General features: G+C 45.9%; 1 protein-coding gene across 1 annotated transcript; it reads left to right on the top strand.

Moving 5' to 3' along the window:
• Nucleotides 1-61156: 61156 nt before the first annotated feature.
• Nucleotides 61157-126872, top strand: LOC126210345 (uncharacterized). Its single transcript, XM_049939560.1, has 3 exons — nucleotides 61157-62050; nucleotides 105533-105598; nucleotides 126600-126872. The coding sequence occupies exons 1-3, from the start codon at nucleotides 61711-61713 to the stop codon at nucleotides 126680-126682; spliced, it is 489 nt and encodes a 162-aa protein (XP_049795517.1). The 5' UTR covers nucleotides 61157-61710; the 3' UTR covers nucleotides 126683-126872.
• Nucleotides 126873-144179: the final 17307 nt, after the last annotated feature.

Raw genomic sequence — 144179 nt, 5'->3', positions numbered from 1 at the left:
TGTCTGCTACTGATGTGCGGATTAGCCGCGACAGCAGCTAAAACACCTACTTGGGCATCATCATTTGTTGCAGATCGTGGCAGACGTTTCACATGTGGCTGAACACTTCCTGTTTCCTTAAATAACGTAACTATCCGGCGAACGGTCCAGACACTTGGATGATGTCGTCCAGGATACCGAGCAGCATACATAGCACACGCCCGTTTGGCATTTTGATCACAATAGCCATACATCAACACGATATCGACCTTTTCCGTAATTTTTTTTTCCTTTATTGATTTTCAATTCCCCCTGAAGGGAGCGGGCTGGCAGCAGTTTAGTACGCTGCTCTACAGCCTACAGACTTTTATTTTAAAAACGGAAGAAGAGAAGAAACAAGAAAAACAGGCGATAAAACGGTGATGTAAAGTGTAAAATGGCGGAAAAATGCGGAAAGTTAAAACAGAAAGCAAAAGGGGTTGGCAATGGTAATAAAAGGCACAGGAATCAGACAAGTAACATGGTACACACACAATTAAAATCACGGTGACAGTCTGGTTTCTGTTCGCAAGAGATAAAAAGCACACCCAGCACAGGCGGAAGTTGCGCAATCTTGATTTTCCAGCAACACGAAGCTAGCAATATATAGCAGAGACTACTGATAAGCAATAAGCAATCTTCCGCCCATAAGAATAACACAGGCGGAAGTTGCGCAATCTTGATTTTCCAGCAACACGAAGCTAGTAATATATAGCAACGCGCTCAGCCAGCGAAATACTCTAAGTCCAAAAATATGAGAAATATGGCCATTAGCAACACTTCCCAAAAAACACAACATGGAACACTCACTGTGAAACACTCACTGTAAAACACTGCACGAAAATGGCGGCACAAAGATGACACTCCCGAGCCAAAGGCAGAGTGGGGGGGGGGGCCTGGAGGAGGCGGAAGAACAAGGAGGGAGGAAGGAAAAAAACGAAAAGGGGGAGGAACCAAGGAGGGAGAGGACCAATAAAGGGGGAGAGGGGCAGGGCAGATGCGAGAGGGAATGAGATGAGGCAGAGGAGGGAAATGCAAAAGGACTTGGGGGAGAGAGGGGAGGTGGGGAAAAAAAGAGGATGGAAGGGGGGGCAGAGGGAGCCCGGGAAAAGGACAGAGGAAAGGAGGGGGAGTGAGGATCAGAGTTGATAGGAGGGATAAATGGAGGGAGAGAGGGCATTATCCGGGAGGGTGAGTTGATGGAAGCCACCTTGGGAAAGGAGATGAAGGGTGTAGAGATGGAGGGTAGGGGGGACACAACAGTGAAGACATGGCAGGCGGTGGGGATGGGAGAGGAGAGGAGCAACCAGGGGTGATGGGGATCAAGGCGGCAGGAGGTGTAGAGGATGCGGATATGTTCGAGGAATAGGAGCAGATGGGGGAAAGGGATGAGATCATAGAGGATCCGCGTGGGGGACGGGAGGCGTATATAGAAGGTGAGGCGGAGTGCATGACGCTCAAGGATCTGGAGGGACATATAGAATTTGGGGGGGGGGGGCAGATATACAGGCAGGACAGGCATAACAGAGGATGGGACGGATTAAGGATTTGTAGGTGTGGAGGATGGTAGAGGGGTGCAACCCCCATGTCCGGCCAGAGGAGTCAGAGGCGGTTGTGGGCTTTGGATTGGATGGAGCAGCGATGAGGGATCCAGGTGAGGTGACGGTCAATGGTGAGGACAAGGTAGGTGAGGGTGGGGGTGAGGCGGACAGGACGGGCACAGACAGTAAGGGAGAAATCCAGGAGCCGGAAGGTGCGAGTGGTACGACCTACGATGATTGCCTGGGTCTTGGAAGGATTGATTATCAGGAGCCACTGGTTACACCATGCAGCAAAAAGATCAAGGTGATTCTGGAGAAGGCGTTGGGACTGCTGGAGGGTAGGAGCGAGGGCGAGGAATGCGATGTCATCAGCATATTGCAAGAGGTGTACTGGAGGGGGGGGGGGTTGGGGCATATCTGCCGTGTACAGGAGGTAGAGGAGAGGGGAGAGGACAGAGTGCTGGGGCACACCTGCAGAGGGGTAGAAGGTGTGGGAATTGGCATTATGGATGGTAACATAGGAGGGGCGGTGGGAGAGGAAGGAGGCCATCAGACGGATGTAGTTGATAGGAAGGGCATAGGTTTGGAGTTTAAACAGGAGACCGGGATGCCAGACACGGTCGTAGGCCTTCTCAAGGCCAAGGGAGACAAAAATGGCGGATTCTGCAATTGGTAAACGGTCCATTTAAACACGGGTAATGTATCACGAAGCAAATACCGTCCAGGCGGAATATTACGTGATACCACGTACTTATACGTTTGTGACTATTAGCGCGACATCTACCACAAAACGAAAAAAGTGGTCCAACTAAAACATTCATATTTCTTTACGTACTACAGGAATATGTAATAAAAAATGGGGGTTCCTATTTTAAAGAAAAAATGCATCTGATATCCGTTTGACCTATGGCAGCGCCATCTAGCAGGGCAACCATAGCGCCATCTGGTTTCCCCCTTCAAGCTAGACGAGTTTTGTTCTTTGTAGTTTTTTCGTTTGATGCTTATTTCGTGAGATATTTGGCCCGGTCACTATCAATGGACCACCCTGTACACCGATTCGTTACACGGAAGTAGACTTCTTTTTATCGTCGTCGTTGATGACACCTCTGAATAGAGAGACAGTACATTTTATCTCAATTTTGGTGGGCTGAGCTGTGGACTTGAGGACTGAAGATTATGGCCAGAACGCTCTTCATCGCTTTCTGGATATCTCCACAAATAATTTCCAGACTCTTGTAAAATACAGTGGTATTTTAAAAATGGCGTAAACTACAAATACTTCCAACAAACTTCCAATTTTAAATCAACAGAAAGTAGTTATCCTTTCATATTAAAAATCAAATATACTAAATTTTCTTATTTTTATCAAGTGACTAGACAGACAGTGAGACAAGAAAATGTGAAAAACAAGTGTTCCATGCACTAAAATGTATGGGGTGGTTTCAAATGAAGGCACTGTGTATGAAATGTCGTAACTTTTGGTGGGTAGGTAAAATGCAGTTCGTTTTTTAAGTTAGGCATAGGGCTACTTCACAGAGAGCACACTTCTTTCTTTGTGCTACACTATACACTATGCTTTGAGATGCCATGTGTAGGTAGATGCTTTGTTTCTGTTGTATGTTTTTTGACTAGAATAACAGTTGTACATTATTTGGCTAACGGTTCTTGGCTCTCATTCTCTGAAATACTGCAGGACAACACTGATTTTTTTGTTTGAAAATAGAGACCACTGTCTTGAGGTAGGACATCATGTCCACTTTAACCGCTACTGTCAGTCTGAATCGGCATCGGAAGAACTGTCTTCCAAAAGGCACGCCAGAGTTTCCTCGTCCTTTATTTTGTGAGGGTACATCGCGCGAAACTGGAAATACAACACCCTGTCACAGCTACTGATGTTGTTCTTAGAACCACAGTGCTTTCGAAGGAAACCACTACAATACGAGGGCTATCCACAAAGTACATCACGTTTTGGAATTAAAAATAAATAAAGTATTGGAAATTTTTTTTATTATTTACAGACGAAAGCCACACTTAAATACTACTTTTCCACATAGTTGCCATTTAAATTAAGGCACTTATCGTAGCGATGGACGAGCTTGGAAATTCCTTCGTCGTAAAATTCGGCCACCTGCGCCTTCAACCACGTGGTTACCTCTTCTTGAAGCTGTGCGTCGTCATAAAAACGCTGCATAGCCAACCACTTCTTCATTGCTGGGAATAAGTGGAAGTCGCTCGGTGCCAGGTCGGGACTGTACGGCGGATGAGGAAACAACTCCCACTTAAAAGATTCGAGAACTTCACGAGTGGCATTTGCCGTGTGGGCCCGGGCGTTGTCGTGAATCAGCAAGATCTTTGAGCCCAACTTTCCCCTGCGATTGTTTTTTATTGCTCTTCTGAGGTTGTGCTTAGTTTGGCAATACCTTTGAGAGTTTATTGTAGTGTAACTTTCCAGGAAATCCACAAAAATCACACCTTTTCTGTCCCAAAAGACAGTCGCCTTCACCTTCCTTGCCGACATTGTCTGCATGCATTTCTTGGGCTTTTGGGGGAATTTGTGTGCCCCCACTGCATTGACTGCAATTTTGTCTCGCAGTTCACATGCTTAACCCATGTTTCGTCACCAGTAACGATGCGATCGAGTAATGAGTCGCCATCTTTCTCGTAAGCGTCCAAAAACGTTAACGCTGCAGCCATTCGCTGGTTTTTGTGAATCTCTGTCAAGATTTTTGGTATCCATCTTGCACAAAACTTGTGGTAACCAAGCATTTCGGTAATGATTTCGTGCAACAAACTTCGTGAAATTTGTGGAAAACTCATAGAGAGTTCCGTTATTGTGAAATTACGGTTTTCACGGACCGCGGTATCGACTTTTTCGACAAGTTCGGCAGTCACTATGCTGGGTCTTCCACTTCGCTCTTCGTCGTGAACGTTAGTTCGGCTATTTTTAAATTTCATGACCCATTGACGCACTCCATCTTCAGTGATTATGTTGTCCCCATACACTTCACAAAGCTGCCGATAGATTTCTATCGGTGTACAGTTTTTTGCAGTCAGAAACCTTATTACAGCACGCACTTGACACTTCGCGGCATTTTCAATTAACGCTGACATTTCAAACTGTCACAGTAACTCAACGGAGTACAGCACGAACCTCTCACTAACACGGCAGGATGCCGACTGAGCGGCGGAATGCCATGACACCAAAATGGCCGCGCTAGCCCCGCCCCTAACGGACACAAACGAAAACGTAGTGTACTTTGTGGATAGCCCTCGTAATTAAAAAAATAAATACATAGAGTTAATTACTATCGCAATACACACAGTATGAATTTGAAGAGGACAGTTTTCTGTACGTCATCATGCGCAAAACATGCCTAATAGAGACAAATCCAATCAAAATTTGAAAACAGCAAACGTGCACCGCATACAAAAATGTCTACTGCGATTGTTAGTCTAACTGCTATACTCCGTTCATCATAAGAATAAACGTCATGAAAACACTACACTACGTATTCTTCCGCGTTTGCTGGAATTTCATTGGATTTCGTTTCACGAAAAGCAGAAGCCAAGCTGTCTCGAGTGCAGTCAAGTACGATAGTCTTGTACTGTGCGTTAGACTCAGCGATAATACGGGACAACAGCTTCACCGGCGCGGTTAACTTGCAAAGCACTGGCCACCCACATTGGCCAAGTAAACTGCCGTGGTGTGAACAGTTGCAGCAAAGACGCAAAGAGACAAACAGAGAACAATATAGCCTTGAATGTCACTCTGTTTTTGAACAGTGAGCAATAATGGTAAAACTCATGCCATATGTTTCTTGTGTGATCTCTTGGAAAACATAACATGCTCTCGATCTTACCTAACGTAGCACTGTAACTAAAAACGAGAGTGATGAAAATTCCTGACTTTAATGAGGGTAATTTTTCTGCGTGGGCTGTGTGCGGCGTAAAAGTGTACTGCTGGGATTTCAGCATGTAGTTAAATATTGAAGCCATTTACGGTATTACAGTCAGTCGCCTGGTAACCTCTCAAATTCTTCCATATCAGACTCCGAGGAATTCGTTACATTTCAGGACTGCTACGTTGGTAATGAGGCGGTCACCAGTAGAATCTCAAGCCACCAAAAAGTCCACATTTCCCTCTCCTCTTTCATGACGTGCTGCTCTGCGTTTCCCCATCGTTCGGCAGTGACGTGTCACAAAGCTTCGTGCATTAGTTGCAGTACGTTCCGCAGGGTAAATGTCTCGTTGTTCCTCGCAACATGTCCCTTAACTTGGTTCCAGATCGACTCTATTGGGTTCAGATTGCAGTGTTGACAACTGTAAAAATGCGTCATTTCTACAGTGTGCTCGACGCCATGAAGATTAAGGTTTACCGCGTTTGTACGACGGTGATCATTCTGACTCGTGTGGAATCACATAAAACAGTGGGCATACTCAGACAAAGAGTATTTGATTTTTCATTTTCCCCCAAAAAATTTAATTGTGTAATGTTTTCTTAACTTCAAAATCTTTAACGATCTTCTACAATACGAGGTGCATTCAAGTTGTAAGGCCTCCGATTTTTTTCTCCGGACTGGAAAGAGATAGAAACATGCACATTGTTTTCATATGAGGCCGCGTTCATTGTCAATACGTCCCAGAGATGGCAGCACCGTATGGCAGATGGAATTTTACCGCCAGCGGCGAGGATGAGAACTGTTTTAAATAAAAATGGCGACGTTTTCCTTACTTCAACAGCGTGCAATCATTCGTTTTCTGAATTTGCGTGGTGTGAAACCAATTGAAATTCATCGACAGTTGAAGGAGACATGTGGTGATGGAGATATGGATGTGTCGAAAGTGCGTTCATGGGTGCGACAGTTTAATAAAGGCAGAACATTGTGTGACAACAAACCAAAACAACCTCGGGCTCGCACAAGCCGGTCTGACGACATGATCGAGAAAGTGGAGAGAATTGTTTTGGGGGATCGCCGAATGACTGTTGAACAGATCGCCTCCAGAGTTGGCATTTCTGTGGGTTCTGTGCACACAATCCTGCATGACGACCTGAAAATGCGAAAAGTGTCATCCAGGTGGGTGCCACGAATGCTGACGGACGACCACATAGCTGCCCGTGTGGCATGTTGCCGAGCAATGTTGACGCGCAACGACAGCATGAATGGGACTTTCTTTTCGTCGGTTGTGACAATGGATGAGACGTGGATGCCATTTTTCAATCCAGAAACAAAGCGCCAGTCAGCTCAATGGAAGCACACAGATTCACCGCCACCAAAAAAATTTCGGGTAACCGCCAGTGCTGAAAAAATGATGGTGTCCATGTTCTGGGACAGCGAGGGCGTAATCCTTACCCATTGCGTTCCAATGGGCACTACGGTAACAGGTGCATCCTACGAAAATGTTTTGAAGAACAAATTCCTTCCTGCACTGCAACAAAAACGTCCGGGAAGGGCTGCGCATGTGCTGTTTCACCAAGAGAACGCACCCGCACATCGAGCTAACGTTACGCAACAGTTTCTTCGTGATAACAACTTTGAAGTGATTCCTCATGTTCCCTACTCACCTGACTTGGCTCCTAGTGACTTTTGGCTTTTTCCAACAATGAAAGACACTCTCCGTGGCCGCACATTCACCTGCCGTGCTGCTATTGCCTCAGCGATTTTCCAGTGGTCAAAACAGACTCCTAAAGAAGCCTTCGCCGCTGTCATGGAATCATAGCGTCAGCGTTGTGAAAAATGTGTACGTCTGCAGGGCGATTACGTTGAGAAGTAACGCCAGTTTCATCGATTTCGGGTGAGTAGTTAATTAGAAAAAAAAAACGGAGGCCTTAGAACTTGAATGCACCTCGTATATTTATAATTATGGATGCGTGTTTGCAATCGAAACCAGAATTCTGCATGTAATATGTAATTAGAAACTAGAAGACGTGCATTTTTCTTCAAAAAATTATGGTGAAGTATGAGGTAATTACCACATATTTGGTAAATTTCCTATTTAAATGCCGGCCGCGGTGGTCTAGCGGTTCTGGTGCTGCAGTCCGGAACCGCGGGACTGCTACGGTCGCAGGTTCGAATCCTGCCTCGGGCATGGGTGTGTGTGATGTCCTTAGGTTCGTTAGGTTTAAGTAGTTCTAAGTTCTAGGGGACTTATGACCTAAGATGTTGAGTCCCATAGTGCTCAGAGCCATTTGAACCAACCTATTTAAATGACATAGGTACTGAAACCGAAAAAAATGAAGATTTCATGAGGTTTCGATCCGCCGCCCATCGGCCTGTTCGAATATCAATCTAAGATGCTACCGATTACGCTGAGAACATAATTAAATCACCGTATCTTACGTTTAGTATACAGGGTGTTATAAAAAAGGTACGGCCAAACTTTCAGGAAACATTCCTCGCACACAAATAAAGAAAAGATGTTATGTGGACATGTGTCCGGAAACGCTTAATTTCCATGTTAGAGCTCATTTTAGTTCCCTCAGTATGTACTGTACTTCCTCGATTCACCGCCATGATTTCATACGGGATACTCTACCTGTGCTGCTAGAATATGTGCCTTTACAAGTACGACAAAACATGTGGTTCATGCACGATGGAGCTCCTGCACATTTCAGTCGAAGTGTTCGTACGCTTCTCAACAACAGATTCGGTCACCGATGGATTGGTAGAGGCGGACCAGTTCCGTGGCCTCCATGCTCTCCTGACCTCAACCCTCTTGACTTTCATTTATGGGGGCATTTGAAAGCTCTTGTCTACGCAACCCCGGTACCAAATGTAGAGACTCTTCGTGCTCGTATTGTGGACGGCTGTGATACAATACGCCATTCTCCAGGGCTGCGTCAGCGCATCAGGGATTCCATGCGACGGAGGGTGGATGCATGTATCCTCGCTAACGGCGGACATTTTGAACATTTCCTGTAACAAAGTGTTTGAAGTCACGCTGGTACGTTCTGTTGCTGTGTGTTTCCATTCCATCATTAATGTGATTTGAAGAGAAGTAATAAAATGAGCTCTAACATGGAAAGTAAGCGTTTCCGGACACATGTCCACATAACACATTTTCTTTCTTTGTGTGTGAGGAATGTTTCCTGAAAGTTTGGCCGTACCTTTTTGTAACACCCTGTACAGTGTATCTCGAAAAACCTCTGCTGATTTTTCTTTGCAGTGATATGAAAAAATTAAGAACGACTTGTTTCTATCCATAAACGGTGTTCCGCGCTCTTTTCTCACTACGAAGCTGCAAGCTGTGTCATCCATTTTCGCGATATGTATGAGCAGCGAGAGAAACAGAACACAAATAACGCTTACAGAGGCTGCGACTGTACACGTGGTTTTAAATAAAAATTACTTAGCTAAAGTATAACAAAGAAAAATTTTGACGACTGTTAATACATCAGAGTGCCTTAAAGCTTCATTTGCATTTACAGAGCAATAAGATATCTAATACATAACACTGGACTCGGATTCGGGAGGACGACGGTTCAATCCCGCATCCGGCCATCCTGATTTAGGTTTTCCGTGATTTCCCTAAATCTCTTCAGGCAAATGTGGGGATTGTTCCTTTGAAAGGGCAGGCCGACTTCCTTCCCCATCCTTCTCTAATTTGATGAGACCGATGACCTCACTGTTTGGTCTCTTTCCCCAAACAACCCAACCCTCTTATACGTAAGTTGGACCTACCTCCAGGAGTGAACAACATCAGTGTACGAGAGCTACGACTGCTAACCAATCATAGCGTTAATGTTTGTCTGCATCAGGTTTATTCTTATGATGAACGGAGTTTAAGATTCGAAACATATGAAGTAGTTCAAGCTGCAGCCACTAGAGGACAGCATCTACTGGAGACGTAAAGGGTGGCTACAGACATGGCTACCGCAAAATGAGAAAATCCTAGGTGCCTTCGAACGGAACCAAATCGTCTGAAACAGCTAAACAGACTTTTTAATTTTTACCACCTACCCCACACATTGATAGTCGCCTGTACCAGAATTACTGTAGAGCGAGTGCTCACGAGATGGACTCAAGACATACTGCAAGTGTGAGACGAAGGGTAGATACCAGTCCTTCCAGAAGGAGTGCACCAAGATTAATCCTTCCAAGGACGCAAGCCTATCGTTGTTGCCCCGCTGTCCACCTCCCCACTATTCCTGTCTGAGCGATCCATCTGTATCCTGCTCCCATGGTCCACATGCCAATGATTCATCCTCTGTTACATTCGGAAAGACGGCGATAACCAGCACGTGTACGACTTCTGGACATACTGTGTTGTGATCTCCATCTCAAAAGCTCTAGTAACGTTACACTCTCCCACCAAGCTACATCTGTTTATGTGGATTTCTCTTATATTGAAAATGCTGTTAGTGACCCGCGTGAGAACGATATATTTTAATCAGTATAACTCACAGACATTAAACTGCTAGGATATTACACTGGAGTGACAAAAGCCATGGAATGACGGTATGCACTTATACAGGGTGTTACAAAAAGGTACGGCCAAACTTTCAGGAAACATTCCTCACACACAAAGAAAGAAAATATGTTATGTGGATATGTGTCCAGAAACGCTTACTTTCCGTGTTAGAGCTCATTTTATTACTTCTCTTCAAATCACATTAATGATGGAATGGAAACACAGCAACAGAACGTACCAGCGTGACTTCAAACACTTTGTTACAGGAAATGTTCAAAATGTCCTCCGCTAGCGAGGATATATGCATCCACCCTCCGTCGCATGGAATCCCTGATGCAGCCCTGGAGAATGGCGTATTGTATCAGAGCCGTCCACAATACGAGCACGAAGAGTCTCTACATTTGGTACCGGGGTTGCGTAGACAAGAGCCTTCAAATGCCACCATATATGAAAGTCAAGAGGGTTGAGGTCAGGAGAGCGCGGAGACCATGGAATTGGTCCGCCTCTAACAATCCATCGGTCACCGAATCTGTTGTTGAGAAGCGTACGAACACTTCGACTGAAATGTGCAGGAGCTCCATCGTGTATGAACCACATGTTGTGTCGTACTTGTAAAGGGACATGTTCTAGCATCACAGGTAGAGTATCCCGTATGAAATCATGATAACGTGCTCCATTGAGCGTAGGTGGAAGAACATGGGGCCCAATCGAGACATCACCAACAATGCCTGCCCAAACGTTCACAGAAAATCTGTGTTGATGACGTGATTGCACAATTGCATGCGGATTCTCGTCAGCCCACACATGTTGATTGTGAAAATTTACAATTTGATCACGTTGGAATGAAGCCTCATCCGTAAAGAGAACATTTGCACTGAAATGAGGATTGACACATTGTTGGATGAACTATTCGCAGAAGTGTACCTGTGGAGGCCAATCAGCTGCTGATAGTGCCTGCACACGCTGTACATGGTACAGAAACAACTGGTTCTCCCGTAGCACTCTCCATACAGTGACGTGGTCAACGTTACCTTGTACAGCAGCAACTTCTCTGACGCTGACATTAGGGTTATCGTCAACTGCACGAAGAATTGCCTCGTCCACTGCAGGTGTCCTCGTCGTTCTAGGTCTTCCCCACTCGCGCGTCATAGGCTGGAATGTTCCGTGCTCCCTAAGACACCGATCAATTGCTTCGAACGTTTTCCTGTCGGGACACCTTCGTTCTGGAAATCTGTCTCGATACAAACGTATCGCGCCACGGCTGTTGCCCCGTGCCAATCCATACATCAAATGGGCTTCTGCCAACTCCGCATTTGTAAACATTGCACTGACTGCAAAACCACGTTCGTGATGAACACTAACCTGTTGATACCACGTACTGATGTGCTTGATGCTAGTACAGTAGAGCAATGAGTCGCGTGTCAACACAAGCACCGAAGTCACCATTACCTTCCTTCAATTGGGTCAACTGGCGGTGAATCGAGGAAGTACAGTACATACTGACGAAACTAAAATGAGCTCTAACATGGAAATTAAGCGTTTCCGCACACATGTCCACATAACACCTTTATTTGTGTGTCAGGAATTTTTCCTGAAAGTTTGGCCGTACCTTTTTGTAACACCCTGTATAGATGCGGTAGTATCGCGTACATGGTGGAATTTTCATTTGTAAACATGTGAAAAGGTTACGGAAGTGATTATAGCCGCACGACGGGAATTATCAATTTTGAACGCTGAATGGTAGGTGGAGCTAGGGGCATGGGATATTCCATTTGGGAAACCGTTAGGGAATTCAATATTCCGAGATCCACAGAGTTAAGAGTGTGCCGAGAACACCAAATCTGAGGCATTACCTCTCACCACAAACGCAGAAGCCGACGCCCTTCTCTTAACGACCGAGAGTAGAGCGTTTGTGTAAAGCTGTCAGTGCTAGCAGACATGCAACACTGCGTGAAATAACCGCATAAATCAATGCGGAACATACGACCAGTGTATACGTTAGAACAGTGCGACGAAATTTGGCGTTAATGGGCTACGGCAGCAGACGGCTGGCCCGGGTGCCTTTGCTAACAGCACCACATTGCCCATCCTGGGCTCGGGACTATATCAGTTTGAGCATAGACGACTGGAAAACAGTACCCTGGTCAGATTAGGGTGATGAACTGTACCGACGCACATTAAATGAAATAGCATGTGCTAAGCTCTCGCTTGGCATAGAAATCTATAGAGTATGATGCTTTTATAACAGTAAACACAGCTGAAGAAAAAGTTACTACTTTTTATCTGTCACGAGCAGCTGAATATTCTCAACCGCCACGGAACTCGGAAGAAGGAAGTATGGCTGGAACCGTTCGAAAAATCTGAGATACCCTGCTAAACCCGCAGGACAGGACAGGTAGTTTAAGTTGTGGAAAGGGGCCAAAATAAGCGGCTGTCAGTTACACTCGAACATACCACCTTTTATATGATTCAAGAGCCAAGAAAAATTTTAAAAAAAACACACACAGCTTTAGTTTTGGAACTTAATTAGCGGCTGAATGCGCCGTACAATCTCATGTCTTAGGGGTAAGACCACTTTAATTTAAAAACGGCTGAAAGTCAATAACTTAAAGCTCAATCAAAATCAGAAATTTAAAAGGCAAATCCTTATCTTAAAACAGATTCTTAATTAAGCTGAAGGTCGAAAGAATCTGACACTTTAAGAGCAAACAACTTAAATTCAAAACCGGCTGAAGGCCCAACACTTAAGACTCAATAACATTAATTTTAAAAATGCCAGAGGCTTTACGTAAAACAGTTCTTAATTTAGGCTGAAGGCCCAAACCATCTGGTACCTTAAGGGGATACGGAATCACCTATCCCCGCAATGTTAATATATGCCTACTATAGGGAACATTTTCTCACAAACTACTGGAGACAGAGAGGTAAAAATTTTACTGTATGTGCATTAATATGTTACAACAATACTGAAACAACAGTTTATTGTCAAAGTATTTTCTTACAGAGATATTGTACATTTATTTTTAAGTAATTTTTTCCATCGCTTTTTACTAGACTATCACCCCTAAGTCTTTTGTAAATCAAGTAATTAAAAAATCGTTGTTTCAGTATGTAATAGGGGCCTATGTCACTACGTCATAAAAATTTCAGACTTCTAGGTTGACCAGTACCTGAGATAATGTTCCTAGATGAAGTAAAAAGTAAACTTACGGGAAACGGAGAAAGAAGATTAAAACATTCCTGATCCGTAGCTAATACCCCCTTCACAGTCTTCATAATCATCTTCAAGTCTTCTTTTGGCACCCCTCTGCACCTGTCTTGCTTTTTTCACTAATGTCTTGATTATATTATCAGCATGCCTTAGTCTGTGCTGATCTAAAAAGAACATAGCACGTACCGTACGGGAACCAACACACATACCCAACTTTTGAAGGACCTGGCATTTAGTTATATTTCCAAGATTGAAGGTTGCCACAGCATCATACACACCAAAATGTAGTGTATTAATTCCGACAAACACTGTTTTTGGGAGACGATGCCATATCACACTATTCAAGCACTCGTTGGGGTTCTGCGTTTTTCCGTGAAGACATTTCATCAGAAGACTTTGTCAGCCAGATCTCTGAAAATGGGCTTTATTTTTGCCATGATGGCTGATGGTAGACTGTGGTGGTGAATGTATTTCTCTCCTGTTGTTAGTCCCCTATTGTATTTACACCAGCTGTTTTCACCTTTGGGGCACAAACCATGTTGTGGATGCTCATCCGTGGATGCGGTGTGGAAATATAAAGCCCATATAGCTCTCCTCATTTCTTCAAGATTGCCTGTATTTTGCCTGATTGCAAGGCCATAGCAGTTCTGAATGTGGTCTATTATGGAATCAGTCAATCTTCCTCTGCCATCCAAGGTTTTCCCATCATCTAGTTTTTTCCCTTTCATAACTGATTTTAACCTTCTCAGCCTGGCACCCATTCTCTTCTGCACATGTCCTATACATTCAAGTTTGCTTATATTTACACTGTTCCCATATGGTTTGCTTTCCAAAACTTCTTTGAATGCTTTAGAGTCACCATCTCCCAGATATTTGACATAGCGAACATTATACCACTGTGAAGAGCGATGAAAAATTTTCTTCACCCCAGCAACCTCCATGCCACCACTACTACCATAATAATTAGCAATACAGTCATCACTGTGTTCATTTTTCAGCCTGCCTGTGCACCTACAGTATTTAGACATTATTGCAACATCAATAACCTTGCCAGTATCAACACTAGTTGCTGTTACAACACCATTGTTGGAGGTGTGGCCCCTTTTCTGCCACGTGCCATCAAACGCCACTGTGAGGTCACGACTGCCGTCATTTTCTTCCACTGCTTCTTCCACAGCAACCTGCATTGACTTCTGTGCTACATCTTCAACTGCAGATCCTAGTACATAATTGTAAGCTTCAAACTTTGAAGGTGCACTTGGAAGATTTAGAACACCACATAGCATATCACCAGCTGCTTTGCCCTTACCAATTGCTCGCAATCCATAAACTAACCTAATATTTACACTATAAAGTTCAGTTTTCTTGTATCCATTATTTACAGTTACTGAAACCGAACTTGGAAACTTACAGCTGTATTTACAAACACTGCATATTAAATTAAACTGGGCAGCCAGGCCAACATGGGATTCTACTTTCAGAGAAACGTTTCCATGACATTTTTTGCAGCACAAACTGTTTTCAAGAGCTTCACACAATATATTCGTATCAATGAGTTCAAAAACTTCATTCCCTCTATCAAGTAAATTATATTTCTCTTCCAAATCTCTTAGTTTTTTATGAGAAGCACTGTTTTCATTTGGTGTAAGTTCGTTCGGCAAATCAGTAATAAGTGGATTCACATTTTCCAACAGTGATGATGATGAACTGCTTTGCTTTGCTAATGAATCATTATTTCTTTTCTTTTGCCAGTTCACACGCTTTTTAAATACTTTTGCTTTAGCTCTAGGCATTTTCACTGCGAAAAATGAAGCACTAAATACGAAATAACTCAACAACAACTACTTTCTTATATCACACTGTTTACAAAACAGTCCCGCCACAAAGTCAAAGAGTAACTTGAGGAAACCAGAGAGAAACATTTTCGGGCAACTAGTGTATAAATAGTCGCTGGAAACCGGGATATTTGAATTCATGTCACTTTAAAGGTACTGCCAAAAAGTTCATGGTCAGCCACGAGAGACGTGTATAACTAAAGCGCAATACCCGATCTCACAAATATATAAAAATAAAATAGTTATAATTGTAGTAGAGCTATGTATGATACGTCATTTTAAAGAGGAAACATGGCAGAATATAATACGCCAATAAAAAAAAATTCGATTTTTTAACCCAAAATCCGATTCCGTATCCCCTTAAGGCAAGACAACCTTAATCTAAAAATCGTCTAGAAGCCGTACAAGTACAAACAACAAGAACAAACAAGAAAAGGCAGTACACCCAAGGGCACCCAGAACTTCAGAGGGTCGGCCTAGAATTCAAACACTCACGCTCGCTTAGGTGAGACAGGCAGTCGGCCCAACCATTGTCGATCCGACGACAACCCAACCGACAGACAGTCAATAGACCCACTGAGAAGATAACCTCTGCTTCACCCGACCAGCACACAACAGGGAGTTCAATGGAACAACGTAGAAGGTACTGGCGCCCACAACCAATTATACATTGAGCTGTCAAACTACACACCGTGCTGAACAGCGACAACACGAGGAGGGAAATACACTGCCTGAATTTAAGTCAATGGCCAGTACAGAAGATTCCGTTGGTGCACTTCAATTCAAATAATCAAGTACAGTTAAACTCCACCGGAGGGTGACTGAAAACACACGTTGTTGCTCGTGGGAATATCCCAACAGCCCACAACGAACTCCTAACGACACAATGTGAACAGTCGTGGCTTGCTGGTAGATTAAGTCAAAACTCAACTTTCATGTCCAGGATCGGTGAGCCACGAACACACACCACGCAGAGGCCGCCAGCGGGTCCGGCCAAACTATGTACCGTGGAGATATTCTCGCTGCTACACGCCAACCGACCAACTGCCCACCCGGAAATGGTAAAAGGACCAAGTATACGTCGGCCGATGAGACGACCAAACGAACGACCAACCAACAGTCGTCCCGCTCCAATCTCCTCCATCGGAGAGTTCATGTGCGTCGCCAGCGGTCGGCGAGCACTGGCTGTCGGCGCCTAATCAGCACTCCGTCCCCCGACGGCACCTGCTGCTGCAATCCGACTGCACTGTTGGTCCGTCTGCGACTGACTGCCTGACACACGACGATCTGGAAATACTATCGGTCGCTCCAGAGGTGGTACAACAGTGCACTTATCGATACGCACTGCTGCTGCCGCCGATGGACAAGTAAGGCAGGAAATTAGTGATGCCAGTAAATGGAATAAGAAAACGAGGCGGCAGTACGGTAATAGAAGATGACAAACAATAAATGGGATAAACACGAGCCATGCACTACTCGAAAACATATCTAGGATATAAGTAAAATTACTTAAAGGTAAATGATGAGTTGCTTTCTATGGTGTGCGTACTGTAAGACCTTCGGTACACACACCATCAGATTATTTGACTTGTCGCTCTAACGAAGTAGGCGAGTGTCAGAAATATGTCTTGTGGTCTTATCGTGGCGTGTTTATCTTCTGCCGTTAGGTCAGACGATAGAAATGCCACTGGAACGCTTAGAGTAGCAGATTGACGGTGACCAACTTTAAACAGAACTTGATTAATTTTCATACACATTTATTAAAATAAAACAAGCATAAACATTACGTAACTTGATTCTGGATGCTATTTACAATTGACAATGTGAAGTTTCTTTGGTCTTGGTACGTTAATCTTATTCTCACATATCTCTGATGCTTGACAAAGTGTCTATACATTTATCTTCATGGCTATGTACAGGAATTTGATAATCTTCTTAGGTGTAGACTGAAACTTAACTATAGACTGGTACAGACTAATGCAGACTGGTACAGACTGGTGCAGACAAATGCAGACTGGTACAGACTGGTGCAGACAAATGCAGACTGACTAATCGGAGGTCTGTACACTCGTTATAATACCTCGCGCATTCAGGTATCACTGCGCGAGTGTGATCCGCGAGGAGAAAAGGTTCTACGTTAGCAGCAATCTCATTGGCTGCGTTACATATTAATATGCAGATCGCCGGAAACAGAATTTGGTCCATCTCTAAGGCAGCGCCATCTCGTAGTGTGGAGATGGACGAGCGCTGCGCCTGCGCTGTTGTGCTTAGCGGGGCGCGCTCTAGTGGGAAAGTTGTGTACACGCTGACTACGCAGAACTATGTACACAACACTTTCACTTAGCTTCCAAACTACAGATGCTTTCAATAACTGTTGTGTCAGTAGCAGACAATACTGGTGAAAAAAAAAATATTTCAGTTACAAGATCAAAATACATTGTTTCTTGGAGATAATGCGGACGTGAATCAACATCTAATTTCAGTATTTCTGTACTGATGAAGATTTTGTGTAATAATAGTTTTTCTACTCTATGAACTACACATTTCTGAAAAAAATGATACATACAGTAAGACTTTTCCAGCGCAAACAGCAAAATAGTCTTCTAATTTCACAAAGGAATCAGAGAAAAAGGTAACACAAGAGTAAAGAGAAGAACATCAAGTAAAAATATTTCCTTCCCGATTTCCTACGATTTATAGCGATTATTAGCTTTCGTTAGGACCAACAGTCGTTGGACAACATTGCGGCGCTACAATTGCATTGACAACGTTTTTCTACTTGAGGAATGCCCTCGGGCAATATTTCTTCATGTTCCTTACTAATGATGACATGGTTACCGGATAAGAAGTGCAATGACTACTCAAGAAATCATTTTAAGTGACATGTTACATCCTCTGAGGCGGTATCATCGCAGTAGCTCTTGTCCAATATTAATATTATCGTGTGCTTATAGCTGCCTAAAAATTTCTTGCAGACGTCTCTTGAAAGACAGCCACGTCATTCTTTCAACTTCTCTCAACAAATCGAAGAAACATTCATCAAATAGTAATTCTTTAATCAGAGGTCCTTCCTTTATATTTGCTTCACTGGTCCTTGGAAACTTCTCTCAGAAGCACATAATAGATGTAGACCAGCTGTATGAAATCTCCTGTGTGATCGTGGTATAGGCAAAGTACAGACATCAAAAGTTTTGCATCAGCCTGGTTCCCAAAACTCTTGAAGATAAACGTTGACTATGGATATTGTATCACAGACGCAGTTCATAGATGTCACAAAGCCCCCCCCCCCCCCCCCCAAAGATGTAAACAACCATGCATGAGCAGTGCCTATTAGACCGAGGGGGTCCGACAGCCAATCAGTTCCAGTCATTCCACCAGGAAGGAGGTATACGGCTCGTGTTGTCTGTAGTTCAACTATAACTAGACGGTCAATACCGCAGTTCGATCGCGTCCCCTGTTACTTGTAATACTGCCGCTTTCCTGCTCAATGCGTCAGCATTGGCATGTTTCACACCTGGCTTGTGTATTTCCTCATAATCGAACTCACTGAGTTTCAGCGCCCATCTCACTAGACTACTCGCTGGGTCTTTCAGACCTAATAACCATTTCAGAGCTGAATGATCCGTCACAACCTTAAACCTTCTACCGTACAGATAACATCGAAAGTACGAAATCCCGTATATTACCGCTAACAATTCCTTCTCCGTTGTGGAGTAATTTTGTTGACGAGATGCGAACGCAATCGGATGTTCTTTGCCATCAATTTCTTGACCAAGTACAACCCCAAGAGCGTGATTAGGCGCGTCATATTGTAGTATAAACTCCTTCGGAAACTCTGGAAACTTCAAAACTGGATCTGATGTCAGTATCCGTTTCAATGCTTTCTCGCACTCTGACGTCCACTGGAAGGTAAAGCCTTTTCTTAGCAACTTAGTAAGTGGCCTCGCTATTTCTACGAACATCTGTACTAATTTTCGATAATAGCTCGCAAGACCAATATACGATTGCAGTTGTTTAACGGTTTGCGGAACCGGAAAATCTCGTACTGCAGAAGTGAGAAGAGGGTTTGTCCGTACCCCGTCCTGACTGATAACATGTCCGAAATAATTTACTTGTGCTTGCGTAAAATGGCATTTGTCCAAACTTAATGTTAGCCCTGCTGCCTATAATCTTTTAAACACCTCCTCTAACCGTTCCACATGCTGCTCTATATCTCTTGAAAAAACTATAATGTCACCCAGATACACCATGCATGTTTTCGGTTTCAACCCGCGAAGGACTCCATCCAATAACCTCTGAAATGTTGCTGGAGCGTTTTTTAGTCCAAACGGCATTCTTTTATACTCGAAGTCACCACAATGCGTCGTAAATGCTGTTTTTGGCCTGTCCTCCGGACATACTTCAATCTGGTGATAACCGCTTCGCAAATCCATAGTGGAGAAAAATTTACACTGCCCTAGGTTGTCTAACCTTTCTGTGATATTCGGAATCGGATATACGTCCGCCACTGTCCGTTCATTCAAATGTCTGTAATCGCAACAAAAGCGAAATTTTTTCGACCATCCGGTGTCTTCTTCAGAACTAGGACCACGCTACTAGACCAAGGACTATTACTGTGGTGTCACTGCCAGACACCACACTTGCTAGGTGGTAGCTTAAATCGGCCGCGGTCCAGTAGTACATGTCGGACCCGCGTGTCGCCACTGTGTGATCGCAGACCGAGCGCCACCACACGGCAGGTCTCGAGAGACGTACGAGAACTCGCCCCAGTTGTACGGCGACGTTGCTAGCGACTATACGGACGAAGCCATTTCTCTCATTTGCCGAGAGACAGTTAGAATAGCCTTCAGCTAAGTTAATGGCTACGACTTAGCAAGGCGCCATTAGCCTTAAATAGCTTGTATATAAAGAGTCACTTGTATCGCCACAATCTCCAGATGTCTCATCAAGAACGATGTATACAAGGATGTATTAAAAGTTAAGTATATTCCAAGATACGTATTTTCTTTATCACATTCATTAAGTCTCCTGTTTCAGACCTCACTCCATCCTTCGTGAGTTAGCGTGCATCTTGGCCGCCTCTTTCAATTAGTGTGCGTAGTGTTGGCAAGTCTGCCGACACTACAATTACTGTGCTGGATTATGCCATCTTCCAGTTGTTGCTCTATTAATTGCTCTGCTACTGGTTGTAATTGTTTCGGTAGTCTGTATGGCTTACGATACACCGGAGCGTGATTCCCTGTCGGAATACGATGTTTTGTTATCGGTGTAGCAGGTAACGTACCCTGTGCTTCAAACAATGCTTTATACTTGAGTAATAATGCTTCCCTACCCGAACGATCATTTCCTCTCAAATGCTTTACCTTGTCACGAAGTGCAGACGTGCTGACGGTTTGCTTTACATCATAGTCTAGCCTCGAACTATCGATGTCCTCTTCATCCATTAACTCTAGTGTGGCTATTACTAATCCCTTCGGCAGATCGACATCATCCCGCCCGAAGTTATCTAAACTCACCGGAACCATAAACTGCCCGTTTATGTCCGTTACCCGTGATTCACTCCTACGAATAAAGCAATGCTTTTCGTCTAAAACCTCATTACTCGGTAGTGGCTCTACATAGTGAGTACCCCTGCAGTGGCACATCGACATCCACCGGTACCCAGATCAGCTTCCCTGTACCTGTTCGTACTTTGTCACACGAAATCACCTTTGATGCACTTGTACGCAGTTTAGTTGGTATCAGCTTAGCTATCGGTGCACCTTGCGACTCTGAAACATTTGCAACGGCTGTACCCACTGAGAACAAGTTCCCATCGAGTTCCAGCGTATGTTGCGAAAGGTCAATTTCGGCGTGATGTTTAATGAGAAAGTTCGACCCAAGTATCGCTGAAAATCCCTGTCCCACAGTTGACAAGACCTCCATTTGCTCCCGGAACCACACGTTCCCTATCTTAAACTTGAGCTGTGCTGTCCTTACTGCATCTAATTTTTTATCACCTACTGCGAGCAATCTGTATCTCGGAGCTTCCAATCCTTTCTTGCCCACGAGGTCCAAACTGACAACTGATACATGCGCTCCAGTATCCACTAAAACTCTTCGCCACGTATCTTTTATCCAAACCATCAAACTACAATCTGCCTCTTCGTGCACTCTCTGAGTACCTCTTTTTACTGGGAATGCCTCCCGACGGCAGGAACACTCCCTTTTTCGTTTAACAGTTTTTTACCTGCTGTATCAGTAACCCGTTTCTTGGCTTTACACTGCCGTGCCTTATGCCCTATTTTCTGACAACTGAAACACTGCGGTTCTCGACATTGTCCCTTAAAATGACCTTGCTTCCCACAACGGTAACACTCTTTGGAAGACGAAAAAATTTTCTTGTCATTGTGACTTCTAGTGGCGCTATCCACTTCCTGCAAATGTGTAGCTACGCGCAATGCAGCTACTAAGTCACTTGGATTTTCCATCCATATCCGGCATGAAAAATCCGGCGAGACCCCTCACAAAAATGCGTCTAAAGCTCTATTCTCTGCTTCTTTCAATAGAACTTCATTTGCACTCGCATCTTGCGTTAACTCATACGTGTGCGCATTCGTTCTCCTAATTCTGTCTGAAAATTCTTCTACCGTTTCACCCGTTTTTTGCATCATCCTCGCCAATTTTTCTCTAAAAAATCTGGCACTGTTTTGTTTCCTAAGCCTTTGCAATAATCCCTCAGCCAACTCTATGAACGTAGTAGCATCCTTTAACCCTTAGTGGTGTGCCACATAAGTCTTTGCATCACCTACTAACCGTAACTTCGCCATTTGCAAACACATTTCATCCGACCAGCCACACAGTCTAGCCGTACTACGCACGTCACCAATGAAAACATTCACATCGGCTGATGTTTTACCCGAGAAGGAAGGTATCAAATTAGCCACTGACCAATCTGCCACACCGGAAAAGACAGTATCCTTGCATTCTACACTATCGCTTCCCGAGCCTGATTGAGTATTTTGCAACAATTGTTGCTCCATCCTCTGCATGTGCTGCTTTTGCAACTTATTTTCTTCAATCAGTTTCTTAACTTGCTCTGTCAATGAGACTACGGCGTCTCTTGTCCCCGTTGCATGTGTGTCTGGCATTTTCCTTGTGGTATACCTCACTTCACAAAAATGTGTTACCCAGAAGCAAGTTAATTCCTAGCACACCTAATGGCAAGCCATCTAGACTTACCACATTGCCCCGTTACACGACCATAGAAGCCACACACATCACAAGTGCTTGGTACAAATTTATCGCAAGGAGTGACGTGACCTGTTAATCCACACACTACACATTTAGATGGTACTAAGTTAACGTGACTATCATTCCCACGAAACTGCGATAAGTCTACAGGGGTGCTAGGTCTTTCAAGTGACACTCTCACAGCCCTTAACGTTACTCTCGACATGTCTAGCTACACAGAAAACATAGAGAGAAGGCAGTTGCTCGACTCACCCTATTCGGTGTTTCTCGGTTGCTCCGCACGGTGCTAGTCAAAGTCGTGGAGTGGGTGCGCTTGACACCACTTGTTAGCAGCAGACACAGTGGCTGCGCCAAAGACTGAGACGGCGTGGCGCTTTACAATTATTTATTGAACTTTCTTTACAATTTCTCCCTTGTCGTCGCTGCCCAGCCCTGCAGATCCCTCTGCCTGGCTGCTGCTGTGTAGATTCTCAGACATACGCGCAACACGCGCTGCTGATCGTACTCGGGAGCCTCAGGCCACCAGTGCTCCTCTGAAGCCAGGATGCCCCGTGGTTGAGATGAACTCGTCGCCGCTCGGCGCCCCAGTACAGGCACGCCCACAGAGTAATGTCGCCGTGAGGTCAGCTGCCGGCGCCTGCCGCACCAGCAGCTGGGAAGCTGTCAGTCGCGATGTCCGCGAGGTCCCGTGATGGACGGACCACGCGCCGTGGGGTTGGGTTGCCGTGAAGTCCGGGCGTCAGTCCCCGGCGGCGCCTGTGACCGAGACCGCGCTGCGGCCGGTCCTGCTGGAAGGTCTCGCTGTGGTTAGTCAGCCATGGTGCCGACCGAACTCAGGCCGACCCCCAGAGCTGAAGTTGACATCTGGCGGCGAACGGATGACTGCTGCGAGGCTAGAACAGACTTCCGGAATCGTCACCTACGAAGATTGAACATTCGGACACGGACCACGTCCGTACTCAGATCCGAGCTGCTTTCTAATGGCTTCTGCCTTGCTGTCTCCGCTCCCCTATTTATATCCAGCAGGAGGACGTTTTTTACCCTCGGTGGTAGCTTTTTGTTATTACTCCCACAGTATATTGCAGTGTAACTTAGCGTGCTGGCCTCACTTCCCCTTACTCAGCACTCTCCAAGCTTCGCTCGGCACTCGGTCTGTGTGCGCCCTTGCGTCAGCCTGTTGGTAGACTGCTGCTGTCAGCAAGGCTATCTGTGCGCGCTTACTTCGCAATGCCTCGGTCGCCGGCGTGCCTCTGTTTTCCCATTCTCCACTGCGTGAAGCAACGCTTACTACATGCGACCGCAACAGTGGTATAAGTTAATTAAAAGTTTCACGCTAGCCCACAATATTTAAAGACACCCCAACTAAAATCATAAAATATAATTATAAAAATAAAAATGTATAATTATACAGTAATAAGTGGCCCCATATATAGTTATACCATGATAAGTGGCACCCTGTAGGCTCTTGCACTACCACCAGTACACCCATACCCCCCCCCTCCCCCAACTAAATTGGAAGAGGCTGCCCCATACAACGTCATTTCGTAGTGAGATACACAAAAGCATCAATTTTCAAGTTAATAGTTGTACATGGTACAACACTTGCATTGACATATAAAGAGACTACATTGCTATTAAAAAATACTCAGAGATGGAAACATTTCAAACAGGTGGAGAAACATCGTTTCCTGTCGGAGTCTGTTATATATATATATATATATATATATATATATATATATATATATATATATATTGTTATATATGGGCGCTTAGCAATGAAGTTGTCAGCGCCCTTACAAGTATTAAAAGAAACGAATTTAGGTGAGAGAGCTAAAAACTTTGGCTCACTCACTAACTCACTTACTCCTACCTCACTCGTGTTGATTCACACAATCACTCCATATCAAACGCCATAAAACAATGGAAATACACTGGAAGGTGCTATACCTGGAATGAAAACAGAAGTAAAGCAACAGAGGACATAAAATAACAACAATGAAAAATGTGACTGGCTGACCACTTCGAAAAACATGCCTCACCTAGTCAGCCTGTCAGTGCCATAAGAACATCTCCCTAAAATTTTCGGAAACAAGTTGGATGGATCACAAAATCTTAAAACTCTAATCACATTCGTTTAGTGTCTCTTAAAATACAAGGCAGACCTGCCACCAATCTGTTACTGTCCTCTGGTAGGAAAATGAAATACAGTCTAGTAAAGTGTGACAAACAGTAATCTGTATGCCCCAAATACGACACACACTGCCATGTGTCAGAGGTCTGTGAGCTGGGCGAAGACGAGTGAGGAGAATCTCAGCCAGTCTTCATGGCTGAAAACAGGTACGCCATGGCCGCATTGTGGACTGTAAGAGGAGCAGCTTATCATCTGCCACATACAACCACTGGACTTGCCATCGACATGTGACTCTGTACTTCAACAGTGAGATGACAGCATGCAGGGTGACAGCAAACTGAAATAACTGAGGATCATGACACGCCTTCTTGGCTGCTATATTCACCCTTTCATTCCCTGAAATACTCATATGCCCTGTACTAAGCAGAAAATCACCTCCTTCCCCAGGCGTTGGAGTTGGAGGACGGCATCCTTTACATTCTGCACTATTTTAAGTGTGTATAAAGTAAGTGTAAGTAAAGAGTGAAGGCAGTAATAGGGTAAAGAAGATGCTGGTGCATTTTGTTTTTGCAGGTTGCATACATTCAATGACAAGTATACATTGAGAGGTGTACTATCCCCCTCCTACTCCCCTAAACCTATTGTTAAGCTAATTGCTTTACGACTGCCTGGGTGTTGATTTATGTCATCTGGTAATAATCCATCCTTCTGAGAAAGTGGGTGGAGTAACTGGTTGAGAGGGGTTGTAACGAGGCAGACTGATTATGCATTCTAAGGGGAGGAAGATATTATGGCATGTCATTTGTCGCAAATTTAACCATTTTCCACTGTTTTCTTGGACTATATCAGTTGTGTGTATAAGCTGCATTCGACTCGTATACAGTTATGTGTTCTGGGTGCAACTTAAAGCACTATTTATCTGCAGTCGTTAACAGCAAACCTCCCCATACCAGAGCTGGCAGAGGACTTCCAGCACATGTATGATGAATCATGTCCACCAAAACGATGGAAAACCTATTTCGGAACCCTCCTCTAGATGAGCAAAGATACATGTGAAGTACACCACTTCCCAGCTACATCTTGGACATAAATTGAGTCTTCAGTTTCACAGTTTCATACCTGCAGTGATTCTAAGTCAGGGACAGGTGTTTATGAGGCACTGCAATCTCTGTCTACATGTTTGCTTGATAGTTGTTGCGTGTGGAAGAGACTGTCTTCTGTTCGCTGAGTTAGTGTGGCTTGGTATGTAATTTGACATGCCAAACACCACTGCGGTGCAGTTCTCTATTTACTCGTAAGATGTCGTTGTTTATGCAGTTTTCCATTGCTGACATTCATTTTATGGGACTGATGAGAGCACAGAATAATTTTGGAACTGTAATCGGATGTGAACAATGGGCGCTATATGCATCTGAAAACCTATATATTGCATGTATCACGAAGAATCTATGATTTTGCTTCTTTGGTGTAGAAAGTAGTAGTTTTATCATCTTAAAGTTTGTCATGTTAGCGAGTGGGATAGAAAACATGCTGTGTGAACGTATGTCAGGTATTGGAAATATATTTCTTGCATTGGAGTACTAACAGCGTTGCATTCCACGACTTATATAGCGGAAACCACACTGCTTTTACATTATAGCGTGTTTTAGTACAGAGCCATGTAGCATTAGGAGTGCGTGTTTATGTTCTATGATCATTTCTCTCTCTCTTTCCAATACCTTCTTTCTATGGCCTCCTAACAACATTAGAACAATACTCCATAATTTATAGCACAAATGATTTACATAAAATGTTTCAAACACCTTCTGCCTGGAACACCATCGTGCATAAACCATATGCTCCTCCATCTTCTTAACCATCTGTTATGTCACCACAACACTCTCAAATATATCAGGTTCGTATCTACTGTACACCAACAAGGAGTGCTAACCTCAATAGCCTGCATGCAGCTAGAGAGATTATATGTACTTGGATGGGTGACATAAGATTGGTGCAGAATAGTGTTCACAGAATGGCAGTTATGATTTTGAAATGAGAACACCATTCTAGACCACTGTTGTTAGTATGGAACAAGAGTTATGCTCTTTTGGAAGGAAAAATATCAAACTGTCTCAGGTAAGGAATGTAGTTTTCGCTCCTCCTTTCTGTTGATGGCTGTTTCCCACACTACAGAATAGTATTTGTGTCATGCCATGTCGGCACCTATCAGAGTCCATGATATGTCTCCATGCATATAGCACTCTGATAGTAATGGAGAGGGCTGTTTAGCAATGAAACGGAAATTGAGAACCATGCTGCAATGTCACTGAATGATTTGCCGGATCGACTCCATGACGGTTTTTTTTTTATTATTTTTACGTGACAGATCTTCGAGAGTTGTTATTTGGAAGTCGAGTAATTGGGTAAAATGCGTCGAAATTACGAAAAACCTGGGAGAATTACGAAAATTGATGTAAAATACGTAAAATTGAAGAAAGTACGACGAAGATGCGGAGAATGAGGCTACTTACATGCTCCCCTGGGAGTATGAAAATTATACCATTGTTGTAATGGTGCAATTGACAACTGGTGGTCCATACTACCGGTGCTCTATGGGTTTAAGTCCTGAAGAGTACCACCTTGTTTCACATGCAATTATGCACTGTAAGCTGTAAAAACAAAAGACTCAGTATCCAAAGATTTCGAAGTCAGAATGACCACCATCTAGGATACCACATCAGTGATCATTTACCTGGGTGCAATATGCACCACTAATATGAGGGATCAGTGCTCTTGGCCTCTACATAAAAGGAAACCAAGATATCTGGTACTCTGTCACTGTGGAACATAAGATTAAATGTAGAGGTCATCACCTTCACACAGCTGTTTGGAAGCACCCAAAAATGCTGCAAAGTCTTCCAGTTTCCATACATGCAGCTTTCTGGGAAAGCCAACGCATTAAAACGTGTTAATGTCTGTTTAGTAGCCGCTACAGACCTCAAAGCTATGGTAGAAAAACGAAACGTATGACAGCGTACAAAGTGGAATGGAATACCAGTCCATATCACTAGTGTTGGTCGGTTGTGCAAGTTGTGTTATGTTCTTTCTGAAAGCAAGACATCGAAGTGTTTTTATTACGTGGAACTGAGCATGATACAGAAATTGAGAACCATGCCACAATCTCACTGAATGATAGCATCACGAGACGTTTTATTGACGCGACATGTCGACGACAGCAGTTGTTTGTAACTGAATTAGTTCGGTAAAATACCTATACTCATACAATCGTACGCTTCTCAGAGTGTACAAGATTTTCAGTTTCCAAAGTATTATCCGGTTATCCTTCCGGCCTCACTACAAAACCGGCCGGCCGCCGCAGTATTGTGCTTCAGCGCTCAGCTGCCCCAATCGTCCATCTTGGCACTTCCTGTGTGAAGCAGGACCAACACACCTGTGCAGGCTTTTCCACCCAGGGCTTGAGTTACGCCAGCCGTTTCATTTCCTCTGGCGTTCCAAATGGTTCAAATGGCTCTGAGCACTATGGGACTTAACATCTGAGCTCATCAGTCCCCTAGAACTTAGAACTACTTAAACCTAACTAACCTAAGGACATCACACACATCCATGCCCGAGGCAGGATTCGAACCTGCGAACGTAGCGGTCGCGCGGTTCCGGACTGAAGCGCCTAGAACCGCTCGGCCACAGCGGCTGGCCACTGGCGTTCCAGCCTCTATGCCATTTTGATAAAAAATGCAATAAGCGTTAACAACTACGAAGTGTACGTGACAATGTCAGTCTTCTTTAAATATTCATATATACAATATACAACCTATCAAATGATACCTAATTGCGCTTTTAAATCACGGAAAAGTATGTAGATGAGTGCTTGTAAGGTGCAAAATTATAGCCACCTTACACAGTTTTTATGTGTGATTAGAGCAATGATATATTTTCTGTTAGATGTGGTGTTTTAACCTTCCTACACTTCAGTGATAAGTCTGCTGTCTGTACGTTCTTACCATGTATCTTTGTAGAAGTTCCTCAGCAGCTATACACTTTAGATTGGTAGGAGACCGTTGTTCCAGGAACGTCTGTAGGACAATTCGGCGCCAGTTTCGAATGGCATTGTGGGCTCAGGCCCACAGCAAACTGAACATATGTATACATACTATTGGAAAGGGAAACAAAGCCCATTTTTCAAGCGTTCTCAGTCGAGTCCCATACACCAAGGTGAACACTTGTGGTTCATTTAGTCCTTGGTAGTTGAGTGAAAACGGCCTTGCTGCAGTGGTAACACCGGTTCCCGTCGGATTAACGGAGTTAAGCGATGTCTGGTTGGGCTAGCACTTCGATCTGCCAGGCGCTGTTGGCAAGCGAGGTGCAATCAGCCCTTGTGAGAGGCAAACTGAGGAGCTAGTTGATTGAGAAGTAGCGGCTCCGGTCTCGGAAAATGACATACGGCCGGGAGAGCGGTGTGCTGACCACATGCCCCTCCATATCCGCATCCAGTAACGCGTATGGTCTAAGGATGACACGGCGGCCGGTCGGTACTGTTGGGCCTTCATGGCCTGCTCGTGAGGAGTTTAGTTTAGTTGAGAGGAAAGAAGTTGTCTCCTGCACTGTGCATTGATTGGCAGGTTCAAAAAACACACACAGCTCCAGCACAGGCAGTAGTGGCTTCAAATGGTTCAAATGGCTCTGAGCACTATGGGACTTAACATCTGTGGTCATCAGTCCCCTAGAACTTAGAACTACTTAAACCTAACTAACCTAAGGACATCACACACATCCATGCCCGAGGCAGGATTCGAACCTGCGACCGTAGCAGTCGCGCGCTTCCGGACTGAGCGCCTAGAACCGCTAGACCACCGCGGCCGGCCAGGCAGTAGTCACTATGAGTTGGGAAATGTATCCTCAGTCCATCCTGCTGCATCATCATTATTTGGTGGAAACTGCTCACCCTATGCTCATCGATTATCACGTCCTTCCATTCCTCATGTACTAGGCTATGGATACAGTCCTCAGTTGCATGCTTACAGGTAACGCACATATTAAAGTCCTCTCTGTCCTAGGAAAATCCAATACATACTTCCTCTTCAGCATCTCAGCATGGACAGAGTCTTTTCCAAATCAATTCACAAGTGGGGAAGGAGAGAGGAGGAGCTCTGTCTCCTGCGAACTGAATAAACTGAGAATATGTAAGCCAAATTTTATGAATAAACACTATATCCTCTGCACTGTAATGGGTATTTATTTGAATTTTGTGTCATGAGATCCTGCAACACCATCAGCTCAGCACAATCTGAGCATTTCCCACCAATTTCCAGATGGTGAAGGGGAGGGATGAGAGGAGACTGAAGGGGAGAAGATAGGGGAGGGGAGGAGGGTTGGGGAGGGATGTAGGCTGGAGGGTTTCACATGGGGAGGTGGAGGATTAGAGATTTCCGGGAGGGGGAGAAGCAGCTCAGAACTGAACTCGGTAGCAGATGACAAAAAAAGTGTCCTAGGATCCGCATCCCTTTTCGCAGACGGGTGGCGGAGAAAAAGGGAGGTGGCCATAAAAGCCCCATTGGCGATGTTACTCTAGAATAATGTGTCTCCAAGTAACGTCATATGCCTTACTGATGTACAATATGCGTTAGATGAGTACGTGCCAAGCAAGGTCGTAAGAGATGGAAAATGACCACCGTGGTACAACAACCGAGTTAGAAAACTGCTGCGGAAGCAAAGGGGACTTCACAGCAAATATATATATATAGCCAAAGCCTTGCACACAAACAAAAATTACGCGAAGCGAAATGTAGTGTGAGGAGGGCTATGCGAGTAGCGTTCAATGAATTCGAAAGTAAAGTTCTATGTACTGACTTGGCAGAAAATCCTAAGAAATTTTGGTCTTATGTCAAAGCGGTAGGTGGATCAAAACAAAATGTCCAGACACTCTGTGACCAAAATGGTACTGAAACAGAGGATGACAGACTAAAGGCCGAAATACTAAATGTCTTTTTCCAAAGCTGTTTCCCAGAGGAAGACTGCACTATAGTTCCTTCTCTAGATTGTCGCACAGATGACAAAATGGTAGATATCGAAATAGACGACAGAGGGATAGAGAAACAATTAAAATCGCTCAAAAGAGGAAAGACCGCTGGACCTGATGGGATACCAGTTCGATTTTACACAGAGTACGCCAAGGAACTTGCCCCCCTTCTTGCAGCGGTGTACCGTAGGTCTCTAGAAGAGCGTAGCGTTCCAAAGGATTGGAAAAGGGCACAGGTCATCCCCGTTTTCAAGAAGGGACGTCGAACAGATGTGCAGAACTATAGACCTATATCTCTAACGTCGATCAGTTGTAGAATTTTGGAACACGTATTATGTTCGAGTATAATCACTTTTCTGGAGACTAGAAATCTACTCTGTAGGAATCAGCATGGGTTTCGAAAAAGACGGTCGTGTGAAACCCAGCTCGCGCTATTCGTCCACGAGACTCAGAGGGCCACAGACACCGGTTCACAGGTAGATGCCGTGTTTCTTGACTTCCGCAAGGCGTTCGATGCAGTTCCCCACAGTCGTTTAATGAACAAAGTAAGAGCATATGGACTATCAGACCAATTGTGTGATTGGATTGAGGAGTTCCTGGATAACAGAACGCACCATGTCATTCTCAATGGAGAGAAGTCTTCCGAAGTAAGAGTGATTTCAGGTGTGCCGCAGGGGAGTGTCATAGGACCGTTGCTATTCACAATATACATAAATGACTTGGTGGATGACATCGGAAGTTCACTGAGGCTTTTTGCAGATGATGCTGTGGTGTATCGAGAGGTTGTAACAATGGAAAATTGTACTGAAATGCAGGAGGATCTGCAGCGAATTGACGCATGGTGCAGGGAATGGCAGTTGAATCTCAATGTAGACAAGTGTAATGTGCTGCGAATACATAGAAAGATAGATCCCTTATCATTTAGCTACAAAATAGCAGGTCAGCAACTGGAAGTAGTTAATTCCATAAATTATCTGGGAGTACGAATTAGGAGTGATTTAAAATGGAATGACCATATAAAGTTGATCGTCGGTAAAGCAGATGCCAGATTGAGATTCATTGGAAGAATCCTAAGGAAACGCAATCCGAAAACAAAGGAAGTAGGTTACAGTACGCTTGTTCGCCCATTGCTTGAATACTGCTCAGCAGTGTGGGATCCGTACCAGATAGGGTTGATAGAAGATATAGAGAAGATCCAACGGAGAGCAGCGCGCTTCGTTACAGGATCATTTAGTAATCGCGAAAGCGTTACGGAGATGATAGATAAGCTCCAGTGGAAGACTCTGCAGGAGAGACGCTCAGTAGCTCGGTACGGGCTTTTGTTAAAGTTTCGAGAACATACCTTCACCGAAGAGTCAAGCAGTATATTGCTCCCTCCTACGTATATCTCGCGAAGAGACCATGATGATAAAATCAGAGAGATTAGAGCCCACACAGATGCATACCGACAATCCTTCTTTCCACGAACAATACGAGACTGGAATAGAAGGGAGAACCGATAGAGGTACTCAGGGTACCCTCCGCCACACACCGTCAGGTGGCTTGCGGAGTATGGATGTAGATGTAGATGTCAAAGAAAACACTGAGACAGTGATGTTTATGTAGGCGCCTTTAGTAGGGTCAGGTTGTCGACAGCGGACTGAAATCTCCGAAGTCCACACTGAGGGCAGCTAAGGAGTTTTATGAGGCACAGGAGTAACTTTACTGTATAAAATCTTTAAACCAGAGTTACAGTAAGTTAAAGTATATTATAGTAATTTCTTACCAAATGCTTTACGTCAAAATTTTATGAAAACCTAATGAAAAGTATTTATAACGGCGTCTGCGTACCGCCCATCATGAAAGGTAGAACGCCCTCTAGTTGTTAGTGGGTACAGGTTGACTATCATTGGGTTAGAAGATGTGTAAGGGGGGGGGGGGGGGGGGGGGGGACGCTACATTGTTTGACGATTCACGGGCGTGGGCAATTCGCACCGATCAGCTTCTACGGTACAAATTTCAAACGGAAGTAATATGGGCTTGTGAATGTTCTTTGTGGAAACGCTCATGTTCAAATGTTCAAATACATATTTGCAGCAAGGAATACGAAATTACCAAGATAGGTGGCGCAGTGACTAACACAGTGGACTCGCGTTCGGAGGGCCGACGGTTCAAACCCGCCTCCGGTCACCCTCATTTAAGTTTTACGTGATTTCCCTAAATTTCTTCAGGGAAATGCCGGGATGGTTCCTGTCAAAGAGCACGGCCGACTTCCTTCCCCGCCCTTCCCTAATCCGATGGGACCTATGACCTCACTGTTTGGTCCGCTCCTCCGAATCAACCAACCAATACGAAAATAAATTGTGGCTCTTGTAATACAACGCAATGAGTAGAAGAAAAAGAACATTTCAATATTTCCCAAACATTTTCGATCGTGTCCCATATCGCATAATGTATTTAAATATACATGGCGACAATTATTAAGCAATATAAAATAATATCGTCATAACTTCTGAACGGTTTGCATTAGGACATTCAGATTGCAGGGTTGGGGGGGGGGGGGGGCATGATGGGAAATAGTATGCGCTGGCCGGTCGGTGTGGCCGAGCGGTTCTAGGCGCTTCAGTCTGGAACCGCGTGACCGCTACGGTCGCAGATTCAAATCCTGCCTCGGGTATGGATGTGTGTGATGTCCTTAGGTTAGTTAGGTTTAAGTAGTTCTAAGTTCTAGGGGACTGATGACCACAGATGTTAAGTCCCATAGTGCTCAGAGCCATTTGAACCAGTATGCGCTGTATGGTTTGGTTTAGCGACAAAGTCCACTTTCATTTGGATTGGTTCGTCAACAAGCAAAATTGGCTCATTTGGGGGACTGAGAATCCGCATTTCGCGATCGAGAAGTCTTTTCACCCTCAACGGGTGACTGTATGGTGTGCAATGTCCAATCATGGAATTATAGGTGTGATATTCCTTGATGGCACGGTGACTACTGAACGGTACCTCAAGGTTTTGGAAGATGATTTCATCCCCATTATGCAAAGTGACCCTGATATCAACAAGACGTGGTTCATGCAAGATGGAGCTCAACCCTCCTCGAAGCAACAGAGTGATGTCCTGGAGTATCACTTTGGGGACTGCATTCTGGCTCTGAGGTGCTCAGAGGCCACTGGCATGGACCTCGATTGGCCACCATATTCTCCGGATCTGAACACATGCGACTCCTTTTTGTGGGGTTATGTTAAAGACAAGGTGTACACCAATAGTCCCAAAACAGTTTATGAGCTGAAAACAGCCATTCGGGAGATCTTCGACTGCATCGATGTTCCGACACTTCAGCGGGTCACGCAGAATTTCGCTATTCGTCTGCGCCACATCATCGTCAATGATGGCAGGCATATCGAACACGTCATAACCCAAATGCGAATATCTCTAGTAACGTTTACATGTTGAATAAAGTGTATGCACGCCGTAGTTTGTAACTAATTCAAGTTTTTTTTCATATAGCACTGTAAGTACAGTTACTGTTATTAATTAATTCACAGGCAACACAACACTTCGTCAGGCAGTTACAGCTTCACAACTTCGAGCTCTCAGAGGGGGTGGCAGTCTGAAACAGACGACAGGAATTTTTTTCAAAAGGTGCCGAATCTTAACGATGAGTACCTGGGGGCTGCCGGCATTCTTACCTTGCCGTTAGTATAACTACTCTATTGGAGGCTAATAACATACTAATTTATGGAGGTTTACATTCAATATAAGGTTGGTACATATGCGGCCGTAGCTACCGGCCACAATGCCTGTGTGGGCTCCTAAGCTAATAAGTGTGATGACCACTACTTCGTCAGGCAGTTACAGCTTCACAACTTCGAGCTCTCAGAGGGGGTGGCAGTCTGAAACAGACGACAGGAATTTTTTTCAAAAGGTGCCGAATCTTAACGATGAGTACCTGGGGGCTGCCGGCATTCTTACCTTGCCGTTAGTATAACTACTCTATTGGAGGCTAATAACATACTAATTTATGGAGGTTTACATTCAATATAAGGTTGGTACATATGCGGCCGTAGCTACCGGCCACAATGCCTGTGTGGGCTCCTAAGCTAATAAGTGTGATGACCACTGGCCTATGCATTTGATGGAAAACATCGAGTGTTCCGACGGCCCAGTGTGTTGAAGGTGTGATTTAAAGTCTCTCTGTTTCAGTACACTTGATTGTAATAAAACAACACTGTCTAACAGCTGTAGTAGTTCAGCACTCAAATTGGAAATTTCTAACTTTAACCCTAGCAATACCAACGCATTTTCCATTACGCGCATTACGAAGGAGGGGGAGGAGGAGAAAGAATGGGATACATTATGCCGAACCTAAAAAAAAAAATAAAAAAAGAAGTTCCTTAATTATTGTTTCGTAATTTTAAAAACATACTTTTTAAAGGCGTACTCATGGTTCAGGAGATCCAGAATCTGCAAATATCTTTTCGCATACTCTTAGCAACATCAGGGCACTTTCAATAATGCATACTACCAGGGGGGGGGGGGGGGGGGTTACTTTATGACCACCACAAAAAAAGAATTAGAAATATAAATTTCGTTCGTTGTTGTTGAGTTTTACTCTCAACATACTTTTTAAAGAGACAGTGATGCGTAAGAAAAGCCCTGAACCTGGATATACGTAATACGATTTTCACTGCCGAAAGTGAAATCTGCTACTGACACTTAAGTTTTTGGAATGTGGAACGTGGTAGAAAAATTCATCAAAAACAAGACATGTTTTGCCAGAGTAGTACCACATAAAGTAACTTACTAGAATACAATGTTTTCAGAAGGTGAGCATAAAGTTCAAAGTACCCCCCACCGCCTCCTACCACCCTCCTCCCCTCCCCCCCCCCCCCAATCAGAGTACTGTGCAAGAGTGAATAATAATTCCTGAGATATATAAATTTACTTAAAACATCAAATTTTAGTGGTGCATATAGAATAATTGAGACCTTTGGAGAAAAGAGAACCACTTGTATGAATATCAAGAGCTCAGATGGAAACCCAGTTCTAAGCAAAGAAGGGAAAGCAGAAAGGTGGAAGAAGTATATAGAGGGTCTATACAAGGGCGATGTACTTGAGGACAATATTATGGAAATGGAAGAGGATGTAGATGAAAATGAAAGGGGAGATATGATACTGCGTGAAGAGTTTGACAGAGCACTGAAAGACCTGAGTCGAAACAAGGCCCCGGGAGTAGACAACATTCCATTAGAACTACTGACAGCCTTGGGAGAACCAGTCCTGACGAAACGCTACCATCTGGTAAGCAAGATATATGAGACAGGCGAAATACCCTCAGACGTCAAGAAGAATATAATAATTCCAATCCCAAAGAAACCAGGTGTTGACAGATGCGAAAATTACCGAACTATCAGTTTAATAAGTCACGGCTGCAAAATACTAATTCGAACTCTTTACAGATGAATGGAAAAACTAGTAGTAGCCGACCTCGGGGAAGATCAGTTTGGATTCCGTAGAAATATTGGAACACGTGAGGCAGTACTGACCCTACGACTCATCTTAGAAGAGAGATTAAGGAAAGGCAAACCTACGTTTCTAGCATTTGTAGACTTAGAGAAAGCTTTTGACAATGTTGACTGGAATACTCTCTTTCAAATTCTGAAGGTGGCAGGGCTAAAATACAGGGAGTGAAAGGCTATTTACAGTTTGTACAGAAACCAGATGGCAGTTATAAGGGTGGAGGGGCATGAAAGGGAAGCAGTGGTTGAGAAGGGAGTGAGACAGGGTTGTAGCCTCTCCCCGATGTTATTCAATCTGTTTATTGAGCAAGCAGAGAAGAAAACAAAAGAAAAATTCGGAGTAAGTATTAAAATCCATGTAGAAGAAATAAAAACTTTGAGGTTCGCCGATGACATTGTAATTCTGTCAGAGACAGCAAAGGACTTGGAAGAGCAGTTGAACGGAATGGATAGTGTCTTGAAAGGAGGATATAAGACGAACATCAACAAAAGCAAAACGAGGATAATGGAATGTAGTCGAATTAAGTTGGGTGATGCTGAGGGAATTAGATTAGGAAATGAGACACTTAAAGTAGTAAAGTAGTTTTGCTATTTGGGGAGCAAAATAACTGATGAAGGTCGAAGTAGTGAGGATATAAAACGTAGACTGGCAATGGCAAGGAAAGCGTTTCTGAAGAAATTTGTTAACATCGAGTATAGATTTAAGTATCGGAAGGTGTTTCTGAAAGTATTTGTATGGAGTGTAGCCAAGTATGGAAGTGAAACATGGACGATAAATAGTTTGGACAAGAAGAGAATATAAGCTTTTGAAATGTGGTGCTACAGAAGAATGCTGAAGATTAGATGGGTAGATCACATAACTAATGAGGAGGTATTGAATAGGATTGGGGAAAAGAGAAGTTTGTGGCACAACTTGACTAGAAGAAGGGATCGGTTGGTAGGACATGTTCTGAGGCATCAAGGGATCACCAATTTAGTATTGGAGGGCAGCGAGGAGGGTAAAAATCGTAGAGGGAGACCAAGAGAGGAATACACTAAGCAGATTCAGAAAGATGTAGGCTGCAGTAGTTACTGGGAGATGAAGAAGCTTGCACAGGATAGAGTAGCATGGAGAGCTGCATCAAACCAGTCTCAGGACTGACGACCACAACAACAACATAAAATAATTACTCAGACACTGATATGACATTGTGTACATACCGTAGAAGTAATCTAGAGACACAATTCACTATAAAATTCTCCAAATTAGACCTTTAACAACAAAAATAAGACGAAAGCCTTTGTGTAAAAATAGACTTATCCGGCATAAACTATTTACGAACAGCTCTTGGGTTTCCGGCCAGATGGCAGTGCTGAAATACGACGGCGTTTCGGAGAGTGTTACGCACATTACCAACTGGAAAAGCATGGAGTTACTTCGGACGTAGTAAAATTTATACTAGCAGTGCGCCCCACTCCAGCTGAGTGGGTTGGCAGACTGGTAGATGGGTGAGGTTCCAGTGATGCTCCAGAGGCGTTGCTGGATTCCGCACCAGCTGCTACAGGACACGGCCCACAATAAGCTTAAGAAGGATCCAGCCTTGACGATTAGCAGGAAAATGGTGGCTCTGCTGAAGGGCTCAGATTTAACACGCTGTGCTGTATCCCAAGGCGCCAAAATCCATAATGGGTACCTCTGCGCCCAATACTCGACACCCTTAACGCACACAATTATGAACTGGTAAAATACCTGGCGATGCTTCTAAAAATCTTTGTGGGACTCTGCAGGCACAGCGTAAACAACTCGGCCAGTTTCGTGGAAGTACTTAAGGACATGCTGCTTCAAAGACATCACTTACTCTTGAGCTTCAACGTTATACCGCGCTTCACGAAAGTACCTCTGATACTTCTCGGCCCTCCTTAGTCGACATTCAGTCGCAAACAGTTAAATATTTTGAACACGCGCTGACGACCTCCAACTTCGAAGGAGAGTTTTATGAACAGATGCATGGAGTGGCTGTGCAATCACCACTGTCTCTAGGGATTGCAAATCTGTACCTGAAACACCTTAAGGAGGTGGTTCTTAAAACTGCTCGTCCAAAAGGCAAAAACTTCCTCTGTTATGTCTACTATACTTTCATGGCGTGGAAGCGTGGCAGACAAACGCTGGACATCGTAACAACATCCGTCAAAACATTGCATTCACTACGGAAACAGAGGAGAATTGTTGCCTCCCTTTCTTGGACATGCTAATAAAAAAGAAGGTAGACGGTATACTAGGCTAAGCTGCTTAGAGGGAGAACGCCCACTCACACCAGTACCTCCGGGAAATGAGGTACCATCATCCAGTACAACGGCAGACATAGACCACTCTGGTAGACAGGCTATACGTCATCAGCGATAAAGAAAGCTTCCCAGACGAATTATACCACCTGAAGGAATGTTCCGCGAAAATGGGTACAGTGAGGCATAGATTAATAGGGAATTCAAGAAGAGAAAACAAGAAAAGAGGCAGCAAATCTGAAAAGGAGGTAGAAGCAAGAGACTGGCTTTCCTTTCGTACTTGGGAGCGCTCTCAACCAAAACTACAAGGCTGGTAGAAAAATTCAACATAAAAACCATCTTCCAACCACCGCCTAAGACGAAATAATATCTTGGCCCTGCGAAAGACCTACTAACACTGAACTTACATGAGTATACAGCATCGCTTGCAAATGTAGCTGCCAATACGTCGGGCACACGCAGCGTTGCATCTCGGAACATTGCGAGATTTATATCCGGCATGCACAACTGGAACACACAAATAAATCTGCGATAGCGGAACACAGCATGAACAAAGGCCACAATTTAGTTTGATAACGCCAAGGTGCTATGCAGAAGAATCATTTGACGGTACAGTCTCATACAGTGAGCTGACAAAAGTCATGGGGTACCTCAAATGGCACTGAGCACTATGGGACTTAACATCTGAGGTCATCAGTCCCTCGAACTTGTTGTTGTTGTTGTTGTTGTTGTGGTCTTCAGTCCTGAGACTGGTTTGATGCAGCTCTCCAAGCTACTCTATCCTGAGCAAGCTTCTTCATCTCCCAGTACCTACTGCAACCTACATCCTTCTGAATCTGCTTAGTGTATTCATCTCTTGGTCTCCCTCTACGATTTTTACCCTCCACGCTGCCCTCCAATACTAAATTGGTGATCCCTTGATGCCTCAGAACATGTCCTACCAACCGATCCCTTCTTCTGGTCAAGTTGTGCCACAAACGTCTCTTCTCCCCAATTCTATTGAATACTTCCTCATTAGTTATGTGATCCTCTTGTCTAAACTATTTATCGTCCACGTTTCACTTCCATACATGGCTACACTCCATACAAATACTTTCAGAATGACTCGAACTTAGAACTACTTAAACCTAACTAACCTAAGGACATCACACACATCCGTGCCCGAGGCAGGATTCGAACCTGCGACCGTAGCGTTCGCGCGGTTCCAGACTGAAGCGCCTAGAACCGCTCGGCCACAACGGCCAGCGGGTACCTCCTAATGTCATGTCGGATCTCCTTTTGACTGGCGTAATGCGGCAACTCGGCGTGACATGGACTGAACAAGTCGTTGGAAGTCCCCTGCAGAAATATTCAGCCGTGCTGCCTCTATAGCTGCCCATAACTGCGAAAGTGTTTCCTGCGCACGATTCTGACCTCTCGATTATGTCCCATGAATGTTCTATGGGTGGCCACACCATTCGCTCGAACCATCCATAATGTTCTGGAAATCAATACCAAATAAATGCGGCCTAGTAACGGGGCTCATTGTTGTTTGGGAAGTCCATGAATGGCTGCAAATGGTCGCACATAACCATTTCCACTCAACGGATCAGTCGCACCAGAGAAGTAGGTGGAGGCACCACCAGCTTGCACAGCCCCTCTTGACAACTTACGTCCATGGCTTCGTGGGGTCTCCGCCACACTCGAACTCTACCATCAGTTGTTACCAACTGAAATCGCGAGTCGTCTGACCAGTCCACGGCTTTCCAGTCGTCTAGGGTCCAACTGATATGGTCACGAGCCCAAGAGAGGCGCTGCAGGCGATGCCGTGCTGTTAGCAAAGGCACTCGCAACGGTCGTCTACTGCCATAGCCCATTGACACTAAATTTCGCAACGGATACATTCGCCTACGTCGCACATTCGTTTCTGTAGTTATTTTACGCAGTGTTACTTATGTGCTAGCGTTGACAAGTCTACGCAAACGCCTCTGCTCTCAGACATTAAGTGAAGGCCGTCGGCCACTGTGTTGTCTGTGGTGAGAGGTTGTAACGTCTACGCTCGGGCGTACGTTAACTCTTTAAAGCCTGTACTATGGTAAGTTGACGGGCTTCACCTTCTAAGAAAGGATTTTAGTAAATATGTTGACCGCGTGTACCTGAATGGAGGCAAAATCAGACCTACACCCACTCAGTAACAACAATGATACGTCAAGCAAGTATAAAGTGCAACTACACGTTAGGACGGGTAAGAAACATACACAGCAGATGCTACCAATTGTTAATAATACGGTCGCCAGCCTAATTAGGCATTAAGTGAGTTTTTTCCTTGTACAAGTGGATGTACGTACAAGCATAACAACACTTAGTAATACTGCATTATATGGAAAATTTTAGAACCAGAAAAATCTACTGAACTAATATTTTCCCTTTCTGTACTAATTTGGACAAGCTATAAATACACAACATTACACTATAATGATTACTACAAACTGCGTTTTGTCTATTGATCCGACTGAAATCGGGCATAGGTTACCCTAGAAATAGCACTTTTGAAACACACATACAACGTCAATTTTAATAAGGGCAAAACACTGATAAATTTAGGTTTTATATTGACTTTAACTTTGCTGGTCAAATCAGTTCAGTTCACTTCAGAATTTAAATGAATAGAAAAGAAAAGAGTGGAGGGGGGGGGGGGGGGCGGGAGACCCTGAAACTGTTATGATCACTGTGTTGAAACTATTAACTATTGGAAGCATTAAGCACTCAAGATTTACAATATATGAGTTACTACTCTTTTTGTCTTATTACTTCCTCATTTAACTACCATTAATTTTGTCTCAAATTAATTAAGCTTCATTACTAAACCAATTCCAAAATTATCTTCCAACTTTGTCAGACCTTTGTCCTTTGCTTATATTTTCATTAACAATAAAACTCCTTAAACATCTTTCTAGCATAGATAGGTCTGCAGGTAATTCTTATTAACATAAACTTTAAATCTTCATTTCGGGACACTCGGATTGCACAACATGTGGAAAGGACCCTGTCTAGGTTAGTGATGAGGATAATTAATTGATAGGACAATTCTGGTAAAAGTTAAGTTGTTATTGAACAGTCAGGAACAAAATTAACACTGGTCCACACGAATACAGTACTAAAAGTTTCAACCTGTTCGTGTCGATGCGGCGGTTGGCGGGCGGCGAGATGGCGAGGCGCACAGCATACATACAAATGGTGTATCGGCACTTTGCTTCTTCTTAGCGTCGCAATCCATTTCCGTTTAGTGCCTATTGAATATAGCCATGCTGTGTAGTCGTCGGAAACGGCACATCCGAGGCTCAATGAAATCACGTTTTCCAGGAGAGCCTCCTCGATCCAGAGCGTGTTTCTCAGACCGATGCCCAACTCCGACTATTACTGCTGAGCCCGTTATGCCGTGCCGCGCCCGTGTGCATTTTCCCGCGCTCGCCTGCCATCCACCTTTTACCGCTCCCCTACAGACAGGGTATTCACCAAAGGTTTTGCATTCCACATATCCTAATACATTGCCTACGTATGGACCAGGCGCACAATTACAATTTTAAACATTTTACAATAAATTCAACAAGTGTTACACTTCAATTCTGTTATAGCATTGCTTGAAATTTGACATAAATATTAATATTCACATCGAAAGTTGCTTACTGTTTCTTTAACATAATGACACGAAAAGAAAAAGAAATGAAATCAAAACATTGCTTACACTAATTTATCGAAAATCAGAAGAAAAAATTATTATATGTACAGTTGTTATTGTTACAAGGTAATGCATGAAATGCGGTATTCTCAGTACACTCTTCACGCTATCGATCTCGGAAGATTGAACTGCCTAACGATTTACGAAATGGAATGTCCCATGCATCTAACCCCAATTACTGTTCCATGTTCCAAGTCTGTTAATTCCTGTTGAGCGGCCATAATCACGTCGGAATCCGTTCTTATGAATCACCTGAATACAGATGACAGTTCAGCCAATGCTCTGACATTTTACACCTTATGTGCACGATACTACCGCCATCTGTATACGAGGTGCGACAACAAAGTAATGAGACTGATGTGAAAAAAAAAAAAATGTTGCTTACCGTTTTAGTCAAGTTCAGTGTTATCTCGTTCAAAGTAGTTCCCTTCTGATTGCACACACTTCTTCCAGCACTTTTGCCATTGGTGGTAACATGTCTGGAACTCATCTTCTGTAATATCCTCCAAGACCCTCGTGACAGCCTTTTGGACATCTTGTGTTGTTTGAAAATGGTGTCCCTTGACCACCGTTTTGACTCTTGGAAATAGAAAACAAAAGTCGCACGGAGCGATATCTGGTGAATAAGGTATCTGTGGTAGTACTGAAATTTGTTTTGAGGTTAAAAATTGCTGTACTGACAAAACAGTACGGGATGGCGCATTATCGTGATACAGAATCCAATTATCGGCATTGTTGGCACAGACACGAAGAACTCTTTTACGAAGCCTTTCTAAAATTTCTTTGTAGTAATATTGGTTATCTGTTTGTCTAGGAGGCACCCACTCTTTATGAACAATTCCCTTGGAATCAAAGAAGCACACAAGCATGCATTTCACTTTTGACTTTGACGTGCGAGCTTTTTTTGGTCTGGGTGATCGCTTTGAGCACCATTGCGAACTTTGGCGTTTTGTCTCTGGATCGTACTGAAGAAACCAACATTCATCACCAGTGATAACACGGCTCAACAATTCTGGATTGATTTCCGTTTGCTCTAACAGATCGGCTGCCACATTTTTCCGTGTTTCCTGCTGTTGTTGTGTGAGATTTTTGGAGACCATTCTTGCACAAATCTTTCTCATACCAAGATCTTCAGTCATTATTAGACGAACCGTTTCTCGATTGATGTTCAGTTCTTCCACAATCAGGTTCACAGATAATCCTCGATCATATCGTACGAGTTCACGCACCCTGGACAAGTGGACATCCGTCCGTGAGGTTGATGGTCGTCCACTACGGTCTTCGTCTTCAACATTCGATCTGCCTTTACTAAACATTTTATGCCAACGAAGAACTTGACTTCTTGACATAAACTCCCCTTCAAAAGCCTTCTGAAGCTTACCGTAAGTTATCGTCAAGTTTTCACCCAATTTAAAGCAAAAAGAAATTGCATACCATTGCGCAATATTATGCGGTTCCATTTTCGTGACGAGAGACACAAACACGTGTAAACATATCACAGCACGACTCACAACTGAGCAATTGCATTTATGTGCCGCTTGGACTAGAAGCAGCTTATAGACCAAGGTCAAAGATATTGTGCCTACGCAAGCCTGCAGGGCTGCTACATCTTGCAAAGAAAATCAGTCTCATTACTTTATTGTCGCATCTCGTATGTATATATCGTTATCCTAAGACCTGTCTTCACCTCGGTTTAAATCAATAAAACTAAAGATTTGCCAGAGTCTGGTCAATAGGTATGAAGTGTACATTGGAGACTAGAGTATCGTCAGGAGTTCACCATGGAAATATGATAGGACCCCGATTAGTTTCTAAAAACGCAAATGATCTGGCGGACAGGGTGGACATCAATCTGCAGTTCTTTGCTGACGATGCTGTTGTGTATGGGAAGATGTCGAAGTTGAGTGACTGTAGGAGTATATAGGATGACTTAGAAAATTTTCTAGTTTTTCTGATGGTTGACAGCTAGCTGTAAATAAAGAAAAATGTAAGTTAATGCGGATGAGTAGGAAAAACAAACCCGTATTGTTCGGATACAGCACTATTTGTGTCCTTCTTGACACAGTCACATCGTTTAAGTAATTGAGCGTAACATAGCAAAGCGATATGAAATGGAATGAGCATTTAAGGATTGTTGTAGGGAAAGTGAATGGCCAGCTTTGGTGTATTGGGAGGATTTTGGGAAAGTGTAGTTCATCTGTGAAGGAGATTGCATAAATGAAAGGTATGATACGTGAAACGAAACTTGTTGTCCCGGTCCATATATGTTCCAATAAATTCCTGTATAGGAGAATTATAGCCAGAGTGCTTTGACTCTGAAGAAGTGAATTCCGTGTATAACAAACAAAGAGAATGGACCAAGTGGTGTTTATTTATTTATTTATTTATTCAATTTATTTCATGTGTGTAACGTTTCCTTGTATCCTTTCCCGTATGCTACCTTGGACAGTATGAATGAGATAGTATGTGATGTAGCAGAAAGCTCCGGTCAGAGGTCGTGGCATTGCATGTGTAGCGTCGTTCTGTGGTAGGATAGTACCAACCCCTAAACGTGAACAAGTTTAGCAAAGATGGTCGCAAAGGCCCGAGAATTGGCTCCATTAGGTTGGCGAACCATCCCCTCCGCTACCGTTTGAACGAAGGACGGTTAGGCGAGGCGTTCCAGGGTCGTTGCGCTGAGCAGACATGGGAGACGCATCTCTCGTTTTGGTAATGTTAATAAAGATATTAGATTGTTTGAAATCTGCTCAGTAATGAGGTCCAGATGTTGAAATCAGGTGCGACATTACCACTAAACCCCATAAGGGAATTTATTTTCATAATTTACTCGAATTTCAGTAAGAACTTTGCGTTTGTGCCTTGGTCAGGACACGCACCATGGGCCTTAAGCTCCCTGTCATATTATTGCTCTGTGCTTAACGGAAATTCACTCATTCAATGTATTTTAATCTGTTATTTGATGTGCAGTAATATTTTGGGAGATTTTTATTTATTTACTTTGTGAACTTGCTTTCGCGCCACGTGGACGGTTGGAGCAACCGCCACATTGATAAATTGGAGTTTCGGTCTGAAAGTGTATTGTACACGATGAATAATCATACGATAGCGGGCGAGCGTAAAATACAGTAGGAATAACATTGTGCGTCCGTAATTTTGTGTATTTCTGTTGGCTACCGAAACTTGCCCATGTGTGTTGAATAGCACTGAAGTGATGATGTTTCTTGTGCTCCTCCATAACTATTTGATTTGTTGGCGATGTTGTGCGTTAAGAAAAATACATGGTTTAAACTCGTGCCACTTGGAAAATGTTTGTAGTGGCTTTGCTGAACTTCTTCTGAGATCTGTAGCAATTGAATATAATAAGCATGGGTTTAGGTATAATTGTGTGTTTGTATAAAATTACGGACGTCCGACGACACCCGTTCATGTTCTTTGTTGATCCATTCACTCAGTTTTTTCTTACCTCACAGCTTTACTTCTGCCAGTATCTCGTCTCCTGCGCTCCCCTGCCCCATTCCATAATTACGTAGCGAAACTGACTAGAGAGACCAGTTTTCATTTCGTATATTGCAAGAGAAACACGGCTAGTTGTTGAAATTCCATCGGTACTGAATAAATATCAATTAATCTCTATCCTCGACTGATTATTTGCTTCCTCCATAATAAAGAATAGGTGAAAGTCAGTGCCAAAGTCAAATCCTAGGTCATGAAAGCAAATAAAATCTGTATACTACCTATTAAGCCCTGTATAGGTGCCTTCTGTGGTGGTTCAAAAAAAATATTGCGTTCCCAGAATGAGATTTTAACTCTGCAGCGGAGTGTGCGCTGATATGGAACTTCCTGGTAGATTCCTGGCAGATTAAAACTGTGTGCCGGACCGACACTCGAACTCGGGACCTTTGTCTTTCGCGAATAAGTGCTCTACCATTTTGTTTTTTTTTATCACATTTTGTTCTACATTTTTCGGTGAATTTGTTCGGGACGGACGTCCGACGACACCCGTTCATGTTCTTTGTAGATCCATTCACTCAGTTTTTTATTACCTCACAGCTTGACTTCTGCCAGTATCTCGTCTCCTGCGCAAGTGCTTGGGTAACTCAGATGGTAGAGCACTTGCCCGCGAACGGCAAAGGTCCCGAGTTTGAGTCTCGGTCCGGCACACACTTTTAATCCGCCAGGAAGTTTCATATCAGCGCACACTCCGCTGCAGAGTGAAAAATCTCATTCTGGAAAAATCCCCCAGGCTGTGGCTAAGCCATGTCTCCGCAATATAGTTTCTTTCAGGAGTGCTAGTTCTGTAAGGTTCGCAGGAGAGCTTCTGTAAAGTTTGGAAGGTAGAAGACGAGATACTGGCAGAAGTAAGCTGTGAGAACGGCGCGTGAGTCCTACTTGGGTAGCTCAGATGGTAGAGCACTTGCCTGCGAAAGGCAAAGGTCTCGAGTTCGAGTCTCGGTCCGGCACACAGTTTTAATCTGCCAGGAAGTTTCAAAAATTGCGTTATCCATTGCGTTCAAATTTTTACCGGTTGGGTGAAACCTTCCGCTAGAAATTATTAATGCCCAGCAATAACTCGCAGGGGCCAGTAATTTCGTGGATCACACGAATTTAAGAAACCATTTAATACAGACGGTAGCTTGCAGGAGCTGTAGGACATGAAAAAGCTACGGTAATCTTGCTACTTAGGCAGAGTATTACCACTACCCGTACCGGAAGGTTACGTTGCATATGAAACACCCAGTATTTATATCGAGAAAGTAATAGCTTTATTTCAGTCCTTCAGACACGTAAAGATATTGTTAGTTAAAATCTGTCTGGCAGTTTTGTAAAATACACTCCTGGAAATTGAAATAAGAACACCGTGAATTCATTGTCCCAGGAAGGGGAAACTTTATTGACGCATTCCTGGGGTCAGATACATCACATGATCACACTGACAGAACCACAGGCACATAGACACAGGCAACAGAGCATGCACAATGTCGGCACTAGTACAGTGTATATCCACCTTTCGCAGCAATGCAGGCTGCTATTCTCCCATGGAGACGATCGTAGAGATGCTGGATGTAGTCCTGTGGAACGGCTTGCCATGCCATTTCCACCTGGCGCCTCAGTTGGACCAGCGTTCGTGCTGGACGTGCAGACCGCGTGAGACGACGCTTCATCCAGTCCCAAACATGCTCAATGGGGGACAGATCCGGAGATCTTGCTGGCCAGGGTAGTTGACTTACACCTTCTAGAGCACGTTGGGTGACACGGGATACATGCGGACGTGCATTGTCCTGTTGGAACAGCAAGTTCCCTTGCCGGTCTAGGAATGGTAGAACGATGGGTTCGATGACGGTTTGGATGTACCGTGCACTATTCAGTGTCCCCTCGACGATCACCAGTGGTGTACGGCCAGTGTAGGAGATCGCTCCCCACACCATGATGCCGGGTGTTGGCCCTGTGTGCCTCGGTCGTATGCAGTCCTGATTGTGGCGCTCACCTGCACGGCGCCAAACACGCATACGACCATCATTGGCACCAAGGCAGAAGCGACTATCGCTGAAGACGACACGTCTCCATTCGTCCCTCCATTCACGCCTGTCGCGACACCACTGGAGGCGGGCTGCACGATGTTGGGGCGTGAGCGGAAGACGGCCTAACGGTGTGCGGGACCGTAGCCCAGCTTCATGGAGACGGTTGCGAATGGTCCTCGCCGATACCCCAGGAGCAACAGTGTCCCTAATTTGCTGGGAAGTGGCGGTGCGGTCCCCTACGGCACTGCGTAGGATCCTATGGTCTTGGCGTGCATCCGTGCGTCGCTGCGGTCCGGTCCCAGGTCGACGGGCACGTGCACCTTCCGCCGACCACTGGCGACAACATCGATGTACTGTGGAGACCTCACGCCCCACGTGTTGAGCAATTCGGCGGTACGTCCACCCGGCCTCCCGCATGCCCACTATACTCCCTCGCTCAAAGTCCGTCAACTGTACATACGGTTCACGTCCACGCTGTCGCGGCATGCTACCAGTGTTAAAGCCTGCGATGGAGCTCCGTATGCCACGGCAAACTGGCTGACACTGACGGCGGCGGTGCACAAATGCTGCGCAGCTGGCGCCATTCGACGGCCAACACCGCGGTTCCTGGTGTGTCCGCTGTGCCGTGCGTGTGATCATTGCTTGTACAGCCCTCTCGCAGTGTCCGGAGCAAGTATGGTGGGTCTGACACACCGGTGTCAATGTGTTCTTTTTTCCATTTCCAGGAGTGTACATTTTGGGAAACTACGCAGATTCATTAAAGGCTTATATTTGGTCTAACAGATGAACTACGTAGTTGTATTAGAGCAGCTACAACGTTCATTAACCATAGTGTCTCAGCCAATCAGGGAAGTTTGTGGTCCAGTGTTAAGCAGCCAGGAGATGGACTGCGCGGATTTCAGTGTCGAGGATCTAGTTCCCATAGAGTAAGGACATGTCTCCAGCGGCTCTGAAAGTTATGGCAACATGTTAGGCATTACTTTCTGTTAAGCCACAGTGTGGTACAAGACAGTGTAAAGCGGATGTAACTATCAATATTCGATTTGGATGATTTTTCTGGGAGTTTTATTACCTAAAACGAATGAAAATTGTTTTTCTTACAATACGTCATAGCACCGCATGGCATATTATACAGAGTTTGCTTTGAGACATCAGCTCATTGATAAGTAGGGAAATTAGAGATATTTCGGGTACATAACTAATCATCGAATATTTTGTACGTACTATTTGACTGGTAGGAAAGCGGGGAGGAACACTGGGGTCGAATCAACGATGAGAGCCGGTGTGTCAGCCAGGCCGGATGCGGTTTTCAGGCGGTTTCCTACGTACGAATTGGTGATTACTGGGCTGGTACCCACGTCCTGCCTTAGATACAAGGCTCACAAACATTTCAAAAATGTTCTCTCACTTTCACGTGGGCAACACTAAGATGCAAATAGATGAGGTACATAATTTCTATCCGAGTGAGGGGGTTGGGGGAGGGGGGAAGGGGGGGTGGTGACATGAAGGCAGCCTCCCTACATGATGCAACATTGCCAAATACAGCTTAACGTGCCGACCCTGTGAAGTTACGGGATAAAGACCAGGAAAAAGAAGCAGAAGAAGATGTAACTGTTAGAAAACTGTCTATGTCATGATTTCTATTCGGAAGGTCTTTGGCTTGGTACGGACAATGACTGTTCCTGTTTAGTCTGAGTACGATGAATAGTAAAGGAAGAAATGAACAGTAACTTTTCTACAATGACCTGGGTGTTAGAAATCTCTGCTTGTTGTTTAGAACGCACTCAATGGTATTACCTCTGACTGTTTACCTCACTCAGCTAGTGAATCTAGACCTGATGAATAGATTAAATATTCACCAGATTAACAGCCAACATAATGCATTCTTGTGACACATCTTTTTAGCAGCTTTTCTTGACTGAGTTAACTGTTTGTCATCCTAGATCAGGAACCTGATTTGTCGAGTTTATTGACAAAAGTGAGAATGAGCTGGAATGTACCGTCAGCAGCACATTTCATATATCTCTTTTCGATTTATGATAAATTCCACCGCATAATAATAAATTAAAGAGAGTATGTTACCTCTGTTACGCTTGTACCTTCTGCTCATATACCATATTGCACCACCTCACGTTGACTCCGAATGTTATGCCTGATACAGGCAATTAATTCAACTAAACTGGATAGTGAAATAGCCCTGAAAATGAGACAGCAACCCAAAATTCGAGTTGGCGACCCTGCACGTAACACTGAATGGTCAAATCTCCTCACGAAATATTCTCCACTACAAAAAGGAAATACCTCCAGTCCCTGTCCCACCAAATCTGACGGATGGTATCTAGACTCACCTGATTAGCACGTCGTCGTGGCTGACTTTATCTTTACCTCCGACAACTGTTATCTCAAAAAAGCTATTTTTTGATACAGACAACGTCTTCCTGCAATGTCGATTCATGGCGATATACCAGTCTCGCTCCTGGGTTAAATTTCAAACCCACCCACATTGCCTCGTGATTGTTGACGGCGATCCGTCTGCCCGATGGTGTCGTTAAGCCCCAAGGGCCCCATGCTGCTATTCAAAAGGAGAAGAGTATGTCCTGGCAACGGTTTCCGCCCCCTTCCTTCTCTGGGATTAGTCGAGCGGTCTAAGGCGCTGCAGTCATGGACTGTGCGGCTGGTCCCGGCGGAGGTTCGAGTCCTCCCTCGGGCATGGGTGTGTGTGTTTGTCCTTAGGATAATTTAGGTTAAGTAGTGTGTAAGCTTAGGGACTGACGACCTTACCAGTTAAGTCCCATAAGATTTCACACACACACCTTCCTTCTCTCACAATCATATAACACAAACATTATGGCGCACTACATACACTCATATTACAGTTACATAAGCTCAACAGATACATTTAAGACAAAGGGGCCACTGTCTAAGTGGCCGAGCGGTTCTAGGCGCTTCAGTCTGGAGCCGCACGACCGCTGCGGTCGCAGGTTCGAATCCTGCCTCGGGCATGGGTGTGTGATGTCCTTAGGTTAGTTAGGTTTAAGTAGTTCTAAGTTCTAGGGGACTGATGACCTCGGATGTTAAGTCCCATAGTGCTCAGAGCCATTTTTTGAACATTCCTTTCCGTATAGATGGTTGGACTTGCCCGGCAGAACGTCACAGCCAACTGTGAAATTCATGCTTCCTTTCTATAGTTGGTGCTCATTCCAGATGTGCTGTCACTACACTTACTAGGAATTCGAAACTGGATGAGGTTTCAAAATGAAGGTGTACCAAGCCTCCCTGTATGATTGGCAGGGGAGGTCATGTCAGAGAGCCATTTCAAGCGAACGCAGTCCTAAAGTAAATATACAGTACTGGCCATTAAAATTGCTACACCACGAAGATGACGTGCTACAGACGCGAAATTAAACCGACACGAAGAAGATGCTGCGATATGCAAACGATTAACTTTTCAGATCATTTACACAAGGTTGGCGCCGGTGGCGACACCTACAACGAGCTGACATGAGGAAAGTTTCCAACCGATTTCTCATACACAAACAGCAGTTGACCGGCGTTGCCTGGTGAAACGTTGTTGTGATACCTCGTGTAAGAAGGAGAATTGCGTACCATCACGTTTCCGACTTTGATAAAGGTCGAATTGTAGCCTATCGCGATTGCGGTTAATCGTATCGCGACATTGCTCCTCGCATTGGACGTGATCCAGTGACTGTTAGCAGAATATGGAATCGGTGGGTTCAGCAGGGTAATACGGAACGCCATGCTGGATCCCAACGGCTTCGTATCACTAGCAGTCGAGATGACAGGCATCTTATCCGTATGGCTGTAACGGATCGTGCAGCGACGTCTCGACTCCTCAGTCAACAGATGGGGACGTCTGCAAGACAACAACCATCTGCAAGAACAGTTCGACGAGGTTTGCAGCAGCATGGACTATAAGCTCGGAGACCATGGCTGCGGTTACCCTTGATGCTTCATCACAGACAGGAGCGCCTGCGATGGTGTACTCAACGACGAACCTGGGTGCACGAATGGCAAAACGTAATTTTTTCGGCTGGATCCAGCTTCTGTTTACAGTATCATGATGGTCGCATCCGTGTTTGGCGACATCGCGGTGAACGCACATAGGAAGCGTGTATTCGTCATCGCCATACTGGCGTATCACCCGGCCTGATGGTATGGAGTGCCATTGGTTACACGTCTAGGTCACCTCTTGTTCGTATTGACGGCAGTTTGAACAGTGGACGTTACATTTCAGATGTGTTACGACCCGTGGCTCTACCCTTCATTCGATCCCTGCGAAACCCTACATTTCAGTAAGATAATGCACGACCGCATGTTGCAGGTCCTGTACGGGCCTTTCTAGATACAGAAAATGTTCGACTGCTGCCCTGGCCAGCACATTCTCCAGATTTCTCACCAATTGAAAACGTCTGGTCAATGGTGGCAGAGCAACTGGCTCGTCACAATACGCCAGTCACTACTCTTGATGAACTGTGGTATCGTGTTAAAGCTGCATGGGCAGCTGCACCTGTACACGCCATCCAAGCTCTGTTTGACTCAATGCCCAGGCGTATTAAGGCCGTTATTACGGTCGGAGGTGGTTGTTCTGGGTACCGATTTCTCAGGATCTATGCATTCAAATTGCGTGAAAATGTAATCACATGTCAGTTCTAGTATAATATATTAGTCCAATGAATACTCATTTATCATCTGCATTTCCTCTTGGTGTAGCAATTTTAACGGCCAGTAGTGTAGTTAAATAAGTATAGAAAAATATTACAGTACCTGTAGTCTAGGGGAGCTGGCAGGGTAGCTCAGCGTGTTCGTTCCGAGAGCGGGCTGGGCTCCGTAATAGAAAAAATGTGAGTGAAGGGATCAACAACGAACTTCAACGGATGTCCTATGGCGTCCGCTACGACGAAATACAACGAACAATAATGAGTAAAATGCAAAAAAAAAAAGAAGGGTAGCATCTCGACTTGGTAATCAACACGTCCTCAGTCTTGGGTTCGAAACCCTCCACCACGTAAATGTTGATTAATGATCAGTATTAACGACCGAAGACTTCTTGTCAGCAACTTGGATGCATAAGCTCTTAAACTGATTGCGTGATAATTCTCGCACTTGTCAGCTCTTGGAGTCTTCGGAATTGTGTGGAGGAATTTTTTTCCGAAAGTCAGATGATATGTCGCCAGACTCACACATTCTACACACCAACGTGAATAGTCGTTTTGTTGATGGAATGTTATTAATATGGTTGAGAGCAGCATACAGGGGCTGCTGGAGTGGAAGGCTGAGCAACAAATTGAGGATAGAATATAAATTTTAATTTACTGCACAAGAAAAGTCACGCAAGGTACTGGTAGCAACATATTGACATATAACTTGTTCAATTTAAATGTACATCAGCTGATTACTATAATTAACAAGTTACCTAACATCAAACAATCTGCAAATATAAGATTTAAACCTTTCCCAAAATTGTAATGCTTGTAAAATGTTATAACGAAACACAGAAAATTACGAAGCCTTACATAACCTAATGGGCACAATGGCTTACAGGAAATAATATCATAGACGTATAGCAATATCTGCCCACTACAGCACTCTTACGTGACCTTGAGTGCCACAATGATTCACAGTAACAACTCATATAAATAAATGGTAAATATTATCCACAATAGCGTTTACGTTATAATCTTACGCAGCACACCGATTTATCAAGACAATGCAATTAATGCCAAGTACAGTCTGGTCCAGAATAACGAGTGCCCTACCACTGATTAAACTACTCAGAATCAGTAATGAACTGTTTTACAAGGCAAGCACATTCATTTCAGACAAGTTAACAAGACAGTGCCGCCATTTGAATTTTACCACATAAATCCATCAATAGTCGTAGGCCAACAGGTAAACAGTAATGTCACAGTAGACTTAAACTTTACTTGACTAGCGTGACAATTTGGACGTCCCTTAACTGACGTAAGTTCAGTAACGAACTGAAATGCAATTTAAAGGCACTCAAGTAAGGGTATTGTGAAACACTTCATCAACAATTTAAGCAAACACGCCCACATAGGCACTTCAGTTCATGTGTAAATCAACCAGGACATAAGTCAGTATTTCGACACGCGACGTGGGAACACTCACTGCTCAGCAGCGCAAGCCAGAATACGACGGAAAGTAGTATCGCTGTAACTCCACCAGATGAATATGCACCAAACTAGCAGCTCACCTTTAACAATATTAACCAAATGCCGCTAATAAGGTAATGGCCAGAATAACATCAGCCCGTAGCCACAGCGTGAGGAAGGTTGAACTCATAAACAGAACGAACGACAGCGAGTCACTGCAGCACCTCCAGTTCGGCTGCTCGGCCGGCCCCATTGCAACTGCCACACCCACACCCACTTGCCGACGCGAATTCCGCGGTCTTCCGGCGTCGCTCCGCCCAGGTCCGCTCGTCTCTCTCTCTCTCTCTCTCTCTCTGCCCGAGACTCCCTTTCGGCTACCCGCACGGAATCCCAGAGGGCGCACCAACCCGCGCACGGCAAAGCGAATCAAAAGAGATCGAACACACTACACCGGAACAATCAAATCGCAGGAGCACACGGCGCAGTTATCTATTCCTTCTGACTTATTAGATCTCAAGTCCTCCAAAGTTATCTTAAATTCTAATTTTAATACTGGATTCCCTATCTCTTCCAAATCGACTCCTGTCTCTTGTTCTACCACACCAAAACAATCAGCCCCCTCATAGAGACCTTCAATGTACTCTTTCCACCTATCCGCTCTCTCCTCTGCATTTAATAGTGCAATTCTGATTGTACCGTCAATGTTACCACAGTTGCTGACAGAAGAATTGAAAATTGAGGATATGTTAGATGACGATATGCTTATCTTTAGGAAACTTAAAGGCACCAGAGAAGTTGAGTTTGATGATGGAAGCAAGACTAAAGAAAAATCAAGACACGTTCATAGGATCTATCGACCTGGAAAATGCGTTCGAGAATGTAAAATGATGCAAAGTGTTCGAAATGCTGGAAAAATATGGATAAGCTACAGGGAGACATAATATACAATATGTATAAGAGACAAGAGGGAATAATAAGAAAGGGTGTAAGACAGGGATGTAATCTTTCGCCCCTACTGTTCAATCTGCACACCGAAGAAGCAATGATGGACATAAAAGAAACGTTCAGGAGTGGATTTAAAATTCAAGGTGAAATCATATCAATAATACGATTCGCTGACGACATTTCTATCCTCAATGAAAGTGAAGAAGAATTACATGATGTTCAAGTGATTCAAATGGCTCTGAGTGCCGGCCAGGGTGGCCGAGCGGTTCTAGGCGCTACAGTCTGGAACCGCGCGACGGCTACGGTCGCAGGTTCGAATCCTGCCTCGGGCATGGATGTGTGTGACGTCCTTAGGTTAGTTAGGTTTAAGTAGTTCTAAGTTCTAGGGGACTGATGACCTCAGAAGCACTATGGGACGTAACATCTATGGTCATCAGTCCCCTAGAACTACGTAAACCTAACTAACCTAAGGACATCACACACATCCATGCCCGAGGCAGGATTCGAAGCTCTAGGGGACTGATGACCTCAGAAGCACTATGGGACTTAACATCTATGATCATCAGTCCCCTAGAACTTAGAACTACTTAAACCTAACTAACCTAAGGACATCACACAACGCCTAGTCACCACGAGGCAGAGAAAATCCCTGACCCCGCCGGGAATCGAACCCGGGAACCCGGGCGCGGGAAGCGAGAACGCTACCGCATGACCACGAGCTGCGGACTTACATGACGTCCTCAATCGAATGAACAGTCTACTGAGTACAGAATATGGATTGAGAGTAAATCGAAGAAAAACGAAAGTAAAGAGAAGTGGCAGAAATGAGAACAGTGAGAAGGTTAACATCAGGACTGATCGTCACGAAGTAGATAAAGGTAAGGAATTCTATCACCTAGGCAGCAAAATACTCAGTGACAGACAGAGCAATGAGGACATCAAAAGCAGACTAACACTAATAAAAAAGGCATTCCTGGCCAAGAGATGTCTACTAGTATCAAACACAGGCCTTAATCTGAGGAAGAAATTTCTGAGAATGCACGTCTCGAGCACAGCATTGTATGGTAGCGAAATATGGACGGTGAACAGAAGATAATCGAAGCACTTGAATGTGATGCTACAGACGAATGTTGAAAATTAGGAAAGATAAGGTAAGCATTGAGGAAGTTCTGCGCAGACTCAGAGAGTAAAGAAATATGTGGAAAACACTGACAGGGAGAAGGGACAGGATGGTAGGTCATCTGTTAAGACATCAGAGAATGACTTCCGTGGTACTTGAGGGAATTAGCTTTGAGCACTATGGGGCTTAACATCTGAGGTCATCAGTCCCCTAGAACTTAGAACTAGTTAAATCTAACTAAAATAAAGAGATCACACACATCCATGCCCGAGGCAGGATTCGAACTAAAGGGAATTGTAGATGGCAAAAACTGTAGAGGAAGACAGAGATTGGAATACATCCTGCAACTAAATGAGGAAGTAGGTTGTAAGTGCTACTCTGAGATGAAGAGGTTAGCAAGGAAAGGAATTCGTGGCGGGCCGCATCAAGCCAGTCAGAAGACTGATGACTCAAAAAAAGAGAGAGAGAGAGAGAGATGCTGAGGTGTACGCAAAGTGGTGGGGGAGTGGGCTAGTGCTCATTGATCAGTTAGACAGCGATGTCTGCAGAGAGTGAGACGCTGGCTCCACAAAAAATTTTCGCCACTTGCGCATGCGCTGCGAGACAGTATGCACATGCATTACTGTTAACCCTGGACGTTTCTACCTCTATTGTATCTGCGACTGGTTACAACGCAGCAGCTCGTGTAACACATATTACAATGACAGGAATTGTTGACTGGTAAAATCTTGTCATTCTTTTGCAAATTATTAGAAGCAGATTTCTGTGTGGCACACGCTTATAACGATGTGTAACTGTACTGCTTTATTACTGACTGTATATGTAGACTAGCTGACATACACGGTATTGCCAAGGTACTCATTTAGCCAGCTCTCTAATAGATACCAAAATAACAACTGAACAGTGTTCGTAGTGAAGGATTCAAAAAAATTAGTTTCCATGTGTTCGTGAAAACAGCTCTGAAATTATTAAACAGTCGTACAAAGAAATAAGCACAATGTACAAATGTATAAGTACAGTATGCAGATTGAGAAACATGATCCCAGGCAGTTTCTGTACGCTGCACGCTACTGCTTCGCGTGTCTACAACGCAGTTTTGTAAACGTCTCTACGGTAACACCTCTCCACAGGTCTGTAGATGGCTACCGTTTTCTCCTAGAGCCGGTTGTGCTTCACACTTGCAAGATGTCGAAGGCGCTGCCAGGTGCCAGGGATTTCCTCGGCTGTAGGCGTGTCTTGCTTGCTTGCTTAGTTCCTGTCCTTCCCTCTGGAACATAGGGCCGTGACAAAATTCCAGTGGAACCGACCAGTAAGGAATAAGATAGGGGAGATACTAACTACACATGAAGGACAATCACGTAGGTGGCAGGAACACTTTAAAGAAGTTCTAAATAGAGATCTCGGTGGGGAGGTAGAACAATTGCTGTGTTGGCAGAAGAGCCAACACCGTGTTACTAGTGGAGGCCGAAATGCACGCGTTTTAGCTCACGCAGGCTGGCGTGAGGAGGGAAGGACTATACTGACGTGAGGTCTGGAACATGACAAGGAATTAGAATTAAGAAAGCGGACGTAATTAGTTTGATACTTAGCTTTAATCCATTAATTGATACTTAACTTCAATCCATTAATGATGAACGTCGCTCTTGACGGTACATGATTCACAATATTATCAGTTCAGAATACATTCTTGAAGAATATGGCACCTTGCTAGGTCGTAGCAAATGACGTAGCTGAAGGCTATGCTAAACTGTCGTCTCTGCAAATGAGAGCGTATGTAGTCAGTGAACCATCGCTAGCAAAGTCGGCTGTACAACTGGGGAGAGTGCTGGGGAGTCTCTCTATACTAGACCTGCCGTGAGGCGGCGCTCGGTCTGCAATCACTGATAGTGGCGACACGCGGGTCCGACGCATACTAATGGACCGCGGCCGATTTAAAGGCTACCACCTAGCAAGTGTGGTGTCTGGCGGTGACACCACAACAATAACAAACAGAATACAATGATCCTAGTTCCAGCATTGGTGTAAATGCACCCACTAAAGCTGAAATTCGGATACACTGAAGCAGATCAAGAATGGGAAGGCACCAGGACCAGATAATATAACATCTGAGATGCTGAAAACAGACTTGGACACCACTGTCGAGTTATTGCATACCCTCTTAGAGAAGATATGGAGAGAGGAGAAACTGCCAACAGATTGGAAACGAGGTATTATCGTGAAAATACCGAAAAAAGGAGATGTTACTAACTGCAACAACTGGCGGAGAATTGCCCTATTGTCAGTAATGGGTAAGGTACTTCCGAGGATCATTTTAAACCGCATTAAGGATTCTGTGAAGCCACAACGAGAGAGCAGGCGGGTTTTAGAAAACACTGAAGTTGTGTGGACGTTATCAATACTCTCAGAATTATTCTGGAACAAAGTGCGGAGCGGCAACACACCTTCTACCTTACCTTCATTTACTTTGAAAAGGCTTTCGACTTTGTCAATCGAAGAGTCATGTGGGATACTCTTGCAAAATATGGCATTCCAACGAAGATTATTAATATCATCAAGGAAGTGTATGAGGACTATGAATGCCAAGTACTACACTCCTGGAAATGGAAAAAAGAACACATTGACACCGGTGTGTCAGACCCACCATACTTGCTCCGGACACTGCGAGAGGGCTGTACAAGCAATGATCACACGCACGGCACAGCGGACACACCAGGAACCGCGGTGTTGGCCGTCGAATGGCGCTAGCTGCGCAGCATTTGTGCACCGCCGCCGTCAGTGTCAGCCAGTTTGCCGTGGCATACGGAGCTCCATCGCAGTCTTTAACACTGGTAGCATGCCGCGACAGCGTGGACGTGAACCGTATGTGCAGTTGACGGACTTTGAGCGAGGGCGTATAGTGGGCATGCGGGAGGCCGGGTGGACGTACCGCCGAATTGCTCAACACGTGGGGCGTGAGGTCTCCACAGTACATCGATGTTGTCGCCAGTGGTCGGCGGAAGGTGCACGTGCCCGTCGACCTGGGACCGGACCGCAGCGACGCACGGATGCACGCCAAGACCGTAGGATCCTACGCAGTGCCGTAGGGGACCGCACCGCCACTTCCCAGCAAATTAGGGACACTGTTGCTCCTGGGGTATCGGCGAGGACCATTCGCAACCGTCTCCATGAAGCTGGGCTACGGTCCCGCACACCGTTAGGCCGTCTTCCGCTCACGCCCCAACATCGTGCAGCCCGCCTCCAGTGGTGTCGCGACAGGCGTGAATGGAGGGACGAATGGAGACGTGTCGTCTTCAGCGATGAGAGTCGCTTCTGCCTTGGTGCCAATGATGGTCGTATGCGTGTTTGGCGCCGTGCAGGTGAGCGCCACAATCAGGACTGCATACGACCGAGGCACACAGGGCCAACACCCGGCATCATGGTGTGGGGAGCGATCTCCTACACTGGCCGTACACCACTGGTGATCGTCGAGGGGACACTGAATAGTGCACGGTACATCCAAACCGTCATCGAACCCATCGTTCTACCATTCCTAGACCGGCAAGGGAACTTGCTGTTCCAACAGGACAATGCACGTCCGCATGTATCCCGTGCCACCCAACGTGCTCTAGAAGGTGTAAGTCAACTACCCTGGCCAGCAAGATCTCCGGATCTGTCCCCCATTGAGCATGTTTGGGACTGGATGAAGCGTCGTCTCACGCGGTCTGCACGTCCAGCACGAACGCTGGTCCAATTGAGGCGCCAGGTGGAAATGGCATGGCAAGCCGTTCCACAGGACTACATCCAGCATCTCTACGATCGTCTCCATGGGAGAATAGCAGCCTGCATTGCTGCGAAAGGTGGATATATACTGTACTAGTGCCGACATTGTGCATGCTCTGTTGCCTGTGTCTATGTGCCTGTGGTTCTGTCAGTGTGATCATGTGATGTATCTGACCCCAGGAATGTGTCAATAAAGTTTCCCCTTCCTGGGACAATGAATTCACGGTGTTCTTATTTCAATTTCCAGGAGTGTACATAATGAAGAACTAACAGAGCCTTTCCAAGTTAATTCGGGAGTACGACAAGGGTGTATTCTTTCGCCAACACTATTTCTTTTGGTGTTGGACCATGTGATGAAGACCGGCCAGTGTGGCCGAGAGGTTCTAGGCGCTTCAGTCTGGAACCGCGCGACCGCTACGGTCGCAGGTTCGAATCCTGCTTCGGGCATGGATGTGTGTGATGTCCTTAGTTAGGTTTAAGTAGTTCTAAGTTCTAGGGGACTGACGACCTCAGATGTTAAGTCCCATAGTGCTCAGAGCCATTTGAACCATTATTGAACCATGTGATGAAGAGTGTGATGGGGGGACGGAAGAGAGGTGTACAATGGGGTATGCGAGATAGGCTCGAAGATCTAGATTTCGCAACCGACATCTGCTTAATGGCACAACGATATCGAGACATCGAAGAGAAACTGACCAGTTTACAGAGAGAGGCGGAAGTTGCAGGCCTCAAGATAAATGTTCGCAAAACTGCAGAAATTCGGATAAATTCGATCATGACGAATAGGCTGGCCATTAATGGAGGGGACGTAGAACAGGTCCAATCTTTCGTCTATCTCGGAAGTATAGTCACGACTACAGGAGGCGCTGAGGAGGACGTCCGCAGTCGTATCCGCAAAGCAAATGGTGCATTTGTAGAACTGTACCCTGTCTGGAGAAATAGGAACATCTCAAAGAATACCAAACTCCGGCTTTTCAATAGCAATGTGAAGGATGTTCTGTTGAATGGTTGTGAAACTTGGAAGGTGACTAACCACATCAAAACCCAGCTCCAAGTTTTTATCAATCGCTGTCTCTGGCGTATTTTAAATGTGAGATAGCCAGATATAATGGCAAATGAAGATCTTTGGAGGGAGACAAATCAGCGAACCAACCAATATACAAATCAAAGAAAATGGAACTGGATTGGGCATACATTGAGGAAACCATATGGAGTCATTGAAAGGATGGGTTTGGATTGGAACCCTCAAGAAGTTATAAAACGATGTCGTCCCAAACAGACGTGGAAAAGGAGGATCGAGAGAGAAGCTGCAGAGGATGGGAAAACCTGAAGTGAGGAGACTTGCTAGAAAGAATAAGTGTAGTATAACTTAATGCACAATGCGGTATTTTTTCACGTATCACAGTGTTTATGACGTTAAGTCTCTTTAAATATGCTACGTACAACGATGTATTTCTGTGGGTACATTCAGCGGCGAAGAGAGTTTGTAGTAAATAAGCAATAAATTTAAACGACCTGAACAATGCGACAGTTTTTCACACCTCTCAGTGTTTATGACGCAATATCGCCTGATCTATGTGTCATATGTAATACAGAGTGATTCTAAGTCACTATACATTTCAGTGATACAGTAGTTCATTGTACATTTCAGTGATATAGTGGCGGAATATTTGTTTCTTGCAGGTACTACGACAGAATGCTAACCAAAGAAGAACGAATCGCTGTCGTTTCTGCTCGTCTTCGTGGAGTGACGTATGAACAGGTGCGGACAGACTTTGCCCGTCGATTCCGGAAAACAGGCCCCACCAGGCTTGCTATCAAGACGCTCGTCAATAAATTCCAGCGTACTGGTAGTGTTGCAGATGAAGATCGTCCAGGAAGGCCGGCCATAACGCCAGACACAGTGCAAAGTGTGCAGGATGCGGGCACACGCATCTACCAGCAGACTTAGTAGGGAGCTTGGTATTCCTCAAAACCACTGTATGGAGAGTTCTTCGTTAGAAGCTGCACAAACGTTCGTACCATATCCAGGTCGTACATAGGCTTGAAGCGGAGGACTACGCAGCCAGACAAGCTATGTGTCATGACCTGCTACAAGCTGTGGAAAATGATAATTTGATGCAAAATGTCTTGTTCAGTGATGAAGCTACATTTTATACCTGTGGACATGTGAACAGACACAACTGCAGGATCTGGGCAGACGAACAACTAAGTGTGTTGCAGGAGTGGCAACGGGACAAAGCCAAAGTGAATGTGTAGTTAAGGATAACGAGGTCAAACAGTGTACTGGCCCTCCTTCTTCGCAGAACTAACCTTGCTGGAGCCACATATCTAGTTGTGTTGGAAAAGTTTTTGGAGCCCCAATTGATGTCTGATGGGATTATGGATACTGTTGTTTTTCCGCAGGATGGTGCACCACCCTATTTTGCCCTCGTTGTTCGGGAATATCTGAATCAAGCACTTCCCAGCAGATGGATTGGTCGTGCCTCTCCACGGATGTGGGCACCCCGCTCTCCTGACTTGACACCCTCAGACTTTTTTGCATGCGGGTTTATCAAGTCTAAGGTATACCAGGTGAAGATCCGCAGCACTGAACACTTACCACAGCGGATTCGAGTCGTAGATGCTGAGATTACACCAAATATGCTTGGGCAGGTTTTTCGGTCTACAGTGGAGCGCTGGGGAGCGTGCCTATACATGCAAGGTGGTAAGGTGGTCACAATGAAATGTACTGAAATGTCCTATTGTAACATAAGTTGCAGTGCCATTACATATTGGTTAGTAAAATTTGTGTAAGGACAAACTGTATAGTGACTTAAGAATCACCCGGTTCAAAATGGTGCAAATGGCTCTGAGCACTATGGAACTTAACATCTGAGGTCATGTCCCATAGAACTTATAACTACTTAAACCTAACTAACCTAAGGACATCACACACATGCATACCCGAGGCAGGAGTCGAGCCTGCGACCGTAGCAGTCGCGCGGTTCCGGACTGCAGCGCCTAGAACCTCTCAGCCACCACGGCCGGCAGAATCACCCTCTATTTCAGGCTTTGCAGCGATCATATTCGGGTACAAGGAGCTCTTATTAGAGCAGCTGAGAAGGCACCTGTGGCAAGATGACGTAATGTGGTGTGAGGTACCGACGACAGATGGTTTGTTCGGTACGAGTATCGTGAGAAAGACCGCCTACATTGTGGTCCTACTCCGCCATCGATTGCTACGTTCGGAAGTAGCGCGCCAAGGCGATAAACCTCTGCTATTAATATTAGAAAAAGTAAACAGCGTATTTACTTGCATTTCATATTAAAGTATCTCTCAACAGCGTACTATCATTCCATTATTTCACAAGTATTAATAACCAGCAGGATAATAAAGAACTGCTAAACGAAAAGGCACACGAAGCACTTTGGTGATCTTCGGATACCGCCCAACGTGGATGGCTGTAATATCAGAGCTGGTTCGGCAGTGTCGGAGGACAGACATGATGTCTGCCGCGGTCGCTATCAGTTAAGACTTTATTAGTAGTCCACGGTTTGTAAATGTGAGAGCTGGTTGAGTAGCCTCGGAGGACAGACTTGTTGTCTACTGCAGTCGATGTAAAGACTTTATTAGCAAACTCTTGTGCTTTTGGACACAGTTGAGAACAGTGTGACAGTAATTACGGAAATATGCAATTCATTATTTTGTTGGAGAATGGAAATTATTTCTGAATCTAAAGTGGAATGTATTTGTGCAGTTTCTCGTGTTCTACTAATAAAAAGCGAATGGCATCCCGTGTAAACAAACTGAATGGAGCTTTAATTATTTCTAAAATAACAGTTCCTCGATAAGCCTCAAGGTGACGGATTCACGACCTACGTGATGTTTTCTGCGCAGGGGACAACAACTATGGAAGACTGCAGGTTGGTAAACATTTACTAGAACTTACGTAGTCCACTCAAGGCGGTGGAAGCAAATAGGCACCTCGCGTGTACTGCAATTTTAGTACAAATGAGATCAGTGACACGTCATCTGTGGTAACACAGAGGAGATTTGAAAGAGATAAATATTTTTGAAGGGAGGGGTTCATCATGCTGTTTTTGGTGGGTGCCAAATGTAGTGGATGGGATGCCAGGAGTTGCCATATTAAAACTTGGCGAGAACTTTCCAAATGATTTATTCGTTTCCACTACAGAGCTTTGTTCACCTCGGTCCACGTCACAGGCCCCGCATTGTTGAGGAAGTACCCCCAGCGGCCTGTGCAACGTAACGCTGTGTCGTGCCGGCCTTGTTCGACAGCTGTAGAGTTCCGATTGCGTCAGGATGGCTGCGCCTGCAGCCGACTCAGCGGCCACCATCCCCATTGACTTCGCGCTGCTCCGCCGGGAGCCGTAGGCCGACCCTGCTGCTGCTTCTTCCTCGGCTGGCGTTGCTGGGAATGCGGCGGCAACGACCTACCCCGTTCCGGGGTCCGAACCTGCGGCCCTCGCCTTGTAAGTCTCCGGCGTGTTTCGGGAAACGAGACGACCGCCTGCGGTAGCAACCCGAAGAGTGGCCCACCCTGGCTGGCTGCGGTCCCTTCGTCGGCCTCAAAGGGTCGAACCAACGACCCGCCATACACTGGGATTCTATCGCCCCATCTGATGCTGCGTGTAGAACAGCAGTGTGACACGCGCCACCGTACAGGAGAGCTGCCACACTTGAATGACTCTCGTTAGAAAACAACACCTGTTTATACTCGGCTGCGCGTCTCTGTTTCGCTAACACATCACTCCGAGTCACATACGCCCCACACCCTAGTTGCGCAAGTGGGCCCCTTCTGCCTATAGCTTGCGACAGGCGAACCGCTGCGTTTACTCTTTTCAGCGGTTCGACGGGCCCTGTGTCCTCCATTCCACTTCGCAACCGTTGGTCAGCATAATTTACTGCAATCCGGCCCACACCTGGCTGTAACTTGTGCTCAGAATATTGCACAAAACTAACTTTCCCTAAACTAAACGGTGGTGCCACTACAATGCACTCGTATATAACACTTCCTTTCTCTAACTCCCTCTCGTCTTCATCCTCTTCGTCGTCATACATACAGTGATGTAATGTTCTAGTACATTCAGTGTTATATACGGATACTATCTTTAAACGTGTTGAAATACGGTTAGTAGGAAAGAAGTAATAAATTTAAGCATCATGCATATTGGGGCAATTTTTCACGCATCTCAGTGTTTACGACATCATATCTCCTGAACTACGACAGACGGGTGGTTCTTACCCTCACGAAGATTGTTGCCTGACAGTAAGGGATATGTGTACCAAGTTTGGTTGTAATCGTAGGAGGAGATGTGGAATACGCAATCAAACACACACATTTTAACAATATGTATGCATGTATGAGACAGGCTAATGAATGAGGAATAATTCCGATACCAAAGGAAGCGCGTGCTGAAAGTGCAAATGTGTCAAAATCACCAGCTTCCGCAATCACCTTACTTCCGCAAGGCATTCGATACAGTTCCCCACAGTCGTTTAATGAACAAAGTAAGAGCATATGGGCTATCAGACCAATTGTGTGATTGGATTGTAGAGTTCCTAGATAACAGAACGCAGCATGTCATTCTCAATGGAGAGAAGTCTTTCGAAGTAAGAGTAATTTCAGGTGTGCCGCAGGGGAGTGTCGTGGGACCGTTGCTATTCACAATATATATAAACGACCTTGTGGATGACATCGGAAGTTCACTGAGGCTTTTTGCAGATGATGCTGTAGTATATCGTGAGGTTGTAACAGTGGAAAATTGTACTGAAATGCAGGAGGATCTGCAACGAATTGACACATGGTGCAGGGAATGGCAATTGAATCTCAATGTAGAAAAGTGTACTATGCTGCGAATACACAGAAAGAAAGATCCTTTATCATTTAGTTACAATATAGTAGGTCAGCAACTGGAAGCAGTTAATTCCATAAATTATCTGGGAGTACGCATTATGAGTGATTTAAATAGGAATTATCATATAAAGTTGATCGTCGGTAAAGCAGGTGCCAGACTGAGATTCATTGGAATAATCCTAAGGAAATGCAATCCGAAAACAAAGGAAGTAGGTTAAGTAAGCTTGTTCGCCCACCGCTTGAATACTGCTCAGCATTGTGGGATCCCTACAAGATAGGGTTGATAGAAGAGATAAGATCCAACGGAGGGCTGTGTGCTTCGTTACAGGATCATTTAGTAATCGCGAAAGCGTTACAGAGATGATAGATTAACTCCAGTGAAAGACTCTACAAGAGAGACGCTCAGTAGCTCGGTACGGGCTTTTGTTGAAGTTTCGAGAACATACCTTCACTGAGGAGTCAAGCAGTATATTGCTCCCTCCTACGTATATCTCGCGAAGAGACCATGAGGATAAACCTTCAACATCGCAGGATAAAATCAGAGAGATTAGAGCCCACACAGAGGTATACCGACCATCTTTCTTTCCACGAACAATACGAGACTGGAATAGAAGGGAGAACCAATAGAGGTACTCAAGGTACCCTCCGCCACACGCCGTCAGGTGGCTTGCGGACTATGGATGTACATGTAGATAGTAATAAGTTACGGTTGCGAAATACTAAAGAGAATAATTTGCGAAGGAATCGAAAGCAGACGACCACAGGGCAGATCAGTCTGGATTATGGAAAATGTAGAAACACATGAGGCAGTTCTGATCGTACGGCTTATCTTAGAAGACATATCTGGAATATGCAATTTGTTACCCTGGACATGGAATCTTCCCCGATTTCAGCTGTTATCATCCCTCTATTGGTTAGAAAAACCCCGCGATCTTCTTCTGGGCTATTGCTTCGTTCCAGCAGGAGTACGCGACAGAGAAGATCATAGGATTGTTCTGACGACAAGATCCGGGCAGAGGTTACAGGCAGAGCATCACCCCAAACCGTCAGAAAACAGAATAGTGGAAGGTGGATTGAGATCTCTAGTTGCCGCTGACACCACACAATCGAAAACTGAGACTTCCCTGTCGTAGAGCGAGAATCAACTGTGACACTGAGTATCATTCTACGATGTGTACAGACGAAACTCGCTTCTGTTGTGGCCGTCAGTTGACGCCATCTTGTCCGTAGACGACCTGCGAAAAGTCACAGAAAGCAGTGTTTTCTCGAGACCCGTACTTCTTCAACCCCTGGACTCAAGTTGTGGGAACGTATTGGTTACGGCAACATCAGTTTTCGAAAGGATGCTGAATGTTAGGCAGTATTTTGCAAGATTGATATACCCTACACTTTCATGACAAGGGTACTGTACCAAATGCCATATTGCAAATATATCATCTAAGAAGAGCAATATTACAACAGTCATTCCCATACTTCTGCCGGTCGGTGTGGCCGAGCGGTTCTAGGCGCTTCAGTCTGGAACCGCGTGACCGCTACGGTCGCAGGTTCGAATCCTGCCTCGGGCATGGATGTGTGTGATGTCCGTAGGTTAGTTAGGTTTAAGTAGTTCTAAGTTCTAGGGGACGGACGGCCTCAGATGTTAAGTCCCATAGGGCTCAGAGCCATTTGAACCCATACTTCTCTAGTGCCCAGACTGATCTTCCCCAAGGTCAGCCACTACCAGCTTTTCAGTTCTCCTTTGCGTAATTGACAGTATTTTGCTAACATTACTTATTGGTCTGAATGAGAATGTCGTGTGACTAGGGTCTCCCATCGGATAGACCATTCGCCAGGTGCAAGTCTTACGATTTTACGACACTTCGGCGACTTGCGCGTCGATGGTGATGGAATGATGATGATTAGGACAATACAACACATAATCCCTGAGGGGAGAAAATCTCCGGCCCAGCTGAAGCATCCAACCCGGGCCCTTAGGATTGACATTCAGTCGCGCTGACTATTCAGCTACCGGGGGCAGACATTGGTCTGATGTCTACGAAATATTTACACAGGTCAGCATTTGCCTCTGTTAGTATCACATCGTTTTAGAAGCGTTAAGTTATTTCACTTGTGTTATATATTTATATATATTGACAATAATAAACCAGTACAATTGCACATCATTATATGGTTATCAAGTATTCTAATAATATGCAAATGCATGACGTAATTTAATGAGGCAAAAAGTATATTTTGGACCAGCTGCTCCATAGTAACCTTTCACTGATGCGGTGTTTCAGAGGAGAAAAGAATGTACATGTTTCACTTCCAATCGTACTCATGTCTCGCGACTCTGGTCCAACTGATGAAAGATATTGTGGGATCATCGAATCTCTTGATGTAGAAACCGCCCTCCAATTGACCAATGATATCTCACCTACTTCCCCACGACCTTTCCTACACATCGATTGTTGTGTATACTTATCTAGCTACTCTACCTAATCAAAACTATCAGAACACTCCTCACTAATCCAAAAGTAATCACTAGGTTTCAGTATAAAGGTTGGCGGGGAGTATTGTGTTGTCACTTGATCAATGACATCTCACCTACTTCCCCACTACTTTTCCTACACATCAGTGGTTGTGTATACTTATCTAGCTACTCTACCTGATCAAAACTATCAGGACACTCCTGAGTAATCCAGAACTGATCAATAGGTGTTATTACAAAAGTTGGCAGGGAGTATTGTGTTGTCAGTTGACCAGTGACATCTCACCTACTTCCCCACTAACTTTCCTACGCATCAGTGGTTGTGTATACTTATCTAGCTACTCTACCTGATCAAAACTATCAGGACACTCCTGAGTAATCCAGAACTGATCAATAGGTGTCATTACAAAAGTTGGCAGGGAGTATTGTGTTGTCAGTTGACCACTGACATCTCACCTACTTCCCCACTAACTTTCCTACGCATCAGTGGTTGTGTATACTTATCTAGCTACTCTACCTGATCAAAACTATCAGGACACTCCTGAGTAATCCAGAACTGATCAATAGGTGTCATTACAAAAGTTGGCAGGGAGTATTGTGTTGTCAGTTGACCAGTGACATCTCACCTACTTCCCCACTAACTTTCCTACGCATCAGTGGTTGTGTATACTTATCTAGCTACTCTACCTGATCAAAACTATCAGGACACTCCTGAGTAATCCAGAACTGATCAATAGGTGTCATTACAAAAGTTGGCAGGGAGTATTGTGTTGTCAGTTGACCAGTGACATCTCACCTACTTCCCCACTAACTTTCCTACGCATCAGTGGTTGTGTATACTTATCTAGCTACTCTACCTGATCAAAACTATCAGGACACTCCTGAGTAATCCAGAACTGATCAATAGGTGTCATTACAAAAGTTGGCAGGGAGTATTGTGTTGTCAGTTGACCAGTGACATCTCACCTACTTCCCCACTAACTTTCCTACGCATCAGTGGTTGTGTATACTTATCTAGCTACTCTACCTGATCAAAACTATCAGGACACTCCTGAGTAATCCAGAACTGATCAATAGGTGTCATTACAAAAGTTGGCAGGGAGTATTGTGTTGTCAGTTGACCACTGACATCTCACCTACTTCCCCACTAACTTTCCTACGCATCAGTGGTTGTGTATACTTATCTAGCTACTCTACCTGATCAAAACTATCAGGACACTCCTGAGTAATCCAGAACTGATCAATAGGTGTCATTACAAAAGTTGGCAGGGAGTATTGTGTTGTCAGTTGACCAGTGACATCTCACCTACTTCCCCACTAACTTTCCTACGCATCAGTGGTTGTGTATACTTATCTAGCTACTCTACCTGATCAAAACTATCAGGACACTCCTGAGTAATCCAGATCTGATCAATAGGTGTCATTACAAAAGTTGGCAGGGAGTATTGTGTTGTCAGTTGACCACTGACATCTCACCTACTTCCCCACTAACTTTCCTACGCATCAGTGGTTGTGTATACTTATCTAGCTACTCTACCTGATCAAAACTATCAGGACACTCCTGAGTAATCCAGAACTGATCAATAGGTGTCATTACAAAAGTTGGCAGGGAGTATTGTGTTGTCAGTTGACCACTGACATCTCACCTACTTCCCCACTAACTTTCCTACGCATCAGTGGTTGTGTATACTTATCTAGCTACTCTACCTGATCAAAACTATCAGGACACTCCTGAGTAATCCAGAACTGATCAATAGGTGTCATTACAAAAGTTGGCAGGGAGTATTGTGTTTTCAGTTGACCACTGTTATCTCACCTACTTCCCCACTAACTTTCCTACGCATCAGTGGTTGTGTATACTTATCTAGCTACTCTACCTGATCAAAACTATCAGGACACTCCTGAGTAATCCAGAACTGATCAATAGGTGTCATTACAAAAGTTGGCAGGGAGTATTGTGTTGTCAGTTGACCAGTGACATCTCACCTACTTCCCCACTAACTTTCCTACGCATCAGTGGTTGTGTATACTTATCTAGCTACTCTACCTGATCAAAACTATCAGGACACTCCTGAGTAATCCAGAACTGATCAATAGGTGTCATTACAAAAGTTGGCAGGGAGTATTGTGTTGTCAGTTGACCAGTGACATCTCACCTACTTCCCCACTAACTTTCCTACGCATCAGTGGTTGTGTATACTTATCTAGCTACTCTACCTGATCAAAACTATCAGGACACTCCTGAGTAATCCAGATCTGATCAATAGGTGTCATTACAAAAGTTGGCAGGGAGTATTGTGTTGTCAGTTGACCAGTGACATCTCACCTACTTCCCCACTAACTTTCCTACGCATCAGTGGTTGTGTATACTTATCTAGCTACTCTACCTGATCAAAACTATCAGGACACTCCTGAGTAATCCAGAACTGATCAATAGGTGTCATTACAAAAGTTGGCAGGGAGTATTGTGTTGTCAGTTGACCAGTGACATCTCACCTACTTCCCCACTAACTTTCCTACGCATCAGTGGTTGTGTATACTTATCTAGCTACTCTACCTGATCAAAACTATCAGGACACTCCTGAGTAATCCAGAACTGATCAATAGGTGTCATTACAAAAGTTGGCAGGGAGTATTGTGTTGTCAGTTGACCAGTGACATCTCACCTACTTCCCCACTAACTTTCCTACGCATCAGTGGTTGTGTATACTTATCTAGCTACTCTACCTGATCAAAACTATCAGGACACTCCTGAGTAATCCAGAACTGATCAATAGGTGTCATTACAAAAGTTGGCAGGGAGTATTGTGTTGTCAGTTGACCACTGACATCTCACCTACTTCCCCACTAACTTTCCTACGCATCAGTGGTTGTGTATACTTATCTAGCTACTCTACCTGATCAAAACTATCAGGACACTCCTGAGTAATCCAGAACTGATCAATAGGTGTCATTACAAAAGTTGGCAGGGAGTATTGTGTCGTCAGTTGACCAGTGACATCTCACCTACTTCCCCACTAACTTTCCTACGCATCAGTGGTTGTGTATACTTATCTAGCTACTCTACCTGATCAAAACTATCAGGACACTCCTGAGTAATCCAGATCTGATCAATAGGTGTCATTACAAAAGTTGGCAGGGAGTATTGTGTTGTCAGTTGACCAGTGACATCTCACCTACTTCCCCACTAACTTTCCTACGCATCAGTGGTTGTGTATACTTATCTAGCTACTCTACCTGATCAAAACTATCAGGACACTCCTGAGTAATCCAGAACTGATCAATAGGTGTCATTACAAAAGTTGGCAGGGAGTATTGTGTTGTCAGTTGACCAGTGACATCTCACCTACTTCCCCACTAACTTTCCTACGCATCAGTGGTTGTGTATACTTATCTAGCTACTCTACCTGATCAAAACTATCAGGACACTCCTGAGTAATCCAGAACTGATCAATAGGTGTCATTACAAAAGTTGGCAGGGAGTATTGTGTTGTCAGTTGACCACTGACATCTCACCTACTTCCCCACTAACTTTCCTACGCATCAGTGGTTGTGTATACTTATCTAGCTACTCTACCTGATCAAAACTATCAGGACACTCCTGAGTAATCCAGAACTGATCAATAGGTGTCATTACAAAAGTTGGCAGGGAGTATTGTGTTGTCAGTTGACCACTGACATCTCACCTACTTCCCCACTAACTTTCCTACGCATCAGTGGTTGCGTATACTTATCTAGCTACGCTACCTGATCAAAACTATCAGGACACTCCTGAGTAATCCAGAACTGATCAATAGGTGTCATTACAAAAGTTGGCAGGGAGTATTGTGTTGTCAGTTGACCAGTGACATCTCACCTACTTCCCCACTAACTTTCCTACGCATCAGTGGTTGTGTATACTTATCTAGCTACTCTACCTGATCAAAACTATCAGGACACTCCTGAGTAATCCAGAACTGATCAATAGGTGTCATTACAAAAGTTGGCAGGGAGTATTGTGTTGTCAGTTGACCAGTGACATCTCACCTACTTCCCCACTAACTTTCCTACGCATCAGTGGTTGTGTATACTTATCTAGCTACTCTACCTGATCAAAACTATCAGGACACTCCTGAGTAATCCAGAACTGATCAATAGGTGTCACTACAAAAGTTGGCAGGGAGTACTGTGTTGTCAGTTGACCAGTGACATCTCACCTACTTCCCCACTAACTTTCCTACGCATCAGTGGTTGTGTATACTTATCTAGCTACTCTACCTGATCAAAACTATCAGGACACTCCTGAGTAATCCAGAACTGATCAATAGGTGTCATTACAAAAGTTGGCAAGGAGTATTGTGTTGTCAGTTGACCAGTGACATCTCACCTACTTCCCCACTAACTTTCCTACGCATCAGTGGTTGTGTATACTTATCTAGCTACTCTACCTGATCAAAACTATCAGGACACTCCTGAGTAATCCAGAACTAATCAATCGGTGTCATTACAAAAGTTGGCAGGTAGTATTGTGTTGTCAGTTGACCAGTGACATCTCACCTACTTCCCCACTAACTTTCCTACGCATCAGTGGTTGTGTATACTTATCTAGCTACTCTACCTGATCAAAACTATCAGGACACTCCTGAGTAATCCAGATCTGATCAATAGGTGTCATTACAAAAGTTGGCAGGGAGTATTGTGTTGTCAGTTGACCAGTGACATCTCACCTACTTCCCCACTAACTTTCCTACGCGTCAGTGGTTGTGTATACTTATCTAGCTACTCTACCTGATCAAAACTATCAGGACACTCCTGAGTAATCCAGAACTGATCAATAGGTGTCATTACAAAAGTTGGCAGGGAGTATTGTGTTGTCAGTTGACCACTGACATCTCACCTACTTCCCCACTAACTTTCCTACGCATCAGTGGTTGTGTATACTTATCTAGCTACTCTACCTGATCAAAACTATCAGGACACTCCTGAGTAATCCAGAACTGATCAATAGGTGTCATTACAAAAGTTGGCAGGGAGTATTGTGTTGTCAGTTGACCACTGACATCTCACCTACTTCCCCACTAACTTTCCTACGCATCAGTGGTTGTGTATACTTATCTAGCTACTCTACCTGATCAAAACTATCAGGACACTCCTGAGTAATCCAGAACTAATCAATCGGTGTCATTACAAAAGTTGGCAGGGAGTATTGTGTTGTCAGTTGACCAGTGACATCTCACCTACTTCCCCACTAACTTTCCTACGCATCAGTGGTTGTGTATACTTATCTAGCTACTCTACCTGATCAAAACTATCAGGACACTCCTGAGTAATCCAGAACTGATCAATAGGTGTCATTACAAAAGTTGGCAGGGAGTATTGTGTTGTCAGTTGACCAGTGACATCTCACCTACTTCCCCACTAACTTTCCTACGCATCAGTGGTTGTGTATACTTATCTAGCTACTCTACCTGATCAAAACTATCAGGACACTCCTGAGTAATCCAGAACTGATCAATAGGTGTCATTACAAAAGTTGGCAGGGAGTATTGTGTTGTCAGTTGACCACTGACATCTCACCTACTTCCCCACTAACTTTCCTACGCATCAGTGGTTGTGTATACTTATCTAGCTACTCTACCTGATCAAAACTATCAGGACTCTCCTCAGTAATCCAAAATTGATCACTAGGTGTCAGTATAAAAGTTGGCGGGGAGAGTTGTCAGTAGGGAAGCATTAACAGCGTATTGGGTCGGTCCGCACAGCCTTGAATTATAAATAGTTACTTACAAGCACACGAGCATCTGTACAAGGGACAGTATGAGCCAACTGGACGAGATACAAAAAACCACTCTGGTAAATATATCTATAACATCCGAACTTAACTATGTTGCACAATGTAACATTATGTGATTGCCTTATCATTTTAAATCATTCACTAATCGAGCACACGCTCGGCAACAGCTACAGTTAGCAAATAATGTTGCGAGAATGTAAAAGGTGAACGGTCTGTGACGTAACTTGTTTATTGGCGAAGCGCCATCAGAGATGCAGTGAGGTATTGACTTTGAAAATCGCTGCGCGAAAAACGGACAGAAGAAGAACAGTTTTGACACATTTTTTTGATGTACGAGATATTCTCGATGAACAGTTACTCATTTTCTTCTTCTCTTGTCTCTTGTAACTTGTGTCGGACGCGCATGTCTTGCCGCCGTATTATTATCGTTAAAAATAATATTACTTTAGTGTAAGGTAAAAGTGCAATACTGCATAGCAGTAGATTTATTGTGCGACGTGTATGTGAAAACGTCAAAGGAATTATTTTCATTACGAGAAGAGAAGTGTCAGTCAAAACGCCATCCATGTTAAATCCTTCATTGCAGTGTAAGTTCATCTATTAATTGCCATAAATTCAGAGTTAAATGGAACTGGTGTATGGACTACTTATTTAGTATAGAATCTATGTCTCACTCCATCATGAAGTTATTTAATTTTCTTTTTGTTTCTGCCAAATAGAGAGTTCACAGTCACGAATTCTTTCGTCGAAATCGGACGGAAGTTGTATGCGGCGAAATATTTTCTCCGCGCCATATTCTACTGGTAAATGCATGATAAACTACGGTCCCTTAGGAAATTCGTGTTGAGCTATCCAAAAATAATTATATTTTGAATGGGCATTTACTCTCCTCTGCAATGCAACTTCCGACTGATCAGACGATCCAACAAGAAACAGCCGCACACGGTCGCCGTTCGCAAATATATTTCCACCGCTGATTATAGCTATATGTTACAGCACAAAAGTAAACATATTGTTATAATTAGCGACTACGAACGGGGACATTTATAACTGTATGTTTATGTATACACATTACGTAAACATATCGTTATAACAAGCATTGCTGATACCCTCAACCGAAAGAATTATATCGGCGATAGGAAACTTTGTGAGGCAAGGAAATCTTATCAAAGTGAAGTTCGAGACACTAACACTCGTCAGAAGGAAAGGAGGACTAACTCTCACTGCTGTCAGTTACAAGTTATGAGCGTTGTACGTGTGTCGAATGTACAAGCAATGGAAACGATTGCCAGTCAGCTTTACTGCCCACTTGCTGAACGAAATTGCTTCTGCCAGCCTGCAGCCACCAACTGACACGCAAAATATTCGAGGTGCGACAATAAAGTAATGAGACTGGTGTGAAAAAAATGTTGTCTCCTTCAAAGTAGTTCCCTTCTGATTGCACACACTTTTTCCAGTGCTTCTGCCATTGATGGTAACATTTCTGGAAGTCATCTTCTGTAATATCCTTCAAGACCCTCGTCACAGCTTTTTGGACATCTTGTGTTGTTTGAAAATGATGTATCTTGACCGCCGTTTTGACTCTTGGAAATAGAAAAAAGTCGCACGGAGCGATATCAGGTGAATATGGTAGCTGTCGTAGTACTGAAATTTGTTTTGCGGTTGAATGCTGCTCTACTGGCAGAGTAGTATGGGATGGCGCTTTATCGTGATGCAGAATCCAATTATCAGCAATGTTGGCACGGACACGAGGAACTCTTTTACAAAGTCTTTCTAAAATTTCTTTGTAGTAATATCTTTAATTGTTTGTCCAGGAGGCACCCACTCTTCTTGAACAATTCCCTTGGAATCAAAGAAGCACACAAGCATGCATTTTACTTTTGACTTTGACATGCGAGTTTTTTTGGTCTGGGTGATCCCATTGAGCACCATTGCGAACTTTGGCGTTTTGTCTCTGGATCATACTGAAAAATCCAACTTTCATCACCAGTGATAACACGGCTCAACAAATCTGGATTGATTTCCGTTTGCTCTAACAGATCGGCTGCCACATTTTGCTGTTTCTCGCTGTTGTGATGTGAGATTTATGGGGACCATTTTTCCACAAATCTTCCTCATACCAAGATCTTCAGTTATTATTAGACAAACCGTTTCTCGATTGATGTTCAGTATTTCTGCAATCGTTTTCATGGATAATCTTCAATTAGGTCATACGAGTTCATGCACCCTGGCCAAGTTGACATCCATCCGTGAGGTTGATGGTCGTCCACTGCGGTCTTCATCTTCAACATTCGTTCTGCCTTCACTAAACATTTTATGCCAACGAAACAGTTGTGCTCTTGACATAACCTCTTCTCCAAAAGGATTCTGTAAAATGGTTCAAATGGCTCTGAGCACTATGGGACTCAACTGCTGAGGTCATAAGTCCCCTAGAACTTAGAACTAGTTAAACCTAACTAACCTAAGGACATCACTAACATCCATGCCCGAGGCAGGATTCGAACCTGCGACCGTAGCGGTCTTGCGGTTCCAGACTGCAGCGCCTTTAACCGCACGGCCACTTCGGCCGGCGAAGGATTCTGTAGCTTACCATAAGTTGTCGTCACGTTTTCACCCAATTTAACGCAAAAAGAAATGGCATACCATTGCGCAATATTATGCAGTCCCATTTCCGTGACGAGAGACACAAACACATGTTAACTTCCCATCGACTTCTTTCCACGATATTTCGGCTGCCAACCTTACAGCCATCTTCAGGCGAGTGTTTGACACTGGAGATTGCTATTTTTTTTTTATTTTTTTTTTATAAGAGGTGGAGCCCCTCCACGCCCACACCGGCATGATGGCCAACACAAAAGGTCTACTGCCATCTCTGCATAAGGGTTAGTATTCACTAAAGTGAGGTGTCGCAGGATGTGGGTACTGCGATGTTTGCGTACGTCTGGTTAGGATTAACCATTAATACGCGCTCATCTGGAGATAGATTGGTCGAAGTCTGACGAAGGGTAGCGGTTTGAAGGGCAGAGGAAAAAAAGTGCCAAGGCAAGAGCCAAGGGAAAAAAACCTCTGCGAAAGTTAGGTCGGGCGGCAAGAGCAGTAGCGGTTGTCTTGCTGCCTGCGATAGGTTGTGCAAGGATAGGCTTTGTTAGTAGTGGGTATCATGCATGTCGATACCTTGACCCTCGTGCGGTTGTGCTGCTCGGCGGCTGGCGCTGGGTGCTGGTACAGAGTCCTCGTTCCGCGTCCTGCAACCTGCAACAGTTAGTTTTGTTATCGGTCTCGTGTCCGATGGTCATATACCGGAGGCACAGTGTGAGGGAGTGTTGGGAGATTGTTCGTGCGTCTGTGGGCGAGCTCGTCGGTGTCCCTGCTGTGGCCTGTTGGTCGGCTCTAGTAGCAGCTGGTAGTTGCCAGTCAGTGTTGCTGATATGCAGGGGCTTACCGACGTTTGTCGCTGTTTGCGTATGTTAGTTTACCATAGGTGGTTATGCCCTAGCAAGCAGTGTCTTTGGCCGCTTGTGTTTCCACCTGTGGTTGTGATCGTAGTTTCCCAGAGTGAGGATGAACGGATTGTTCGAGTGTCTCGAGTTCCTGTATAGTCGTGTGGCGTGTTTCTTGAATACTTCCTTGAGGGTATCAAGGCGGTATTCACGGTGAAGATCCACGGTGCGTGTGTAGCGTGGAGCATTGCTAATGATTCGTAGCACCTTGTTCTGTATGATCTGCAGGCGGCGCAGTCGTGTGGGAGCTGCATATCCCCAGACGGGAGCTGCGTACGTCATCAGAGGTCTAATCAGTGTCGTGTATAAGGACCTCGACACCCTCCTATTCAGTGTGCTTTCCCTGTTGAGCATTGGGTAGAGGTGTTTGAGCCTCGCGTGCGCTCGGTTGGCAACGTATTCAATGTGGTCCCCCCATGTAAGTTTCCGGTCCAGCCAGACACCAAGGTATCTGACTTTCTCTCGGAAACGTATTGGGCGTGTATGTAGTGTTATCGGTCTACAGTGTTGGTGTTTGCGCAGTAGTTTCGGTCTGCGTGTGAACAGAACTGCTTCGCACTTGTCGACGTTTACTTTAATACGCCATCGCTCCAGCCAAGGCTCAGCTGTTCTGAGTGCTGTCTGTATTCGTGAGTTGATGTTCGACGGTTTCCAGTCTTGCGCGAGGATGGCTGTGTCATCCGCGTAGACGGCTAACGTCGTGTTTCGTGTCGCTCCGAAGTCATTAATGTACAGGTTAAACAAGATGGGCCCTAGGATGCTTCCTTGGGGTACTCCAGCTTGGATACCGTGTTGTGTTGATTGTTTATCCTGCACGTTAGTGTTGAAACATCTGTTCGTGAGATATGAGTGTATGAGACGTACGAGTCCGTCCGGGAAACCAGCTTCGCTTAGTTTGCGTATGAGTCCGTTGTGCCAGAGACGATCAAAAGCCTTTTCGATGTCTAGGAACACGGCCCCTGTGGCTTTGTTCATGTTGTAGCCGTGTGTTATATGTTCGACTACGCGGAGGAGTTGTTGTGTTGACGAGTGGTGATTCCTAAAGCCGAATTGCTCCGGTCTTAGGGTGTCGTTGGCGATGCAATGCCTAGTGATACGTTTTAGTATTACCTTCTCAACAATCTTGCTGAGCGAGCACAGCAGACTGATGGGTCGGTAATTTTGTGGGAGGGAGTGGTCTTTCCCTGGCTTCCTGAACATCAGGACCTTGGCCGCCTTCCAAAAGTCAGGGAAGTGTTGGTGTGTCAGGATGGCATTCGTTATGTGTGCGAGGTATTCTACGGCTTTATCCGTGAACTCCTGGAGGACACGGTTTTGAATGCCATCAGGCCCAGGGGCTTTTCTAGCGGTGGTGTGCTTGATAGCCCATGTAACTTCATTTGTGCTAGTACGTCTTATTTCGTTGCGCGAGGGCTGGGCTACAAGTCGTGTAACCTCCTGGTCCGTTTCAAGTGTGAATGCTGGGTCTGAAGGAACCAGATTCGGCATGAAAGACGCTGCAAGTGTTGAGGCCATAAGCTCTGCCTTCTCCGTCGCGGAGTAGGCTGGGCCGTCTGGTCCTTGTAACGTGGGAATGTAATGTTTCTCCCTGGTGAAGTGTCTGGCCAGCTGCCACACGCCAGGACGTGTGGTATCCAGCCCTGCGAGTTTCTGTCCCCATTGTTCGTTTCTGAATGTTTGAATTTTATTTCGTATTATGCCCTGGAGTCTGTTGACGTGCAGTTTATAGAACGGGCGCCTGGTACGCTGCCAGTATCTCCTGAGGCGGTTCCTCATTGAGATAAGGCCCAGGATTTCCTGGGGCAGGGCCGTCGAGTGTTGTCTTGGTGTTGTAAATGGAATGGCGTCAGTCATTGCGTCTTGGACGGCAGTTGTGAGAGCCTCCACAGCCTCATCGATTTGCTGTGTGTCATTAATTTCGTGGGTGTTAGGAATGCGACTATCAAGCGTTTCCTTGAACAGTGTCCAATTCGCACGCTTGTAGTTAAGCATCCTGCGTGGTACGATGTCCTGCAGTGTCTCTTCCATGTGCAGTATTACAGGCATGTGGTCTGAGTCCAGATCGTTTTCAACCGTTAGGTTGAGTGTGCATGTGATGCCCTTTATGAGGGCTATGTCTAACACGTCTGGCCTATGTCGGGCCTGTGTGGGCACGAACGTGGGAACGTCCGGTCCAAGTATAATGTAGTTTCGGCCTAGTGCGTGTTCGTACAGTTTCTTGCCGTTGGAGGTTCGTATTCGTGAGTTCCAATCGGGGTGTTTTGCGTTGAGGTCTCCAGCGGCTATTACCCGCGGTGCTATGTTGAGTACTGTGCTGATATCGCGTGTTACTATGTTTTTAGGAGGATTGTATAGCGATACCAGTGTGGTGTTGGCTCCGTTGAACTTGACCCTGACGGCCGTAGCCTCTAGTCTTTCAAGTGCTGGGAGCTCGATGTTCGTGTGGTCGATGTCTCTGTGTATGATGATTGCCGTGCCGCCTCCCCTCCTGCCATCCGCTCGGTCGGTACGATAGACGCAATAACCTGGGAAGATTAGTTGTTTGCGAGGCGTAAGCAGTGTTTCGTTCACAAGAGCGATTCGGATACCCTTTCGCTCCATGAACGCGGCCATCTCGGCTTTTTTGCTTGCGATCCCGTTGGCATTCCAAAACAGGATCTGTGTGATAGTGTTTAAGTCTGCGTTTCGGGGCTGGTGTGGTGTATTATCCATGTAGTAGTGTAAAAAGCGGTGTGATAGTGGCTTGGGCGCTAGTCCAGTTGAGCGTACCCGACATGAACTGCATGAAGAGTTGTGAGACACACCCCATAATCTTCGTGACTATTTCGGTGGTCGTGCGTCCGGGGAATAATGTTTCCATTATTCTCTGGAATGTTGTAGTGATGTTGGTCATGTCGGCCTGCGAGTTATTGGTCGTGTTAACGGCCGCTTGTTCCAGTGTTGGCGTTTGGTGAGGGCTGGCCTGCGAGTCGGTTGTTCGTGTGGCAGTTGTTGGCGCCTGTGTGCTTTCTGTGGTGAGTGGGTGTGTTGTGTGGGTTGTTGAGTTGGTGTCCGGGATGTGTTCGTGGGTGTTGGTGTTCTGTTGCCTGTTTACTTGTTGTGGTGCGGTCGTGTTCCTCGTGCTACGGCTGTTTCTCCTTCTCCTCCTCCTCTGGCGCTGGGGTTGTCCCTGTGTAGGTGCGTTTTCTGTAGCCTGTGGTGGGCTGCAGTTCGCGATCTCAGGGGGTAGTGTGTTGTTGTTGCTTGTTTCGTGTGGTGTGCCCGGTGCGGGTGTGGTGTCAGGTGTTGTGCCTGTCTGTTGTGTGTCTGTTGCTGGGGGTGTTTGGTGAGCGTGTTCTGAGCTCTGGGGCTCCTCTGACCGTCCCGCGCTACTGGGGCTGCCAGCGACCACTCCAGCGAAGGATATTCCACTTCTTACTGGGCGCGGGGGCGGCTTTGGGACTGTTATGGCGGTAGGTTTCGCATGTTTCGCGATTTTGCGCCTCAGAGCTGCTTTGTAAGCAATGCACCCTCTGTAGTTTGCCGGATGGGCAGCACCACAGTTGGCGCACTTGCGAGGTGCTGTATGGGGGAGTTTGCAGCGTTGGGTTGTGTGACCGCCAGCGCAAATGCGGCAGCGGGGTGCGAGACCGCATCTGATACCCGCGTGCGCATAGCGCTGGAAGTTGTGGCATTGTTGGGGGGTGCGCGGCGTGTTGTACACCTCCACATTGACGACCATGTGAAGAAATAGCTTTATCTTCAGCAGGTCGCGGGATTTGGCCGTGTCGGCCAACTCCGCCATGTAGTTGTGAGACGGTCTCGCTGTGCCGAACTCTGACATTCGGTTTACCCGAATGCACTCCCACCCGAGAGCAGAGAGTTCATTGTGTACCGTTTCGGTTGGGGTTCGTGAGTCTATCCCCTTTATCACGTACTGCTGTGTCTTTTCCAAGACTGTCCTGTACGTGAAGTGTTCTACCTTCCTTTCTTTGAGAAAGTCCAGTAGATTCGTGTAGTCTGCCTTGTTCGCCACGTACAGTGCGGCGTGTTCCCCGGTGAGCTTAGAGTAGTATGTTGTGGGGCTGTGCTTGTTGTTAAATTCTTTGTTTAGGAGACTTAGGTCTCCGTAGTTGTGAATGATGACCGGTGGGAAGCCGGTCGCGGTGTTGTTAGTGTTCTGCGTAGCTGCTTGTATATTTGTGGTTGCTGCAGTCGCAGGGTTGTTTGTGTTGGTCCCTGCGTTATTGTTGTCTGTTCTCGATGTAGATGGTGTTGGCAGCAGCGCTCGGCTGTTGCCTCGTGAGTTTGTGGGCTCACTTGTCTGCGTATTTGGCTGCTGTTTGCGCCTTGGGCCGACCTGCTGCCACGGCCCGTCTTCATCTGTATTTGTTGTGTCCTCTGTCGGCTCTGGCTCCGGTTCCGTCGGTGCCTGGGCCGCCAGAGGTGAAGTAGGGGGCATATCCTTCTGTTGTTCAGCAGGTGCCTGTGTGTGTGGTGTGGGTGTTTCTGTTTGTGTGTTTACACTGCCCATCAGCTCTGCGATCAGCTCCTGCTGTTCCGCGATCTGTCTGTCCTTCAAGGCTACCTGCTCTTGGAAGGTGGACAGTGGGACGGAAATGGCGGCGGGAGTAGCCGGCATTTCCGCCTCTTGTGCTGCAGCTTTGCTGCGGGTAAGTGGTGGGGAAGAACAGGAAAGATCGGACATCTTTGCTGTTACAGGAGTTTTTATTGGATAGGGAGGGATGGATGCACGACAATTTGCTCTTTTCACGAGAAGACAAAACTTGCTTTTTAGCGAAAGCGCTGTGTATCGTGTTCCTACAGAAGAGGGGTATCCCTACGTCCTATCTGCGCGGAGTACAATGCGCGGCGCAAGAGAGCGCGGGATGAAGAGAGCGGCCTACAGTGCGCGGGGTTATCCGACGTGAACGGGCCCCTGACACTGAGATTACCCTACCAAAGAACGGGAGAGTCCCGCTGGGGAGGTTTGCAACCGAAGTTGCAGGGAGTTGAGCCGAAACTCTTGCCACTTAGCGCCCGAAAGCGTTAAGCGGCTTGCGCGGGTTCGTGCCGCTCAGTAGAGCGTCACTGGCAGCTACGCCAGTAGCAGCTTATTTGAGACCACTCCGAGGAGCTATCAGCGGGCAGCTACGCCAGGTGCAGAGAGCAGCGTTCCGCTCGGGTCGGCTGCTCGACTGCGAGTACCGTGGAGATTGCTAGTTTTTTTTTTTTTTTTCCTTTATTGTATTTCAATTCCCCATCGGGGCGGGCTGGCAGCAGCATAGGCGCTGCTCTTCAGCCGAAAGACATAGAACAAAACAACAGAAGACAGTTAAAAACAGCAAAGGAGAGAATAAGGTGAACATAGATATAAAAAAGGGGAACATCATGGAAGACAAAAAAAAAAAAAACGGGGAGACTAAAATGGAGATAAAAAACTGTTTAAAAGTAGCACACACAAAAAGCCACACACTGCGACGGTTAAAAGAACACGAGGCACAGTATGACTGGAGCATAAAGGTAGCGACGTAAGGCATAGCACATAATGTAACACTGACGGCGAACCTCAAGGCAGGACACAATTAAAATCACACCTCTTGACGCACACGAGAAACAGCACTAAACAACACTGATGTGGCACACTGATGAAGAGCAACACAGAGGATCTGCCAGGCGCTAGGAGATGAGGGAGACCTGAAGAAGGGAGGGAGGGGAAGAGATGGGGGAGGTGACCGGGGGGCGCGTGGAAGAGGGCCAGGGAGGAAGGGATGTGGGAAGGAGAGAGGCAAGTATGGGGTGCAGGGTCTCAGGGGAGGGGTGGACAGAGGAAAATCCGCTCTGGGAGAAGGAGGAAAGAGGGAAAGGGGCCCTGGGGAGGGGGGGGGGGGGGGGGGGGACAAGGCCAGGTTATAGTTGGAAGGAAGGGTAGATGTCACGGCGAAGTTCGTCATCCGGGAGGGGGAGGCGTTGGAAATTGCCCTGATGAAGGAGATGGAGGGTATGGAGGTGGAGAGAGGGAGGGATACAGCGATAGAGGCGCGGCAACGGGCGGGGGGTGGAGAGGAAGGAGGAAACCAGAGGGTGGGGGGGATCAAGCCTGCGAACAATGTAAAGGATGCGGAGATGTTGGAGGAACAGGAGGAGGTGGGGGAAGGGGATCAGTTCATACAGGAGCCGTGTGGGGGAAGGAAGGCGGATACGGAAGGCAAGGCGGAGCGCATGGCGTTCAAGGATTTGGAGGGCCTTGTAAAAGCGGGTGGGGGCGGAGATCCAGGCAACGCTGGCATAACAGAGGATAGGACGGATGAGGGATTTGTAGGTGTGGAGGATGGTAGAAGGATGCAAGCCCCATGTCCGGCCAGACAGGAGTTTCAGAAGGCGGAGGCGGGAATGGGCTTTCTGCTGGATGGTCAGGAGATGAGGGGTCCAGGTGAGGTGGCGGTCAAGGGTGAGGCCAAGGTATTTCAGGGTGGGGGTCAGTTGGATAGGACGACCATAAAGGGTGAGGTAGAAATCATGGAGGCGGAAGGAGCGAGTGGTGCGGCCTATGATGATTGCCTGGGTTTTGGAGGGGTTGAGACGGAGGAACCACTGGTTACACCAAGTGGTGAACTGGTTAAGGTGGGTTTGGAGGGTACGTTGAGACCGTTGAAGGGTAGGATAGAGAGCCAGGAAGGCGGTGTCATCAGCATACTGGAGAAGGTGGACTGGTGGGGGTGGCTTGGGCATATCAGCTGTATACAAGAGATAAAGGAGAGGGGAGAGGACAGAACCCTGGGGGACGCCAGCCGTGGGATAAAAGATACGGGAGTTGGTGTTGTGGAGGGTGACATAGGAAGGACGGTGCGAGAGGAAGGAAGCGACCAGACGGACAAAATTGATAGGCAGGGCGTAGGTTTGGAGTTTAAAGAGGAGACCGGGATGCCATACACGGTCATAGGCATTTTGGAGGTCAAGGGAAACAAAAATGGCGGAGTGACGGGAGTTGAGCTGGAGGGACAGAAGGTGAACAAGGTTGAGGAGTTGGTCGTCAGCAGAGAAGGAGGGTCGGAAGCCACACTGGGTAAGGGGGAGGAGGTGGTGTTGAGCAAGGTGCTGATGGATACGGCGGGAGAGGATGGATTCAAAGACCTTACTGAAGACGGAGGTGAGGCAGATGGGACGATAGGAAGAGGCGGCAGAAGGGGGTTTGTTGGGTTTGAGGAATAAGAGGACGCGGGAGGTCTTCCACAGGTCAGGGTAGAAGCCAGTAGAGAGGACGACATTATAGAGATGGGCGAGGACAGTCAGGAAGGAATAGGGGCTTTCGCGAAGGTGACGGTAGGTGACACAGTCGTGACCAGGGGCCGTGTTACGTTTGGACCGGAGGATAAGTTTAATGTCTTGTGCTGTGATGGGAGTGTTTATGTCGGAGGGGGGCAACTGCCCCAAGTACTGGAGACTAGGAGCAAGAGGAGCGACCGAGGTATCAGCACGTTCCATGACCGTGGGGAAAAGAGAATAATCAAAGTGGGGATCATCGGGGATGGAGAAGACCTCGGAAAGGTGGGAAGCGAAGTGGTTGGCCTTACTGAGGTTGTCAGGAAGGGGGCGATCGTTATGGAGAAGGGGGTAGTGGGGAGCGGAAAGGGAACCAGTAAGACGATGGAAGGCGGACCAGTACTTGGAGGAGTTGATAGGGAGGGTGGCGTTGAGTCATGTGCAGGTCTGGCGCCAGTCTCGGCGTTTCGTTGCTGTAATAAGGTTCCGTACGTGTCGCTGTATTTGCCGGTGGCGTTGGAGTGTATCCCTGTCACGAGTGCGCAGGAAGGAGCGATAGAGGCGGCGGGATTCACGGAGGAGGAGGACAGCCTGCGGAGGGAGAGTGGGACGGTGTGGGTGGATGGTTTTAGTAGGAACATGGGCCTCCACGGCGTCAGTAATTACCTGCTGAAGGAAGGACGAGGCGTGGTTGATGTCGTCAGGATGGTGATAGGTAAGAGGGTGGCTTTCGACCTGGGCGGAGATGGAGTCCCGGTAGGCATCCCAGTTGGCACGGCGATAGTCATGGACGACCTTGGGAGGGGGTGCAGGGTGCGGAGCCGGAGGGGGGCGGTTTGCAGATGCGATGGTGAGAAGGACAGGGAGGTGATCGCTACCTGTGGGGTCAAGGACGGCGACAGTGATACGCCCAAGGAGGTTGGCGGAGGCAATGACAACATCGGGGCTGGTGTTACTTTCAGGTCGGGTGTGCTGGGGAAGAGGAACTAGGTCACCTTGAAGTGTGGAGAGGAACTGATGCCACCGCCGAAGGGCAGCAGGAGTGCGGCTATGGATGTTGAGGTCGGCGGCAATCACATAGGTGGAGAAGGTGTGGTCAATGTGTGAGATGAAGTCATAAGGAAGAGGAGCAGTGGGGCGGACATAGATGGTGGCACAGGTAATGGTGAGGGAGGGGAAGAAGACGCTAAGGATAAGGTGTTCAGTGGGGTCATTGAGGAGAGGTTGTGGCCGGACAGGGATATGCTTAAGGTGACCAATCGCGACTCCACCCTGCGCACGAGGACCAGGAGCGTCAGTGCGGTGGAGGATATAGGGGGAGGTGCGGATAGAATGGTGGGGCTGGAGAAAGGTTTCGTTCAAGAGGAAGGTGTCGACCTGGTGGTGGGAGAGGGTGTGCATGAGGAGGTATTTGTTGGAGCGGAAGGAGCGAATGTTCTGGAAGAGGATGCGAGACTCGTGCCGCGCCATGACGGGAAGGAGGGGGGGAAGAGAGGGAAGGGAAGAGACTTAAACTACGGTGTCGAGGCGGGTGAAGGTGAAGTGGGCTTGGTTGTGGGAGTAAGTGGCGAAGGCGTTCAGGTGGAAAACAGAGCGAGCAGCAAGGGATATTTGTTGGAAGGTGTGGGGGCGCTGAAAAGGGTGAATGTTTTGGAGGACAACGGTAATGAACCGGATGATGTCCTCGGCCGTGGGGGGTGGACGGAGGGAATTGTTGGGATGGACAGGGGGATCGACGGGACGAACTGGGACCGTAAGTTCAGGGGTGGCTGGAGGGGGTTTAGCTTTACATTTGTGGGAGTATGTGGGATGGGGGCCATTGCAGGTATTACAGGAAGGAGGAGCAGCGAGGTTGGGGCAGTTTTTAAGAAAGTGGGAGGCCTTGCAATGGGGACAGGTGGGGGGGTTTTTGCAGTTGGGAGTCAGGTGGTCATTGTACATCAGGCACCGCTGGCAACGGTAGGATTGGGGAGGGGATTTGGAGGATTCAACAGGGTGGCGACGGTGGTATATCAGGGCACCCTGGGTGAGGAGATGGTCTATGGATGGGGCGGATTCAGAGAATACCCGCATGAGGTAGGTGGGACCAGAGGCATTGTGGATACGGCGGGCAGAGCGGATTTCCAAGTCCGGGTGGGAGTTCAGTTCTACCAACACTTCATCCTCTGTGATCACCGGGCTGAGCTTGGTGATCACAGCGGTGTAGGTGGGGGGGCGTCGGGGAGGCTGGGGCTGACGAGGAGTGGAAGCGGAAAGGAAGGGTGTCAGAGAGGCGTGGGGGCCAAACATAACTCGTGGGAGTTTTCGCAGGAGGTCTGTGTGAAAGGATGGGGACGGGGACATGATAAGGACTGAGTCCCTGCGGGGAATGAGTTGGGAAATGGGAGCACCAGGTAAGTACTTTCGTATTTCCTTGGTGAGGGTACGAGCGTCGAGGAACTTAGGATCGGGAGTTGACAGGACGAAGGTGTGGAGGGTGGGGGCCAAGGTATGGGTGGCAGGAGGAGGGGTGGTGTCCATGGTGACGGCAGGGGGAGGGGGAGGTGGTGTTGATTTTTTGTGGGAAGTCTCGGGAGCAGAGTCGGTAAGGACGCGCTTTTGGGGTTTTTTGGAGACTGGAGGCTGGGAGGAGGGGAGAGGGACGGGGAGGAGAGGGAGGTGGCGGGTGGCAGATCCCTGTGGCGTAGCGGAGGCACCGGGAGAAGCAGCTGGTTCAGTGGCGGCGATGGTGGCTCGGCGCGACGTGATGCGTGCGGGAGATGCAGAAGACGAAGCGACGGGGTCGGTGAGAGAGGGGAAGCCAACGACCTGAGGGGCGGCAGCAGAGGCGGCAACAGAGGCGTACGTGAGGGCGGGGGTAGGAGTGGGAGCTGTTGAGGGTGTGGAAGCTGGAGAAAGGGTGTAGAGGTGTGGGTATACAGCAGGGGAGGAGATAGGAGGATGTGTGAGCGGGGGAAGGGAAGGGGAGGCGGAAGGAGGGAGGCCAGGGGCGGCACTCCAGGAAGTGACTGTGGGAGAAGGGGAGGGGGAGGTGTAGATGACGGTGGAGGTGGGAGTACTCATTGCAGACGAACGGCGACGGACAGACGGACGTGCAGCAGGCAGCGGCGGCGTCAGCGTCGGCGTCGGCGATGGTCGGCGGCGAACAGCAGGCGGCGGCGGCGGCGGCGGCGGCGGTTACGACGACGGCGATGGACAGCGAGCAGGCAGGCAGTTACGACGACGGCGATGGACAGCGAGCAGGCAGGCAGGCAGGCAGGCAGGCAGGCGGACGGACGGACGGACGAACGAACAGCGACAGCAACAAGCGGCGAGCACACAGACAAAACACACAATCTTCGAAGACGGAGATTCCACCCTGAGAGTAGCCCAGGCTTTGCAATCTGACGCTTTCGAAGGAGGGGATCCAACCCTCTAGATGAGATTGCTAGTGCAAGTCGCTCTATTTATACTTAAAAGTGACGCAGGCGCGCATGCGCAAGTTACCGTAGCATGCGCGCCACCTGTCGATTCCAAGGCCCTCTACAATATTACTGCACCTATGGAGCGCCAACGAATGCATGAAAAAAGTAAAACATGCACACAGATGTGTCCAAAACAATAAAAGGAAAATTTCAATATTAAATTTAAAATTACTTGTCGCTCGACATGTCAGAAGCCATAAAAAGTTTTCTTTTGGTTGAAATTAAAGAAATCAACGGGTCCCAGGCCTTATTCAATAAAAAGCCGCCATCACGATTAATGAGATTTTCGGCTAAACGTATTTCGACGGATTCCTTCACAACTGAATCCCAGAAGGATCTCGATGGGGCCAAGATTTTCGTGGCCGAATAATCCATAGTATGTCCTGTGGATATACAATGTTCGGCTATGGCCGACTTACTGGGCTGTAAAAGGCGAGTGTGGCGCTCATGTTCAACGCAGCGGTCGTGTACTGTGCGTGTGGTTTGACCAATGTAGGCTTTCCCACACTCGCAAGGTATTTTATAAATTCCAGCCTTCCGTAATCCCAGATCATCCTTGGCTGAGCCCAGAAGAGCACGAGTCTTTGTAGGTGGCCGGAAGATTGCTTTCACACGATGTTTCTTTAAAATTCTGCCTACTTTCGATGAAATGTTCCCGACATATGGGAGAAATGCTCTGGACTTAAACACCTCCTTATCCTCTTGATCTTGTGGGTGGTCACGATTTTTCCTCCTTAAAGCAGTACTGACCTGATGTGCAGAATATCCATTATGTTGAAATACCGATTTCAAGTGCTCTAATTCGTCTGCAAGGCTGTCTTTATCAGACACGACATGTGTCCTATGCACCAACGTTCGAAGAACACCCATAGTTTGTGACGGGTGATGACAGCTTGACGCCTGTAGGTACAGATCCGTATGCGTGGGTTTTCGATAGACAGAATGCCCCAATGACCCATCCACCCTGCGTTTAACCATGACGTCCAGAAATGGTAGGCAACCATCCTTCTCAACTTCCATCGTAAACTGAATGTTTGTGTGGATGGAATTCAGATGTTGTAAAAACCGTGAAAGCTCTTCTTCACCGTGAGGCCACACTACAAAGGTATCGTCCACGTACCGCCAGAAGACTGTTGGTTTCAACATCGCCGAATCGAGAGCCCTCTCCTCAAAGTCTTCCATATAAAAGTTGGCTACCAGAGGGGACAGAGGACTGCCCATGGCAACACCGTCAAGTTGCTCAAAATATTCATTATTAAATAGAAAGTAAGTAGAGGACAGGGCATGGTGAAACAGCGCCGTTATATCGGCCGTAAACTTACTGCCGATAAGTGACAATGAATCCAAAAGAGGGACCCTCGTGAAGAGTGAAACGACATCGAAACTTACTAACAAGTCCGAATCCTTCAGCTGTAGTGTTCTCAGTCTATTGATAAAGTCCGCAGAGCAACATTTCTTCAATGGAAAGGGCTGCGCTGCGCAAGTTACGGGAAGATCCTCAGACGGTGGTCCTTCCGGCGGATAAGGGGAATGCTACTGTGCTGTTGCCACGTGATATGTATGATCAGAAGATATATAGTTTTCTGAGTGAGACAACGTACAGGAAACTTGATAAAGACCCTACTCGGAAAGTAGAAAGGAAAACGTCAGAGTTGCTTAACTCCTCTTCTCTGCCGCAAGAAGTTGTGAAAAGATTGAGACCTCACAGTTCTATTCCACCTAGGTTATATGGTCTTCCAAAGATCCATAAGGATAATGTGCCCTTACGCCCCATAGTGAGCAATATCGGTGCTCCAACATATGATTTATCTAGTCATTTGGCTTCGCTACTGAGACCTTTCGTTGCCAAATGTACGCACCATATTCGTAACTCTGCGGACTTTATCAATAGACTGAGAACACTACAGCTGAAGGATTCGGACTTGTTAGTAAGTTTCGATGTCGTTTCACTCTTCACGAGGGTCCCTCTTTTGGATTCATTGTCACTTATCGGCAATAAGTTTACGGCCGATATAACGGCGCTGTTTCACCATGCCCTGTCCTCTACTTACTTTCTATTTAATAATGAATATTTTGAGCAACTTGACGGTGTTGCCATGGGCAGTCCTCTGTCCCCTCTGGTAGCCAACTTTTATATGGAAGACTTTGAGGAGAGGGCTCTCGATTCGGCGATGTTGAAACCAACAGTCTTCTGGCGGTACGTGGACGATACGTTTGTAGTGTGGCCTCACGGTGAAGAAGAGCTTTCACGGTTTTTACAACATCTGAATTCCATCCACACAAACATTCAGTTTACGATGGAAGTTGAGAAGGATGGTTGCCTACCATTTCTGGACGTCATGGTTAAACGCAGGGTGGATGGGTCATTGGGGCATTCTGTCTATCGAAAACCCACGCATACGGATCTGTACCTACAGGCGTCAAGCTGTCATCACCCGTCACAAACTATGGGTGTTCTTCGAACGTTGGTGCATAGGACACATGTCGTGTCTGATAAAGACAGCCTTGCAGACGAATTAGAGCACTTGAAATCGGTATTTCAACATAATGGATATTCTGCACATCAGGTCAGTACTGCTTTAAGGAGGAAAAATCGTGACCACCCACAAGATCAAGAGGATAAGGAGGTGTTTAAGTCCAGAGCATTTCTCCCATATGTCGGGAACATTTCATCGAAAGTAGGCAGAATTTTAAAGAAACATCGTGTGAAAGCAATCTTCCGGCCACCTACAAAGACTCGTGCTCTTCTGGGCTCAGCCAAGGATGATCTGGGATTACGGAAGGCTGGAATTTATAAAATACCTTGCGAGTGTGGGAAAGCCTACATTGGTCAAACCACACGCACAGTACACGACCGCTGCGTTGAACATGAGCGCCACACTCGCCTTTTACAGCCCAGTAAGTCGGCCATAGCCGAACATTGTATATTCACAGGACATACTATGGATTATTCGGCCACGAAAATCTTGGCCCCATCGAGATCCTTCTGGGATTCAGTTGTGAAGGAATCCGTCGAAATACGTTTAGCCGAAAATCTCATTAATCGTGATGGCGGCTTTTTATTGAATAAGGCCTGGGACCCGTTGATTTCTTTAATTTCAACCAAAAGAAAACTTTTTATGGCTTCTGACATGTCGAGCGACAAGTAATTTTAAATTTAATATTGAAATTTTCCTTTTATTGTTTTGGACACATCTGTGTGCATGTTTTACTTTTTTCATGCATTCGTTGGCGCTCCATAGATGCAGTAATATTGTAGAGGGCCTTGGAATCGACAGGTGGCGCGCATGCTACGGTAACTTGCGCATGCGCGCCTGCGTCACTTTTAAATATAAATAGAGCGACTTGCACTAGCAATCTCTTCTCCAGTTCGCTGATGACACCGCCTTCCTAGCCCTTTATCCTACCCTTCAACGGTCCCAACGTACTCTCCAAACCCACCTTGACCAATTCACCGCTTGGTGCAACCAGTGGTTCCTCCGTGTTAATCCCTCCAAGACCGAGGCGATCATCATAGGCCGCAGCACCCGTTCCTTCCGCCTCCATGATTTCTACCTCACCATTTATGGCCGTCCTATCCACCTCACTCCTACCCTCAAATACCTTGGCCTCATCCTCGACCGCCACCTCACCTGGACTCCCCATCTCCTTACCATCCAAAACAAAGCTCACAACCGCCTCCGCCTCCTGAAACTCCTGTCCGGCCGGACATGGGGTCTGCATCCTTCTACCATCCTCCACACCTACAAATCCATGATCCGCCCCATCCTTTGTTATGCCAGCATCGCTTGGATTTCCGCCCCTCCCTGGTTCTATAACGCCCTCCAAATCCTCGAACGCCATGCGCTCCGCCTCGCCTTCCGCATCCGCCTTCCGTCCCCCACGCGCATCCTCTATGACCTCATCCCCTTCCCCCACCTTCTCCTTTTCCTTGAACACATCCGCACACTCTATGTTGTCCGTCGCCTTGATCCCCCTCACCCCCTGGTGTCTCCCTTCCTCTCCACTCCCGACCAGTTGCCGCGCCTTTACCGTTGTGTCCCTCCCTCTCTCCATCTCCACACCCTCCATCTCCTTTCCCAACACAACTTCCACCGTCTACCGCTCCCGGATGATGAGCTTCGCCCTGACATCTACCCTTCCTACCAACTCTAACCCCCTCTTCCTGCCTCCTCCTCAGGGTTCCCTCTCCTCCCCCTCCCTCCTTCTGAGCGGATTTCCCCTCCCCCTCCATCTCTTGTGCCTTCTTTCAGTGTCTCTGCGCTCCCTCCTGCCCTGTCTTCCCTTTTCCTCTCCCGCCCCATGTGTCTCCTGCCTCTTCGTGAACCCACGGTTACCCCTCCTCCCTTCCTCCCGCCGCTTCCCCAGCTGCCCCATGCTCTCCCCTCCTTTTCCATCCTCTCTGCCCTTTCCCTCGGCAGGTCCCACCTGGTAGTTTTATTCTTCGTCGTGTGTGCTCCGAGTGGGTTTTAAGTGTGTTGTTTCGGAGTGTTTTTAATACTGTGGCCGCCTTTTAACCTGTGCCTGTGCCTCTAGTGACTTCCATGTGTTTTAAGAATCACCAATTGTGTTTTTTAACTTTCTGGTGACTTTTTTAACTGTCCCCAATGAACGTCTACATATCAGTGTATTTTTACCTCCATTTTCTCCCCTTACTCTGTTTTATGTTCCCCCTTTTTACCTCCTTATGTATGTCTTATTTTATTCTTGTTTTAATTGTCATATCACTCGGCTGAAGAGCGGCGGATTGTGCTGCTGACAGCCCTCCCCTGCCCGTATGGGGCAGGGGAATGAAATCACAATAAAGAAAAAAAAAAAAAAAACTAGCAATCTCCAGTGTCAAACACTCGCCTGAAGATGGCTGTAAGGTTGGCAGCCGAAATATCGTGGAAAGAAGTCGATGAGATCCGGCTACAATCCCGAAATCTTATGGAATATTCGATACGCCGGGAAAATTTCAAGAGTCACATGTTAACTTATTACAGCACAACTCACGACTGAGCAGTTGCATCGATGTGCTGCTTGGGCTAGAAGCAGCTTATAGACCAAGATATTGAGCCTATGCAAGCCTGCAGGGTTGCCACATCTTGCAACGAAAATCAGTATCATTACTTTATTGTCGCTCCTTGTACGAACACGTTTTTCTTGTCTAAAAAACTTTCCTGTTGAATGCAGTTACATCTCAGGGAGGCTCTCAGAACAGCAGGTATCGAAAGCAAAGCACGTCTAGACACATTTGGTTGATGCCAAGGAAGGAACTATGGTTGAAAGAATTACCCTAACGACTTACTCTTCATGGTGGAAGCAACTTGGCGTACTGTCATCAACAGGAAAATACTAAGTAATTCAAAACTGCATGCCATACATTTCACAACTTGGCGCCATGCATACTTCTTAATACTGAAGAACACAGATTTGTTTGTGGGAGAGTAAGTTGATGTGTAGACAGAAGTGCCGACACAGTGTGGTTTGAGGAGAACGAAATACACGCTATAAGCTCACGCAGGATGGCGTGAGGTCTGAAACAGGATACGTAATGAATGCTATAAAGAAAAGTACGTAGGTTCTGGAATACTTAACTTTAATCCATCCTTGGTACATCGCTATTGACGAAACAAGTGAGACACTATAGTTTCAGACAATATACTGCTAATGGCGCCTTGCTAGGTCGTAGCCATTGACTTAGCTGAAGGCTATTCTAACTATCTGCTCCGCAAATGAGCGAGGCTTCGTCAGTGTGCATCGCTAGCTACGTCGTCCGTACAACTGGGGCGAGTGCTAGTACGTCTCTCTAGACCTGCCGTGTGGTGGCGCTCGGTCTGCTATCACTGAAAGTGGCGACACGCGGGTCCGACATGTACTAATGGACCGCGGCCGATTTAAAGCTACCACCTAGCAAGTGTGGTGTCTGGCGGTGACACCACATTCCTCCCCCGCAAATCGGCGAACGGTCGTGTTATAAGGCTTCCGCCCGCCGTGGGGAGGACCCCATGTTGGCGTATGCGATGAGGTGGGGAGCCTAACAACAGGCGAGGCTGTGCCACCTGCACCCGGCCATTCGTTCCGAGGGGAGCTAGGAAACGCCTGAAAACCTAGTCCAGGGTGCACGTCAACATGCGGTGTATGCGCCCGTAAAGTGACAGGAGGGGCCGAAGGGTCGACCTCCATTGCGTCGGGGCACCCGACGGGCGAAGACGACATCTGGTCCGGAGTGGGCAAAAGTTCCATGGCGGAGGACATCTGGTCACGGGAAGCGATCGCCGGGCGTGACCCATGGAGGCGCCAGGCGGTTGCAGCGACGCGTCCACCGCGGGCGGCGTCGGCGTAAGAACAGGCGGCGGCGGCGGCGGCGCGTCGCCATGGGGCAAAATGGAAGGCAGCGTCGGTAACACCTGGGGATGAGGCGAGCCAGTATATGGGTCCCCAGGGCGCTGACCGGACGGCACCGTCACTGAAAGCAGACGGGGAGCGGCAGAACCCGTGCGACGACAGAGGCGCAGCTGATTGAGATGCCGACGCACCTCACCAGAGGCCCCCAAAACCAAATATATGACGCGGCCGAGGCAGCGAAGAATGCGCCCTGCGAGCCAACGCTGTGAACCGCGATAGTTGCGATAATAGACAACGTCGGCTGGAGCAAAAGCAGGAGTCGGCCGCTGCACAGGAACCTGATGCGGCGGATGCAGCAAAGACATCAAGGTTCGATGAGGACGACCGTGGAGCAACTCAGCCGGCGAGCGACCATCTCGGGGCTGATAGCGATACGAAGACAAAAAGAGCAATAACGCGTCCTCCCGAGAATGCGACTCTTTCAACTTCAACATCTGTGACTTGAAAGTCTGGACCAATCGTTCAGTGGCACCGTTCGACTGAGGTGAAAACGGCGCGGAAGTCAGATGTTGAATACCATTGGCCATGCAGAATGACTGAAATGCTGCGGCCATGAACTGTGGGCCATTGTCGGAAACAATACTCTGCACACGTTCAATCACACCTTGTGATTCTAATTCGTTTAATGTTCTTGCGACCTCATCACGCAATGCGTGGGGAACATTGCGCACTCTGAAAAATTTCGGTTGCGCATTTACTTTCAGTTCCAAATGTGCTTCATAGTTCTTAGTGCAACCAAGGTCCGGTGCAAAAATGTCTGCAAATTCTTCACATAGACTAGAAACACTGGCTGAAGGCACAGTCTCGTTCACTGATAGTACCTGATTGACTATAGACATGTTAAACAATTGAAATAAATCTAAACCAAACAAGTTTACCGCAGTAGAAGAACGAAGAACGTAAAATGACACCAGTTTTGTTTGTCCCTTGTATGTTGCAAGAAGGCTGCACTGTCCTAACACAGGGATAGGCTGTCCTGAATAACTAGTGAGCTGAACAGTTGCAGCACGCAACGGAGGTTTGCCCAGTTGTTTGTACGTGTCGTGATTGATCAAGGAAACTGCAGCTCCCGTATCGAGCTGGAATGGGATCACTTTGCCTGCAAGGTCCAAGTCTACAAAAAGTTTATTGTCCTGCTGACGACAAGAGCGACCTTCTCGTGCAATTGGAACTGATACAGGTACAGAAGCACTTGCGACCTGACGGGATGTCTGTCGATGGCGACGCACAGGGTTTTGTGGGACGAACACAGACACTGTTAGAGAAAGTGGCACTGGACAGAGTGGAATTAACTACATGAATGTCCATGGGCGAAGGTTCACGAGCCTGATTGTCCATGGTTCGATTCCGGCGAGAAGCAAAGGGCCTGGAATGGTAGTGATTGTCTGATCTGAGCTTTTTCTGGCGAACACTTTGAACATGTCCTTTCTTATGACAGTAAAAGCAAATAGCTTGGCATGACGGGCAATGTTCACGCGAATGTCTAGTCGCACACCGCGGGCATGATTTCACTGCATTTGCCCACTTACGCGGCACACATGAAGAGCTAGGCGGCAGCTGCGCCGACGAGCGCGAGGGCTGTTTATCGTTCCGTGCAGCGCGCGCGGCGGGCCGGTTAATGTGACACACGGCTGGCGAAGTTTCAAATGATTCCTGTGCAAAGTCAAGTGTGTCTTGCTTATCTAATATGTCTATCACTTGTTGAAGGGAGGGATTAACTAGTTTCAAAATCTGTTCCCGTAGTCGAACATCAGAAACGTTCTGTGCAATTGCATCACGTACCATTGTATCTGAATAAGGGAGTCCACATTCACACTCAAAAGCACAATCCCTAGTAAGGCCTTGCAATGTTGCAACCCACTCCCTATTAGTCTGACCGGCCGTACGTTTTGTATGAAAGAACGTATACCTTTTTGCAACGACATTTACTGTACCTTCGAAATAGGCATCTAAGGCCGACAAAATTTCTTCGTAGGACAGAGTCGCTACATCGCGTCGGGGAAACAATTTCACTATCACACGGTAGGTGGACATACCTACACAGGCCAATAAAAAAGACTGCCGCTCGTTACCTTGAATTCTGTAGGCGGCGAGATGGAATCCAAATTGGCGTGACCACTCCATCCAGGATTCCATAGCTGGGTCAAATGGCCGGAACAGGGGTGCAACAGCATGCTGTGGCTGCGGTAGCGGTGAAGCGGCGGCTGCCGCATCGTTTTGCAGTGCACGTTGACCCTGGACGAGCTGTCCAAGGGCATCCAATAACGCCTGCGTCTGCTGATTTTGCAAGCGATAAAATTCGGACAGTACATCTGGAGATTGTGGCGAAACCATGACAAGTAAATTAGAGCAATACGAACGCGAAATCCTCTTTTAAGCCTCGTCGCCATATGATGTGTCGACAGAAGTGGTTTGAGGAGACCGAAATACACGCTATAAGCTCACGCAGGATGGCGTGAGGTCTGAAACAGGATTCGTAATGAATGCTATAAAGAAAAGTACGTAGCTTCTGGAATACTTAACTTTAATCCATCCTTGGTACATCGCTATTGACGATACAAGTGAGACTCTATAGTTTCAGACAATATACTGCTAATGGCGCCTTGCTAGGTCGTAGCCATTGACTTAGCTGAAGGCTATTCTAACTATCTGCTCTGCAAATGAGCGAGGCTTCGTCAGTGTGCATCGCTAGCTACATCGTCCGTACAACTGGGGCGAGTGCTAGTACGTCTCTCTAGACCTGCCGTGTGGTGGCGCTCGGTCTGCTATCACTGAAAGTGGCGACACGCGGGTCCGGCATGTACTAATGGAACGCCGCCGATTTAAAGCTACCACCTAGCAAGTGTGGTGTCTGGCGGTGACACCACATAAGTGACGTTTGGCATATAGACAAACAGAAGAAAATGTAAGTGTCGTGTGATTAGGGCCTCTCATCAGGTTGACCGTTCGCCGGGTGCAAGTCTTTCGATTTGACGCCACTTCGGCGACTTGCACGTCGATGGAGATTAAATGATGATTATTAGGAGAACACAACACCCAGTCCCTGAGCGGAGAAAATCACCGACCCAGCCAGAAATCGAACCCAGGCACTTCGGATTGACATTCTGTCCCGCTGACCACTCAGCTACTGGGGGCAGACAAGCAGAAGTTAGCGACCATCAACAAAACATCTCGAGACATCTTCACCACGGCAAATTTTCTGACTCCATACGCAGTGCCATATCCTAACACGAAAATAAACTCTGTTCACTGGCTAGATAGCCACACCACTGCACTATATACACTCCTGGAAATGGAAAAAAAGAACACATTGACACCGGTGTGTCAGACCCACCATACTTGCTCCGGACACTGCGAGAGGGCTGTACAAGCAATGATCACACGCACGGCACAGCGGACACACCAGGAACCGCGGTGTTGGCCGTCGAATGGCGCTAGCTGCGCAGCATTTGTGCACCGCCGCCGTCAGTGTCAGCCAGTTTGCCGTGGCATACGGAGCTCCATCGCAGTCTTTAACACTGGTAGCATGCCGCGACAGCGTGGACGTGAACCGTATGTGCAGTTGACGGACTTTGAGCGAGGGCGTATAGTGGGCATGTGGGAGGCCGGGTGGACGTACCGCCGAATTGCTCAACACGTGGGGCGTGAGGTCTCCACAGTACATCGATGTTGTCGCCAGTGGTCGGCGGAAGGTGCACGTGCCCGTCGACCTGGGACCGGACCGCAGCGACGCACGGATGCACGCCAAGACCGTAGGATCCTACGCAGTGCCGTAGGGGACCGCACCGCCACTTCCCAGCAAATTAGGGACACTGTTGCTCCTGGGGTATCGGCGAGGACCATTCGCAACCGTCTCCATGAAGCTGGGCTACGGTCCCGCACACCGTTAGGCCGTCTTCCGCTCACGCCCCAACATCGTGCAGCCCGCCTCCAGTGGTGTCGCGACAGGCGTGAATGGAGGGACGAATGGAGACGTGTCGTCTTCAGCGATGAGAGTCGCTTCTGCCTTGGTGCCAATGATGGTCGTATGCGTGTTTGGCGCCGTGCAGGTGAGCGCCACAATCAGGACTGCATACGACCGAGGCACACAGGGCCAACACCCGGCATCATGGTGTGGGGAGCGATCTCCTACACTGGCCGTACACCACTGGTGATCGTCGAGGGGACACTGAATAGTGCACGGTACATCCAAACCGTCATCGAACCCATCGTTCTACCATTCCTAGACCGGCAAGGGAACTTGCTGTTCCAACAGGACAATGCACGTCCGCATGTATCCCGTGCCACCCAACGTGCTCTACAAGGTGTAAGTCAACTACCCTGGCCAGCAAGATCTCCGGATCTGTCCCCCATTGAGCATGTTTGGGACTGGATGAAGCGTCGTCTCACGCGTTCTGCACGTCCAGCACGAACGCTGGTCCAACTGAGGCGCCAGGTGGAAATGGCATGGCAAGCTGTTCCACAGGACTACATCCAGCATCTCTACGATCGTCTCCATGGGAGAATAGCAGCCTGCATTGCTGCGAAAGGTGGATATACACTGTACTAGTGCCGACATTGTGCATGCTCTGTTGCCTGTGTCTATGTGCCTGTGGTTCTGTCAGTGTGATCATGTGATGTATCTGACCCCAGGAATGTGTCAATAAAGTTTCCCCTTCCTGGGACAATGAATTCACGGTGTTCTTATTTCAATTTCCAGGAGTGTATCTTCAAGGTAGGACTATTGATAAAATACCGATATATCGATTCATTCTACAAAACATATCGATACATACTACCATGTTTTCCCGATAAATCGATATCGAAACGGCAATATCCACTGTCGCCTGATAAACAAAGTAAGAGCCTACGGAATATCAGACCAGCTGTGTGGCTGGATTTAAGAGTTTTTAGCAAACAGAACACAGCATGTTGTTCTCATTGGAGAGACGTCTACAGACGTTAAAGTAACCTCTGGCGTGCCACAGGGGAGTGTTATGGGACCATTCCTTTTCACAATATATATAAATGACCTAGTAGATAGTGTCGGAAGTTCCATGCGGCTTTTGGCGGATGATGCTGTAGAATACAGAGAAGTTGCAGCATTAGAAAATTGCAGCGAAATGCAGGAAGATCTGTAGCGTATAGGCACTTGGTGCAGGGAGTGGCAACTGACAACATAGACAAATGTAATGTATTGCGAATACATAGAAAGAAGGATCCTTTATTGTATGATTATATGATAGCGGAACAAACACTGGTAGCAGTTACTTCTGTAAAATATCTGGGAGTATGCGTGCGGAAGGATTTCAAGTGGAATGATCATATAAAATTAATTGTTGGTAAGGCGGGTGCCAGGTTGAGATTCATTGGGAGAGTCCTTAGAAAATTTAGTCCATCAACAAAGGAGGTGGCTTACAAAACACTCGTTCGACCTATACTTGAGTACTGCTCATCAGTGTGGGATCCGTACCGGGTCGGGTTGACAGAGATAGAGAAGATCCAAAGAAGAGAGGCGCGTTTCGTCACAGGGTTATTTGGTAAGCGTGATAGCGTTACGGAGATGTTTAGCAAACTCAAGTGGCAGACTCTGCAAGAGAGACGCTCTGCATCGCAGTGTAGCTTGCTGTCCAGGTTTCGAGAGGGTGCGTTTCTGGATGAGGTATCCAATATATTGCTTCCCCCTACTTATACCTCCCGAGGAGATCACGAATGTAAAATGAGAGAGATTCGAGCGCGCACGGAGGCTTTCCGGCAGTCGTTCTTCCCGCGAACCGTACGCGACTGGAACAGGGAAGGAAGGTAATGAAAGTGGCACGTAAAGTGCCCTCCTCCACACACCGTTGGGTGGCTTGCGGAGTATAAATGTAGATGTAGATATAAATTTTTTATTTTATGTTACTTTTTTCACAATTTTCGGAAAATGTTTGAAGTTGTTCTTTTGAAATAGTAGTAGGACTTAATTTTACTTTCACTGTATGAAGGATTCTTACTACTTTTTGAGCTTTCATCACGTCCAGTCTTTCTCTCTGACGGCGTGAAGCAAGTATGTGTGGCACAAAAGAAGAACTCCCATTGGACTGGGTGTGGTTATGTGAGGGAAAAACACGATTGCCGATGTGAACAAACAGCACACCAGTTGCGTTAAAAAACAATTTTTAACGCAACTAGTGTGCTATTTCTTCGCGTCGACAATCTTCAAAAACAGCTGCTGGAAATGATGAGGAAAAGATAAATTACAAGATTGGTAGCTGCGACGGGCGAAGACGTTTGAGGGAAAATGCTGACGTAATTCGCGCTCTGCGCTACCAGCAGAAACTGCAACTTTTAGCTTCACTACGCAATTTTGACACTACAGCTGCTACGTCATTCGCCTTGGCAGAATTGAAAATCCGGGAAGTCGACATGAAGTGTTCCGGACAAATCCGATATGTGACGCAGCCTAACGACGGACCCATCAGACACCTTTTATTGTGCCACTTACCTGCAGTTACCGCCGTTAGCAAAGTGTTTATCGCCGAGCATGAACCTGCATCGGTTTCCTTTCAATTCTTGCTCTAAGAAGGATAGGCAGACTGCTGTCTTGTTGATTTACAGAATATCAACCAATAAATCAATACTTGAATAAACAGCTCTAAAACTGGAATATACACCACTGGCCATCAAAATTGCCACACCACGAAGATGAGGTGCCACAGACGCGAAATTTAACCGACAGGAAGAGGATGCTGTGATACGCAAATATTAGATTTTCAGAGCATTTACACAATGTTGGCGCCGGTGGCGACACTTACAACGTGCTGACATGAGGAAAGTTTCCAACCGATTTCTCATACACAAACAGCAATTGACCGGCGTTGTGATGCCTCGTGTAAGGAGGAGAAATGTGTACCATCACGTTTCCGACTTTGATAAAGGTCGGATTGTAGCCCATCGCGATTGCGATTTATCGTATCGCGATATTGCTGCTCGCGTTGGTCGAGATCCAATGACTGTTAGCAGAATATGGAATCGGTGGGTTCAGGAGAGTAATACGGAACGCCGTGCTGGATCCCAACGGCCTCGTATCACTAGCAGTTGAGATGACAGGCATCTTATCCGCATGGCTGTAACGGATCGTGCAGCCACGTCTCGATCCCTGAGTCAACAGACGGGGATGTTTGCAAGACAACAACCATCTGCACGAACAGTTCAACGACATTTGCAGCAGCATGAGCTATCAGCTGGGAGACCATGGCTGCGGTTACCCTTGACGCTACATCACAGACCGGAGCGCCTGCGATGGTGTACTCAACGACGAACCTGGGTGCACGAATGGCAAAACATTATTTTTTCGGATGAACCCAGGTTCTGTTTACAGCATCATGATGGTCGCATCCGTGTTTGGCGATATCGCGGTGAACGCACATTGGAAGCATGTATTCGTCATCGCCATACTGGCGTATCACCTGGCGTGATGGTATGGGGTGCCATTGGTTACACGTCTCGGTCACCTCTTGTTCACATTGACGGCACTTTCAAAAGTGGACGTTACATTTCAGATGTGTTACGATCCGTGGCTCTACCCTTCATTCGATCCCTTCAAAACACTACATTTCAGCAGGATAATGCACGACCGCATCTTGCAGGTCCTGTACGGGCCTTTCTGGATACAGAAAATCTTTGACTGCTGCCCTGGCCAGCACATTCTCCAGATCTCTCACCAATTGAAAACGTCTGGTCAATGGTGGCCGAGCAACTGGCTGGTCACAATACGCCAGTCACTACTCTTGATGAACTGTGGTATCGTATTGAAGCTGCATGGGCAGTTGTACCTGTACACGCCATCCAAGCTCTGTTTGATTCAATGCCCAGGCGTATCAAGGCCGTTATTACGGCCAGAGATGGTTGTTCTGGATACTGATTTCTCAGGATCTATGCACCCAAATTGCGTGAAAATGTAATCACATGTCAGTTCTAGTATAATATATTTGTCCAATAAATACCCGTTTATCATCTGCATTTCTTCTTGGTGTAGCAATTTTAATGGCCAGTAGTGTAACTAACACTGTGGAAGGCGGCCGCCGCAGTAGTACCAGGCAGTTGCCCCTCCAGTACAGGTTAAGCCAGACGACCGTGTGGAGCATTTTCCAAGACAATTGTTACCACCCTTATCACTTACACCGTGTGCAGGGCTAACTAGCGACAGACTTTCCACATCAGGAGCAGTTCAGTCACTGGCTTATTCACCAGGCAACCACGATTCCCGGGTTTGTGTCATCCGTCCTATTCACAGATGAGGCCTCCTTTACGGGGAGTGGTATCTTTAACTTTCATAACAGTAATCAGTGAGGTAGTATGTAGAACCACCATGGTATAGTGACTGCATCGGTGCAGGCGGAATGTGTGGGCCGGCAAAACTGGCGACCGTATTTTGGGACCAGTCCTCCTTCCACGTCGCCTAACAGGCCGGAACTAACGGAGTTTCGTGCGGATGACTTTGCCTCCGCCGCTGGAAGAAGCGCCATTGATGATTCGAAGGGTTATATGGCAGCTACATGATGGTTCTCCAGCCCACTTCGCCGTTAACATCCGGACGCCTCTCACAAGGGGAAGGCCTCAGACACGGCCAACCGATTCGGCTCAAATTTGGCAGGTGGCTTGCGTACAACCTAAAATGAAGGACTCTAAGATATTTTGGATCAACACCCCCGCGTTTTTGAGAAAATCACCCCTAAAGGTTATGATGAGCAATCGACTCAAAATTGGAGGGATCGATAGATAATTGTAAATAGAGCATTTTCCATCATCAGGTATGGGGTCCGCAAACGCAAACTTTTCCAGAAATCGAGAAAAGAAACTTTTACAACTGCCGCTTCTCTACCCACATGGTAAACGCCTTTCGCCGACTATTCGGAAGGAACAGTGTAGCTGTCGAAAGATTGCATTCATTAGATGTTATTGGTGCCGTGAGTATATTTGTTTCGAATATTTATATGACAAGTAGCATCCATCAAGTTGTTCGAAGAAAAGTGAGGACACATAACAGTGACTGGAAGAGCTTTTGTAAAGTGACCTGGAGTAACATTTTAGTTGTTGACTATCCCAAGAGGACTGAGAAATTTATTTGCATACCTTATTGTTATCATTCCCTATTGATTTACTTACCTTATTAACCCTCCTATCGCTAACAATTGAGATATGAAAAATACAAACGAAAAGAAGAACATCCGCTAGGTTTCTTCGAGATTCGAGCGCGCGTTCTCCGATTCCCAGCCACTTACCTTGGCCGTAGCGCTATCTTTTTTTTTCTTTCTTTAATCTCATTTTGTTCGCTTTCGTTCGTTGCATCTGCTCGGGGTGGACGTCATAAGACATCCGTTTAAGTTCGTTGTTGATCGATTAACTCAGTTTTTTTTTTTTTTTTTTTTTTTTTTTTTTTTTTTTTTTTTTTTTTTTTTTTTTACAGAGGGCAGCTAACCCTCTGACCGAACACGCTGAGCTACAATGCCAGCGATATCGGTGCTGGCGGCGAGAAGCGCTTATCATGTGGTTACAGAACGGCAGTTATAAGAGTTTCTTACCTCGATTTCTCGAAAAGTATGCGTTTTCGGACCCCATATCTGGTGATGAAAAATGCTGTATTTACAATTACCTATCGATCCCGCCAATTTTGAGTCGATTGCTTGTCATAACTTTTAGGGGTGATTTTCTGAAATTTACGGGGGTGTTGACCCAAAATATCTTAGGGTCTTTCGTTTTAGGTTGTACACAACACACCTGAGAAATCTGAGCCGAATCGGTTGGCCGTGTCTGTGGCCTTCTCCTTGTCAGTCGTGCCTTCCCTGGTCAAAGGTTCGGACGAGGGCGTCCAGTTACACGGACTGCACATTCACAGGATCTCAACTCGTCCGATTTCTGGTAATGGGGCCATTTGAAAAGCATCGTGTATGCAGAGCCCATTGCAGATGTAAAGACACTAGAGCAGCGTATTCATGATGCCTTTGACACTCTTCAGATGCAGCCCGGCCGCTGTGAACATGCTACAGCGCGTATACGGATGCGCACAGGCACATGAAACCATTTTCAACACATTCTGTGGCTGCATGGTACAGCTCGTATTAGACCGCAGTCTCTCTAACAATGTAGGACGAATAAATGGTCTGCGGCACGGACACCACGCATTTCCGGACGGAAGCTCATCAGACCTTTTTTGTTCCGTATCCTCTCATCGATCAGTACCTAGAGTTTGTACACTGTGGAAAAAATCACACTTTGTACAGAGCAATCAGAAAAATAGAAAAGATTGTGAACACCTGTTCCATAGCGTGAAATGATAATTAAATCAAGACCCTAAGCTGTAGACAGGCGTTTATATACATCAACTGGGACAGTTGAAAATGTGTGCCACGATCGGGACTCGAACCCGGGATCTCCTGCTTACATGGCAGACGCTCTATACATCCTTTTTTATTTCATTTTGTTCTACAGGGTGTCCGAAAAGTCTTTCCCTGCTTACATAAATTGATAACTCAGGCTAGAAGTAAGATACAAATATGAAACTGGTGTCTAATTGTTTACAAACTATCAAAGTTTTTTTTTCACACATCAGTAAACTTCCACATGAGCACCCTTGGTAGCACGTAGCACATCTAGGCGCTATTCAATTTCCGTCCACACATTAGCCAACATCACTGGAGGGATCGATTCAACGACTGTGGTTATCCGTTGCCGCAGGGTTTCAAGATCTGGTACACGTGTTCGGTAGACCTCGTCCTTGACAAAACCCGATAAAAGGAAGTCTAATGGGGTTATGTCAGGAGAGCGTGGAGGCCAAACCGTTGGCCCATCACGACCAATCCATCGCCCAGGAAAGGTCATATCGAAATAGGCACGGACGTCCAAACCCCAATGAGGCGGTGCACCGTCTTGCTGAAACAAGACATCGGGGTGATACTGAAGCAGCCGAGGAACAGCATACAGTTGCAACGTGTCCAGATACACTGCAGATGTGATGGTAGCCTCAGCGAAGAAGAATGGCCCGATATTTCGATCGTGCAATAGCGCGCACCAAACATTCACCTTTGGACTGCCTCTGGTGCGCTCCATGACCTCGCCAGGGGGTTGTGAACCCCAAATGCGCACATTATGGCGATTCACTACTCCACTGACAGAAAAGGGTCGCTTCGTCGGAAAAGGCAATTCGTCTGAAATAACCATCATCGTCCTAATACGCGATAGCATTTCGACCGCAGAGTCATATCGACGTGTACTGTCATTGGGCAACAATGGAAGTGGAAGTTTACTGATGGGTGGAAAAAAACTTTGATAGTTTGTAAACAATTAGACACCAGTTTCATATTTGTATCTTTCTTGTAGCCTGAGTTATCAATTTATGTAATCAGGGAAAGACTTTTCGGACACCCTGTATATTGTTCTTTGAATTTGTTCGGGATGGACGTCCGATGACACCCGTTCAAGTTCTTCGTTGATCCGTTCACTCCGTTTTTTTTTTTTTTTTTTTATTACAGAGGGTAGCAGAAGTGTTCCCGTGGAGGCCAATCAGCTGCTGATAGTGCCTGCACACGCTGTACATGGTACGGAAACAACTGGTTCTCCCGTAGCACTCTCCATACAGTGACGTGGTCAACGTTACCTTGTACAGCAGCAACTTCTCTGACGCTGATATTAGGATTATCGTTAACTGCACGAAGAATTGCCTCGTCCATTGCAGGTGTCCTCGTCGTTCTAGGTCTTCCCCAGTTGCGAGTCATAGACTGGAATGTTCCGTGCTCCCTAAGACGCCGATCAATTGCTTCGAATGTCTTCCTGTCGGGACACCTTCGTTCTGGAAATCTGTCTCGATACAAACGTACCGCGCCACGGCTATTGCCCCGTGCTAATCCATACATCAAATGGGCATCTGCCAACTCCGCATTTGTAAACATTGCACTGACTGCAAAACCACGTTCGTGATGAACACTAACCTGTTGATGCTACGTACTGATGTGCTTGATGCTAGTACTGTAGAGCAATGAGTCGCATGTCAACACAAGCACCGAAGTCAACATTACCTTCTACATCTACATCTGCATGACTACTCTGCAATTCACATTTAAGTGCTTGGCAAAGGGTTCATCGAACCACAATCATACTATCTCTCTACCATTCCACTACCTATGTAGGTTGGGCTCAACAAAGTATTTTCGCATTCGGACGAGAAAGTTGGTGACTGAAATTTCGTAAATAGATTTCGGATTCCGCCGCGACGAAAAACGTCTTTGCTGTAATGACTTCCATGCCAATTCGCGTATCATATCTGCCACACTCTCTCCCCTATTACGTGATAATACAGAACGAGCTGCCCTTTTTTGCACCCTTTCGATGTCCTCTGTCAATCCCATCTGGTAAGGATCCCACACCGCGCAGCAATATTCTAACAGAGGACGAACAAGTGTAGTGTAAGCTGTCTCTTTAGTGGACTTGTTGCATCTTCTAAGTGTCCTGCCAATGAAACGCAACCTTTGGCTCGCATTCCCCACAATATTATCTATGTGGTCTTTCCAACTGAAGTTGTTCGTAATTTTAACACCCAGGTACTTAGTTAATTGACAACGTTGAGAATTGTACTATTTATCGAGTAATCGAATTTCAACGGATTTCTTTTGGAACTCATGTGGATCACCTCACACTTTTCGTTATTTAGCGTCCACTGCCACCTGCCACACCATACAGCAATCTTTTCTAGATCGCTTTGCAACTGATACTGGTCTTCGGATGACCTTACTAGACGGTAAATTACAGCATCATCTGCGAACAACCTAAGATAACTGCTCAGATTGTCACCCAGGTCATTTATGTAGATCAGGAACAGCAGAGGTCCCAGGACGCTTCCCTGGGCAACACCTGATATCACTTCAGTTTTACTCGATGATTTGCCGTCTATTACTACGAACTGCGACCTTCCTGACAGGAAATCACGAATCCAGTCGCACAACTGAGACGATACCCCATAGGCCCGCAGCTTGATTAGAAGTCGCTTGTGAGGAACGGTGTCAAAAGCTTTCCGGAAATCTAGAAATACGGAATCAACTTGAGATCCCCTGTCGATAGCGGCCATTACTTCGTGCGAATAAAGAGCTAGCTGCGTTGCACAAGGACGATGTTTTCTGAAACCACGCCGTTTACGTATCAATAGATCGTTCCCTTCGAGGTGATTCATAATGTTTGAATACAGTATATATTCCAAAACCCTACTGCAAACCGACGTCAATGATATAGGTCTGTAGTTCGATGGATTACTCCTTCTACCCTTCTTAAACACTGGGGCGACCTGCGCAATTTTCCAATCTGTAGGTACAGATCTATCGGTGAGCGAGCGGTTGTATATGATTGCTAAGTAGGGAGCTATTGTATCAGCGTAATCTGAAAGGAACCTAATCGGTATACAATCTGGACCTGAAGACTTGCCCGTATCAAGCGATTTGAGTTGCTTCGCAACCCCTAAGGTATCTACCTCTAAGAAACTCTTGCTAGCAGCTGTTCGTGTTTCAAATTCTGGAATATTCCATTCGTCTTCCCTGGTGAAGAAATTTCGGAAAACTGCGTTCAATAACTCCGCTTTAGCGGCACAGTCGTCGGTAACAGTACCATCGGCACTGCGCAGCGAAGGTATTGACTGCGTCTTGCCGCTTGTGTACTTTACTTACGACCAGAATTTCTTAGGATTTTCTACCGAATTTCGAGGCAAATTTTCGTTGTGGAACCTATTAAAAGCATCTCGCATTGAAGTCCGTGCCAAATTTGGCGCGTCTTTAAATTTTAGCCAATCTTCGGGATTTCGCGTTCTTCTGAACTTCGCATGCTTTTTCCGTTGGGCCAACTGGCGGTGAATCGAGGAAGTACAGTACATAGTGACGAAACTAAAATGAGCTCTAACATGGAAATTAATCGTTTCCGAACGCATGTCCACATAACATCTTTTCTTTATTTGTGTGTGAGGAATGTTTCCTGAAAGTTTGGCCGTACCTTTTTGTAACACCCTGTATGTTTCACAGCGTGTTGGTCACGTGTTGTAATGCAGCACAGCCTCTGTTCTACGTGGTATGGACCCGGAAAGTCCTTCGTAGGTTTCTGGATGTGTGTGACACCAAATGTTTTCTCCTGGGCCACGTAACTCACGTAAATCACGCGCCGATGGTTAGCTAGCGAGGCCCTGGAGCTGGCGCCCAACAGCGTTCCAGTTGTGTTCCATAGGTCTGGTGAATTTGGTGGCCAACATGTCAAAATGCGTTCACTAACACGCTCCTCAAGCCACTGTTGCACGATGCTGACTTTTTGACGTGGACAGCTATCTTGCCAGAGAATACCATCACCGGGCGAAGAGATCGGGCACGAGGGAACGCAGGTGGTCCGCTATAATGTTCACACTGTCATGGTGGCTTCGATAACACAGATTCCATGAAACCAGCTTACCTAAGAGGACACGACGGTTTCTTGAAACCCTTTTCAACCCGACAATGCATGCATCCAGGGAGTGAGCTCATACTTCCAAGTCCTTTGCAAATTTGACTCGATTTTGTAATCATGGAAATAATGATGTAGATGTAGATATAGCATGCCCTCTCTCCTCCCCTCGTGATCATATTGGTTGGATCCTGGTCGGATGAGGCAGATTTCAGATGGTATGAGCTGGTGGTAGGCTTCGGCTGTGGCGTAGACCGCACGAAGCCTGGACCCAAGTTGTCGGAAAGGCACTGTGGAAGCTGGTGGTGGGTCCGAAGTGATGTGGGCTGTAATCGTCTTGGGGCTGAAGCTCTTTTGTGTGGGTTTTCTTTAACAATACTGTAAGTGGTTCACCACCCTGCTGGAGCAAATGTGATCTCGATGTATTGCTCACTTGCTAGAACGACAATTCACAGGCGCTGCCTGAGACGTAAAATATCTTTGCCCCTATCAAAAGAGCAAGGTTCTTTCCTGTCGATCTCATTTTTGAGACGTTTGTATTCCTTTTTGCCTGCTTCATTTACTGATTTTTTTTATTTTCTCCTTTCATCAATTAAATTCACTATCTCTTGTGTTACCCAAGGATTTCTACTAGCCCTCGTCTTTTTACCTACTTCATCCTCTGCTGCCTTCACTATTTCATCCCTCAAAGCTACCCATTCTTATTCTACTGTAGTTATTTCCCTCTGTCAATTGTTCCCTTATACTCTCCCTGCGTGAAGAGTTTGACAGAGCACTGAAAGACCTAAGTCGGAACAAGGCCCCGGGAGTAGACAACATTCCATTAGAACTGCTGACAGCCATGGGAGAGCCAGTCCTGACAAAACTCTACCGTCTGGTGAGCAAGATGTATGAGACAGGCGAAATACCCTCCAGTCCCAAAGAAAGCAGGTGTTGACAGATGTGAAAATTACCGAACTATCAGTTTAATAAGTCACAGCTGCAAAATACTAACGCGAATTCTTTACAGACGAATGGAAAAACTGGTAGAAGCTGACCTCGGGGAAGATCAGTTTGGATTCCGTAGAAATGTTGGAACACGTGAGGCAATACTGACCCTACGACATCTTAGAAGATTAAGGAAAGGCAAACCGACGTTTCTAGCATTTGTAGACTTAAAGAAAGCTTTTGACAATGTTGACTGGAATACTCTCTTTCAAATTCTGTAGGTCGCAGGGGTAAAATACAGGGAGCTAAAAGCTATTTACTATTTGTACAGAAACCAGATGGCAGTTATAAGAGTCGAGGGGCATGAAAGGGAAGCAGTGGTTGGGCAGGGATTGAGACATGGCTGTAGCCTCTCCCCGATGTTATTCAATCTGTATATTGAGCAAGCAGTAAAGGAAACAAAAGAAAAATTCGGAGTATTCATTAAAATCCATGGACAAGAACAACTACAACAACCGGGAAAGTGATGAAGTCTCTTTGTAAAAGTGATCAGTGACGTTACTAGTGCCGATATTTAGTTTCGCGTCTACCGCGCCGGCCTAACCTTAGGTTGCAGTGTTGAATGCAGTGATGGATTAGCGTGTGACGATAATGGCAAATGAAGAAAGCCTGTGCTGAGATTAGCCGTAATTAGATATGTATGACAAAGGCAGTGGCTGTCTCCTTTTTGCGTTTTGAGAAGTATATAAGTTCATAATTAGTAAAATTGTGTTGGTGTTCCTTATTACCATACATTCAGTATTTTAGTATTGAACAGGACGAACTGGAAAGTAACAACTTCCGTAGCAGTCAGTTCCGATTACCAGCCCCATTAGGTTCACGGTCACGTTAATAATAAATATTGGGCTGCTATTCGACCAGATCAGGTCAGGACGAAAAACGGAGGTGTTACAAGTGCCATTCGGATGAGGTGACGACCTCCTCAGGGGTGGTCTGCATGACGCGACCTTAGCCATCTCGTCGTGTTCTTTCGTAAACCGTCCGGTACACGCGTTGCACTGCCGAAACACTTCATGCCGCGCGAGCAGCAATTTGCCGGTTGGATGTATCACAATTCTCTCATGCCAATAATGCGCCCTCTTTCAAGCTCACAAATTTGACGGTACGGTTCGCGCATATGTCTGTGAGGTACCCTGCGTATCCACTGAAGTCACACTGATCCATTACCTTCGGTTTATAGCGACAACGAGAGCCATAGGTGCATTTTACGGGTAGGTGGTGTTGCGCAGCTATATTTATATTGACCCTGAACCCGCTGGCCGACATGTTTCAAAAGCTTATCATTTCTGCTGAACACACTAATGTACATGTCCTGTGAAAATGGACATCCTATCAATAACCGTTAAAGGTGGTGTGTTTTTTTCTGAACATGAGTATTGCTGTTAGCATGAGTGACAGAAAAGTAGATATCTTAGGTGTTGAGAAGCAACTCAAATCACCTAAGAAAGGGAAGTCTTCCGGTCCAGATGGTATACCAGTCAGGTCCCTCTCGGAGTATGCAGACACAATTCCGTCTAGATCGTATACAAACCCTCACTTGGCGAAAGGTCTGTTCCTAAAGACTGGAAAGTAGCACAGGTCACACCAATATTCAAGAAGGAAAATAGGAGTAACCGATTGAATTACAGACCCATATCGCTGACCTCAATTTGCAGTAGGATTTCGGAGCATATACTGTACTCGAACATTATGAATCACCTTGAAGAAAATGACTTATTATTACGTAACCAACACGGATTCAGAAAATATCGTTCTTGTGCAACACAGCTGCCTCTTTATTCTCATGAAGTTATGAGTGCTGTCGACAAGGGATCTCAGATCGATTCCATATTCCTAGTTTCCAGAAGGTTAAACCAGGCAAAGCTCCGGGTTTCGATGGTATCCACCCTGAGTTCCTCATACATGTCGGAGCCTACACAAAACAATGGCTGGCTAAGTTCTTTACGGACATTCTCCAAGTGGGTAACATTCGTCCCTCACTTAAACGAACAAAGGTCATTGCAGTCCTGAAACCTGGTAAACCAGGCGATAGACCAGAAAGTTACCGCCCCATTGCCCTTCTCAGTATGGTCTATAAATTACTAGAAAGACTGCTCCTCAACAGAATAGGCCAAACTATACTCAAAACAATCCATATCGAACAAGCAGGATTCCGTCCCTATCGCTGCTGTACAGATCAAGTCCTATCACTGACAACATATATAGAGGCGGGGTTCCAGAAGAAACATAACGTAGCTACAGCATTCATAGGCCTAACAGCAGCCTATGATACAGTTTAGAAACAGGGACTCATGTACAAATTAATCTGTGCCGTACCCTGCAAGAAGATAACCAACCTCATGACGATATGTTGTCAAATAGAACCTTCCAAGTAATAATGGGGAATGAGAGAAGTAAACAGATGAAACTCAATAATGGACTCCCACAAGGCTCTGTCCTTGCGCCCCTTCTTTTCAGCCTTTACATCGCTGACATGCCTGCAACCAGATCGCGCAAATTTGGTTATGCTGACGACTGGGCTCTGGCAACAGCCCACAGAAATATAGAAATTGCCGAAGATATCCTTACGAGTGACCTAGGGATTCTCAGCGAGTATTTAAAAATGGAGGTTACAAGCTAGTGCTACAAAGACGGAAGTATTTGCCTTCCATTTGAACAACAAAATGGCCAACAGAGAACTACAAGTATATCTAGCTGGGAAAATACTAAATCACGACAAACACCCAAAGTACCTTGGGGTTACCCTAGATAGGACACTAACATTCAAAGAACACCTGACGAAAACTGCAGCGAAACTTAAAACATGCAACAAGATATTGCAGAAGCTCTGTGGCACCACTTGGGGCTCCACAGCATCTACCTTAAGAACATCCGCACTTGGCTTGGTGTACCCAGTGGCAGAATACTGTGCCCCAGTGTGGCTCAACAAAAAAATGGCTCTGAGCACTATGGGACTTAACATCTGAGGTCATCAGTCCCCTAGAACTTAGAACTACTTAAACCTAACTAACCTAAGGACATCACACACATCCATGCCCGAGGCAGGATTCGAACCTGCGACCGTAGCGGTCGCGCTGTTCCAGACTGTGTGGCTCAACAGCAAACACACACACATGGTATATAGCCAACTTAATGCAACAATGCGTATTATATCAGGCACAATCAGGCCAACTCCTACAGTGTGGCTGCCCGTTCTCAGTAACATAGCCCCTCCTAACCTGCGTCGATAACACGCTCTGGTTAGAGAATTTCAAAAAATCATGACCAACCCTCAATTACAAATCCATGAAGATACTCACGACATCCAAGGAAAGACCGCACAGGCGCTGCACCAAACCAACTTCAAAATAAATGACCGATGGAAAGAGGAAAGGGAGAGCAGAACAGCAGTAAACTGCCACAGAATGCCATGCATCTTTAGTAAACCAAAAGGATTTGATTGCCCTTGCAAAGTTTGGTCAACTCTTACTCGCCTCAGAACCAACTGTGGGAGATGCGCCGACTCCTTACACAGATGGGGTAAACTTCCTTCGGCCGCTTGCGACTGTGGCGCTGAGAGACAGACGGTCAAACACATCGTGCAGGAATGCCCACTAAGGGCATATGAGGGTGGCCCACAGGATTTCCTAATGGCGACCTAAGAGGCAATCGACTATATATTATCTAAGCTGGACGTTTGTTTGTGATTGCCCTTCTGTGAGCGTAAATTTATAATTGGTGGTGTCCTTATATACAAACTGTTATTTATTGTTCTGTTTATACATATATGATTTTTAAAATCGTGTTGTTTCTGTAATTTTGACTGTGATGTTGTGAGCCATATGCTAAATAAATAAAATAAAATCCAGAAGCCTTTTGATACCGTTCGTCACAAGCGACTATTAATATAATTGCTTGCATATGGAGTATAGTCTCATTTGTGTGACTGGATTCGTGATTTCCTCTCAGAGAGGTCACAGTTCCTAGTGATAGATGGCAAATCACCGAGTAGAACAGAAGTGACATCTGGCGTTCCGCAAAGTAGTGTCATAGGTCCTCTGCTGTTCCTGATTTACATAAACGATCTAGGTGATAATCTGAGCAGCCCCCTTACGTTGTTTGCAGATGACGCTGTAACTTACCGCCTAGTAAAATCATCAGACGACCAATTCCAATTACAATATGATCTAGAGAGAATTTCTGTATGGTGCGAAAAGTGGCAATTAGCACTAAACAAAGAAACGTGTGAGGTCATCCACGTGGGTACTAAAAGAAATCCGATAAATTTTGGGTATACGATAAATCGCACAAATCTAAGTGCTGTCAAATCGTGTAAATGCCTAGGAATTACAATTACGAACAACTTAAATTGGAAAAACCACATAGATAATATTGTGGGGAAGGCAAAACAGACACTGCGCTTTGTTGGCATAACACTTAGAAGATGCGACAAACCCTCTAAAAAGACAGCCTACATTACACTTGTCCATCCTCTGCTGGAATATTGCTGTGCGGTATGGGATCCTTACTAGGAAGGATTAACGGAGGACATCGATAAAGTGCAAAGAAGGGCAGCTCGTTTCGTGTTATCGCGCAATAGGGGTGAGAGTGTCACTGATATGATCGCGAGTTGGGGTGGCAGTCACTGAAACAAAGGCGGTTTTCTTTGCAGCGAGATCTATTTACGAAATTTCAATCACCAACTTCTCTTCCGAATGCGAAAATGTTTTGTTGACACCCACCTACGTAGGGATAAATGATCACCATAATAAAATAAAATAAATCAGAGCTCGAACGAAAAGATTTAGGTGTTTCTTTTTTCCCACGCGCCATTCGAGAGTGGAATGGTAGAGAAGTAGTATGAAAATGGTTCGATGAACCCTCTGCCAGGGACTTAACTGTGAATTGCAGAGTAACCATGTAGATGTAGATGTAGATGTTCACCATTGTCTTCAATCTGAGTATAAATATGATGTTCCACGTTTCTTTCAAGTAAACTTGTACCTATGGTTTTTCGTCCACGGTCTAATCCCTAACTGCTTATTAACAAAAAAAATCTACTCGGGTTTTGGCGTCTATCAGATAAAAAATATTGTAAGAAACAACATGGATTCAGAAAACAAAGATTTCGTTCTATTCGTCCACAATACAAAGAAAGCAGTAAAAATAATCCGGATGAGTAAAAGCAGAGCTCGCATATCGAGGTTTCAATACGAGCTTAATTATGTACACTGAAGGGCCAAAGAAACTGCTATAGACATGAGTATTCAAACACAAAGATATGTAAACAGGCAAAATACGGCGCTGCGGTCGGCAACGCATATGTAAGACAACAAGTATTTGGCGCAGTTGTTAGATCGGTTACTGCTGCTACAGTGGCAGTTTATCAAGATTTAACTGAGTTTGAACGTGGTGTTATAGTCGGCGAACGAGCGATGGGACACAGCATCTCCGAGGTAGCGATGAAGTGGGGATTTTCCCGTACGACCATTTCACTAGTGTACCGTGAAATCAGGAATCCGATAAAAAATCAAATCTCCGACATCGCTGCGGCCGTAAAAAGATCCTTCAACAACGGGACCAACGACGACTGAAGAGAATGGTTCAGCATAACAGAAGTACAACCGTTCGGCAAATTGCTGCAGATTTCAGTCCTGGGCCATCAACAAGTGTCAGCGGGAAAACCACTCAACGAAACATCATCGATATGGGATTTGGGAGCCGAAGGCCCACTCGTGTACCCTTGATGACTGCACGACACAAAGTTTACGCCCCGCCTGGGTCCATGAACACCGACATTGGACTGTTGATGACTGGAAACATGTTGTCGGACGAATTTCGTTTCAAATAGTATTGAGCGGATCGAAGTGTACGGGTATGGACACAACCTCACGAATCCATGGATCCTGCATGTCAGCAGGGGTCTGTTCAAGCTGGTGGAGGCTCTGTAATGGTGTGGGGCGTGTGCAGTTAGAGTAACATGGGACCCCTGATACGTTCAGATGCGACTCTGGCAGGTGACACGTATGTAAGCATCCTGCCTGATAACCTGCATCCATTCGTGTCCATTGTGCATTCCAACGGACTTGGGAAATTCCAGAAAGACAATGCAAAATCCTACACGTCCAGAATTGCTACGGAGGGACTCCAGGAACGCTCTTTTGAATTTAAACACTTTCACTGACCACCATACTCCCCAGACATAACATTATTGACCATATCTGGGATGTCTTGCAACGTGCTGTTCAAAACGAGATCTCCGCCCTCTCGTACTGTTACTGATTTATAGACTGCCCTGCAGGATTCATGGTGTCTTCCCTCCAACACTACTTCAGACATCAGTCGTGTTGCGGCACTTCTGCGAGGTCGCAGGGGCCCTACACGACATTAGGTGGGTGTACCGGTTTCTTTGTCTCTTCAGTGTATACAGATAGTACATCGATCCCGGAAATCGAGAATATTGACAATTTTTGCTCGTAATCGATTTCGATACAGGTAAGATATACGCCTGCGCTTTCCCGTGAAAAAGAGGTCTCGACAGGAGGACAAACAGGTAGCCCGATAACAAAAGAGCAAAAGAAAAATTTTTCGTCTGATATAATAGTACAGATTAACAGTTTTCGGATTTTATCCTTTACTTGTACTGTGAAACCTTGGCTCTTACCAAATTTCATAGTCCTAGGTGTACAGGAAGAACCCTGGAGCTTTCTATCAATGAGTTTGGAAGTATCAGAATATGTGACATAAATGGCCCTGCCTTTTGATTGCATTGACTTTAATGTTTCCATGTATTACAACACCAGGAAACTATAGAAATTACTCAGCGACATAAATTTTAACTTGATATGTCCACCCCTTCGTGAGAAAAAGGGGTCTTAACAGACGGACGAACCGGGTGACAGATAGATAACAAATGATTCAAAAAAAATTTTTCGAGTTATAATTACAAATTCACAATTTTCAGATTTTTTCGTTTGGTTTTACATTCTAAATTTGCTTCTTGCCAAATTTGATGATTCTAGGTAAACGGGAAGTACCCTACAGGTTTTGGTGAGTGAGTTTGCGAGTCACAAAATACCGGATGGTTATAATTAAACTTTCTCTATTTAACACGTTATAATACGGAAACTAATTACCTAACGAGCACCAAATTTGGTAGCGTTAATGTACAGGACATATGGAAGAGAAATAATACAGAATCAATTCAACTGAAACACTTTTAATGTGCTGTTACGGTAGAGTACTAGCGCAACTGGAAGCTGGTCAAACACAGCAGGTCGTAGCACGGGCCCTCAGAGTGCCACAAAGTGTGATCTCAAGATTATGGCAACGATTCCGGCAGACAGGAAGCGTGTCCAGGCGCTACAGTACGGGACGTCCACAGTGTAAAACACCACAAGAAGACCTATATCTCACCATCAGTGCCCGTAGACGGCCACGGAGTACTGCAGGTAGCCTTGGTCGGGACCTTACTGCAGCCACTGGAACAGTTGTCTCCAGACACACAGTCTACAGACGACTGAAAACACATGCTTTATTCGCCCGGAGACCTGCAAGGTGCATTCCACTGACCCCTGGTCACAGGAGAGCCAGTAAAGCCTGGTGTCAAGAACACAGTGCATGGTCATTGGAACAGTGGTCCCAGGTTATGTTCACGAACGAGTCCAGGTATAGTCTGAACAGCGATTCTCGCCGGGTTTTCTTTTGGCATGAACCAGGAACCAGATACCAACCACTTAATGTCTTTGAAAGGGACCTGTATGGAGGTCGTGGTTTCATGGTGTGGGGTGGGATCATGATTGGTGCACGTACACCCCTGCATGTCTTTGGCAGAGGAACTGTAACAGGTCAGGTGCATAGGGACTTAACTTTGCACCAGTACGTCCACCTTTTCAGGGGTGCAGTGGGTCCCACCTTCCTCCTGATGGGTGATAACGCACGGCCCCACCGAGCTGTCATCGTGGAGGAGTACCTTGAAACAGAAGACATCAGGCGAATGGAGCGGCCTGCCTGTTCTCCAGGCCTAAACCACATCGATCACGTCTGGGATGCTCTCGGTCGACGTATCGCTGCACGTCTGCAAACCCCTACGACACTTCAGGAGCTTCAACAGGCACTGGTGCAAGAATGGGAGGCTATACCCCAGCAGCTGCTCGACCACCTGATCCAGAGTATGCCAAGCCAATGTGCGGCCTGCGTACGTGCATGGTGATCATATCCCATATTGATGTTGGGGTACATGCGCAGGAAACAGTGGCGTTTTGTAGCACATGTGTTTCTGGACGGTTTTCTCAACTTCTCACCTATACTAAGGTCTTACAGATCTGTGTCGCGTGTGTTCCCTATGTGCCTATGCTATTAGCGCCAGTTTTGTGTAGTGCCACGTTGTGTGGCAGAACATTCTGCAATTAACCATAATTTATGAGCATGAGTGTATATTAGGAAGAGAAACAAATGCTGTGCAATATTGTATGGATCCTCTGGAATTGTAGTCCACCTAGGAAGATCGCATTCTTACCAACCCTCCTGCCGATCAATTCCTGAGTATTTCATCTCAGTTTAGGATCCTTGTCAGTTGGGGTTGATAGAAGAGAGAGAGAGAGTATCGAAAGAAGTACAGTGCTTTTCGTCACGAATTCGCTTAGTAAACATGAAAGCGTCACAGAAACACTCATCCAATTCCAGTGGCAGGTGCTACAAGAAGGGCATACGTTCCAACGAGGGTCAACCAATACAGTGTGCCCTCCTACACATATCTCACAAAAAAGGGACCTAAGGGTAAAACTGGAAACTTATGGAGGTATAACAAACCCATCCGTGACTGTATTAGGAAAGAGGATCACTTGAAACGTGGTACACGAAGTACTCTCCACCACGCACGGTCATGTGGCGTGGGATGCAGCTAGGACAGGCGCACGAGAAACAAACTGAAGGCGTAAGTACGAGGTGCATTCAAGTTCTAAGACCTCCCATTTTTTTTCTCCGGACTGGAAAGAGATAGAAACATGCGCATTGTTTTAAAATGAGGCCGCGTTCATTGTCAATACGTCCCAGAGATGGCAGCACCGTACGGCAGATGGAATTTTACCGCCAGCGGCGAGAATGAGAACTGTTTTACTTAAAATGGCGACGTTTTCCTTACTTGAACAGCGTGCAATCATTCATTTTCTGAATTTGCGTGGTGTGAAACCAATTGAAATTCATCGACAGTTGAAGGAGACATGTGGTGATGGAGTTATGGATGTGTCGAAAGTGCGTTCGTGGGTGCGACAGTTTAATGAAGGCAGAACATCGTGTGACAACAAACCGAAACAACCTCGGGCTCGCACAAGCCGGTCTGACGACATGATCGAGAAAGTGGAGAGAATTGTATTGGGGGACCGCCGAATGACTGTTGAACAGATCGCCTCCACAGTTGGCATTTCTGTGGGTTCTGTGCCCACAATCCTGCATGACGACCTGAAAATGCGAAAAGTGTCATCCAGGTGGGTGCCACGAATGCTGACGGACGACCACATGGCTGCCCGTGTGGCATGTTGCCAAGCAATGTCGACGCGCAACGACAGCATGAATGGGACTTTCTTTTCGTCAGTTGTGACAATGGATGAGACGTGGATGCCATTTTTCAATCCAGAAACAAAGCGCCAGTCAGCTCAATGGAAGCGCACAGATTCACCGCCACCAAAAAAATTTCGGGTAACCGCCAGTGCTGAAAAAATGGTGGTGTCCATGTTCTGGGACAGCGAGGGCGTAATCCTTACCCATTGCGTTCCAAAGGGCACTACGGTATCAGGTGCATCCTACGAAGAACAAATTCCTTCCTGCACTACAACAAAAACGTCCGGGAAGGGCTGCGTGTGTGCTGTTTCACCAAGACAACGCACCCGCACATCGAGCTAACGTTACGCAACAGTTTCTTCGTGATAACAACTTTGAAGTGATTCCTCATGGTCCCTACTCACATGACTTGGCTCCTAGTGACTTTTGGCTTTTTCCGACAGTGAAAGACACTCTTCGTGGCCGCAAATTCACCAGCCGTGCTGCTATTGCCTCAGCGATTTTCCAGTGGTCAAAACAGACTCCTAAAGAAGCCTTCGCCGCTGCCATGGAATCATGGCGTCAGCGTTGTGAAAAATGTGTACGTCTGCAGGGCGATTACGTCGAGAAGTAACGCCAGTTTCATCGATTTCGGGTGAGTAGTTAATTAGAAAAAAATCGGAGGCCTTAGAACTTGAATGCACCTCGCAAGTACACTACTGGCCATTAAAATTGCTACACCACGAAGATGACGTGCTACAGACGCGAAATTTCACCGACATGAAGAAGATGCTGTGATATGCAAATGATTAGCTTTTCAGAACATTCACACAAGGTTGGCGCCGGTGGCGACACCTACTACGTGCTGACATGACGAAAGTTTCCAACCGATTTCTCATACACAAACAGCAGTTGACCGGTGTTGCCTGGTGAAACGTTGTTGTGATGCCTCGTGGAAGGAGGAGAAATGCGTACCATCACGCTTCCGACTTTGATAAAGGTCGGATTGTAGCCTATCGCCATTGCGGTTTATCGTATCGCTTGCGTTGGTCGAGATCCAATGACTATTAGCACAATATGGAATCGGTGGGTTCAGGAGGGTAATACGGAACGCCGTGCTGGACCACAACGGCCTCGTATCACTATCAGTCGAGATGACAGGCATCTTATCTGCATGGCTGTAACGGATCGTGCAGCCACGTCTCTATCCCTGAGTCCACAGATGTGAACGTTTGCAAGACGACAACCATCTGCACGAACAGTTCGACGACGTTTGCAAGACAACAACCATCTGCACGAACAGTTCGACGACGTTTGCAGCAGCATGGACTATCAGCTCGGAGACCATGGCTGCGGTTACCCATGACGCTGCATCACAGACAGGAGCGCCTGCGATGGTGTACTCAACGTCGAACCTGGGTGCACGAATGGCAAAACGTCATCTTTTCGGATAAATCCAGGTTCTGTTTACAGCATCATGATGGTCGCATCCGTGTTTGGCGACATCGCGGTGAACACACATTGGAAGCGTATATTCGTCATTACCACACTGGAGTATCACCCGGCGTGATGTGTGTAATTGGTTACACGTCTCGGCCACCTCTTGTTCACATTGACGGCACTTTGAACAGTGGACGTTACATTTCAGATGTGTTACGACCCGTGGTTCTACCCTTCATTCGATCCCTTCAAAACCCTATATCTGAGCAGGATAATGCACGACCGCGTGTTGCAGGTCCTGTATGGGCCTTTCTGGATACAGAAAATGTTCGACTGCTGCCCTGGCCAGCACATTCTCCAGGTCTCTCGTCAATTGAAAACGTCTGGTCAATGGTAGCCGAGCAACTGGATTGTCACAACACGTCAACCACTACTCTTGATGAACTGTGGTATCGTGTTGAAGCTGCATGGGCAGCTGTACCTGTACATGCCATCCAAGCTCTGTTTGACTGAACGCCCAGGTGTATCAAGGCCGTTATTACGGCCAGAGGTGGCTGTTCTGGGTACTGATTTGTCAGGATCTATGCACGCAAATTGCGTGAAAATGTAATCACATGTCAGTTCTAGTATAATATATTTGTCCAATGAATACCCGTTTATCATCTGCAGTTCTTCTTGGTGTAGCAATTTTAATGGCCAGTGGTGTATGAATTGAGATTTCCTCTCAGTTACAGAAGTCAGTATCGGGAATTTTCTAAAGTACACAAAATACTTTTTGTGTGGCATTTGGAAGGCTTCAATGATATAAAATGTGTGGAGATTCATGAAACAGAAACAAAATAACAATATAAAACTAACCTTTTCTGCCATGTTATTATTTTAACTAAAGACTGACTGCGACAGTGTCGATAATGATTTAGCTAGGCACACAGACTAAAATTAGAATCAACAGTAGAAAACACTGTCTAATCCTGCAAGAAAATTACCTCATAGAGAAAACCAAAGCAGAAAGGAGAACCCTGTTGAATAAACAAGTACAGACACAAAAGAAACAAACATACACATTCTTCAGCTCACTCTCTCTAAGCACACGCGATATAAAAATCATGAATAGAAGTTTGCTTTGAATCTATACTTCTTTAGTTGGCAACAAGTAGGTAAACACACCAAGAGGAGGAAACACGTAATGAAGTTACAATATTTACATTGTTAAAAGCACACTGTCCGAAGAAACAGTTTCATCGCGTGGCAAAAGAATAATAGTATTCCACAAAAAAGAAGGGAAAACATGGTGAACAGTGTGAAAAAGGTCGGAACTCAAAATTGTGCTTATATATCAACAGTAAAATGGTAGTGCGACCTTCAGACCAGATGAGAGGAAACGCAGGTAACAACAAATCGTTAGTTATTACATTTTTACATAAAATATAGGGACGTGAACTGTTTTATAACCTCAAATTAACAAAACTCTATCGCTGTAGGCCCCACTGATGATGCCTTACAGCAAGAAAAAAGAGAAACACGTTTGGGAAAAATAAATTAAGTGGCAGCAGGAAAAGGTGGTTTTATTTACAAAACAAGTATTTCTGTGCTTGCTGCGGAGGATGGCCACGCAAACAAACTCGTTACAATTTATTCTCTCATCTCCGAGGCATACCAGTATCAGTATACAGAGAAATTCAGATTCATAGATATTTTTGTTAGGTCACACAAAAAGTTGTGACTAGTCGTTTCAAGGTAATAGCGAGGTCACCGGTTCAAATCGGACACACATTTTAGTACACAAGACAGCCGGAATTCTTAAACTTAATTTTCAACAAGTACATTACATATTTTCACTTAACAGTTTCATGAGAGAACTATTTCATGCAACTGCTGTATTAATTCTGCTCTTTACTATGAGATGCCAATAAGCTGGACATTCCGCACCTCACACTAACGATTACGAAAATACCCTGGTTGGCTGTGAACATACAAATCTCTTAATTTATCCACCTGCAGATCCACTGTCTTTACTATGTACTGTATTACCACAAGTATGCATGATTGGACCTATTCTTGTTACTCTTAAAGCTGTGGAATGCTACCCAAAATTTACTCCTTTTTCCCGCTTTGCTAAACCTGTAACTTATTTCTCATGCAACTTTTTTCAAATCTATGACAGTTTTCGTTGAAATAAATTTATTGTTCTCAGTATGGTCATAACGCTGAGGTAAAATTCAGGATTCGGATCAGGCTCCCACTACAGGTGACAGTCTCGATACATACATCTACATCTACATCTAAATCTACATGGATACTCTGCAAATCACATTTAATTGTCTGGCCGAGGGTTTATCGAACCACCTTCACAATTCTCTATTATTCCAATCTCGTATAGCGCACGGAAAGAATGAACACCTGTATCTTTCCGTACGAGCTCTGATTTCCCTTATTTTATCGTGGTGATCGTTCCTCCCTATGTAGGTCGGATATACACTCCTGGAAATTGAAATAGGAACACCGTGAATTCATTGTCCCAGGAAGGGGAAACTTTATTGACACATTCCTGGGGTCAGATACATCACATGATCACACTGACAGAACCACAGTCACATAGACACAGGCAACAGAGCATGCACAATGTCGGCACTAGTACAGTGTATATCCACCTTTCGCAGCAATGCAGGCTGCTATTCTCCCATGGAGACGATCGTAGAGATGCTGGATGTAGTCCTGTGGAACGGCTTGCCATGCCATTTCCACCTGGCGCCTCAGTTGGACCAGCGTTCGTGCTGGACGTGCAGACCGCGTGAGACGACGCTTCATCCAGTCCCAAACATGCTCAATGGGGGACAGATCCGGAGATCTTGCTGGCCAGGGTAGTTGACTTACACCTTCTAGAGCACGTTGGGTGGCACAGGATACATGCGGACGTGCATTGTTCTGTTGGAACAGCAAGTTCCCTTGCCGGTCTAGGAATGGTAGAACGATGGGTTCGATGACGGTTTGGATGTACCGTGCACTATTCAGTGTCCCCTCGACGATCACCAGTGGTGTACGGCCAGTGTAGGAGATCGCTCCCCACACCATGATGCCGGGTGTTGGCCCTGTGTGCCTCGGTCGTATGCAGTCCTGATTGTGGCGCTCACCTGCACGGCGCCAAACACGCATACGACCATCATTGGCACCAAGGCAGAAGCGACTCTCATCGCTGAAGACGACACGTCTCCATTCGTCCCTCCATTCACGCCTGTCGCGACACCACTGGAGGCGGGCTGCACGATGTTGGGGCGTGAGCGGAAGACGGCCTAACGGTGTGCGGGACCGTAGCCCAGCTTCATGGAGACGGTTGCGAATGGTCCTCGCCGATACCCCAGGAGCAACAGTGTCCCTAATTTGCTGGGAAGTGGCGGTGCGGTCCCCTACGGCACTGCGTAGGATCCTACGGTCTTGGCGTGCATCCGTGCGTCGCTGCGGTCCGGTCCCAGGTCGACGGGCACGTGCACCTTGCGCCGACCACTGGCGACAACATCGATGTACTGTGGAGACCTCACGCCCCACGTGTTGAGCAATTCGGCGGTACGTCCACCCGGCCTCCCGCATGCCCACTATACGCCCTCACTCAAAGTCCGTCAACTGCACATACGGTTCACGTCCACGCTGTCGCGGCATGCTACCAGTGTTAAAGACTGCGATGGAGCTCCGTATGCCACGGCAAACTGGCTGACACTGACGGCGGCGGTGCACAAATGCTGCGCAGCTAGCGCCATTCGACGGCCAACACCGCGGTTCCTGGTGTGTCCGCTGTGCCGTGCGTGTGATCATTGCATGTACAGCCCTCTCGCAGTGTCCGGAGCAAGTATGGTGGGTCTGACACACCGGTGTCAATGTGTTCTTTTTTCCATTTCCAGGAGTGTATTTTCGCATTCGGAGGAGAAAGTTGGTGATCGAAATTTCGTGAGAAGATTCCGTCGCAACGAAAAACGCCTTTCTTTTAATAATGTCCAACCCAAATCCTGTATCATTTCTGTGACACTCTCTCCCATATTCCGCAATAATACAAAATGTGCTGCCTTTCTTTGAACTTTTTCGATGAACTCCGTCAGTCCTATCTGGTAAGCATCCCACACAGCGCAGCAGTATTCTAAAAAAGGACGGACAAGTGTAGTATAGGCAGTCTCCTTAGTAGGTCTGTTACATTTTCTAAGTGTCCTGCCAAAAAACAACATAGGTTGAATTCCTAAAAAGCACACAATAAACAGTGATCCATACAGTTTTACACTTCTAATGAAAACAGTGCTTTGCGAGCATTGCACAGATATGACCTCATCATTTAACGCGCTCACACAGGGCTCCTCTCCCAGTTACCAATTTACATTGAGCGTAATATTAACATTTCATATACGAGGGGCGTTTGAAAAGTCCGTGCAAAAATAAAAACGACTTACGCGTTTGGGGTAAAACTTTTTTATTTTTCGTCATAGTCCCCTTTTAGACTTATACACTTCGTCCAACGCTGTTCTAATTTGTGGATCCATTCTGAATAATAGGAGTTGTCCAAGTCCGCAAAATAGCTATTAGTTGCTGCAATCACTTCCTCGTTTGAATAAAATCATTGTCCAATTTCTTCAAATTGGGGAACAAACAGTAGTCCAAGGGAGCCAAATCTGGAGAATAGGGGGCATGTGAAACGAGTTGGAATCCTATTTTCATTAATTTTGCGACCACAACTGCTGAGGTGCGTGCTGGTGCATTGTCGTGATGGAAAAAGGACCTTTTTGCGGTCCAATCGCTGGCGTTTCTCTTGCAGCGCGATTTTCAAACGGTCCAATAACGATGGATAATATGCACCTGTAATAGTTTTACCCTTTTCCAGATAGTCGATGAGGATTATACCTTGCGAATTCCAAAAGACAGTCGCCATAACCTTTCCGGCAGAAGGACTGGTCTTCGCCTTTTTTGGTGCAGATTCTCCCTTGGTAACCCATTGTTTAGATTGTAGGAGTATAGTAATGTAGCCATGTTTCACCCACAGTGACGAAACAGCTGCAAACCATCCTTGCAACGCTTCACTCGATTCCGTTTTAAGTCAAGCGTGAGCAATCGCGGAACTGATCTTGAGGATAGCTTTCTCATGTCCAAATGTTTATGAAAAATATTATGTACCCCTTCATTAGAGATGATCACCGCACTAGCATCACCAAATCATGGATTTTATCAATGATTTATCGAGTCGTAACCTCCACAGGGCGTCCAGAACGTTCAGCATCACTTGTGCCCATATGACCACTCCGAAAATTTTGAAACGACTTATAAACTGTTCTAATCGAAGGTGCAGAGTCACCGTAATGTTTATCAAGCTTCTATTTAGTCTCCTGAGGCGTTTTGCCTTTCATAAAGTAACGTTTAATCAACACACTAAATTCTTCTTCGTAAATATAAAATGTAGACTGGCAATGACAAGGAAAGCGTTTCTGAAGAAGAGAAATTTGTTAACATCGAGTATAGATTTAAGCGTCAGGAAGTCATTTCTGAAAGTATTTGTATGGAGTGTAGCCATGTATGGAAGTGAAACATGAACGATAAATAGTTTGGACAAGAAGAGAATAGAAGCTTTCAAAATGTGGTGCTACAGAAGAATGCTGAAGATTAGATGGGTAGATCACATAACTAACGAGGAGGTATTGAATAGAATTGGAGAGAAGAGAAATTTGTAGCACAACTTGACTAGAAAAAGGGATAGGTTGGTAGCGCATATTCTGAGGCATCAAGGGATCACCAATTTAGTATTGGAGGGCAGCGTGGAGGGTAAAACTCGTAGAGGGAGACCAAGAGATGAATATGCTAAACAGATTCAGAAGGATGTAGGTTACAGTAGGTACTGGGAGATGAAGAAGCTTGTACAGGATAGAGCAGCATGGAGAGCTGCATCAAACCAGTCTCTGGACTGAAGTCCACAACAACAACAACATTTTTTGACAATCACTCGACTTCCTTGATTCACACAAATGCCAAAAACAAAGAAATAGACCAATATGGCTGAAATTTTGTGTGTGTTCTTTCGAAAGATGCTACTAACTAAAAATAACCTCGATACGCGCCGGTGGTGCCATCTCTCGGACCTTGCACGGACTTTTCAAACGCCGCTCGCATTTAAACAGAATTAACATCCATTTGAGTGTGATAGCTCTCTCTGTTGTATCGCAGTCGGCAACGGAATTGTAAGTTTCCGTCCAACGCTGATGGCAGTCGCAGACGATCTGGTGGATCCGGTGATGTGCGCCCACTGAGCCACGCAGCCTGTAGCAATGTACTACGAGCAGAGGTGCCGCTGCAACACAGGACGGCCGGCGGCAGCCAATCAGTGGACTTGCGCTCGGAGCCACGTTGCTGTGTGATGCCATGTAGACAACGCCTCATCACAGCTCAATCTTCATTGTTTGTGCTTTAGTACAGAGGGACTTTTCCTTGTGGACATTGTGGTTGGTGGACTCTGTTTCTTTCTGCATAAGTTGTACTGAGTCTTCATTCCCGAGTTAAGTAAATCTTCTGTTTGTTGTTTTAACTTGTTCACTAATCATTTCTGCTACTAACTAGCTTTTCTACGACGACAGCTGCTGCACCACTTTGTATCCCACCCCTCCTTACTGTTTTGTAAGAAGTCGGGCACAACACTGAGGGTCTAATGTCTTGTAGCTGGCGAAGGACTGTAGCCTCGCATCCACAATGCGCATGTACAGCATGGTGGCTGACGCCCTTCTCTCTGCTAGCGCCTTCTATCGTTTCCAATGGAAGGAAATGTGGCAAACTTGTAGTCACATATACACCTTGGCCATTAAACTTGCTACACCAAGAAGAAATGCAGATGATAAACAGGTATTCATTGGACAAATATATTATACTAGAACTGACATGTGATTACATTTTCACGCAATTTGGGTGCATAGATCCTGAGAAATTAGTACCCAGAACAACCACCTCTGGCCGTAATAACGGCCTTTATACGCCTGGGCATTGAATCAAACAGAGCTTGGATGGCGTGTACAGGTACAACTGCCCATGCAGCTTCAACACGATACCACAGTTCATCAAGAGTAGTGATTGGTGTATTGTGACGAGCCAGTTGCTCGGCCACCATTGACCAGACGTTTTCAATTGGTGAGAGATCTGGAGAATGTGCTGGCCAGGGCAGTAGTCGAACATTGTCTGTATCCAGAAGCCCATACAGGACCTGCAACATGCGGTCGTGCATTGTCCTGCTGAAATGTAAGGTTTCTCAGGGATCGAATGAAGGATAGAGCCATGGGTCGTAACACATCTGAAATGTAACGTCCACTGTTCAAACTGCCGTCAACGTGAACAAGAGGTGACCGAGATGTGTAACCAATGCCACCTCATACCATAACGCCGGGTGATATGCCAGTATGGCGATGACGAATACACGCTTCCAATGTGTGTTCACCGCGATGTCGCCAAACACGGATGCGACCATCATGATGCTGTAAACAGAACCTGGATTCATCCGAAAAAATTGTGTTCTGCCATTCGTGCACCCAGGTTCGTCGTTGAGTACACCATCGTAGGCGCTCCTGTCTGTGATGCAGCGTCAAGGGTAACCGCAGCCATGGTCTCCGAGCTGATACTTCATGCTGCTGCAAACGTTGTCCAACTGTTCGTGCAGATGGTTGTTGTCTTGCAGACGTTCCCATCTGTTGACTCAGGAGTTGAGACGTGGCTGCACGATCCGTTACAGCAATACGGATAAGATGCCTTTCATCTCGACTACTAGTGATACGAGGCCGTTGGGATCCAGCACGGCGTTCCGTATTACGCTCCTGAACCCACCGATTCCATATTCTGCTAATAGTCATTGGATGTCCACCAGCGCGAGCAGCAATGTCGCGATACGATTAACCGCAATCGCGATAGGCTACAATCCGACCTTTATCAAAGTCGGAAACGTCATGGTACGCATTTCTCCTCCTTACACGAGGCATCACAACAACGTTTCACCAGGCAACGCCGGTCAACTGCTGTTTGTGTATGAGAAATCGGTTGGAAACTTTCGTCATGTCAGCACGTTGTAGGTGTCGCCACTGGCGCCAACCTTGTGTGAATGCTCTGAAAAGCTAATCATTTGCATATCGCAGCATCTTCTTCATGTCGGTTAAATTTCGCGTCTGTAGCACGTCATCTTCGTGGTGTAGCAATTTTAATGGCCAGTAGTGTACCATAAGCAATTACATCCAGTAATGCTTTACTACGTGTGAAACGTGCCTTCTGACTATCTGAAATTACGCAAAGCAAAAATCCTCCAATGCAGTGACAGTAAAAGATGTGAATAATTTAAAAGATTTGCATGCGCATTCTGCAGCGTCAAGAATGCACTTGCCAACAACGCTGGGATTATTTGTCATTCTTACAGTTTCGCTGAGAAACTCCTATTCTCCCATCATCAAATTCTCAGGACAATGCCTTGCCGAAGGCTCCCGTCGTTCTTCATTGGGTGTAAAACTTCAATAAAAGTCGTACACCATAAACGTGGAAAAATTAATATGATCGGACTTCGTTTCTTACAAAAATACGTTCTTTCTCCAATGTGAGAATGATTAACGGAAAAACCAATGTGAAGCACTAATCGTTTCAACATTTTAGTTGCAACCTTATTGAAGACAGCCTCCTGCAAAAATATCAATTTACAATTCTGATTGGTTAATGACATAGAAAATGGACATTTCAAATATTTCTATTAAATAAAACACTGACACATAAATTAAGACAGCTACCTGCCAGGTTAGCCAAGAGCACTAATGTGCTGCTTCCTGGATTCCAGTAGCCGCGCCGGCCCCGGGTCGAATCCACTCGGCAGATTAACGACGAGGGCCGGTGTGCCGGCCAGCCTGGATGTGGTTTTTAGGTGCTTTTCCACATCCTACTATGTGAATACTGGGCTGGTCCCCATGTCCTGCCTCAGTTACACGACTCACAGACATTTGAAAAAACGTTCACACTATTTCATGTCTTATACTAGGTGCAGACAGTTGGGATACACTACTTTCGTCCCAAGTGGGGTAGGGGGTGGGGGGTACGATGTGGCGACAGGAAGGGCATCTGGCCATCCTCTGACAGTAACATTGCCAAACTCATAGTAATAGGGCCTACCCTGCGTTGCAGTGGGAGAAAGGCCCAAGAAAATGATGACATAAATTAAGTCAGCAATTATTCAGTATGCCATTTCCATAACAGAACTTTTATTGTCCTACCACCCAAGATAAAGACAGATAAGAGAATGAGTCAGCTTCCATGAGACAAGTGTTATGTTCTGTAAATGAAAATATATGTTTTGTATTGTATCGTATATTAACCAGGGACCTAGAAACGACGGAGAGGCTCCGTCCCCGCCGCAGCTGCAGTGGTCCACAGCTCCACGACGACTACCACAGTCCACTTCACCCCTCTGCCACCCCACAGCAAACAGGATTATTGTGCAGTTTGGCCCGTGGTGGACCCCCCAGGGTACGTCTCACACCAGACGAGTGTAACCCCTATGTTTACGCAGTAGAGTAATGGTGGTGTACACGTACGTAGAGCACTTGTTTGCGTAGAAATCGCAGACATAGTGTAGCTGAGACAGAATAAGGGGAACCAGCCCGCATTCGCCGAACCAGATGGTAAACCGCCTTAAAACCAGTTTCCCACTGAACGCATCCTCTTCCATGAGCTGTTGCAACCGCGCCGAAAATTCAAAGCGTTTGACTTTGTCATCGGGTGTCAGGGCTTGTAGCAATTGTAAACGGTAAGGCTTCTGCTTTAGCCTTTTCCGTAAGATTTTCCAAACCGTCGGCTGTGGTACGTTTAGCTCCCTGCTTGCTTTATTCGTCGACTTCCGCGGGCTACGCGTGAAACTTGCCCGCACGCGTTCAACCGTTTCTTCGCTCACTGCAGGCCGACCCGTTGATTTCCCCCTACAGAGGCATCCAGAAGCTTTAAATTGCGCATACCATCGCCGAATGGAGTTAGCAGTTGGTGGATCTTTGTTGAACTTCGTGCTGAAGTGTCGTTGCACTGTTATGACTGACTGATGTGAGTGCATTTCAAGCATGACATACGCTTTCTCGGCTCCTGTCGCCATTTTGTCTCACTGCGCTCTCGAGCGCTCTGGCGGCAGAAACCTGAAGTGCGGCTTCAGCCGAACAAAACTTTATGAGTTTTTCTACGTATCTGTAGTGTGTCGTGACCATATGTCAATGAATGGAGCTACAGTGAATTTATGAAATCGCTTCAATCATTTGTAGGTTAGGTTAGGTTAGTGTTGTTTTAACGTCTCGTCGACAACGAGGTCATTAGAGACGGAGCGCAAGCTCGGGTTAGGGAAGGATGGTGAAGGAAATCGGCCGTGCCCTTTCAAAGGAACCATCCCGGCATTTGCCTGAAACGATTTAGGGAAATCACGGAAAACCTAAATCAGGATGGCTGGAAACGGGATTGAACCGTCGTCCTCCCGAATGCGACTCCAGTGTAATCATTTGTAATAGCGCTATATATATATATATATATATATATATATATATATATATATATATATATATAAAATTAACAATTTATAGGTGGAGTGTGTCATATATTTATATATATATACAAAATATGATGGATTTTTTATAAGTAAATAATGCAGGTATTAGCATTTATATATATGTAAGGTGGGTCCATTGATCGTGACCGGGCCAATTATCTCACGCAATAAGCGTCAAGCGAAAAAACTACAAAGAATGAAACTTGTCTCGTTTGAAAAAGGAAGCTAGAGGGCGCTGCCATAGGTCAAACGGGTATCAACTGCGTTTTTTAAAATAGGCACCCTCATTTTTATTACATATTCGTGTAGTACGTAAAGAAATATGAATGTTTTAGTTGGACCACTTTTTTGCTTTGTGATAGATTGCGCTGTAATAGTCACAAACATATGGCTCACAATTTTAGACGAACAGTTGGTAACAGGTAGGTTTTTTAAATTAAAATACAGAACGTAGGTACGTTTGAACATTTTATTTCGGTTGTTCCAATGTGATACATGTACCTTTGTGAACTTATCATTTCTGAGAACGCATGCTGTTACAGCGTGATTACCTGTAAATACCACATTATTGCAATAAATGCTCAAAATGATGTCCGTCAACCTCAATGCATTTGGCAATATGTGTAACGACATTCCTCTCAACAGCGCGTAGTTCGCCTTCCGTAATGTTCGCACATGCATTGACAATGGGCTGACGCATGTTGTCAGGTGTTGTCGGTGGATCACTATAGCAAATATCCTTCAACTTTCCCCACAGAAAGAAATCCAGGGACGTCACATCCGGTGAACGTGCGGGCCATGGAATGCTGCTTCGATGACCAATCCCCCTGTCATGAAATATGCTATTCAATACCGCTTCAACTGCACGCAAGCAACGTGCCGGACATCCATCATGTTGGAAGTACATCGTCATTCTGTCATGCAGTGAAGCATGTTGTAGTAACATCGGTAGAACATTACGTAGGAAATCACCATACATTGCACCATTTAGATTGCCATAGAATAAATGCAGGCCAATTATCCTTCCTCCCATAATGCTGCACCATACATTAACCCGCCAAGGTCGCTGATGTTCTACTTGTCGCAGCCATCGTGGATTTTCCGTTGCCCGATAGTGCATATCATGCTGGTTTACATTACCGCTGTTGGTGAATGACGCTTCGTCGCTAAATAGAACGCGCGCAAAAAATCTGTCATCGTCCCGTAATTTCTCTTGTGCCCAGCGGCAGGACTGTACACGACGTTCAAAGTCGTCGCCATGCAATTTCTGGTGCATAGAAATATGTTACGGGTGCAATCGATATTGATGTAGCTTTCTCATCACCGACGTTTTTGAGATTCCCGATTCTCGCGCAATTTGTCTGCTACTGATGTGTGGATTAGCCGCGACAGCAGCTAAAATACCTACTTGGGCATCATCATTTGTTGCAGGTCGTGGCTGACGTTTCACATGTGGCTGAACACTTCCTATTTCCTTAAATAACGTAACTATCCGGACACTTGGATGATGTCGCCCAGGATGCCGAGCAGCATACATAGCACACGCCCGTTGGGCATTTTGATCACAATAGCCATACATCAACACGATATCGACCTTTTCAGCAATTGGTAAACTGTCCATTTCAACACAGATAATGTATCATGAAGCGAATACCGTCCACACTGGAGGAATGTTACGTGATACCACGTACTTAAACGTTTGTGACTATTATAGCGCCATCTATCATAGAGCGAAAAAAGTGGTCCAACTACTGTATAATATTCATATTTCTTTACATACTACACGAATATGTAATAAAAATGGGGGTTCCTATTTAAAAAAACGCAGTTGATATCCGTTTGACCTATGGCAGCGCCATATAGCTATTCAACCATAGCGCCGTCTGGTTTCCCTGTTCAAGCTAGATAAGTTTCGTTCTTTGTAGTTTTTTCGTTTGACGCTTATTTCGTGAGATATTTGGCCCAGTCACGATCAATAGACTTGTCTCTAATTACATATCACTTGCAAAATTCCAGTTTTCACTGCAAATACGATTTCTTAATGTGAGAAAAAAGACTACGTTAAGAAATTTGTACTTTTTTAATTTAAACAATCTTTTATAGAACTCTTAAGTAAGAATTTAAATGTGCAATATGTGATGAACATCAAGGAAATGTGCATTTTTCATCAATAATAATGATTGGATAATTTGGTAATTAGCATTTACCCGCCAGGGTAGCAGAGAGCGTTAATGCGCTGCTTCCTGGACACGGGTAGGCGCGCCAGCCCCGGATCGAATCCGCCCGGCGGATTAACGACGAGGTCCGGTATGCCGGCCCACCTGGCTGTGGTTTTTAGGCAGTTTTCCACATCCCGCTAGGTGAATACCGGGCTGGTCCCCAAGTTCCGCCTCAGTTACACGACTCACAGACATTTGAAAACGTTCGCACTATTTCATGACTTACACTCGACGCAGACAGCTGGGGTACACTACTTTCTTCCCGGGGGTTCGGGGTGGCAGCAGAAAGGGCATCTGGCCACCCTCGCAATTAACACTGCCAAATCCGTCGGAACAAAGCCGGCCCCGCGTTGGAGCGGGATCAAGGCCGGAGAAAGAAAGAAAGAAGGAAATGTGCTAATTAGTATTTATTTGATGTTCAAATGGCTCTGAGCACTATTGGACTTAACATCTATGGTCATCAGTCCCCTAGAACTTAGAACTACTTAAACCTATCTAACCTAAGGACATCACACAACACCCAGTCATCACGAGGCAGAGAAAATCCCTGACCCCGCCGGAAATCGAACCCGGGCGCGGGAAGCGAGAACGCTACCGCACGACCACGAGCTGCGGACTTATTTGACGTATTTTAATGATTGTTTCATAAAATTTCGGGCGTGCGGCCAGATAAATTTCACTTCTTCTTCTGATTTTACGGCTGTATACCGTCCAGCCATCTTCAGAGTGCGCCGAGGTGTTCGAACTGGAGGAAAAAACTAATGTGAGAAAAAAGACTACCGCGAGATTCGAACCAGCTACCCAATGGCTACCAGGTTCCACTACCGATTGAACCAGGCACCCCATCGTCAAACACGACTTAATTATAGTTAATTCAAGTTGCTTGAGAAACGTCAAAGTCCATTTTATTGAGAGCTTCGTCGACGTCGTTGGGTGACTGATGTTTGAGTTTTGAATTTCATGTACAGTATATATATATATATATATATATATATATATAATCAGGATTTTGGTATTAATTTTAAATTTCTGTACATATATATATATATATATATATATATATATATATATATATATATATGTTGTTGTGAATTGGCAGGAGCCAATTCACGGGGTTTGGAGGAAGCCGAAAGGCACGCGTTTAAGCTCACACAGGCTGGCGTGAGGTCTGGAACAGGTCAGAGAAATAAGACTAGCAAAACAGGAGGTAACTGCTAGAATACTTAACTTTAATCCACAATTGGTGAACATCTATCTTGACTGTACATGCATCACAAGATAAATATCAATTGATAGTGGCGCCTTGCTAGGTCGTAGCAAATGAAGTAGCTGAAGGCTATGCTAACTATCGTCTCGGCAAATGAGAGCGTAATTTGTCAGTGAACCCGGGCTAGCAACGTCGGCTGTACAACTGGGGCGAGTGCTAGGACGTCTCTCTAGATCTGCCGTGCGGCGGCGCTCGGTCTGCAATCACTGACAGTGGCGACACGCGGGTCCGTCGTATGCTAGCGGACCGCGGCCGATTTAAAGGCTACCACCTAGCAAGTGTGGTGTCTGGCGGTGACACCACATTCCTCCCCAGCAAATCGGCGAACGGTTGTGTTATAAGGCTTCCGACCGCCGTGGGGAGGACCCCATGTTGACGTATGTGACGAGGTGGGGAGCCTAACAACAGGCGAGGCTGTGCCACCCGCACCCTGCCATTCGGTCCGAGGGGAGCTAGGAAACGCCTGAAAACCTAGTCCAGGGTGCACGCCAACATGCGGGGTATGCGCCCTAAGATAGTCAGGAGGGGCCGAAGGGTCGACCTCCGTCGAGTCGGAGCACCCGACGGGCGAAGACGGCAGATGGTCCGGAGCGGGCAAGAGTTCCATGGCGGAGGACAACTGGTCACGGGAAGCGATCGGCGGCGCGTGACCCAGGGAGGCGCCCGGCGGTTGCAGCGACGCGTCCACTGCGGGCGTCGCCGGCGGGAGAACAGGCGGCGGCGGCGGCGCGTCGCCATGGGGCAAAATAGAAGGCAGCGTCGGTAACACCTGGGGATGAGGCGAGCCAATAGATGGGTCCCCAGAGCGCTGACCGGACGGCACCGTCGCTGAAAGCAGACGGGGAGCGGCAGATCCCGTGCGACGACAGAGGCGCAGCTGATTGAGATGCCGACGCACCTCACCAGAGGCCCCCAACATAGCGCGGCCGAGGCAGCGAAGAATGCGCCCTGCGAACCAACGCCGTGAACCTCGATAGTTGCGATAGTATACAACGTCGCCTGGGGCAAAAGCAGGTGGCTGCCGCTGCACAGGAACCCGATGCGGTGGATGTAGCAAAGACAAGGTTCGATGAGGCGACCGTGAAGCAACTCAGCCGGCGAGCGACCATCTCGGGGCTGAGAGCGATACGAGGACAAGAAGAGCAATAACGCGTCCTCCCAAGAATGCGACTCTTGCAACTTCAACATCTGTGACTTGAAAGTCCGGACCAAACGTTCAGCGGCACCGTTTGACTGTGGCGAAAACGGCGCGGACGTCAGATGTTGAATAACATTGGCCTTGCAGAATGACTGAAATTCTGCAGACATGAATTGTGGGCCATTGTCGGAAACAATAGTCTGCGGAAGACCTTCAATGCAAAAGATAGCGGACAACGCTTGGATGGTGGCAGAAGACGTCGTGGAAGACATCCGGACAACAAAAGGAAAATTACTGAAGGAATCGACCACAACCAACCATCGAGCATTCCAGAATGGACCAGCAAAATCGATGTGTAAGCGTTGCCAGGGGGAAGTCGCTTGTGGCCATGCAAAGAATTTCCGCGATGGTGCGGATTGTTGTTCGGCACACGCCATGCAAGAAGAGCACATATTCGTAATCGCAGCATCGATTCCGAACCAAGTACAGTGCTGACGAGCAAGTTGTTTCGTTCTCACTATACCCCAGTGTCCTTGGTGGAGAAGCTTTAAGACAGAGGACTGTAACGAACGTGGGACCACGACCCTGGACTGATCATTATCAGAACGCAACAGCAAAACACCACGTCGTACAAAAAGTCTCTCCTTGTGAGCAAAAAATCGGCGAACCAACGGATCCTCGATCCGTGACTTTGACAAGGGCCATTGCCGAGCAACAAAACGCAGAACGGTAGCAAGGACAGGGTCGGCAGCTGTGGCTGTAGCTACACGACGAAAATCAATCGGAAACGATTCGACCACGTCATCGGTTTCCGCATCAATGAACATGCAAGCAAGTTCGGAGGAATCGAACGCTCTATCCTCAGCAACAGGCAAACGGGACAACGCATCGGCGTTTCCGTGCTTAGCAGTGGACCGATACAAGATATCGTAGCGGTACTGCGAGAGGAAAATAGACCAGCGAATGAATTTATGTGCTGTACGTGGAGGTACAGGCTTGGTCGGATGAAAAAGCAATGTCAAAGGTTTGTGGTCTGTGATGATGCTAAAGTGACGACCATACAGGAAATCATGAAACTTTGTAACACCAAATACGAGAGCCAAAGCTTCTTTCTCTATCTGTGAATAATTTCGTTGCGCAGACGAGAGCAATTTGGACGCAAAGGCAATAGGGCGATCGTGTGAACCATCTTTGTGCGCAAGCACAGCACCGATCCCGAAATCCGATGCATTCACCATCAGCAAAAGGGGTTTCTGGGGATCGAATGGCGTAAGGCAAGTATTGGAAAGCAACGCCGATTTCAACTGGCGAAAGGCACGTTCGCATTCCGTCGTCCAGACGAACGGAACACCTTTACGGCGTAAGCGATGAAGCGGAGCTGAAATGGAAGAGGCGTGGCGCACATATTTATGGTAATAATTAATTTTTCCCAGCACACTCTGTAGCTGCTTCAAATTCTGCGGCGAAGGCAAGTCTTGTATGGCACGGAGGTGCTCGGGACTGGGATGTATGCCTTGGGCATTGAGTACATGTCCCAGATATGGCAAATCACGAGCAAAAAACACACATTTGTCCTTCCGCAAGCGAAGACCATTTTGTCGCAAGACCTGAAATAATGTTCTGAGGTTGGCTAAATGTTCTTCTTCCGTCTTTCCGGAGATCACAATATCGTCCAGATAGTTTGCTGCAGTAGGGACCGACGCACAAACAGTTTGTAGATATTGCTGAAACAATGCAGGGGCGGATGCACACCCGAATGGCAGTCGTTTGAATCGGTACAAACCAAGATGCGTGTTAACCACCAAAACGCGCTGGGATTCTTCGTCCACCGGTATTTTCAAGTACGCATCTGCTAGCTCCAACTTCGAAACATATTTACCCGGGCACAGTTTGTCAAAAAGATCTTCCGGGCGGGGCAAAGTAAAAGTCGCAGTCACTAGTTGTGGATTCACCGTTGCCTTGAAGTCCACACAAAGTCTCAATTTTCCGGAAGGTTTTTGCAAAATTACTAAGGGTGATGCCCAGAGAGAAGCCTGCACACGTTCAATTACACCGTGAGATTCCAAATCGTGTAATGTACTTGCGACCTCATCAGGCAATGCGTGGGGAACATTGCGCGCTCTGAAAAATTTCGGTTGCGCGTTGACTTTCAGTTCCAAATGTGCTTTATAGTTCCAAGCGCAACCGAGGCCCGGTGCCAAAAATGTCTGCAAATTCTTCACATAGACGAGAAACACTGTTGGAAGGCACATTCTGGTTTACTGATGGGACCTGATTGACTATAGACAAGTTAAACAACTGAAATAAATCTAAACCAAACAAGTTCACAGCAGAAGAAGAACGAAGGACGTAAAATGAGACAAGTTTTGTTTGTCCCTTGTATGTTGCAAGAAGGCTGCACTGTCCTAACACAGGGATCTTGTGACCTAAATATGTAGTTAGCTTAACATTTGCGGCACGCAACGGAGGTTTGCCCAGCTGTTGGTACGTGTCGCGATTGATTAGTGAAACCGCAGCTCCTGTATCGAGCTGGAACGGTATCACTTTGCCTTTAATATCCAAGTCCACAAAAAGTTTATTGTCCTGCTGACGACAAGAGCGACTCTCGTGCAACGTGAACTGACACCGGTACAGAATCACGTGCGACATGACGGGATTTCCGGCGATGTCGACGCACACTATTTGTGAGACGAACACAGTCACTGTTAGAGTGGCACTGGGCGGAGTGGAATGAACTACATGAATTTCCATGGGCGAAGGGTCACGAGCCAGAGTATTCTTGGTTCGATTCCGGCGCGAAGCAAAGGACCTGGAATGGTTGTGAGTGTCCGATCGGAGCTTTTTCTGGAAAACACTTTGAACATGTCCTTTTTTATTACAGAAAAAGCAAATAGCCTGGCGTGACGGGCAATTCTCACGCAAATGTCTAGTAGCACACCGCAGGCATGATTTCACTGCATTTGCATGCTGGCGCGGGACACGTGGATGAGAGCTAGGCGGCATTGGCGCGGCCAGGCGCGAGGACTGTTTACTCTTCCGCGCAGCTCGCCCGGCGGGCCAGTTAACGTGACACACAGGTGGCGAAGTTTCAAATGAGTCCTGAGCAAAGTCAAGTGTGTCCTGGCGATCCAATATGTCCATCACTTGTTGCAGGGAGGGATTGACTAGTTTCAAAATCTGTTCCCGTATACAAACATCAGAAATGTTCTGTGGAATTGCATCACGCACCATAGTATCTGAATAAGGGAGTCCACATTGACACTCAAACGCACAATCCCGAATAAGGCCTTGCAAGGTTGCAACCCACTCCCTATTAGTCTGACCTGCCGTACGTTTTGTACGAAAGACCGTATACCGTTTGGCAACTACATTGACTGATTCTTTGAAATAAGCATCTAATGCAGACAATATTTCTTCGTAGGACAGAGTTGCTACGTCGCGTCGGGGAAACAATTTGACTATCACACGGTACGTGGACACACCCACGCACGCTAATAAGAAAGGCTGCCGCTCGTTACCTTGAATTCTGTAGGCAGCGAGATGGAATCCAAATTGACGTGACCACTCCGTCCAGCTTTCCAGTGCCGCATCGAAAGGACGAAAAGGTGGTGCAACTGTGTGTTGTGGCTGCGGTAGCGGTGAAGCGGCGGCTGCCGCATCGTTCTGCAGTGCACGTTGACCCTGGACGAGCTGTCCAAGGGCATCCAATAAGGCCTGCGTCTGCTGATTCTGCAAGCGATAAAATTCGGACAGTACATCTGGAGATTGTGGCGAAGCCATGACACAAGTAAATTAGGGCAATACGAACGCTAAATCCTCGTTGCCATTTGTTGTGAATTGGCAGGAGCCAATTCACGGGGTTTGGAGGAAGCCGAAAGGCATGCGTTTAAGCTCACGCAGGCTGGCGTGAGGTCTGGAACAGGTCAGAGAAATAAGACTAGCAAAACAGGAGGTAACTCGTAGAATACTTAACTTTAATCCACAATTGGTGAACATCTCTCTTGACTGTACATGCATCACAAGATAAATATCAATTGATAGTGGCGCCTTGCTAGGTCGTAGCAAATGACATAGCTGAAGGCTATGCTAACTATCGTCTCGGCAAATGAGAGCGTAATTTGTCAGTGTAGCATCGCTAGCAAAGTCGGCTGTACAACTGGGGCGAGTGCTAGGACGTCTCTCTAGACCTGCCGTGTGGCGGCGCTCGGTCTGCAATCACTGACAGTGGCGACACACGGGTCCGTCGTATACTAGCGGACCGCGGCCGATTTAAAGGCTACCACCTAGCAAGTGTGCTGTCTGGCGGTGACACCATATATATAGTATTCGTACATCAGTTGGTAAAAGCAGAACCCTTACTGTAAGTCTGTCAAAATCCAAAATCTTTTTTGTCAGCAACGGATAGATACATCAAGTTGAAATTTGTGTCGCATATTAATATTTATGGCCCTTTGGTGATGTAAGAAAAGTGATGCTTCTGAGTAAAGGCAGTCAAAAAATATGGCCATTTATGTCACATATTTTAATATTCGCAAACTCGCTCTTCAAAACCCACAGGGTATTTTCCTTTGACCTAGGATCATGAATTTGCCAAGAAGCAAGGGTTCACACCAAAAGCAAAGGGAATAACCCTAAAATTGTTAATCTGTTATTATAAGGCATGAAAAAAAATTTTGATTTTGTCAGCGCACTGACTGTCTGTCTCTCTGTCCGTCTGTTAAGACCACTTTTTCTCAGGAACGGGTAGACGTCTCAAATTGAAATTTATTTCACCTACTAAGGTCTGTGGTCACTTGGCGGTTTACTTCTAAGTCCATTCAACCAAATGATACGTATTTTGACACTCACAGACCAACTCAGCAAAACCTATACGGTATGTGCCTTAACGTAAAATCATGAAATTTGGCAAGAAGAAATTTTCACAGTACAAGTAAACGAAAGGAGCAGGTCAATAAGATAGCCAGCCAGTTGCAAAAAATGGTGATGCTTAATTAACTTTAACCGTGGTTTCAACTGTTTTAAACCTGTCTTCTTCAGAAAGACGAGAAACCTGTATACAGTGCGACAACATAAATTACAATCAAAACATCATGGACCTATATTACGTGTTGCAGAAACTACTAAGTACAAGTATAGGCATTTCAAGAACAACGTGATATATACCAACATAGGAAAGTAGCATTTACAACTTCACGTTAGCAAACAGTCAGTTAGTAAAGCTATCTAACATCTCCACATGAAAGGTGTCGGCAACAATCTGTACATCCATTTGTAAAAGTTACGTCCCCTAAATTCAAGAGCTTGTCACATCAGTAAAATCAATCACAGCCCATAAAACAAATACTGAGGCGCATGCGACGATAGACATATACGCTTGGCGGAATAAACAGATAATAAGTGTGAGCAGATTGAAGTTACTAACAAAATTACAGAAATACACCATGTGAATAAAAGAGTGCAGAATAAATGTTAAAAAAGACAAATACATAATAAAATACACCAGCATACATTAAGACCCTTACAAAACCATTAGTACATTATCGTACAAAAATAAAGATGTCTGAGTATGTGTACGTTATTACAAGCATAATGACAATAAACAGATTACTATGACCTCCAGTACATGATCGTACAGAAAGTAATAATGCCAGTGGATACGCACGCTATTAAATACAATGACAGTGAAGAGCAAAAATTCATAGGTCTCTGTATAGCGACAAACGTAACAAGAGTGGGTGGCATGAATAACGTAGTACAACATAAACTGACAAACGAAAGTATATGCCCAAAAATTGTGTAATAGAATTCTGAGCAAATGGACCATTCGCAAGGTTTACCGACAGTCGTGTGAACAACAGTATTGGTTTGAAGCCTTCGAAAAATTGTATAGAGGCGAGCTGCAGCTGGTCATTAAGTAAATTCCCATCTCTGCGCTCTAGATGTTTATCAATCTCTAATCCTACCTTAGATCCGTCCTACGCCCTTTTACCTCTCGGTAAAGAATAGTTGTGTCTTCCAAATTTTTCGGAGTGTGGTTGGCGATCACTAAAATAGAGATCTATAAACAACTAAAGCGCGGAGATCAGATTCACTTGACGACCAGCTGCAGCTCGTCTCTAGACAATTTTTTTGAAACCCGTACTTCATACGGCTGCCAGCACCTTTGCGTGTGGTTAATTTGCCCAGAATTCCGTTACACAATTTTTGTGCATATAGTTTCGTTTGTCAGTCCATGTCATTTCTACATCTACGTCTACATATATACTCCGCTAGCCACCAAGCAGTGTGTGGCGGAGGGCGCAATTTGCGCCAAAGTCATATTTACCCCCTCTGTTCCACTCGCGGATCGCTCGAGGGAGAAACGACTGTCTGACAGCCTCAGTACGAGCTCTAATTTCCCTTATCTTTGAATGGTGATCATTGCGAGATTTGAAAGTTGGTGGTAATAACATATGCTCTACATCCTCGGCGAAGATCGTATTTCGGAATTTAGTGGGTAGCCCCTTCCGTTTAGCGCGCCATCTATCTGCAAGTGTGTCCCTTTTCAAACTTTCTATGAGATTTGTAACGTTCTTGCGGTGACTAAATGTACTAGTCACGAATCTTGCCGCTCTTCTTTGGACCTTCTCAATCTCTTGAATCAGTCCCAACTGGTAAGGGTCCCATACAGATGAACAATGCTCTAATACTGGACGAACTAACGTATTGTAAGCAATTTTCTTTGTTGAAGGACTGCATCGCTACAGGATTCTACCAATAAACCGCAATCTGGAGTTTGCCTTACCCGACAGTTGTGTAATCTGATCATTCCATTTGAGATCATTTCGAATAGTCACACCCAGATACTTGATGGATGTTACCGCTTCCAAAAACTGGACATTTATTTTGTACTCGTACATTAATGGGGATTTTCGTCTTGTTATACGCAGTAGGTTACACTTACTAATATTCAGAGATAACTGCCAGTCATTACACCACGCATTTATATTCTGCAAATCCTCATTGATCCGTTCACAACTTTCGTGTGATACTACTTTCCTGTAGACTACAGCATCATCGGTAAACAGTCTAATGCCGCTGTCAATACCATCAAACAGATCGTTTATGTAAATCTTAAAAAGCAGTGGACCTATTACACTGCCCTGGGGAACACCTGAAGTTACGCTTGTTTCTGTTTAAGTTACCCTGTTCAGGACGACTGTCTGTTAGGAAACTTTCTATCCAACCGCATATGTCATCGAATAGACCGTAAGCGCGCACTTTTTGGAGCAAGCGACAGTGCGGAACTGAGTCGAACGCGTTTCGAAAGTCGAGAAATATGGCATCAACCTGGGAGCAGGTATCATGCACAAAGAGGGCCAGCTGTGTCTCGCATGACCGCTGTTTCCTAAAACCGTGCTGGTTTCTGCAGATGAACTTCTCAGAGTCTAGAAAGGTCATTATGTCTGAACACAAAATATGTTCCATGATGCTACTCACTCCTGTTACGTTTGTTACTATACAGGTACCTATGAACTTCTATTATTTACTGTCATTATATTTGATAGCGTGTTTATGCACTGACATTATTACTTTACGTACGATGAAGTATTGGAGGTCATATTAATATGTTTACTGTCATTATGCTTGTAATATCGTACTCATACACAGACAGACATCTTCATTTTCGCACGATAATGTACTGATGGTTCTATAGGGTCTTAATGTACGCTGGTACATTTTATTATGTATTTGTCTTTATCAACATTTTATTCTGTATTCGTTTATTCGCATGGTATATTACGGTAATTTTGTTAGTAACTTCAATCTGCTCACGCTTACTGGCTGTTTATTCCGCCAAGTGTACATGTTAATCGTCGCATGCGCCTCAGTACTTGTTTTCCTGGTAACCTCTCTCTACACTCTCTCTCAGTCGGCATGTAGCTCTTAACGTAAGCTGAGATTGATTTTACTGAAAAGACAAGCGCTTGATTTTAGGGGCCTTAACTTTCACAAATAGATGTACGGATCGTTGTCGACACAATTCAGGTGGAGATGTTGGATAGCTTTACTAACTGTTTGCTGACGTCAAGTTTGCAGGAACTACTTTCCTATGTTGGTATATATCACGTTGTTCGTGATATGCTTACAATTGTTGTAGGTAGTATTTTCTACATGACACGTAATATTGGTCCATGATGTTTTGATTGTAATTTACGTTGTGGCTCTGTATGCAGGTTCTTGTCCTTCTGAAGAAGATGGGTTTAAAACTGTTGAAACCACGGTTAAAGTTAATTGAATATCACCATTCATTGCTATTGGTTGGCGGTCTTATTGACCTGCTTTTCCGTAACGGTCGCTGAACCTCTGTTATTAATATTAGAAAAAGTATACAGCGTATTTACTTGCATTTAATATTAAAGTATCTCTCAATAGCGTGATATTATGGTTACTTGGACATGTAGTTGAGAACAGTGTGATAATAATTACCGAAATACGCAGTTCATTATTGTTGTGTCTAGACCATACAGCCCAGACACAATGCTGTAGCCGATAGGGCACGCAAGGCTAACGCAGACGGGCGTGAAGTCTGGAACATGAGACTTATAAA

This window comes from Schistocerca nitens, chromosome 10 (genome assembly GCF_023898315.1).
Source record: "Schistocerca nitens isolate TAMUIC-IGC-003100 chromosome 10, iqSchNite1.1, whole genome shotgun sequence".
NCBI classification, from domain to species: domain Eukaryota; kingdom Metazoa; phylum Arthropoda; class Insecta; order Orthoptera; family Acrididae; genus Schistocerca; species Schistocerca nitens.
Note: the sequence above shows the minus strand (reverse complement) of the source record. Positions and strands in the feature narration are given on the sequence as shown.

Excerpts from the sequence above, each read along its gene's own strand:
- LOC126210345 (XM_049939560.1), top strand. The coding sequence starts at position 61,711 with ATGTCTGATGGGATTATGGATACTGTTGTTTTTCCGCAGGATGGTGCA. Across the intron at positions 62,051-105,532 it reads GTGCCTATACATGCAAGGTG|AGGGTAGCAGAAGTGTTCCC; the intron begins GTAAGGTGGTCA and ends TTTTTATTACAG. Across the intron at positions 105,599-126,599 it reads GCCTGCACACGCTGTACATG|TCGGCAACGGAATTGTAAGT; the intron begins GTACGGAAACAA and ends GTTGTATCGCAG.